Source organism: Elgaria multicarinata, chromosome 8, assembly GCF_023053635.1.
Source record: "Elgaria multicarinata webbii isolate HBS135686 ecotype San Diego chromosome 8, rElgMul1.1.pri, whole genome shotgun sequence".
In the NCBI taxonomy this organism is placed as follows: domain Eukaryota; kingdom Metazoa; phylum Chordata; class Lepidosauria; order Squamata; family Anguidae; genus Elgaria; species Elgaria multicarinata.
In genome coordinates, this window is record NC_086178.1 from 64,228,647 (window position 1) to 64,372,825 (window position 144,179).

At 41.0% G+C, this 144,179-nt stretch overlaps 5 protein-coding genes across 11 annotated transcripts in view; 3 read left to right on the forward strand and 2 right to left on the reverse strand.

Annotated features, from left to right (window-relative positions):
• Positions 1 to 6,466: 6,466 nt before the first annotated feature.
• On the forward strand, positions 6,467 to 16,929 carry TECTB (tectorin beta). Its single transcript, XM_063133251.1, has 9 exons — positions 6,467 to 6,542; positions 8,378 to 8,568; positions 9,801 to 9,943; positions 10,047 to 10,119; positions 12,696 to 12,799; positions 12,893 to 12,976; positions 13,511 to 13,673; positions 15,725 to 15,798; positions 16,890 to 16,929. The coding sequence occupies exons 1-9, from the start codon at positions 6,467 to 6,469 to the stop codon at positions 16,927 to 16,929; spliced, it is 948 nt and encodes a 315-aa protein (XP_062989321.1).
• A 10,119-nt stretch (positions 16,930 to 27,048) lies between these two features.
• Positions 27,049 to 85,555, reverse strand: LOC134403145 (guanylate cyclase 2G-like). The gene is made up of 23 exons (XM_063133253.1): positions 85,199 to 85,555; positions 66,550 to 66,898; positions 65,611 to 65,720; positions 63,484 to 63,669; positions 61,540 to 61,684; positions 59,926 to 60,061; positions 57,296 to 57,399; positions 57,055 to 57,180; positions 56,078 to 56,199; positions 53,632 to 53,775; positions 51,298 to 51,381; positions 49,637 to 49,741; positions 47,842 to 47,913; positions 46,705 to 46,873; positions 45,128 to 45,283; positions 40,305 to 40,482; positions 39,186 to 39,326; positions 37,935 to 38,127; positions 37,110 to 37,284; positions 32,888 to 32,986; positions 32,133 to 32,224; positions 28,138 to 28,245; positions 27,049 to 27,081 (listed from the first exon to the last, which is right to left on the reverse strand). The coding sequence occupies exons 1-23, from the start codon at positions 85,553 to 85,555 to the stop codon at positions 27,049 to 27,051; spliced, it is 3,384 nt and encodes a 1,127-aa protein (XP_062989323.1).
• Positions 85,556 to 96,853: 11,298 nt separating this feature from the next.
• Positions 96,854 to 127,899, forward strand: ACSL5 (acyl-CoA synthetase long chain family member 5). Of its 2 annotated transcripts, XM_063132660.1 has the most exons (21): positions 96,854 to 96,990; positions 109,110 to 109,298; positions 109,703 to 109,811; positions 110,921 to 110,985; positions 111,069 to 111,170; positions 113,078 to 113,177; positions 114,875 to 115,053; positions 115,685 to 115,717; positions 115,820 to 115,871; positions 116,567 to 116,640; positions 116,770 to 116,847; positions 117,747 to 117,881; positions 118,519 to 118,653; positions 118,783 to 118,878; positions 120,450 to 120,522; positions 120,853 to 120,941; positions 121,518 to 121,634; positions 123,687 to 123,830; positions 124,155 to 124,256; positions 126,112 to 126,183; positions 127,027 to 127,899. In XM_063132660.1, the coding sequence occupies exons 2-21, from the start codon at positions 109,143 to 109,145 to the stop codon at positions 127,162 to 127,164; spliced, it is 2,049 nt and encodes a 682-aa protein (XP_062988730.1). In that variant the 5' UTR covers positions 96,854 to 96,990; positions 109,110 to 109,142; the 3' UTR covers positions 127,165 to 127,899. The 2 variants fall into 2 exon arrangements, with proteins under 2 accessions (XP_062988730.1, XP_062988731.1); XM_063132661.1 differs by lacking the exons at positions 96,854 to 96,990; positions 110,921 to 110,985; positions 111,069 to 111,170 and having other exon boundaries at positions 109,211 to 109,298.
• A 2,937-nt stretch (positions 127,900 to 130,836) lies between these two features.
• ZDHHC6 (zinc finger DHHC-type palmitoyltransferase 6) lies at positions 130,837 to 143,185 on the reverse strand. Of its 2 annotated transcripts, none has more exons than XM_063132652.1 (11): positions 143,107 to 143,185; positions 139,579 to 140,055; positions 138,515 to 138,606; positions 138,066 to 138,225; positions 137,175 to 137,336; positions 136,261 to 136,314; positions 134,509 to 134,676; positions 134,353 to 134,394; positions 132,557 to 132,702; positions 131,900 to 131,943; positions 130,837 to 131,457 (listed from the first exon to the last, which is right to left on the reverse strand). In XM_063132652.1, exons 2-11 carry the CDS (start codon positions 139,843 to 139,845, stop codon positions 131,354 to 131,356), a joined length of 1,239 nt encoding a protein of 412 aa, XP_062988722.1. In that variant the 5' UTR covers positions 139,846 to 140,055; positions 143,107 to 143,185; the 3' UTR covers positions 130,837 to 131,353. The 2 variants fall into 2 exon arrangements, with proteins under 2 accessions (XP_062988722.1, XP_062988723.1); XM_063132653.1 differs by having other exon boundaries at positions 139,579 to 140,051; positions 143,107 to 143,180.
• A 445-nt stretch (positions 143,186 to 143,630) lies between these two features.
• The window catches only part of VTI1A (vesicle transport through interaction with t-SNAREs 1A), a 282,424-nt gene continuing 281,875 nt past the window's right edge, over positions 143,631 to 144,179 (forward strand). For 2 of the 5 annotated variants that reach the window (XM_063132654.1, XM_063132658.1), the window contains exon 1: positions 143,632 to 143,839. In XM_063132654.1, coding sequence (XP_062988724.1) covers positions 143,746 to 143,839 — 94 coding nt within the window. In that variant the 5' untranslated portion in view covers positions 143,632 to 143,745. Of the gene's footprint in view, positions 143,840 to 144,179 lie in introns of all 5 variants that reach the window. The other 3 variants (XM_063132656.1, XM_063132659.1, XM_063132657.1) reach the window with 2 other exon arrangements.

The following is a 144,179-nucleotide window of genomic DNA, read 5'->3' on the forward strand; positions in this document are numbered from 1 at the left end:
TGTTTCAAGGAAAGTAGGTCTAGAGAAATCTTTGAGAAGAATTGTGTGGCTTGGAAAAAATCTAAGAAAACAAAGATAGTTGCCAGATGCTTTGGTGTAATCAGTAGCAATTTATGGATGGGTGCAAAGCTTAATGTTTACATTTCATAAAAATGCTGATATAAGAAGAAAGCTCTTTGGATTGCTTTCAATGCACTGAATAACTACACTAATATTTAAATTTATATGGGTTGGGAAGGCATTTTAAAAGACAGCCGGTATTCTCTTTATTCTGAATTCAATGTGTAAACCACAAACTAAAGCAAAACTTAAATATGTATGCACCTGGAGATAACGAAATGAACACTCACTTGTCTTTTGGAACTTTTGGAAATTACATAAAGACTCCTAGTGAGGCCAAACTCCGTTTCTGCTCCATTGAAGGGCATGGAAAGGTACATCATGTACAGCAGATAGGCAAGAGGTGTGGAGCCTTCCTACACAAAGCTGTTATTGTGCGCTCGTGATTCTTCTGTCATGGTAATTTGCAGATCCTTTACATGACATTGTCATCCTCGAGTGCATCTCATGCTTTGCAACCATTATCACAGATTTTCTTCTAACGAGAGAAGCCTTGTGTATTTGCACAGTTCTGCTATTCCACATCACTGCCTAGTAGTTTTGTAATGGACCACATAGAAAGGCAGCGAAAGAAACACCCCAGGAAAAAATAAACATGTAAAGGAGCTGATAAAAGAATCAGGAATCTGAAGCCCCAGTAAATGTGCAGTGAAAAGCCTTATGTAGAAATGAAGAGTAGTTGCTACATTGAAATCCTCAATTTCTCCCTAATGGTGCAAAGGTTTACATTACTCTGTAAACCTTTGCACCATTATACTTCTAAAAACCTTGGGTCTGCTGATACCTGCCTCTTGTGTATGGGTTGTATGGTTTTGGCTACATCAGCCTGAGCATGGGAGGACTTGAACTAGAAAGCTAAGAAACAACTGGAGCGCTGCAACAAAATTAACACTTCTTTTCAGCAACTCCATGACATCCCCCCTTTTCAAACCCACAGTTTCCCTTTATTTTCTCTCTCCAAGAGTCAGCGAGCTTTTCATGCCCACTGAGCATGCTCAGTCCTTACAGAGTTGGATTTAGGGGGTTTCCCCTTCCATTTTGGCGTGGAGGTCAAGTAGATACATTTGTGCCCAATCTCAGCTATATTAAAAACTTTGATTTCTCTATTGCCTTCTATGGGCAGTTCTTACTTCCATACACACACACACACAGTATGAGTCACATAAAATACTAGAAAGAACTAGTAATACTACCTCTTTTCTTGATTTTCAGAGGAGGAGGAAGAGGGGGAGGATTCCCACCACCACCATGACCTCTGTAGATCATTGGTAGAGTGGAAGAGAAAGAAATTGCACTCCTATAATTCTTTAGGTTCAACAAAATGTCCTACAAGCCATGTGTAAGGGATTAGTTTTCTCTCTCTTTTGATCAGTAGTCACGATAGGGAAAGTGATTTCTTTCTCACTCCCAAAATCCCACATGCTACAGGATCTTAATAGAGTCCAGCTCATTTGTTTGGTTTCCTGCTATTCTCCCAAAGAGCATCCAAAATGCTGACACCATCCCTTCCACCCATGTCAGGCAGAGAGACTTTATAAAGCCAACTAGGCCACAGCTGCTGCACTTTTGCAACATTAATCCACCTGGAATGTTCAGCTCAGCTGGCGTACCCTGTGTTTCCAGGCAAGGCATGGGTGTGGTTTGACTGTGGTGTGGTTGCATTATTGCCAGCCTTTTTGCCATCAATAATTGTCAATGGACGATGCAGGAGCATGTTCTTCTCCAGATGCTCTTGGGCTACAACTCCCATTTCCCTTACAATTGACTATGCTGGCTGGGGATTGTGTGAATTGGAGTCCATGATCCTAAATAAGTTCCATTGAATCCAATAGGACTTGCGTTATAGAAGATGTGCCTGCAATTGCAGCCTAAATTGCTCTGATCTTTTAAGTTGCTGGTACAAGTTCTGTTATTACAAGAGCAGCCAAAGGCTCCTGGGAAAGCAGAAAAAATCTCCTTCAGTAAAATTGGAGCAATCCCTGCTCACTGAATTAGAAACCACTATTGAGATATACCTTTTTTTCCTATTATGGGTAGATTTTTTGTTGTTCTTGTTCTTTCTTAGATGGCGTTCCAAGGAAGGAAGTTAGCAAAAACAAAAAACAAAACAAACAGGGGGAAAACCCCACTCTGGTTTACCTGGACATACTCCAGAGTAGGGTGACCATATGAAAAGGAGGACAGGGCTCCTGTATCTTTAACAGTTGCATAGAAAAGGGAATTGCAGCAGGTGTCATTTGTATATATGGGGAAACTGGTGAAATTTCCTCATCATCACAACAGATGAAGCTGCAGGTGCCCTGCCTTCTTATATATCTGGTCACTCTAGTATAGCTCCTGCACTTTAACTGTTGTGATGAAGAGGGAATTTCACCAGGTGCTGCATGCATACAAATGATACCTGCTGAAATTCCCTTTTCTATGCAACTGTTAAAGATGCAGGAGCCCTGTCCTCCTTTCCATATGGTCACCCTAGCCATATGCAAAGCAGTACAGGGCTCCTGTATCTGGTCACTCTAGTATAGCTCCTGCACTTTAACTGTTGTGATGAAGAGGGAATTTCACCAGGTTCTCTCTATATACAAATAACACCAGCTGCAATTCCCTTTTCTATGCAACTGTTAAAGATACTGGAGCCCTGTCCTCCTTTTCATATGGTCACCCTACTCCAGAGCATCCCATGGAATAGAAATAACATGGCCCCCAGGATGGTCCTCTCAGTTCTGTATATGCAAAGCATGGATTACCCAGTATATCAAAAGAGTTTTTTGGTATTTCAGAATGGGGGGGGGTGAGGGCAGGTGTGTATGTGAATATACATTAGAGGCAGGCAACCATCTTGAAATAATACTGCTATGTGCATGATACCAAGCTCAAGACACTTATTGCTTTATTATCATGAAATATCATTCATTATGGTTCTTTAAATGGTGTTTGACAAGTATAACAAACAGGGGCACTACTACCTAGCTTTATTATAAGCTATTACTATCTTCACTGAAACTTCTGCTCATCAGAGAGGAAGAATTTTTAGTTGAGAAAAGAAAGAAAAATGGCTCCTTTGTGCCATTCATTAGTCTGACAGATTTTCTCAGATTGGCTGTCTGCCCTGGCATCAAAACCATTGCTCTTGTTGTATTTCTCTGCTGGACTTAGTCCCAGTAGCACTGGAAGGGTGCCGCAGATATGGCGGCAGCAGAGGCCTCGAAATAGCTTCTCTTTATTGTCACAAACTAACAGAGTCTTTCTCCGCTAATTGTCATACCTGGCCAAGTTGCCCCTGTTCAATGGCTTTTGGTTACATAAAAAGCTGTGTCTGTGTTCTATGGAAATGAAAATGTGTGACTTGATGCAGAGCATAACTGAAAATACTAAGGAGTGATGCAAGATGCCCTGCGGCCTGAAGTGAGGCATTTACTGCCACCTGCTCCCCTCCCCCTTCCTGTGAGGCTGCCTCCCCCATCAATGTTCAATGCAGGGCATTGAGCTGGCTGCTCTATACAGTCCTGCCAGTCGCTTTTCTGCTGTGGCATTTGCCACAGAAGGACAGCAGTCAGCAGAGCTCTCCAGAGTGCTCACCTACCCTGATGCCTTGCTCCAAAGAGTCCTCAGAGGAAGGCATTGGCCTTGGTGGTGTGTGGTAGCAGCCAGCGTGTGGCACCAGTGAGCCACTGCCCTTCCTGATCTGCCTGTGGCTAGTGATTCACTCCGACCCACAGGAGGGCTGGCCCTGCTCAGAATCACCTTGGATAGATCCTTTAGAATTCTGACTGAAACCTGGAGTGGATTCATGCCCCACTGACATTGGAGACACTGGCCTCCATTAGTAACAACTGAGTAACAGCAGTTTCCATGTAACATGTTAGTTATCCCACTATATGAAATAGCTAGAAAGAGTAAATAGCATGACATCATTAGAAGACCTTTTGATGCTATGTTGGCCCATGTTGACGTGAGGATATAGCTATGAAGAGCTATCCCTTATTTTGCTGCTGTAGTCTAGAACACTAATTGTGCCGTCCTGCAAAAAATGTCACAATATTATTTTCACTCTGTACACCTTGGCTGCCATCTTGTAACAAACAAACAGCAAACGATAACACAACTCTCTGAGTAGTGGCAGACACAACAAAGAAAAATTGAAAAGGTATTTCCCAAAAAGCTTTTTGGGGCAAGGATCAAAAGAAGCCATTTATTCACTTTTTGTAGAGATCTTTATAGATACTCCTGTAGTTAAGGTTTTGCAATCTGCTGAATCTAAAGGAGGTTCTCTTGGGGAGTGCAATTAGCATTTACAGTATAACTTGCTATTTAATGAATGCTCTTTTTTATTTGCAACTGTTGAAAGAAATACAAACCTCCCCAGAGACCTCACCCTGTATTGATACAAATATCAAATGTTGTTTCGCCTAAGTACATTTTGTGAGGTTCTTGTTTCTTATGCAAATAAAAACATCTCCAGACAACTCTGCACTGTAGCAGAAATTGTATTGTGGATCACTCTGGTTAATAGGTTTCACCTAAGAGGGGTATCGTGTATCTAAAGCCTACTTATAATGAGACTTTGGAAATTTTGTTTCCTTTGACAATTATAAAATTAACATTTAAAATGGTTATAATCTCAAAGAAATATTAATTGTTACTTTGAATTTAAATATAACCAGTCAAGTTACCTCATGGAGAGAATGTAGGTGTCCCATAAAAAGAAAAAAATAGTTAGACTTCCTGGAAAGATTAGGAGAATCTCAAATTTCATTTACATTTCTAGACTTTATGGTTGCAGAAATATGCCTGAAATTTGGCCAGCCAGTCCACAAATCTGAAAAGAGTTCACATGTTAATGCTGTTCAGAAATGCCATAGATTTCGGGGGGGGGGGGGATATTGTAAGAGCCTTTTAATAAAATAATGAAAGAAAATCTGAGGCAGCTGCAAAAATCAGAATTCTGTTTAAATATTAAGTGGGGAAATAATGCATATTTTTATTTTTAAAATGTGAGCCTATTTCAACTTTAGAAAACTAAAGCTAACTTTAGAAAACTAAAGCATGAACTGAAAAACTTGAAACTGTACACTTGTTGTAGAAAAGGGAATCATCCAACCTGTTACGCACACCCCACCCGCTGCTTTTCCCCCATGGGAAAATGAAGGCTGAATATGCAGAAGCTCCTTTTACAAGATGGCCTATATAAAGCAAAGATAATCGCAGCTGGTTCTATTTGAAAAGACATCTTGCGAAAAGCAGATACACACTGTTTCATTTTGAATAGGGAGCATGAATACCTTGATCTGCAACCTTGTTCCTTTGCTGTATGTATGATGCTCTTTAACCATCTTCCTGAACACAGATATATGATTTTAAACAGGAATGTATAACTAATGAAATATGTGTTTGGAATCTTTTTTTAAGAAATTATAGATTAAAAATCTTAGATGCATAGATAATGCTAAAATATTAAATGATAATGCTAAAATGACACTCACTATGTAATGAGTGATTTCATTAAGATTAGTGATCTAAAGCTTCTACTATGAAATTAATAGCATTATAGATAATATCTTATGAGTGGTTCTAAAACAGGTGACCTCATGATTCATGTCTAGAAATACTAAAGCTGTTGAATAATTATTTGTATTAGAATTTCGATTTACAAGATTAATAAACTAGTATAAAATAATATATGGATACATTTTTTAAAAAATATCTAACTAATTATAGAAATTACAATTCAATTTGATGAACATACAATTTTTTTTATAATTCTGATTTTCTCCTTTCTTCCATCAGATCTTTCCCCTTTCCATCAAATTTCCACTTTCCAAACTCTCTTTCTAACCCCCTCCTCCTCCTTGCTCTTGAATTTCTCCTCCTCCAGCACCCTTTTTATCCCATTTACTTCTTTTTTAATATATATATATATATATATATATATATATCCACAAGGGTGTGTTTTTAAAGAAAAAAGTAAAGCACCTATTTCACTTGTCATGATACAGATCTGTTCTTAGATTTTTAAAAATGTAAAAATTTAAGAAATGTTTTTAAACCAAATAGATTCTAGTTTGTATTTGGAATGATCCTTAACAATTGCTCTTAACAACACTTAACTTTATTAACTTTCTGTAAACCGCCCAGAGAGCTCTGGCTATGGGGGTGGTATATAAGCGTAATAAATAAATAAATAAATAATGAGTGGAAGATTTCATATTTCATATTCTGCTGGCAATTTGCAGGCATTTTAAACAGGTTTGATGCAAGTAAGGCAGTGGATTCTTTTCAAGATTTGGCAGCATTTTGGTGAAAAACAACTTCTATTTTCGTTAGTATTTATATACCCTTGGGAGAAATGATGATGGTTGCTTTTCTTCTGTGGGTCATCTTGTCTCGAGGAATTGCAGTCCCTTGCAGTCCAAATAAAGCAGGTAAAATGACTTCATTTTAAAGATCTACTTATATGTTCAATTAATATGAGCTTGCAATAAAATAGCTGACTATATTTAGCAAGAAAGTATAGGTCTTGCACAGAAACATTCACCACAACACATTCATGAAAATATGCATTACGGAATCTTAAATCTAGAAGATAAACATTTTCCCCTAGCCAACCAGAGACAATGAAAAATATAAATTAATGTTAGTTCATAGATGAAGTAACTAGTTGAAGTTTAATTTAGGTTCTGTTTATTTCACATTCTTAATTCTTTTCTACCAAAATCAGTTAGCTTTCCCCCCTCTCTCTCACACACAAGTGATTAACTTTTAACAGACCCAGACTATGGTTTGCCAGTGGTGGTGGTGCTTATCCTCCTCCTGCTGCTGCTTTTCCTCCTCCTCTAGCACCTATTGCATGGAGGATGTGGTTTTTCCTCCTCAGCATCACTGTGAAACAAGTCCTATTATTCCATATTTTGCATGATGGAATTAAGCCTGTGAAACAGTGATTAGTCCAAGGCTAGCTGTCATGATTCCAAGCCTCCCACCAAGATGTGAGACAATAAAGAAGTCTGCTGTGCAATCCACAAAATCTTTATCCAGTAAATAAACACCTCTTCAACCTGAAGAGAGTGTTAATGCTAGAAGCTAACCTCTAAGCTTAAGACTAACAAAGTAAGGCAGTTGCCTATTAACTAAATGGATGGTTTCCCGCCATGCCCAACAGGCTTTTACCAGACTACTCCTTCAAGGAGGATCTTCAAGCTGCAACTTTTGCCATGTCACTAGTCTGGTGAACTGCCTCCCACCTCCTCTCAACTCTGCCCACTTGACATTGCGGTAGACTCAGATCTGTCAATTTCAATGCTCCTTCCCCATCCAACAAAGACTGAGGCCATAACTAGACCTAAGGTTTATCCCTGGATCGTCCAGGGATCAAATCTGTTCATCTAGGTGACACACAGGGGATCCAGTGCTCAGGCAGGGGCGAACCCTGGATGATCCCAGGATAAACCTTAGGTCTAGCTGTGGCCAGGGTTCCTGGGGCAGGGAAGATGATTTCTGAGCCTGGCCTCCTGTTCAATAAGCTCTTGGGAAGTTTCCTCCTTTCTGGAGAGTCTTAGGCCTTAGCTAGACCTAAGGCTTATCCCAGGATCGTCCCTGTCTGCTCCCAGGATATCCTGTGTGTCATTTACATGAACAGGGATGACCCTGAGACAATCCCAGGATAAACCTTAGGTCTAGCTAAGGCCTTAGAGAATTTCCTCCCCTGCTTCCTGTCTTGGCTGATCTTCAGCCTCCAAGTTCAATTCGGTGTCCACTCCAGGGAAACCAGGACTCATCCTGACACCAGTCAGTTAGTTCAAGAATAAACATCACAACAGCGAGCTTGTGACACCTTAAACACTTTTTGTAGCATGAGCTTTTATAGGCAAGAGTCTCATCACCTAATGCAAGAAGAAATGGCCAATTTAGTTCTCCATGATCCAAACCATCTACTCTGTCCAGGGTGACTCTTATAGTCTGACTAAGGTAGATTGTGATGAGGTCATGGTTCCTTTGGATTTTTCTACTGACTTTACTCACCTCAGCATTGCACTGGAGCTCAAATAATAGAATCTAAGGGCTAACATGAAGGTGGATTAATGTATCACCTATGGCCCTGTTACTTTCCCCCCTCTCCATTTGAATTATAATTATGGGAAATACTGAGACTGAATATTCAGGATAGCACCCGTGGGAACTATGATACTTACAAACATCCGCAATGTGCATATCTTAATCACATAACCATAACTATACTTTTCCTTTCTTTTACTTTTAGATGTAATTTTGGTGTATTGTTATCCTAAAACCATAATTACAAAAATCCCCGAATGTCCTTATGGATGGGAAGTTAATCAGTTGGCTCTTGGAGGGATTTGCTACAATGGAGTCCATGATTCAGGATATTACCAGTTTACAATCCCAGATTTGTCACCAAAAAATAAATCATACTGTGGAACTCAATCAGATGTAAGTAGACAGAAGATGAGCATTTCCTTTCCTAGATTTTATGGTAATTATGTATAAATATGTTTGAACCAAAGTCCTTTGATGTCTTTCATAAGGTTGTATCACACCTTTTAAATATTAATTTGAAAAGCTATGGCTTTGCCATTTTTTTAGAGTCTTGTATCTGTGAAATTTGAACTCTATTCAGACCTGAACCTGACCCAAGGAGCACTACCATAACATAGGTAGGCTTCAGGAACAATTTCCCTTGACACAGCCAGATGTCCAGCTAATTTCAGGAGTACCCTAGCACAATCCATCTCCTTCTGAATTAATGAACTTCTTGCTTCCACAAACTAGAACTTGCTTCCAAGAACTGCCACCTTTAACAAGCTCCCTTACCTCAGTTGCAAGAACAGATCTTTCACTCAACGCTAACTTATAGCATATACAGAACTAATTACTCTGTATTTACAGTGAGCACACACATATTATAATAAATAGCGCTCCTATGTTTTTGTCAACCTTACTTTGTCACAAAGTTTGGATCCAGATTTAGGCTGGATCAGCTGCACTAATAGAAGTGGACTTCCCCATCCCTTCCTTCCCACATAAGCCCCTCCAGCGTCCTGAAAATGCTCCACAGAGACTCAAGAGAACCTGCTGAATGCGGTGAACTGGAGAGCCTATAGCAAACATCTGGCCCAAAAATGGTCCCCAAAACCTGGAGCTAACACTGCCTCTGAGTGGATTCCAGGCTGGTTTGCTCAGCCAGAGATCCTCTTTGCATGTGGAGCAGCAAGCCATTCCTTGTGCCATAAACTTAAGATAACAAGTGAGGTAGACATTCTATGCAGAGGCCCACATATGTGGCTGCCCAATTAGTGCAGTCTTTCCCCCTTAGGGATGTAGTAGAGGGTAGCACATGCTTATTGTTCCACCATTCAGTCATAAGTCAGGTAAGTGTGTGAACCAGCCCAGAAATGTAACATTTTGAGTAAAAAGAAAGGGGAGTGGGGGGACTTGTGGCACCTTAATGACTAACTCGTTTATTGATCATGACCATTTGTATGCAAAAATCCAGTTCATCAGATGGATCAGTTTGTGCTTCTCTCTTGCTGCATCATGGTAAGATGTAAAGACATGTGTCTACTCTTCCAGAAATTTAGAATTGAACTATTGACATGAACGCTTAACACCAAAATTGCATTTGTGGTGTAGAAATTTACCCCTCTGTCTTCCCACTGTTGCAGTTTAAAAACCCAATCTATCATTTCTATAACTCCATCGTCTCCAACGACACCTCTGTGATTGTCAAGAGCCAGCCTGTGAACTACTCGTTTACATGCACATACCATGCAAACTATCTGGTGAACCATGCTGCCTTTGACCAAAGGTAACTCTGCCTCCAGCCAATGGAACTTCATCTTCTAGAATATGCCTCACTCTACTTTCAATAATGTATGATTCAGTCATGTGGCATTTTCTGCCTCTTTTAGAGTGGCAACAGTCCATGTGAAGAATGGCAGCGCTGGTTCATTTGAAAGTCAATTGTCCCTCAACTTCTATACTGTAAGTATTGCATGCCCACTGTTTCCACCATAGATTTCTCAGGGGTGCAACAGCAAAGCGAAGAAGCCATTTTGTAACATCTTCAAAACGTGTAGCTTCATGGGCAGCTGCCTTTATTACACCAAATGTAAATGAAACATAAATATTCTGCTAATTTTCAGTGTACTGTGGGCTATGGAAATGAGTATGTCCTAATAATGTTTCTAAGGCTTCTAATAGGTGCACAAGGGCTGATGTATATGATGTTTCATCACTTGATAGCTTATAATTGATAATTCTCAGCCAATATTCCATATTGTTTTCATTCCAAAGAATTCAGCTGGGTTGAGAGGTCCATGAGCTCAGTTCTGCTTCTGGAATGGGGAGGTCTTGAACCTTGGTTCCTCCTGCACCCTGCAGTCCCCTGCCACCCTGAAAATCTTCTCTTTAGGGACCATCCAGAATAGTGTGGGAATGGTTGCAGTGTAGGGTGCAGAATAGTGTAGGGTGGCTGCAGGGAGAATCAGCAAAAATCACCTCTTCTCCACTTCAGTTCTTGGTTGCTCCTGCTGGATCCAAACCTTTTACACAAATGGAAGGACTTCTTCCATTCACAGAAGGAAGCTACCTATGGGGTTCGTGGAAATGTGAAGTTAAACTCTGTAGAATTCATTGGCCTAATCTATACCAAGCAGGATATTGCACTATGAAAGTGGTATGAAAGCGGTATTTAAAGGGCAGGAGCTACATTACTGCTTTATAGTGACATTGAAGTGCACTGACAACTTTCGGGGCCCATTGACACAGACCATATACTGCTTTCATACCACTTCCTGCCTCCTGCTCCTGCCTCTTATATACCGCTTTCATAGTGCAATATCCTGCTTGGTATAGATTAGGCCATTGTGTGATATCACTTCATGTTGTAGTCACTAAGTGATGAAGGACATATACGTATAATCTGCACTGTAAGCTCGATCCACAGTTTGGGGCATGACAGCAGCCATGTAGACTTTAAAGTTTTCTTTTATAAGACTCCTATCTCACATTATGAGTATCCACCTTGCAGCGCAACAACTATTTATGTAAAGTCACTGCATTGATTAGAATTTATGTTAATTCAACACTTGCAGCAGTGCAAATGACAATAAATCCAGCACTAAGACCCTTCTTTTCTTCTCTGACAGTTTAACTGAAGTGATTTTTGTTACTATATAGCAACACAGCCATGTGCTATGCAGAGTACATCTTCATTATATGTCTTACATTGTCTTAATATATTTGCATTTTTAAAGTGTGACATAACTATTGCATCATGCTTCAATATCTTCCATTAGTGTAAGAAGCCATTAAACACTCCTGAAAGCTGGAAACAAAGGGCCATGTGTATTTTTTCTTTTCTCTACACATAGAGTACCTTTCATTCCTCTTGAAATTTACCTAGCTGTCCTCTGAAAGTAGAAGACACTTAGCATTCTCTGGGGATCTTGATTCTGCTTTGTATTTGATTTCTGATGTTTGTTCCTGTTGCAGAAGATTCTTAATAGAAAGTTGTACCCCCCACCTTTCAGGATTTGCTATGTGTGAACACAAATATCTTGAACAGAAATCAACCCCAAATCTCTTTTCACACCCCATCAAATTCCGAACAGAGAATGGCCTAGATTTTACCATGAATAACTGAAGAGGCCAGACATGAAGATACTCTGACAGAGATTATCTCCAAGGTTCAGCTGACTGATGTTTTCCCATGACCCCACAGTAATAGAATGTTACTTAAACTGCACTGCATTTGTGTTTATATTCCTTGTATCAACACATCCTAAGCAAAAGACTATTAGCAGACTGTTTATAAAACTTAACCTGTCTGTGGTATGAGGATAAATAGAGTTGAACATATAAATTCCACCAGATAGAATGAATGAATTATATATGACTAGTGCCAGCCCTCCTATTAGGGTGAGTGAAGGGGCCACCTTAGGGAGCAGATTTTGGCTATCACAAAAGAGAATCAAACTTATTTAATTCATTTTTATCATAGGACTTGCTATTAGGGAGAAGGGGTTGTGGGATTTTCTGCCTCAGATGCCAAAATGACGTGCCCAGCTTTGTGTCCCATGTGTCATTGACTGAAAAAGAGGGAGAAGAACACCGTTTGCTGTTCCACAAAATGTCTTGGGCTGGCCCTGTACAAAGCCAGTACAACCATTAGGCAGGGCTTGGGGTATCATGAAAGTATGATACCCCAGGGCTTGGGGTATCATAATACATTGGGGTATTATTTGCTATTTAAATGTACTATCGTGGTAATTTTTTTACTGCTTAGGATGGAGAGAGCTGCTTGTGGGATTTTCTGCCATGTGTGCCCAAATAGCCACCTTGAGCATTGTTGTTAGTGAACAGGCAGGATATAGGTAAGATTTTTTAAAAACAACAACAACAACAACAACAACAACAACACTTGACTGGCCTTAGGTGTATATACCTTGACTGGAAGTGGTGTACTATTTGTTGCTTTGCCTCAGGCAGCAAAATGTCTTGGGCTGGACCTGTGCCCATGTTACATTATTAACTTATTGTACCACCTTCTGTCTTAGAATGCCAAGTTTTCAAGCAAGAAGGAAGCTCCCTTCACAGTTGAAACTTCCGAAATTGGTTCAGATGTATTTTCTGGAGTAGAAGCAAAAGGCTTAAGTAACAGGTATGGCTGTTACATCAATCAATCAATCAATTCCTGTGTGAAATTATCACAGAAAATATCATTCTTCATCACGGTTCTGTCTGTCTCCCCCAGATTTAAAGTTGTGCTGACCAATTGTTGGGCAACCCCCTCATCAGAATATTTCTATCCAATTCAGTGGCCTCTGATAACTAAGGGGTAGGTAATTTTGTGAGTGTGTCTAAAAAAGCATTATCCACATGAGAGGGAACCCCACTAGGCAAGCATAACTTAAGATGCACAGGCTACCTTGTAGTTAATCATAGCATCGTTTGGTTGGATGTAGTCTCACCTGAAGGACTGTTCTATTAATGTTAAGTTACCAGTAACATTAGTGCAATTTTGTATGTGTGGTTGGTATAGGAGTGTGTTGTGGTTTGAGAAAGTGTTGATCCAACATCACATGGCAGATGTGCTTTCTGAGACTATGAAATATTACTAGTGATTTTAATGAACCAGAAAGACACTTTCAGTTTTGTCCTGTTGCTGTCTTTTATTACAAACATAAACCTGACATTCAGATGTCCTGTGTTTATCATATGTCCCCTGTTGTGTCCCTGTAATAGCCAGGATGAAAGCAATTGTGGTCAAAAAAGATAGCAAAAGATAGCAATTGTGGTTAAAAAGATAGCAAAAGAGGGAACACCTGGTGCTTCTTCTCATTCTAATGCTCCCACATATTTTGTGATTCAGGTGTGCATCAGATGATTCCATTTTAGTACATGAAAATGGGAAAGACAGCCGAGCCACCTTCCAATTTAATGCATTTCGGTTCCGGAATATTCCCAAACTTTCCAAGGTGTGGCTGCACTGTGAGACACATGTTTGTGACAGTGAGAAGTTCTCCTGCCCTGTGGTAAGTTCTTTGTGGAGCAGTAAACCACGAAGCTTCAACTGCAAAAATTGGATCCATATTCCTGAGGGCTCATTAAAGTGTAGATATAGAAACTTGATCCAGCCTTTCAATGTTAAATAGCTTTCTTTAAAGGCATTTCTCATTTTATTTATTTATTTATTGTATTTATATACCGCCCCATAGCTGAAGCTCTCTGGGCGGTATATATGATTTATACCAGAAGGTATCTTAAGCCCTTAGGGGATCAGACAAGCTGAAAGACTTGGACTGGTACATGGGGACAGCAGGTGCGTGGGTGGGTGGGTGATACCATGATTCCAATCCCGGCTCAGTTTTAAAGCTCCATCGGCCAGTCATTCTCTCTTAGCCCAGCCCACTTCTCAGTATTATTGTGAAGATAATATGGAATTAACTTCACATATGCTGCCCTGGTCTCTTAGAGCAGGGATAGTGAACATGTGGCCCTCCAAATATTGAACTGCAACTCACATCAAGCCAAACCTTAAAAAAAAAGGGTAAGGATACAAATAAATGCAAGAAATGGGAAGTAGAAAACAACAGTTGTGCTCTAGCTCCTCCTAGTGAGCACAACCATTGTTTTCTACTTCTGATTTCTTGCATTTGTTTGCATCCTTACCTTTTTTTTTTTTTGTAAAGGTTTGGCTTGATGTGAGTTGCAGTTCAATATTTGGAGGGCCACATGTTCACCCTGTAGCAATGTATGCAACTATGCTGCCCTATGTACATAAAAATCAGTCAAGTAAGTCTGAATTTGATACCTAGGCTGAGGCACCATTTTATAAAAATTCTACGTGGAAAGCAGTTATGATATCTTCATATGCACATTCCTGGTCTATATACCCATGGTGTACTGGGATGGGGAACATGTGACCCTCCATTGGCTATGCTGGCTAGGGATGATGGGAGTTGCAGTCCAACGACATCTGGAAGGCCACATGTTCCTCCCCCTGCTTGTTCATGTATCTAATTGTAGTTGATCAGCACATGCATATACAATTTGGAGAAGCTGAAAGCAAGTTATATATTTTATATCCTTGATATCATATTTGATATCCTTGATTCTGAATAATACATCACCCCCTGGTGATAGATCAAACATTTATCCTGTCTGAGTACCTTTATAAGTTGTGCTGAATTCCTTAAAATTTGTCTTAATGCCTACTTGAGTGGAGCAACCATCAAAAATCCAAATCTTGTCTTATTGCTGACACTATTGACTGGGCTGCTGAGTACCCCATTGGAGAAGTGGTGGATGGAGGAGGCATCTTGTTTCATCAGAAACATGGAAGAACTGGAGCTGGAAACATGCATAGCATTAAATCATTTAAAAATGGAAACTGCATCCTTTCTTCTACTATAATGCATTAACCTTGCAGAAAGGAATCATGTGATATTCTTTTACGCACCATACATCTCTTGGTCCTTCACCATGTCAGATTCTTGCTTTGAGCTGGAATTATACTTCCCTGGCCCCCAGAACCATGTGTTTAAACCTTGCTTTGAAGAGGTAACTCTTGCTCTTCTGTTACAAAAGTGAAATGAAATGTGACAAGACTACAGGTCTGTATAGACCCTTAGCATTATTTTGGCTCTTGCTTCCATTTCCAATAAGTTGTGATTTAGGCTATGATCTCTGCACACTTACCTAGAAGTAAGTTTCAGTGAACATAGTAGGACTTACTTCTGACTAAATACACCTAGTATCAGACTGTTTGGACCTTATTTTTCCTCCACTGGGTAGTTGCACCAAGACTCAAGAGTTTATATTAAACTGGGGGTGGGGGAGTGAGAGAATTTCCATTTGTATGGTAGATCTATAAGAAAAAAACATGCCTTTGTTCAGTATGTGTTTCAGTTCTATGGCTAGGCACAATGTATACCTTTGGGCAAACATTATTTTTGTAAACTGCCCAGGGAGCTTCAGCTATTGGGAGGTATAAAAATGCAATAAATAAATAAATAAATAAATAAATTATCAAGCAATTATCAATGTTATTTATCAATTAAATTATTCTCATTGCTACTTTAAGGCGTGTGCAAAACGGAGTCAACGTATGGAGCAAACTGGTGGTGTTTTAATGGCTGAACTCACTGTGAACAGTAAGTAACAGCTCTATTTAGGATTAGGGTATCCCATTGCAAGACAGCAACATAAGAACATAAGAAATGCTATGCTAGATCAAAACAAGGGCTCATCTAGTCCTGAATCAGGAGGCAGAGGAAAATACACTCTGGGGAACATGAGATTTGTAGCTTTATTAGCCTCCACATTCAGTTTGGAAGGTAAAACAGCTCCAAATTCAGTAAAGTCATTTGGCCTAATGAACACTAAGGGCACAAAACGGATGTATGAAATCAGCAATTCTCTATCTAGTACTAAGGTAGCCAAACAATTTGGTTTATACAGACCAGTGAGACTGAAGGCTGTCAACACTGGGATTTCAATACCCATGCCAATGCCTCCTTGCTGTCCCAAAACTTATGGTCTGCAAATTGTAATGGTTGCCATATATGCAGCAGGACAAATGTTGGATATACTTTTTCTACTGGCCAACATTCTAATGCCCTGAGAAAGTCTTGAGTTAGATCCTCTTCAAGTTCAGTTTATTATCTGATTGAGGTAAAAACTGGAGGTAAAAACACATCCATACAATAGGGAGCCTATTGGGATGACCCACCATCACACACTTATAGGTTCAGATGGATTCTGGAATACTCTGAGGGATACTGCAGTAAATCTTAAAGGCAGCTCCGTCAAGGTCCTTGTTGCAAAGTGGAACAGATAGTTGATGAGGGCAACTAACAGAGTGGAATGGTTTCCTGGAGGAGGTGAGGCTATAAATTTTCAGATGGCTTTCAGAAGGAATTACAATAATTTCTTATTCAAAAAGGCATTTGGGAGTAGAGATCAGTTGAGGTGGGTACTTAATTTCTGCTTATATGGATATTTTACTGGTTTGCAATTTTGTTCTTATTGATTTTATTAGTATGTGTTGATGATTTTAATTATGGCAGTAAGCCAGTTCAAATATATAGTTTTTGAAATGAAATAAATAATAAAATCCAACTTTTCAGAATGGGCTATGTATTTTGAAATGTTATTTGTGGCCCTGTATCAGTAATCCCATTATTGCATTTTTTTCACAGCTTAAAATATCTCCTGTGAAAATGTCTTTTCTTATTTCACACAGGTAGAGGGTTATCCAAGAATTACATACTTTCAGGTAAAAGTTAAAAACATTAAACTTACCCTGGCTACTTGTTATTCAAGTGATTTTGTCAGCATCGATGAAAATGCCATGTAGCAAATTATTTTATTGTAGCTGAATGATGCCAGAATTACAATAATTTCAAATTACGAATTTATTTAAATTACATAAATTACTGAATTGCTTTCCTAGACATTATATTTTCCTTAGTCACTTTATGGGGCATGAACAGTGCCAGCTCCAGGTTTGGGTGTGTGTGCACTTGAATATGACACCCTCAACGGGATCACTTCTGTCAGTGAGTCTACCTACTCACCACCACCATTGTCACCAGCTGCTCTCGCTCCTCATCCTCTTTCTCATCATTGCTACCACTTGCTTGCTTGACAGGCAGGAAGGCAGTGAGCAAGTAGACAGTGGTATCTACTTCTACTTCTCACCACCACTGTGGTCTGGGTCAGAGTGAGAGGCAGCTGACAAGCAGATTGCAAAGGGGACCCAAATTAGTGGACTCCTGCTGGGGTATTGGCCCTCAGCAGGTGCCCAATCATGCCTTCCCTTGATGCTGACCTTGTTCCACATAATACTGTTTGTTGGATTTGTGCTAATTCGCTTTAACAAATTCGCAATAGCAGAACAAAACTCTGGTTTAAAAAACACAATATCATCAATGAGCGGAAGATATAACAAAAGATGCCTGATAATCTGCAAAACACAGATTTAACAAAATCTGCACATCCTTAGTCAGAATCGTCTCTAGTCATTGACTCAAGTGAATAGTGCAAGTGCTAGAGAACCAGGCAAAGCAAAAGCCAGTCTGTGGTAAGGAGCAGCAGCAAACTCAGTTCCTTTGTCCCTCAAAACAAAAGAACAGGCCTCACCTACAACCTTAGATAGAAGTCTAACGTTATCACATGACTTTCTCTCAGACGTTCATGTTCAAGATGTACTTGCAGATCCAGCTGGTCATCTTGCTGTCCCTTCGTTTGGACAGTGATCTGAGGTGATTCACAGGCCAAATCTCTGCCTGAACCTTCGCAGTTCAGAATCAGAACTTTCTGACATGTTTGCATGACCTGTTCAGTGTTGGTGGATAATACAGTGTGTGTATGTGTGTGTGATGAATATATGGCATTTGGTCATGATCAAAGCCATTGTTCTCTCATTATTTCAGAGCCCTCTTAGTGTCTTACCTAATAGCTGGTCTCCACATGAATCAGAATTCCTGCCCTGCAATACAGGTGCAAAAAATGTGGGTGTGCTGATGGATGTGTTGGTACAGAGGTATTCCAAAAAGGGGGCACATATTTTCTGGGTGAAGTAGGGGGACTGGCCCACTTCAGCCAAAATAAAGAGAAATGCCCCAGAAGATGCTCTTCAATCATAAACAGAATTGACATATTAATTAATTTTACATGTGCTGCCTTTACTTGCCTATGGTAAATCAAAGTAGCTTGTAATCATCAGAATACTAATAGACTACATTACTAATATAATACTGAACATTAATATAAAATCAGTTACAGTTATATCATAAAATAATTAAACTTTCAATTTCACCTGGAATCACTACATTCCTGATTTAATGTTTAAAAAAAACAGGGGGAGGGGGTTAGGCTGCAATCCTATATCCACTTACCTGGGAGTATGCCCTATTGAACACAATGGTGTTTACTTCTGAAAGGGCATGTATAACATTAATAATAATAATAATAATAATAATAATAATAAATTATTTATTACCTGGCTCTCCCTTTGAATCGAGGCAGAGAACAACATTAAATAAAATATAATACATAAAATTAGTTAAAAGGGCATATAAAACCAATACAATATTAAAATAACAATCATAGCATCTTAAAATTCTTAGGTTTAAAATTCATCTGGGTAGGCTTGCCAGAAGAGACTGTTCATCTTCTTGTAAAAAGCCAAAAAAGTTCAAATATTAGAAGAGCACTTTGGAGAAGGAACTTTCAGTAGTTAGCACCACTGCAAGCATGGTGCCTATCTGGCTGAGTGATGTGTCATCAGAAAATAATATATGTATCCTGATGAAAAGCATCATTCTTCATGGCATTCTGGTATATACAAAAAAAATTGTGCAAGCAGGAGCTCATTCCGTTCACTTTGGAAACCCGCGAGGGCACAGTTGTAATCAGAAACAGACTGGCACTGATTATTTTGTTGATTCTAGACCAAACATTTCATCTTTTTCCTGAATAAGCACTCATCTAAAAATCTACTCTGCGTTTAGAAAAATGCCAATGCTTCCACCAAGCACAAAACTGGACTGTAAATATTGTGCCTAAACTGCTTCAGTACAACAGCTATTACAATTTGTCAGATGTTCTAAATATTTGGATTATCCTGTGCTAGGCCAAGCTGGATACTAATGCAACATGATTTCTTACACATATAAATAAACCAACAGTAATGAGAAAAACCTCATTCAGGATACTTAGGGCCTTGCTAGACCAGGCCTTAGCGCGCCTTCCAACCCGGTTTCCCTGCTGTGCGTCCAGATGACGCACAGGGGAATCCGGCGGCAGGCCGCAGTGAGGCCTGGTCTAGCGCGCCATGAGCTAAGTCAATTATGGTGCGCTTTTTCCCCAGCTCCGGCCTCAGGCCGGGGCTGGGGGAAGTGTGGAGACTTCCGCGGCTTTTCCTCGCGAGCGAGGAGCCGCGAAAAGCTGCGGACCTGGCACAGCGCTCATAGGAGCGCTGTGCCCATCGGCAGGGGGGAAGAGAGGGGAGGGCGAAGGATGGGAGGGTGGGTGGCACGGGGGGGAGGGCGGGTGCGATCGCGCCGCTCGCCGCCCGAGCAAGCAGCCGAGCGGCGCTTGCCCGGGCAATGCCGCCCCATCCCAGGCATTGCCCGGGCAAGCGCCGCTTGGCTGCTTGCTCGGGTGGCGGCGGCACGATCGCACCCGCCCTCCCCCCGTGCCACCCATCCTTCGCCACCACCACCCCCCCGTTATAAAAATAAAAAAGCCACTTACCTTCCCGGAGTCTTCGGGCCACCCGCGGCCCCTTTAAACAAAACAAAAAAAAATGGCGGACGCCGCAGGGCTTGTGTCCTCCCTGCGGCTCCGCCGTCTGGAAGCGTGGGGGAGGCGCGCTAATGTTAGCGCGCCTCGGCCCCGCCTCCCTGCCGGTGTAAGCCGGCAGGTCTAGGAAGGCCCTTAGACTATTTGTGTCAAGAGATGTGTAAATAATAGATACAAGCTGGTTCAATTGATTCTGCTCCAGAAAATATTTTCACCATGACTAGGTTTTTCATTCAGGTTTTGCTAAGTTTCCTTAATATCCACTTATGATTTTATTGAAATCAGATGAGTTTAGTACCTTTGGAAGCTTTAGCAACAGCCAATTATAACATGCTCTTATTGGAATCTGATGGATTTTGATATACCAGGCACAAGCAATTTGCTGATCTCTGGATGTTTTGGCCTACAGCTTTCAACAGCCATAGCCAGCTTAGCCAATGCTGAGGGATGATGGAAGTTGCAGGTCAAAACATCTGGTGGGTCACAAGTTGCCTGCCCCTGTCCTAAATCATACACAAAACATTATTAACAATGGCAGGCCCAGCCAGATTTCAGTATCTCTCATCTGGAGCAGTTCCACCACAGGATGGACTCATAAATTCCCTACAAGATTCCATATAGAAACTGAAGTCAGTAGAACCTAATCATTTTATTTAAATGAAAATATTTGATAATAAATAATTGAAGAGTCCTTTTAAAATAGTTTTGAAACCATTCTTATATAAGACCTTGAAAAGGCCAGAATGACAAAGACTATTCACTGAGTGGGACTACTCACTTAAATTCTTGCTATTTCTCTTTGCTTTGCAGCTATTCTTTGCCATTTATTCCTCTTGCTTGGAGTCTGGGCAGTTTTACTATAATACGCAGCCCAACATCAGCAGCTAATGACTATCTGCATGGTACTCTGCAGCTACAAAGAGGGATTTATTTTACCTGTTACGTTATTTTACATGGAGAATAAACAATATCTGGCTTGCATTTGTTTCTGTGAAAACAGAATAACAATGACTTGTCTACCTTCTGTGCGCTCATCCCTTTTATAAATCTCAAATCAAGGTGGTGGTTGTTTTAGCAGAAGACAGAAGACCACTGTTACATAATGGGCAAGTGTCAGTTTCCAACTGCTAGCCTGCAGACACAGCAGCACTGAGTTTACTTCTTGTTTACGTCTTGTCTGCATCAAGGAGCTAAACCTTTCTCAAGATTCTGGAAGCAACCGAGCAATCGGGAATTGGCTGGCTAAGCAATTGTAATTTTGTGGTGGTGATGGTGGCCTTTCTTAAAAGTACAGTACATAACAGTTTGGTTGGCAGACAGAGCATAGTTGTTCCTACCTGTAGGTTTTTAACCCTTACAAGTGGCATAAAACAATTTTAAATAAATAACAAAATAAATAGCAGTTCTCAGGATGCACTAATACGCAACTTTCCATATGGTGGCTTAGCACATGAAAATATTACCAAGCAAAAATGATTTAAAAATTGCTAAATCAACACATAAATTTGATCTCATCATCTGCCTGCCACAATTGAGGAGCTCAGTATACAAGCAACATTGCCATCAACTGCTGAGAGGGCTATATGTGTGTTGAGAGACTGTGCAGCTCCTTCAGTGAGCGCCCCTGCTGGGTCCCTATAGAGTGGTGTCAAATCAACGTCCTCTCTTCCTTCAGAAATAAGGAAAATGCTATGGCCAACAGTGGCTCTTCCATACAAATAAGCACAGTCCTCACACACAAGATCAATGCTTGTATTTCAAACTATTCAGTGGTGGCCACAAACTGTATAACATATTGTGAAAGAACATGTTCAGGGGGTGCATTCCAAGCCATTACTATATTTCCTTCTAAGATAGTTTATCAGCATATGAGAATTACAACCCAAGAAAGTCTTTGAAGTGTGTCAAAGTTGAATGGAAGCTTATGACTTTACCATCAGAGGATTCCTTAACACTAGTATTCCATGTGCAACACATCCTTCAGGCTTTTTCAGACTATGGTGACTAAAGTAGATATTCTCTCATTTTCTCTTTATTTGATCATATTAATCATGAAACCAAAAGCACACGAGGACATATGGCTGAGGAAGTAATTCTGTAATTTGGTACAGGTTATTCATCATCTTAACTTTTCTACTTTGGGTTTAGTGAAATGGTACACACATTTTAGCTGAAATTGTACACATTTTCTAGAATATGGACAAAAAAGAAAGAAATCCCCTAAACTCTATCATGCTGAAACTCTTTGATTCATGTGCTTTGATTAATTCTAATTAATTATCAGTTGCACTACCTCTGCCTTCTCTAATTCACTGCATTCCTGAATATTGGTCATTGTGGCTGAGGCTGATAGGAATTGTTCCAAATTATCTTCTTCGGGTTGGGGAAGGCTGCATTAAGATGGATATATTTTGTCATTTTTTTAATGTCTTGATCACGTTCATGAATAAACTAGCTAACAAAAGTTGGAAACCCAATACCGGACAAGCTACGACTTTGGACTGATTAGGAACACTACTTATATTCTTATGAATGTTTAGCATGGGGGTTGAAATTTCAATATTGGGGAGAAATAATTTCAAGTAAATAACTCTTCAGTATTATGTCAATCTGATGAAAAATAGCTTCTTTTTCCTAAAAGTGAGATTTCAACCATTTAGTGTTTAGTTCAGAAATTCTAAAAAAGGGTATTTAGGTATTGGCTTTTTATAGTTTACAACATATCACTTAAATGCTTCTCACTTCAAATAGTTTGCTCTGAATAATGCACCAGACTAGCACTTGAATCGTAAATAAATTTAAATCTGATATCATTCAAAGTAGTTTATTCCTTCTTTTAATTTTTAAAAACATGTTATTGACAATAACATTTTAACACAAAAGAGCAAATACAATTCAAAAGTGGAGAAATCTTAATGCAATCAATAAACATGTTTTCTCAATTCAATATTTCTCTTGCTTTTTTCAATCAAATGTAACTGTTAAACAGCTTTTAATATTTTAATATTTATAATAATATTATAATAATTATTCTTTTGTCTCCAATAATGAATAAATTTGTCCCATTAATCTAAAGGGTCAATATTTTTTTGTAACTTGACCCTCCCATTTTTAATAGTATGAGATCTTATGCATGAATACCTTATGCTAAATATTATTTCCCCATTACCTTACATGTGATACTTCTTATTTTTTCTAGTGTTTTGCTATTAGAATCTTAGCTGAAACTAACATGTATGCATTCATCTGCTCATTCTTAGTTGTTACCATTCCATTCTATCTTACCTAATAATCGCTGGATGCAAAGCAATTTATACCCAGAATGCTTTTCTATGCTCCGTATTAAGTATTAATTACATTAAACCCCCACAAAAAAATAGATATGTGGAGGTTCACCATATATGTCTGAAATCTACAAAATTCTGATCACATCTCCAACTTTAGGCAATTTCTCTATTTTGTGCAGTCTATGATGTGTTAAATATCACAAATATATGATCTTATAGAATTTTTTCCTTGCCAACACTATAAAGTGCTTTGGACCTCACACACATACATCTTTCTATTGTTTATCTGATATATTGATGTTTATCATTTATTACCATCTTGCCTTTATCCCTGACAGGATCTACATTTGTGCTTTATAATGGTTTATAATGGTTTATAATGGTATTGACAACTGTTGGGGCCCAGGACACATTACATATACTATTTTCAAACTGCTTTCAAAGTGTTATATCCTGCTTGGTGTAGATCTGGCCTCAGTGTCCTGCTCTTGCAGTTCTGAAAATATAATATATAATTTTGATATAAATCCCTTTTGGGGAATCACAATCAATTATTAATTTTTCAAAATTAGTTAAGGGTATATGTATATTTTTGGTCCTAGTCATCTTGTTTAACAATTCCTTATTTGTAAGTACTGGAGTATCAGTGTGGTGTAGTGGCTAGAGTGATGGACTGGGAGTCAGGGGATCCAGGTTCTAGTCCCCACTCGGCCATGGAAGCTCACTGGGTGACTTTGGGCCAGTCACAGACTCTCAGCCCAGCCTACCTCACAGGGTTGTTGTTGTGAGGATAAAATGGAGAGGAGGTCGGGGATTATGTATGCCACCTTGGGTTCTTTGGAGGACAAAAAGTGGGATATAAATGTAATAAATAAATAAATTTGAATACCGCTTTGTTCTAAGTCCAAGTATTCTCCCTTCTTTCAAAAAAATCACATATTCTTTTCAATCCTTTCTGTTTCCTAAAACATCTATCACAATTATCTTTGGCCTGCTGAAAATGACTCAAAGAAAAAACTGACATTGTTGGGGAAATTATGGGGGCTAATATTGCCCTTGGCATTACCTCATCACGCACAGCATCGGGATGAGTTCTTCAACTTCTTCCTATTTTCTGTATCCAATCTTTTAATCCTTTTGGAGCACCCACCAGTGCACAGCTGAATATATATCAGAGGAATTTACTTCTAAGTAACTGTTCTTAGTATCCTAGGTGTGCATTGCAATCCTATGCACGTTTACATGGAAATAAGTCCCAAAGTGTCCAATGAGATTCACTCTTGTGTACTGTAAATGTGTGATGGACTGCAACCTTAGTTGTAAATTTCACTAGACATGACTATTTTTTAAAAAAATAATGCACCTCCACTGATACCATGCACAAGATTTCACCTGCCAGCATAAACAGAAAACTTTACACAGCTGTATACAATGTTACTTTTGTAACATAAGCTGAAAAACATAAAATATGCATGCAATAAACATATACACTGGGGACTATGCCATCGTTCAGTGAAGTGTGTGAAGCACATTATTCAGAAGAGGTAACAGAGCTGACAAAAAGAGTAGAATTCACAGGAAGAAGCCTGTGAACCGCCCAGAGAGCTTCGGCTATTGGGCGGTATAAAAATGTAATAAATTCCTGCTCCGCTGGTATGGCTTGAGAGAGGGCCGGCATTTGCAGGCGGGAAGGATGAGGAGAAGTCGCTGCACATGTGCTGGCAGGTGGTCAGTGTGAGATATGGGCAGGGCAATGCCTCTAAAGACAAGCGCCAGCAACCTGGCCTCTTTCACTTTCTGGCTTCTTCCCTATAAACAGTATGGGATTAGCCAGTCATTTCCTTTGGAAGGGCTGAGTAAGAATTTTACCTATCACAGATTGGCTTTTGTGTACAGGTTTTCTGGCCTACTTCATATTGGGATTACTTCTTAGTGGAGGGTGAGTAAATAGGCTGATTGGTATGGGCAGGGTTGTGCATGAATTTTGGTTATTAGAACAGGGCTGGTGAGCGCTCTAGTGCACCTTTACAGTGATTGGCAATTTCAGAGACCTGCTCCTCGTGGGTTGTGTGGCTCCTGTGCTGGAATATGGCTTGCCTTTGGGGACCTTCCTGTCTCACCTATTCATATCTGTGCGGCACCTGGCGGGTGTGTGTGTGCAGGGTGGTTTCCCCTCACTTGTATGAAGTATAGCTTAAGAAAGGGGCTGGGTTTACCCAACTCCTGATTTGGCATAAGACAGGTTGTGGCCTGTAGAAAGGGTTTAATTGATTTCTGCACTTCCACATGCAGATCCAGGGAGGGGTGAATTACCCACTTTAAATAAAGAGGCCCTAGTTTATCCCAAGCTCTGTTGTTATTTCATCAGTTGTCCACTCACAAAAAGTGTTCCTCAGTAACCAGTGGCACTTTTCCTTACATTAAATTTGATTCATGTATCTACTCTTTGGCAATCTAAAATTTGTTTTGAACAAATCTGGAATGAGTTATTATTATTATTATTAATTTATATAGCACCATCAATGTACATGGTGCTGTACAGAGTAAAACAGTAAATAGCAAGACCCTGCCGCATAGGCTTACATTCTAATAAAGCCATGATAAAACAATAAGGAGGGGAAGTGAAAGCAAACAGGCACAGGGTAGGGTAAACAGGCACTGGGTAGGGTAAAACTAACAGTATAAAGTCAGAACAAAGTCAGTTAAAAGGCTGTTGTGATTTAATAAATAATAAATGAAAGGGGGAAAACCTTTGACAAGTTAATGCTTCCTGAAATTTTCACAGTGGAAATCTGATGTTTCTGTGGAGCAACAATCTTCATACAAAGCACTTCTCCACAGGTCCTAAATACATCATTCACTTGTCATTTTCCATTTGGAACTGTAAAGGAAAAACTATTATTTATCCAAACACCTCTGACATTGCATCAGACAGTCCTGGAGTAAGGCCATGCATGAAGTTGACTATGACCACAAAAACAATTTCTCCCATGCTTAGAGATAATTTGTATTTGAGCATAGGGCTACTTATTCTGGGAAATGCTATTTTAATGTTCCCAAATTATTACAATGCCACTGCAAAGAATCATCAATACAAATATGTACCAAACAGGGTGAGATACTGGATGTGAGGGTAACTTCATTTTTTTTTAAAGTTGGAGAATGTATGCTTGAGGGATAATCTGGATTCCAAGGCTATTATTTTTTTTCCACATTTGATGGTAAGTCAACTACCATTTAGACAGCCATCATAGAAGGCTTTGTTTTTTGAAAGATGGTTATAGCCATAATATTTCAGTCTCCTGATGACACATGATCCAGGTATTGGAGGATGTTGATTTTCTGCTTTCATAGTGTTGTGACAAAGACACTGATTTTTCAGTTATTTAGGATCTGTATGTTGGGCTGTATAATATACCAATAAACCATATCCTTTTGTTAATTTCATGTTGCATACGAATGCCTCCACTTCATACCGCATTCAGTAGCTGATGGGAACCATACCTTTCTGTAGCAATGAGACAGTGAAACTTAGCATCAAGAACTGTTAATATACAGAAGGATCAAGTCAATGCAATTCCCAGCATTTCATAATGAACATGAACTGAAAGAGTATCCCATGAAGATCTGCAATTCTCTGTGCAAGTGAGCCATGCAAGATTTGAAACCTCTTAGGACCAACAGTATATTTTCCAAATGAGTTGTATAGAACTCCAAGTGAGTTGTACAGAACTATGAACATCTGTTCATTGTACTCCTTGGATAGTAAAATATACCTTGAGATGTCTGAAAAGATTTCCTTTTGGGCACTTCAATGGTCTTTAAGAGCATCTAGACACAACTCCTAGCAAACCCATAAGAGATATACATGATGTAGAGCAATAAGCAAGGGAAAAAGGTTTGAATAATGCTGAGCTCCATTCATTTTAATCCTTTCTTTTCTAAACTAAAAAAATATGGATTATTGAATTCTGAATATTATAACTGATTCCACAATTTACCTCTGTGCTTTATGTACCTTTATTTCAGATGCAAAAGCAAGGAAAACCCCGTGGGGGAGTAAAAAAACGCCAAAGGCAAGGGTAGAACCAAGCAATCTTCAAAAACAAATATTTGCAAAAGTTTATTTACAGTGCCAAGGTGCTTGGCACTGTAAATAAACTTTTGCAAATATTTGTTTTTGAAGATTGCTTGGTTCTACCCTTGCCTTTGGCTTTTTTTACTTTCCCTTTATTTCAGATACATCTTTTTAATGCAGATAAATTACTTGTGGCATTCTCTAAACAAAAGTGTCTGGTCTACAGAGAAGTTTACTGGTGTGTGTGTGTGTGTGTGTGTGTGTGTGTGTGTGTGTGTTTTAAATCACATTGATTTTAACTGTTACCATTAATTTAAAGTTTATTTTACCTAGGCATCAGTTACAAAGCCAACACATTCAATAGGCATTTTGTTTACACCAGGACTTAATTTATTCAATTCTGCCACCTCTAGTATGGGGAAATACCAAGTGTTCAGTTAGTTGTCCATCAACATGGACAACTCACTTCATCTAAAAAAACTATCTATTCGGGGCTCTGAACAACCTTCAAACTGCATCACAGGTTTCCAATGGTTTTGAAACCACACTCTAAGCACACTATTTATTTATTTATTACATTTCTATACCGCCCAATAGCCGAAGCTCTCTGGGCAGTTCACAATTTCGAAGGTCTGTCGGAGGTCCATTGGACCCCTGGATTTTCAGTGCAGAGTGCACACCCCTAGTACACAGCAGTACAGGTGGATATGCTTATCTACAAGTGCTGTTCCTTCCACTGATTACATATCCATCAGTTTTCTCTGATGGCCTTATAATACCTAGATTTATGTTATTGCATACAGTATTTAGCTAGAGTCTTACCTCCATGTTTCTCTTTGGGTGGCTTGCCACATCACTGTAGAATTCTGGTAGAGACATGTTAAACCCAGCTTTTCCTTTCAGCCAAAATGTTTTTTGCTGTCCTTTGCCCTGGTAATCAACAGAAATAACATGAAAACAAACCTTGCCTCTAAATAAACAACTACAAAAATAACCCCCTATATGACTGAAAATGTCTTCAGAAGAAGTGGTATTTTCTAGGATAAAAAGGATTCCTCCAAGGTAATGTGAACCGCCCAGAGAGCTTCGGCTATTGGGCGGTATAGAAATGTAATAAATAAATAAATAAATAATGGAAGTAAAGAAGAGATTGGGATGACAGAATCTTGGAGTTTGCAAACTTTTCTTCCAACGTCTAAATTCAATAAACAAAAAACCTACGGTTTATAAAACAACGTTAAGGACGTACACTTTTCCACCAAGCACCAAAAAGCGGGGAAATTGGTTGTTAAGGCTCACCAGCCTTAACTCCACATCCTCCCTAAGGAGGCAGAAAGTACCAGTGAAATTCTCATTCTGCCAAAGCAGATAAACCATGAGGACAGGATGGAGAATAGGATATGCAGAGGTGACTGTGGGGTTGTGGAAAACTAATGACGAACAACTTAGAGCCACCTACTTCTTTTTTTGTTTAAAGCAGCCTTTCCCCAACCTGGTGCTCTCCAAAGGTGTTGGACTACGACGATCCATCATTGCAAGTCAGTATGTCCCATGGTCAGGAATGCTGGGACAGCAGGATGGGGAACATAGGGCGGCGGCTCCAGGCAAGCCCCCACCCTACCCCACCCCACTTACCTGCTCTGTCGTCGCTGGGCCCGGGCTTGAACTGAGCGCCCTGGTGCACCTGGAAGCAAGGCCACACCTGAAGCCTTGCTTCTGGGTGGACCCAGGGGCTCTATTCAAGCCTGGGCCAGGTGACGACGGAGCAGGTAAGAACACCCCCACACACACACCTGGCCCCTTACCTGGACCTGCTGCCACCGCTGCACAAACTGCAGCAGCTCCAGGCAACCCCCCTCCTGCCTGGCCCAGGCAACCCCCTCCTGCCTGGTGTCATTTGTATGCATGCAGCACCTGGTGAAATTCCCTCTTCATCCCAACAATGAAAGCTGCAGGAGCTATACTAGAGTGATCAGATACAAAAGAGGTCAGGGCTCCTGCAGCTTTCACTGTTGTGATGAAAAGGAAATTTCACCAGGTTCTGCATGCATACAAATGACACCTGCTGAAATTCCCTTTTCTATGCAACTGTTAAAGATACAGGAGCCCTAAATGTGGAAAAGAAATTAAAGAATTAATATCGAGTTTGCTGACTGCAGCACGATTGATGGTAGCTAGGAACTGGAAGATTCATGGGGAATATTCTATTGAAGAATGGTACAAAGAAGTATGGGATAAAGCCATTAATGATAAATTGACTTGTAATATTAAGTGGAGGAAAGGTATAACTAAAATAAACGAGTTTGAAGGAATTTGGAAACAGTTCCTAATATTTGTGTTTTCTAAGGAAAGTGGGAAACCGCCAGCGGAAGACAGTATGAGATTTTGAAGCAGGAATAGATCCCGAGGTGGGGGGTGCACTTATATGTTAAGAATGATTTGATTATGTTATGATATGTTATAGTTAATATCTAATCAATATATATGTATTCAACACTTACTCAACATGTATGTAGTATGTTGTTGTTGTTGTTTCCTTATTGTAATGTGGAAAAGCAATATTATGTGGAAAAGCAATAAAAATCTATTAAAAAAAAAAGATACAGGAGCCCTGTCCTCCTTTCCATATGGCTAGGGTGACCATATGCAAAGCAGTACAGGGCTCCTGTATCTTTAACAGTTGTATAGAAAAGGGAATTTCAGCAGGTGTCATTTGTATGCAAGCAGCACCTGGTGAAATTACATCTTCATCCCAACAGTTGAAAGCTGCAGGAGCTATACTAGAGTGACCACATTTAAAAGAGGGCAGGGCTCCTGCAGCTTTCACTGTGGTGATGAAGAGGAAATTTCACCAGGTTCTGCATGCATACAAATGACACCTGCTGAAATTCCCGTTTCTATGCAACTGTTAAAGATACAGGAGCCCTGTACTGCTTTGCATATGGCTAGGTTGACCATATGGAAAGGAGGACAGGGCTCCTGTATCTTTAACAGTTGCATAGAAAAGGGAATTTCAGCAGGTGTCATTTGTATGCATGCAGAACCTAGTGAAATCCCCTCTTCATCACAACAGTGAAAGCTGCAGGAGCTATACTAGAGTGACCACATTTAAAAGAGGGCAGGGCTCCTGCAGCTTTCACTGTTAGAATGAAGAAGGAATTTTACCAGGTTATGCATGCATACAGTTGACACCTGCTGAAATGTCCTTTTCAATACAACTGTTAAAGATACAGGAGCCCTGTACTCCTTTGCATATGGACACCCTAGCCATATGAAAAGGAGGACAGGGCTCCTGTATCTTAAACAGTTGCATAGAGAAGGGAATTTCAGCAGGTGTCATCTGTATACATGCAGAACCTGGTGAAATTTCCTCTTCATCACAACATTTAAAGCTGCCGGAGCCCTGCCCTCGACCAGATACAAAAGAGGCAAGGCTCCTGTGACTTTAATTGTTGTGATGAAGAGAGAATTTCACCAGGTGCTGCATGCATACAAATGACACCTGCTGTCCTCCTTTTCATATGGTCACCCTAGCCACATGGAAAGGAGGACAGGGCTCCTGCATCTTTAACAGTTGCATAGAAAAGGGAATTTCAGCAGGTATCATTTGTATGCATGCAGCACCTGGTGAAATTCCCTCCTCATCCCAACAGTGAAAGCTGCAGGAGCTATACTAGAGTGATCAGATACAAAAGAGGTCAGGGCTCCTGCAGCGGGTGGTAAGTGAGCGCGCAGAAGCCCCCCACCCACCCCCCAACAACCCGCCCTGGCCTGCCCTGGCCTACCGCTGCTGCCACTCGAACTATGGCGGCAGCGGCTGGGGCCAGGGAAGCCCCCCCCACCAGCCCGGCTCGCCCCGGCCTACCGCTGCCGCCGCCATACGAACTACGGCGGCAGCGGCAGGGGCCAGGGAATCCCCAACAACAACCCACCCCGGCTCGCCCCGGCCTACCGCCGCCAACCCGGAAGTAAGTCTGATCACTTTGAAACAGACATGCTTCCCCCCTTTTTCTGCTTTAAACTCCCATCCAGCCCTCAATGGTTCAGCAATCTTCCTGAAACGTGCAGGGTATATAAAGCCAGCATTTCTTTCTGGCAGTACTGCGTTTTAGAAAGATTGCTGAAATATTTTTCATTTTAGGCTGCTAGGTTGACCCACCCCCCAGTAACTCCATTTAACATGGCGGAATGCTCGTTTACTGACCGTCCTTAACTATAGGGAACACAACTGTGTTCCCTGTAATCCTTCTTCAGGACATGTTTGCTTCTGGGGGAATCACCAAGTGACACCAGATTGACAGCCTTCTCTCAGTGACTTTGCTGGGATAAATGTACATTTTTACTGGAAGGTGGAAAGCATCATTGTTGTAGTTTAGGGATTTCCTAAACATGTTAGTGTCCCCAATACCTATTCAGTCTTCATTTAGTTCTGATGCCAAGGCCCTATAACATTTTTTTTTTAAAAAAACCCTCTAAACAACTTCATACAATATTAAGATATTGGCAGATTTATCCATTGGTCATTCCTTTCTGACTTGCTAAACCTGCATTTAATATTCTCCTCTTCTAACACTTTTTTTTTGCTTTCTCATGCATGCAAATTAGCTTGCCTGTATGAGTCAAATGGAGATATTTGCCATAGAAACACTTTTTGATAGTGCACCTGCTCTTTGCTTGCTTTTGACTATTTTGACTATTGTCTGAACTGGAATTTTTCATCCGTGTGGTGAGATGCTGATTAACTTGTGTTTGTGCATATGTTTAGACTAGGTTATTGTTGTATTCTTCTCAGCTCTATGATTTTATGAAAGTCATACCTTTATCCTTATGGTCCCTCTTTCTTCCAAATCATAACCTCCAATGGTCTGGAGAGCATTTGCTGTGATCATAGAAACATGGATTTGGAGAGCTACAAAGGAGGGGGAGAGGGAGAGGGGGAGAGAGATCTATTCCAGTTATTGTTTATTGACTGCCTTTATGGGTAAGGAAAGGGTTTGCAAATATACTAGTAGAAGAGATATGTATATATTTTTTCTATTAGTTAACTCTTGCAGCTGTGATGTATGAGAATGAAAGGAGTATGAAGAAACTGATGATTTCAATTTGGACAAAGACTCAAGTGGTCTTTGTAGCTGAAGATGAATTGGAAAATGCGAACAAAGGCTCACCGATTAGTCCATCATCTATAATGAACAACCAGGTGCCTCCAGGAAGCAAATAGAGGATGAAGCCAATCCCATTTCCCTTGTTCCTTCCCAGTAACTGGCCTGATAACCTCCCTTCAGTATTGCCCATTGCTAAAAGTTCTTCATCTGCTTTATGCTATATTAATTTATCCTGTGGTTGCCTGTTCTGCATTGACTTCTGAGGAAGGATGTGTTAACAAGCTGACCTTTAGAGATTACAATTGTCTTCCCCAACCTGGTGCCCCTCAGATATTTTCAGCTTCAGCCCCATCAACTTCAGTCAGCATGGCTAATTGCTAGCAAACCTGGGAATTGCAGTCAAAACCATCTGGAGGGTACCAGGTTAAGGACAGCGATTACCTTTATAACAAATGAATACAACATACGTAAGCTGGTACTTTCCATCCTTGAAGCTGTATTCACCGTGTCTCCAAACAGACAATAGCGGGGCCTTGTGATTCCCACCACTCCTGCAACAACAGGGCCTACAATAACAAGTGCCAAGGAAGAAATCAGCCACACAGAAAGGAAATACAACATTCCCACATGCTATGCTTCTTATTGAGGGATATCAACATTTATTTATGCATTTAATTTATATCATCTTTCTGTAAAAAGGAAAAAGTGGCACTCAAAGGTAGAAAAATGACACTGAAGGCACTAAATAAACATTTGGATCTGATAACAGTGTCAGGAGTTGGAATGGGCCATGTCCGCATATATTTTCTGGGGGGTTGTCTGTAATTCCTGTTTTAGGCAACTTTGCTGTTGTCTAAAGCATTTGTGACTGGAGAAGAAAATATAGAATCAAGACACAGGCACAAGAGCTTGGGATAAACTAGGACCTCTATTCAAACAGTAAGGGAAATTCAGCCCTCCCTGGATCTACATGTGAAAGTGCGGGAATCTATGTGTCCTTTCCTCAGGCAACTTCCCTGGCTTCATGGCCAGGCGGGGCTGGCCTTTATAGGGTCTGAATGCAACAAAAAAGTGATAACCTTAACCTAACACAATATAAATGCAAACAAGGAAGTTAAGGAAAGAGGTTAAAAATATAATTTTATAAATTAAAATATAATATTAAAAAAACATATACAGAGCATTCTATCACACGTACAATAATACAATAAAACAATCAAACTACTAGACAGAAAATGCTCAGTGGAGTTTTTCCCTTTGGCCAGATGCGTTTCAACTCAGGGTCTTCTTCAGTGGCCAGTGTGCCAAGCTGATTATCGTGCTTGAGCAGTGGCTGTTTGGAGTATCTCGTATGGGCTTCTTTTGAATATTTGGAATTAGACCGTGGGAAGTGACATCTGATTGCATTTATTCTTTTATTATTTGGAACTTTTAAGTCAGTCTCGAGAAAAAATAGCCCTTGGTACCAATCAGCTTGGCACACTGGCCACTGAAGAAGACCCTGAGTTGAAACGCATCTGGCCAAAGGGAAAAACTCCACTGAGCATTTTCTGTCTAGTTGTTTGATTGTATTATTGTACGTGTGATAGAATGCTCTGTATATGGTTTTTATATTATATTTTAATTTATAAAATTGTATTTTTAACTTCTTTCCTTAACTTCCTTGTTTGCCAGTATAGGGTCTGCCCCAACCTTGCCTCATGAGGCACACATGTCCTGTACATGTGAGGTGCCTTATTCAGCTCGTTCCCTTCCACAATGGTTGTTTTCCCGTCTGGGCTGGTACCAGGTTTGGATTAAACAATTTGCCTTGAAGTACAGGATCAAAGTGACATGCAGAGTGATTCTGTTTTTTTAGCATTTTTTTGTTTAATTTTGCTTTAAATATTAAATACAACATAAGGTTTCAGTCCTATACACACACTTAGGAGTAACCCAATTGAATACAGAGTAATGTACATTTGAGTAAGCTTGCATAGCATGGCATTGTGAGTCTTTCTACATGAAGCTTTTTTTTATGCACTCATGATTGCTCATTCATGATAGTTTGCAAATCCTTTACATGATGTCTCCATCCTCCAGGGCCTTTCCCATGCTTTGCAACCATTATCGTCGGGCTTTTTAGATCTAGGAAAGTGGCTGCGTAGTGAAAGATATGGAATGGCAGAGAAGGAAAGATCCTGGGAAAAAGCATGTGTAAAGGAGCCGATCTTAATCCTGCAAATGTAGAAATGCAAATGTAGAAATTTCATGTAGAAATGCATGTGTGTAATACTTTTTATGTAGAATTAAATCCAATTTAATGAAATGGGCATATGTCTCATAAAGCAAGCAGAGTACCATGCTGGAGGCCTCTTGCCAAAGGCTCCCTGGTATTATGGTTGTGGTGGTCTGTTTCTTTCCTAGTAAGCCATTGCTCAACCAAGGTTCTGCTTTCCATAGACCTGCCTCATAGTTTATTGAGAAATCAATAGAGCTGAATGGAGACTGGTTTACTTTGAGGTGGTAATGTTTGACATGGTCAATTAACTTTTCAAGTGTTGTTGTTTTTCTGTTTGAGTGAATTCACATGAATGAAAATGATGCAGACTTGAATCACTATTTTTTAAACAACAACAACAACAACAACAACAAAACCTACACATGTGGATTAAAACTTAAACTACATGGAGAGAATGTTGCTCCTTGTGCCATGTTTTCTTCTGTTTAATGTCAGCTCAGAACAGAATCCCTATATTTCCTCATCGCTTGGCAGAGAAATATTAACCACATTCTTATCATATTAAAACTACTGGCAACCCACATTTGGCATGAGGAGTAAAAGTGAGTTCAGCAGGGAGGGAAGGATGATCAAACAACGTGATCAAGGAGCTGGAGCATCTCCCCTAAGAGGCAAGATTACGACAGCTGGAACTATTTACCTTGGGGGGGGGGAGATGCTAAGTGGAGACATGATAGAAATATACAAGTTTATTCATGGTGTGGAGAACGTGGGTAGGGAAACATTATTCTCCCTCTCCCATAATACTAGAATCCAGATTCATCCCATGAAGCTGATTGGTGGGAGATTCAGGACAGATGAAAGGAAGTACTTCTTCACACAGCGCATAGTTAAACTCTGGAATTCACTAACACAAGATGCGGTGATGGCCACCAATTTGGATGGCTTTAAAAGGAGGTTGGATAAAGTCCTGGAGGAGAAGGCTATCATTGGCTACTAGTCCTGATGGCTATGTGCTCCAGTATCAGAGGCAATAAACTTATATACATCAGTTGCTAGGGAACATGGGCACTGTTGCATCCGTGTCCTGCTTATGGGTCTCTGGTCAATAGCTGGTTGGCCACTGTGTGAACAGAGTGCTGGACTAGATGGACCTTTGGTCTGATCTAGCATGGCTCTTCTTACGTTCTAATGATACCAAATTCTGTATGTATTTCCATAGATATATGGAACACAAAGATAACTCATGTGAAACATCATTCAGCATCAACCCCCTCCCCATCATTGTCCAGTACTGGATCAGACCAAAAGTCCAGCTAGTCCAGCATCTTGTTTTCCGTAGTGGCCAATCAAATGCCTCTGATACCCCAAGCACGTTAACAGTATCTTGTCAATCTGCTGACACCTCTGGAACATTTGTTGCACAAAATGAGCGAGTGTGTGATTCCAGTATTCCTTTCAATGCACTTTTATCTGATTTGGTCACATCCCTCTTCTTACAGATGCTTTCTGTGTATGATTTAGGTGCTTGAAGAATAGCAGTCTGCAGTGCAAAAAAGTGTATAATGGATTATCTACATGGCTGTATTACAAGTTAACTTGGTACTAAGCACATGAATGTAACAGAAAGTGTCGCAGCCTGTTTCATTGTTGTGATTTGTCAATCTGTAGACATACTTGATAAGACATCTGTCATAGATATATAGTTCTTGATTTTAATATTATCTAATAATAGAATTGATGTTTTAAAATATATTATTTGCTTTAAAATGTATTCCTACACGCCCAAAGCTCTTGCAACAGGGCAGAATACAAACTGAAATAGATTTATATACTAAAAGGTATTTCATCATTATCTTTCGTTGACATGCTGATAACATTTGACCCAAATATCGGCCTGTAATTTCACTGCAGTCTCAGCATATCATCTTTTATGATGCTGAGTGATGAAACTTTTGGTACACACCTTTCCAGGCCCTCAGATACTTCTGCAACAAATCTTAAGATGGGGCTATTAGTTATAAAAGATGGAACAAGATGGCCTACAAAATCCTGTCTGTGGGCTTAGATTGCATATCTTTGGCTTCTTTTTAGAAGGCTGGGCTATCAAAGCACTCTACCTTCAAATGTGTCATGAAGATTAATACTATAGTGAACACCACAGTAATCCTATGTCACATTCTCTCCCACACAACCCAACCTCCACACAGCCAGCAGAAGAGAAGAATGTGATTCTTCCACATGATTGAAGTTGCACATACACAGCCTAAGTGTGTACAGATTTTGATGTAGAATTCTAATCTCAGCTTCCTTTTAATATGTGGAGGTCAGGGGGTGGAACCAGGGGACACCTGGAGGTTGGGGGGGGGTAGGGTTGAGAGACCATTCCTTCTCCCCTTCTTCACATTCAGAAAATATATACCAGGAAAGCTCTAAAACCAAGTTCAGAGGAGAATGATGCCCTTCACCTGTATGAATACCAATACGCAGCTTCAGTTTCTCATTTGGCATGTGCCTAATCTTGAAGGAGATAATTTCACTGAGGAAGTGCAAAGACATAGTAGCAATTTCCTCAACATGTTTTGTCCCATTGCGAATGGGGAGGCCACTAGCAACCATATAGGCATCTCCAATGGTTTCAACCTGTAAACAATGGAAGAAACCATTAATGCTTGTATGGGCCACCAAGAGCAACAATGTTAATGGCAAATCATTTAAGCGCTAAGTAGAACATAAGAAAGAAAGCCTTAGTTTTCAACTGCTTAGAAAGGATCTGGCTGATTTAGTCACCATAAAAATATGCTAGCCCTTTCTTCCCCAACTGGGAGAAGATACTTAAGACGCGCGCACACACACACACACGCACACACACACACACGATGGCAAAATGAAAAGCACCCCTCTTTGTTTTCTTATGGTTATCTCCAGATGACAGTGTCATTGTATGGTCAATGCAATGAGAAGGCTTTACCATTAAAGACAACCTAACAATAATTGTAAATAAATAAATATTCCCTCATGGTTACTGAGAAGAACATCAGCGCACATCCTTTCCTGAGGCTATTTATTTAATATAGACATCTAGTTCTTTCTCAGTACAATGGGTGGGACTAGCCCTGATGACATAAAATAACTTCCCAGCCTCATGGGCTATATTATTGCTTTTTCCCCCCCTCTGGATGGAGCCAAATATGTGGTGAGAAATGGGGTGGTGGGATTAATAGCAGCAAAAGAAGCAAGATATCCCTAAAAACAGACCCATTTGTTCCCCACAATGAATGCCGTCTGCCTACCTTATAGACATCATATATTTTAATTATATTATCAAACAGACTATATAGGTCATTGAGGAGATTGACAACTTGCAGCGGAAAGCTGAGAGAGCATAATTTAGTGAAGCCAACGATGTCTGAGAAGAAAATGGAGACTGACTCAAAGCTCTCAGGTTCCACTGCTCTCCCAGCAACAAGCTGTTCTCCGATGAAGCTGAAACACGAATGGGTGAAAGATAATAGCGTCCTGCATTTTTTCAGGTTTTTCTCTTCACTTCAGAAGAAAATCACAACTGAGACTTAAAATCATGGTCATTCAATCATGTGCAGTGTTACGTAGAATGAACTTTCAAAATCTGTGTGGGATTTAGGCATGCTTAAATGTGTGCAAGATTACAGCTAAAACAGATTACAGATTTTGAGATGGTTTTCTCTTAAGTGCAGTCACAATGTATACTTAACATTCATCAGTGAAGAGAGCAATAGAGCAGCACACACATGGATACTCTGTCAGAGCCTAAAGCCAGTGTTAGGTGGCACCGGAGCCAAAGCTATCCAAGGCATGGAAGCCATTTTGGGGGATAGGGTTCAGCAATTTGGATAGGTCCTTTAGAGTTTTGGCTGGTTCTGACTGGAAACCAGAATGGATTCACATCCCACAAAATTGGAGCCACCAGTCTTTAGTGCGTGTAATATTTTCAACCCTATGTCCCCTACAAACACGAGCTACAGAGGTGGGCAAGGCACTCCTAAGTGGCTGATGATCTGCCACTACCACAGCCCTGTCACCCCACTTGGACAGGTAGGAGTGGGGATATGTCAGAGTTTTGCTCTGAAATTGACACCAATGGGAGGGAAATAAGTACCTCAGACTGGTGTAGTTAATGTGCTTGATGTGTGTGGGGTGGGGGAACAAAGGGGCTTTGGATCCAAGGCTGTCACTTCCTTCAGAGTGCCCAAGATTATGCCCAATCACAGGCAGAAACACCATCAGCAGTGCTCCTATGCCCACAGAGCTTTCGATGGGTGTCCTAGGGGCCTCTAGGGCAGATGTGGTCTCCTACCAGTGGAGCTTTTCTCTGCCAGTGCAGAGGCCCTTCTACCCCACCCTAAACACCCATCCAAGGGTTTTAGATTGCTCTAACCACAGCCTGGTGACCAAAATAAAATACATTAAACCAGTTCTTGGGTTTGGCATATTCTAAAGGAGAAATCATTGTAGGACCTTTTCTACTGGACAATAACTTAGGAACGTTGAAGAATATCAGTTACCTTGGTAGCATGGTTGATAAAAGCTTTTCTGTCTTCTTCTTCTCTGCCAACAACTGGGTTGTCCTTGCTTCAACTACTTCCTCCAGATGATTTGCATATTTTTCCAGTTTATTCACCATGTTGTCCAATATACTGAAATGGCTTTTGGAAATGTTCAAAAAGTAAATATTTTAGGAAACAATACTTACCTTCGATTTCTACCAATGAGCTTTATATTCTTTTTAAAATACTGCATTGTGATCTCTGGGATGGTTTTTTTGTTCTGTGGGCTCACCAGTTTTGCATGGACTGCATATGCTTAAAATCCTTTGCATCCTGTATAACATTAGTCTTTGATACAATCTGATAATCCATTGGAAGTTGGCTAAAAGAATATCTTTTCCATTTAGTTTTACAAGATTCTATAAAACCAAAGATCAGACCATATCCTTACTTGCATTTCTTTTATTCAGTAGCATTGGAAACACTAATTAGATATCAGAAAGCAAACTTTACTAACAAGGTCTCAGGCAGTTGATCAGAAATTCTTGCTTTCCAGTTCACTATTAGCTCCATTTGTTTGTTCAGGGTACAGGCAAGCACATAGGCATACTGATAATCAATATTCATGTGTAGTTTATTTTATAACTTCAGTAACAGCCTGACATGTACGGATGGGTAATTTCATTCAGTTTGCAATCTGCTGCGAACCTAGCTAACACTCCCTGAAGTTCTACACAAACCTGAACACAGCTTTACTCCAAAATCCAGACTTTTCCAAACATTGCGAGCAAGTTAGTCAATTAAAAAATGGGCACCAAAAATACGTATGTTAGGAAAGGGTGTGCACAAAATCACTATATGCTCAGGGGTAAAATGTAAACGTTTGAAAACATGCACCCAAATATGTGTAAATTAAGAGGAATGTGTATGAAAAAAATATGCTTTTTAATGCAGACTTTTAAAGACAAAATCTGCAAATTGTAGCACAAATTAGTCAGAACAAACTGTGGAAGCTCAGCAAAAGTGAGCTTCACAAAATCACCCATCTTTACAGATATGCTAAATGTGACAGCTATTTTCTCCCCACATAATTAATAATCACACAAATGTGGTTTTACAAGAAGAAAAAACATTCACCTTTCAGGACTGGCTTCTATCAGTGCTCTCTTGATGTGGGAGAATGTAGGCCTCCTCTCTAGATGTTCATCCCAACATGCCTTCAAAAGTGCAATGATCCTTTCATTACATTTCTCTGTTGAAAGAGAAGGGCGTAGGGGTACAGGAGAATTGGCATCCTGGATTCTTTTTATTATCTCTGGAAGTAAAGAATGATTATGTCAGATTTCAGAATGTTATACATTTTGCTTTCACTTACTTGATTTTTTAGAATCTTTCAACTTTGGTGGAAGCATTAGGATTGGGCTGATGAATCCTACTCCTCAGACATCTACAGCTACTGCTGGTAAACCCAGAATGGGATAGTGAATGCTCCAACAGATATTGCTGTTGCTTGTGGAAGCTGTTCTCCTGGATGGGGCCTTTTCTCTTTCAGATCCATAGGATGCAAAGCTGCTTGCATTGTACAAATGCATCTCTTAAGGGCACTAGCTATTTAGTGTAGCCATTTAATGGCAGTATAAATGAAGCCAGGTTGTTCTAGTCAGTATATTTATTTCTTTTGTTATATTTTAGTCCACCTATTAAAAAAAAGTTCCCATTAACTCTATTTCTTCCTTGTGTGTGAGATTTTTCTCTGTTGTTGTATGCCATCAAACATTGTGTCCACTTGAAATTCTGCTCAATCAGATGATGTTGTGACCCAACCTTATGTTACAATCCTAGTGTGTTAGGAGTCTGATGTATTGCACTCTCTCAGAACATGCACAGAGTGCAAGCACACGTCAGCAGAGACAGAGGTCACTGGCAGCAGGCAGATGTTCACAAAGTGAAGGAATACTCAGATACAGCGTTTTGGACTACTAATCTAAGTTTACTTTACAAGTATTTACATAGAGCATAACATAGTTGAGGAACTTTACACAAATAACTTCACACAAACTCTCCACACTCTTCAATCACTCTTCAATCACTCTTCATGTCACATATTAATAGCCTTGTGAGCCAATCATAGTGTCCACATGCAATATGAACACCGCATTGCATCACCGGGATTGTGTTTCTATGCCTCAAGAAAAAAAAATGGGCAAACGGCCTTGGTCAGAGAGTCATCCAGCTGCACATCCTGGCCGCTCTCAAAGACCTTGAGATGGCTATCTCAGAGGTTGTTACTTTTGTTCTTCAGTTCCAGAAAAGCTTCCACTTAGATATGAACACTTTCAAATCAAATACCTGACAGAGAACTATTTAGGACTCATGCAAGGTGAGAAGAGCCATAGTCAATACCTTTATTTATAAGAATACATAGTGACTCTTTTTTTCTTCATCACTCCTTGGATTCAATGCAATGTTTTAGCATATTATTATTAGTGTTTATTTATTTATTATTTATTTATATACCTCTGCATTGTCATAGACAGATCATTTTCTGGTCAGGATTAGTATCACAGCAACTATCCACCCCTGCAGGGTTGGCGGACCTATTAAGATGGTCCGCCCTTGAAGGATGATGGATCCTCTTGGATTTCATATAGCCTTAGAAGGTTCTGTGGCTGGTATCGTCAATGGGTTAAAACTAAACACTCTCTCCAAGTTCTAGATAGCTGTAAAGACTAGTCTCTTCCAGCAGGCCTACCATGATTAATTTTAAACCTAAGAATTTTAAGATGTCCTGATTATTATTTTAATATTGTATTGGTTTTATACATTCTTTTAATCAGTTGCATGCATTTTATTTTTATTATATTGTTGTACTTAATGTTGTTCCCTGCCTCGATCCAAAGGGAAATAAATAAATATATTATTATGATTATCATGGTTATTATATCTATTCTGCTCTATAACTGAAGCTCTCTGGACAGTTTACAAAGATTAAAAAGTGTGAAAAAATACAGTATACAAAGTTTAAAATCATTTACATAATAACACACACAGTACAGACAGAGATGATGTATATGTAAAACAACTTTAAACAATCACCCATAACCATAAAACAAATCCAGGACCTGATTAAAACTCAATAAGCTGCCAAATGCCTGAGAAAAAAGTAAGGCCTTAACCTGGCACTGAAAAGATAACAATGTTGACACCAGATGGGCCTCATTGGGGAGATCATTCCATACTTGGGGGCCACTACTGAGAAAGCCCTCTCCCTTGGTGCTGCCTTCTGAGCCTCCCTTTGAGGAAGCACTCAGAGGAAGCCCTGAGAGGAGTGTATGGGTACATTCATGTCGTATGAAATAATCTTTTTTCTTAGGGCCAAACTAGACTTGCATAAATACAATTAATATGTATGTTTTTGTTACGTAAACAGCAGCCAAAGGCAATCCTGTGCAGTCTTAGGACCATGAAGAGAGGTGAAATTCAAGGCTTTCACTTCCTGCCACAGGCCAGAGAAAAATTGCTTCTCAGAAGATGCTATTTGCATTTCAAGGGAAGCCTCCTCAACTCTATGGTCCTGAGACTCCTCAAGTTCCCCTTAGTTGAAATTTACATAATGAATACTATAGGATCAATTAATATAATATCTTGTTTGGCCATCCATATATTGAGTATCCTGTATTTACTATTCCTTTTATTTTTATTTTATTTTATTTTATTTTATTTTATTTTATGTTTATCTATCTACCTATCAATCCATCCCAGGGTGGCTCACATGCAACAGTAAAACACAACAAAATCTATATTAAGGGGGAAAATTGAAACAAATCAAAACAGCAGAAACAATAAAAGTGTCAGCAGCAGAACAAAATCAGTTCAGATTATATTAAAAACAGAAATATCAAAAGAATATCACCCTACATTGATGTAAGACAGAGTACCAGGTAAACTTCACTAGGGAGAGCATTCTTAAGGTAGGGCACCACAATTGAAAAAGCCTTGCTTTTGGTCACCATTGACCTAACCTCAGAAACCAGGGTGATGCAGAGAGAGACCTTAGAGGACAATCTGTGTGGGCAAGTTCATGTGAGAGAAACCAATCTTTCAGGTACCCATTTCCCAAGCCATGTAGGACTTTAAAAGAAAGAACCAGCATTTTGAACTATGCCAAGAAATGGGCAAGCAAGCAGTGTAGTTGTTAAAAGAAATGGGAAGGTATGTCCTTTTCCCCAGTACAAGTTCTAATATAAGGTGGACTAAGGTCAGTAGTACAGGAGCAATGATTTATTGGAAGAAATATGGTCGGTGTTCATCCTTTTGCACTATCTGGCATTATGAAATTATTTATGTTTAGGACTGGTTTAGTACTGTACAATTTAATCTGTATAAGCTGCTTATCCAGTGCAATTGTTGCTGATACAATCATGAGAGTGTGTAATCACAAGCAATAGGTGCATAAGAAGGAACATGGGCTACTAAGCACTATGGCAGTTTTAAATATGTTGCTATAGGACTGTGCAATTAAACTTGTAATAAATATTTAGGAGCCTTGCTGCTTAACTAATGAAACTGTTGCCAAAACAAACATGAGATGATGAAACCATGCCATGAATTTCCTTTTCCTTTCTATGCAGTAATTTTATTAATTTAAATTACATCCTTGAGCATAGTCCAATAACCTTTTATGGATGAACATAATTTGTTAATCCAGTTGGACTTGAATACTACATAATGATTTTTGAACAACTGCTAGTAAGTGGAATTGTGAATAATAATAATAGTAGTAGTAGTAGTAGTAGTAGTAGAAGAAGAGAAATTGTGAAATATGATCAAGTAGTTTATATCTCCCTTTCTCCTAATTAGTGTACACACACACACGACATAAGAATAATTTTTGGAAAATCTTAAACCTAGGGAAGGTTTATTCATTTGGGATGGAGAATTGCAGTCTTAGAGACTATTTTCCTCTATCACAGACTGGACAAAGTATTACAATAGGCACTGAATGGGATCCAGAATTGCCTGTCTATGAGACCCAGCAGAGGCTCCCACTGGAAAGAGGAGAGCAGTAATTTTTTAGGCTTCAGCATCAGCCCATGGTCTGGAGGAAAGACTGCTGTTTGATAGAAAGAAATAGAAAAATTGCAGATGCAGATTCTAGAATACTAGTGTAAAGCCCATGTCACCATAGGAACTAGTAGTCCTGCTCCTTTCCTGCTTCTTTGCCCTTGCGACTCAAGAATAATGTGAACGTGGCTCCTCTCTCCAAAATTTGCATTTGTCACGTTTCCACCCCTCCCTCACATGCCCCAAGTGGCTGCCTCCATCGCCTTCCTCCTCTCCACTGGCAGTGACACCCTAACTGCACATCTGTGCCTGGGAACCACCTTTGCACCACACCGATTGGCCAAGCAGGGCTGTCTACCATCCTGCTGGCAGAGGCGCTGCCCTACCTGTTTGGCATAGAAATTACTTGCTATTAAAGGTCAAGCTTTGAACTTTTTTGAACTTTCAATTTTTTCTTTCAAAAATCACTGCTCAAGCTTCAGTTTAAAACAAAAATGAGCAAAATTGGTCTGGTAGATCTCTAGTGATAAGTTTTACACTACTATATTCTTATATAAGATTAGTGCTCCAAAACACCACCTCACTTTTATGGACAACATGTGCTACTCCCTATGAAAGAATTGAACCACGCCCAGTCTAACTTTCTACTACCAAGAATAATGAGTTGCTTCTCAAAATTTGAGGTTGACCTCGATAGGGAGGTGCAGATAATTCTTTCAGAAATTTTTAATTCAGGGTTATTATCCTTTAAATCAATACTCCAAGTAACATGCATCGAACATCCTAAGATGTTTTGATCTTTATCCCCCCCCCTCTCATACACTGGTCATCTACACTGGAAGAAAAAATGAAGCACAGGTCAGAACTCAATATTTTTAAAAGGAAAGGAAAAAAACCTTCTGCATTCTTGTTTAGGTCTTGGAATGGACCATCTTCCTGATTATGTATCAGTTCCCTCATAATAATAGCAAAGCTGTAAACATCACCCTTCTGGGTGCCACAGAATGGATATTCCCCCATTCTTAGCAATTCAGGAGCTGTCCAGTAGAGATCTGCAAGAAGATAGCAAAAGTTAAAAGGGTGGGAAATGAAATTGCATCAAATTCAAGGAGCTAACTTGAAGAGCTAATTATATCCTATCCTATATCTGTTAAAATTCTTGCTATACTGTAGTTTTACCCCAGGTTCTGTTCTTCTTTAGTAGTGAATGAATCTGTTACTTTCACATGTTTTTACCCATAATTGCATTGCTTTCCATTTCTGCAGCACTCTGTGGTGTGTGGTTTTTTTTTTTAAAAAAAACCCCAACAACCTCAAAATATGCATTTAAAAACACATTTAGGGTGCAATTCTATATGATCCACCTGGGTACTTGTAAGCCTCCAAACCTGGAGGCTTATGAGTATTCTATGCCACTCTGCATTTAAGCAGATGGCCAATTTCACCCTTGTAATGGAGGCTATATATCTCTAGTCACGACATTCAGAGATATTAAATCTGTTGGCTAGCTGTGCTCCAATCTGCACGTTAGTATGGGAGATGCGAATCAGGTCATTTTCTATAGGAATCACAAAGACTGCATGCCACAAACACCCGTATTTCCCATTTTGCATTTTAATCAGAAACTTATTCCTCTCTGCATCAGCATATGCTATGTCACTGGGAAGCTTCTCTGAAAAGTTTCTGCTTTCATCCAATAAACTCATCTCCCACCCCTCATCCCGAATATCTAAATCAGTCTTCCTCAATGGCCATGCTGACTTGAAATGCCAGGAGTCCAACACAAGCGGAGGGCACCATGTTTGGAAACCATTTTATCAATGGCATTCTCTCTCTCTCTCATTCATTCTCTCTCTCTTTTTTCAACCCTACTGACAGTTGCACCCAGTTTGCTTCACCCATGTTGTTTAACCCATGGGCTGTCTGGACTGAGGGTGAGTGAGCATGTTGCTCCTATGTGCTCACCACTGTTGCTTTGCAACCGCTTTCTGAAACAGTCATGGCATCTGAACCTGGCACTCAGAATTTGAACCCATAGTTTCTTCTAAGGTTATAACTTTGAGTTGTTTAATCTTCAGCAACCCAGAGTGCTGGGGTTCAATGATGCAACTAACAATCCAGGTACAGGGTGTTCCTGGGTTGTTTCGGATAGCAGATGCAAAGCAGAAGTGGCATTCAGGCAGGAGCAGTGGGCTCGCTTGTTGCTATGCAGCTCTGCCATGAATTGGCATTACATGGAAACCAGGTCTCTGTGTGTTAATATTGTACACAATGGAAGACAGGGTAGTAAATCATATGATGACAAAATCATATGTTTTCAGTTTTTGCAGACAATTCAAAACTAGGATGTAAGGTATTTGCTGACTGGACAGATCTTTATGGTCAATAAAATGTCTTTCGACAAGTGAAGCAGAGTTCTCACAAGTAAAAACAATCTGATGTTTGTGGACCTGAAGGCATTTAATGCTCTTACCTGCATAACTAGTCTCCTCTTCTGTTATTACCCTGGATTTCCTTCCATATTTAAATTCCCACAACCCAAATCCACACAGCTTCACCTGCATGCGACTGTCTACCAGGCAGTTTGTAAGCTTTAAGTTTCCATGAGACTTCAGAGGGCTGTTGTGGATGAACAACATACCCTGAAAATGAACACACACGTGCAGACACACAATGAATGCAAAAATATTACTGAAGTCCAAGCTTGGGATACTGTGTATTTCACAGACAGCAACTTTTCAGCTTTGGACTGTACTTCATTCATTGCACGGATTTATTACAACAGGTTGCACTGATAACATCTTAACATTTTTACTTCAACTTGATTTCAATGCGTTGGGATACAGCTTTTGACTCTAGTTGCCACCAGAATCTTTCTCAAGAAAATTACATAGATATTTATCTAGAAATATAGACTGCATTACCCTCAAGCTTAGAGCAGGTTACACTTTTTAAAAACTCATGAACATAAGATATCCAAATAAAAAAAAACTAGAGAAGCAAAACATAAAATGTCTTCTAGTAAAGGCCTAAAACCAGCCACTGAAAGTTAGCTGGGGCTGAGAGGGATGTACAAGGGAAGTGAATTCCACAACTGGACTATCCACTGAGAACATCTCTCTAGTTCCCTGTGCTGTCCAAACATGGTATATGCATGGAATAATCAAGAGGGTGGTTTTAGCTGATCTATATAATATGAAATAAAAAGATCCATATGCAGGGCTTAAACCATTTAGAACTTCATAGTTAAAAGAAGCTGAGCAATGGGGAGTGAGTTCTACTATTAAAACATTGGTGTAAAATGCTCCAAGTGACCCAACACTATCAGACGTTAGGTAACCACTTTTGCATCATTTTTGCACCATTTGAGCATCCCTGTACTTTTAGAATTAGGCTCCAATACTTAATGCAGAATGTTTTTCTCTCCACACATCGCCCCCCCCCTCTCTCACACACACACACAGAGATACCTCTCAGCTACAAGAGCAACAGATGCTTGTGGTGGGAGATATTGATCTTTATGGTTTCTTCTATAATTCAGTTGTTACCACTGTGACAATTTTTACAATTGTCCTAGTAGTGGAAAACAATTCCACTACTCCATACTCACATTGACTATGTCATAGGCGAAAGAGATTTTGAATATCCAGTCCAGTTCAATATCAGAATGCATCAAAACATCCTAGAAAAACAATCAGTGCAAATATTTCTTTTGACATGCAGCTTGCATTCAACTCATCCCTTTTTCCACAGGTTTTTCCATTTACTGCTTAATGACTTCAACTGTGTTTGGAACATAAATGCATTTCCTCTTTTGTCTGCAACAAGACGCTTTTAGCGCAGTTCATCACTTCATTTCATTTTTATTTCTCCCCTGTCATCACATTCCACAACTGATTTGTTGCTCTACTGCTGCCTTTTATGAGTTAGATCCAGATGGGTAGAGCAATCTGAACTCCCTCAGATGGTCTGGTGTGAGGGTTTAAGATGAGATGGAGGGCCCCTTCTGTCAGTGGAGATGAGCTCAAGCAGTATGGGTGGGGGGCTTCATCCTGAAGGCCTCATTTAAGCCTGTGGAAACCTCCATGGGTGTAAATCTACTGCCAGCAATGTCCCCGCTGTCTGTGGGGATGGGGGGGGGGCAGAAGGCATGGGTAGGGTAGGAGTGGGGCAGAGCCAGCTTTAGATCCAGGGCCCCTCCCTACCAACTTAGTTGGGATCTAACCCTAAGTGTTTTGGAATATGCGTCCACAAAGGCCAGCAGAAGCTCAGTGAGGGACAAAATATAACTCAGCATCACAGCTTGCCATTTGAAATCTGGCTCATGTTAATGGAAATAAGGCAATACTCTTTCAATGATTAGAGATACATTATGGAAAATCTTGTGCATTACTGAGCCACTGACTTGCATGTGCAAATCCCAGAAGTGTACATTGATTTGGGGACAGGGTTTGCACTAGTTATTTTGAAGTATTATTTATTATACTTCAATTATACCAGGGCAACAGGAATGTGATTCTGAGAACAAAAAGGATACTAAATCTCTTTTGGAACACATTACAGCACTTTTCAGATGATATTGCCTGAACCCATGAAAGGAAAAGCAGGACTGCATTCACTGACTCCAACTTTCCCACATTGAGTGGAATGGTACTAGAGGGGATTCTAAGCACATTCAGCAAAACACACATAAAATTCTCCCCACAGTCAGGAATCCTGTACTATTGGGGATCCCCAGTTGTAGGCTGAATTCTAAGCACATTCAGCCTAGTGTGTTTAGAATTCTCCTTCAGAGCTTCCTGCCCAAAGTGGAAAGGAAGGCCTTCAGTGGTGAAGCCAGGACATGCATGGACCTTGGGGTTGGGTCTGTGTAGCTCCATTCTTGTCTCCATGGGTTCAAGCTTGTAGTGTTACATGATCTAGGCCTTCCATCTTGCTTTGGTCTGTGTGTGGTTTGTGTCTTAATATCTTTTCCCGTTCTTTCTCCTCTGAAGCTACTGTTTAGATTGCAAACAAGGGAGAGGCAGAGAACATATATTGCATGTTGATACATGGCCTTGCAGAATAGACCCACAAGCACCAGCTGGTCCTCCAGGGCAGATGTGGGCCTTTTGTGGACTTCAGATGTTGTTGAATTGCAACTTTCCTCATCCCTCACCATTGGCTATGCTGGCTAGGGCTGATATAGTCCAACAACATTTGGATGGCCAAAAGTTGCCCACCCTCGCTCTAGAAACTCCTGTGATATATATGTAAATATTGAATACTGAAAATAGCTAAATGCAGCATGATATAGTCAGAATCATACTGCTTTAGCGGTCCTTTCTGGAGCAATAAGCTTGATTTGATCATTTTTATCTGACTTAATGTAACAATTTTTCAAAACCTCCATGTAGAATACTCACCTTAAGGCTTCCTTTCTTACAGTAGTGCATTACAATACAGATGTTTGGTGCTTCAGGACATATCCCATAGAAGACCACCAGATTCTCATGTCTCAGTTCTCTCATCTGAAGCAGAGAAACACTAGTAAATGTGGTAACAAGTCTTGGCATCATATATACATATCTAACCCATATTCAACTTCTGACTCCCATAGTCATACAGCCAAGCATATACAAGCTTATTCAGCTCACACGGTCTCTCTTTCTCTCTCTACATGGAAAAAAGCAAGATCAGCTAGCATGGAAAATGGCAAGATCAGCTAAAGCAGCTGCAAATAAATCTGCATGGTTCAGGTGAGTTTCTAATTCACCACCAGAGGCTACACACATTCTCTCTATCATTGGCACCAGACAAGCAAGACTTGGGCCACCGCTAGACCTAAGGTTTATCCTGGGATCATCCAGGGTTCGCCCCTGCCTGAGCACTGGATCCCCTGTGTGTCACCTAGATGAACAGGTTTGACCCCTGGACGATCCAGGGATAAACCTTAGGTCTAGCTATGGCTTTGATGGAGGTTATTGTGACTGCAGTTTTTCCAGTTGCTGAAATCATAAAATTACTGTTAACTCTTTCCCCCCTTCATATGCTTTAATTGTGATTTTAGACTGTAAGCCTCTAAGCAGGGTATTCATGTTTTATTTGTATATTCTGTACAGCACCAAGTACATTGTTGGTGCTAAATAAATAAATAAATAAATAAATAAAGTTAACTACATCCATTATCTAGATAAGATATTACGTTTCTCCGCAGGTACTCCTACTCAAGAAAATCAGAACTGGTTCCAAACAGAAAAAAGGGTTTGCATATCATGATAACCTAGCATATTTGTTTTTGCCTTTTTTTAAAAATCTGGGTTATCATGAATGAGGCCACATGCTGGTGCACACTTTGCAACTGCTGCTGCAAACTGGAAACAACTAAACAAACCACAAACCTTCCATCCATGATTTGGTTAGCATTACTTGCAAACCAAAAACTCTGGCTTGTTTCACCCTCAGGCTGATGATCCTCCAGAGCTGATACAAATAACATTTTGTTATTTCTCTGGCTTGGTGAAGGAACAGCAAGCCAGAGTTCCTGGTTCACATGTAATGCTAACCAAACCATGGACAGTACACTGCCTCATTCACAATAACCAAGATTTGTATTATCATGATGTGCACAGGAGGGAATGTGTAAAATGGTCTGCAGTAAACCTACATTTAATGTTGCCGTTTAATTGTTCTGGTTGTCAGATATTAGTCTGCCACAGAGGTACCTAGGATCATCCCATAAATCAAGCTTCTGAATGCATATGTTTTCTTTCCACATGAATCCATAAGCCTTCATATTTCAGGGTGAATTTCAAAGGTAAATCTCAGATCTGCTGGCTTGTTCAGAAATATCTATTGTTGGTTTACAATTCAAATTAAATGGATACTGTTGTTTTTATACTGTTTTATGATGTGTGTGTTTTTTTAAAAAATGTATACTTTTTAATGTTTACCATTTTTAACTGTTGTAAACCGCCTGAGAGCTTCAGCTATGGGGTGGTATATAAATGTAATAAATAAATAAATAAATTTAAAAAAATACAGATTTGCAACAGAAGATGTTCAAAATCTTAAGAATGAAACATACCATCTGAACTTCCTGAAGAATGGATGGTTTCTGAATCCAGGCATCTGTTTGATTATCAATAAATTTGAGAGCAACAGGAGTTCCCTGAAACAACAACAACAACAACAACAAGGGAAGAGGCAGCATGTGATATACATTAACTTTTAACATAAGAACTGTCTTGGGGAAATGAATAAAGTGGTCTTTCAGAAATCTTCAAGGATATGCTGAGGGTCCTTCTGTATGATCACATCACATAAGCTGCTCTGAAGATTTATTGGTAGAAATAATTGGTAGAAGATAATAATAATAATAATAATAATAATAATAATAATAATAATTCTTTTTAATGCTGCCCTTAAGGGTAGAACCCTCTCAAGTGGGATAAAACATGATCACAAAATCATTTTAGCCATTGTGTGGTGTTCTAGAAGTGATATTTCAGGGATAATAACTTTAACAATGATATTTCATAACATTTACTTTACAGTTGTTATTATTATTATTATTATTATTATTATTATTATTATTATTATTTTCGTATTTCTCAAAATACATATATAGCACATTAAAGCATGTCAGATACATGATCAATACCGTATTTGCACATGAAAGAGTGAACCACACTGAGCTTCAGCCCAGTCCCGGGCCTGTCCGTATATCCAGGGAGCAGATCAGAATAACAGAATCTCCCTCCCTGGACTGCACTGTGGTGTAGTGATTAGAATGTTGGTCTGGGACTTGGTAGATCTGGGTTCTAGTCTCTACTCCACCATGCAGCTCACTGGACGACCCTGGGCCAGTCACTAACTCTCAGCCCAACCTACCTCACAGGGTTGTTGTGAGGCTAAAATGGAGAGAAGGACCATGTAAGCTGCCTTGAGTTCCTTGTAAGAGGAAAAATGGAGGGATATAAATAAATACTAATAATACTAAAACTAATGACAACAATGTTCAATGCAACTACTACTACTAGTAGTAGTAGTAGTAGTTCAGCATCTAAGGGAAATGTTGCATTTCCTTCAGATACAAACTTTGCTTTATAATGACAATACATATTACAATACAGTATTACAATGCTTTCACAATACAGTTCTCCCACAATAAAGCGCCAGCTTTGCTGGAATACTATGTGAACAAATGGGAAATGAACATCACTTAACAAATGAATTCTACTTAAGTATCCAGAAATAACACTTGTAGATATACGTGAAGGTGCTCACTGATGGTGCACAGAGTCAAGTAATGCCACTGAACTTAGGCAATTAAGCAAAGTGGGGCAGCCAGAGCTGGACCTCGGGGCCAAAGTTCTGCCTCTCCCCAATTACCACAAGGAGAGCAGCAGGTGATGGAGCAGTGGCAAGCAGGCCCAACATCAGTACCTGGTCCAATATGGACATGCGAGGGCTCACCAGATTGAAACGGCTCCTTGCAACACTTTTTCTTTCTTGTTATTTTAAAATATTTTATAGTTGTTGGTGGCTGACTGGATGCTCATTTTATTGGTTTTACTGCAAAAAATAATAATATTGTATCCTTTTCTACAACAAGCTTAATCCCAAATAAATGTATTTAGCATTTATTGGGAATGTTCAGGGCAGCAGAAGCAACCTTCATTTTGTTCCAGTAGTCATGATGGTGCCATGACTTAAGTGAGTTTAAAATGTGCAACTGCAAATGCTTTTTGAACAAATTTACTGCAAATGTTAGTTGTGTCCTTCACAACTGACAAATGACTGTATAAAGCCTTCCCCCAATGACGCCCCCCTGCAATGAAATCAGGGTCTAAAATAACCTGTCGATAGTGTAGAGTTGCAAAGGAGGGCCTTTTCAGCTAGGACACCCCAGTTATGGAATGTTCTCCCACGGAGGCCCGGATGGTGCCTACACTGGCTTCCTTTCAATGCCAAGTTAACACATGGCTATTTAGCCAGGATTTGGGGTCTCACAGCCTGTAGCATGGTTGTGACTTATCATTGCTGACTTTATATACTAGATTATGGATTATTTTATTCTTTTTTATTCTTGAATTGCTTTTTATTGATTGTATCCTATTCTTGAATTGCTTTTTATTGATTGTATCCCGTCCTGAGATATGATCTCATTTGCGGGTAAGAAATATTTAAATAAAATCATGATATGAAAGTCCTGAACAAATTGGGACTATCAATTTTATAATCCTACCAGTGTGTCCTGTGATATGGTCTGGCATTTATTCTGTTGAGCAGCTCATACCCTATTCCCTTGTACGTAATAGAAACAACATAAAGCTCACCAGAAACTATACAGTGAACAGATGTGAATGAAACACACACTCATTTGGTAAGAATTTATTCTGGATGCTTGCATACATACCTGATAAAGTCCTACTGTGGTGTAAAATACTTCTTGCTTGTCCTTCAATCCAGAATAGTTATTACTAGATATAAACAAATGGGAACCAACATTTTCTGTTTCTTTGGACTCTGGTGTGCTTGCCTGAGATAGATCACAGTTTTCCTTTCAAAGAAAAGACAAATTGCTATATTACCAATTGATGAATTAAACTGAATGTATAAAGCATAGAACTGGCAATTTATTGAATTTATAGAAAGCTCAACTAAAATAATTTCAACTGGCTTAGATCTAGAGAGCTTCTAGTACAACAAGTGAACTTCCACTCATGCAAGATGACACCAATTTCTGTCAACCCCACTGCCACTTGTATCTCCCCTCCCCCCACACCACATTGCATACACAGGGGCAAGGTCTACACTACTGCTTTATAATGGTATTGAAGTGCATTGACAACTGTTGACACATTCCATATACTGTTTTCAAACCACTTTCATAGTGTTATATCTTGCTTGGTGTAGATCTGGCCAGGGTCTGCTGACTCTAAGAAGTGGCATTTCTGCACACACAAGGGACTAATGTGGGAAAGGAGGCAAGAAAACACCATTACATGAACTCTGCTCATGCTTTTCTGGCTATGAGCCTATGTTTAATTGTTTGTATGTTTCTCATGTATTCTGACCTACAGGTGTGTGTTTTCTCCAATTAGTGGGTGGGATAAAAATGTAATAATAATCATAAACCTCTTGAAATATATTTCAGCATCATATTTATGGAATGATTTTAAAATCAGATGACATGCCTATGATTGGTCAACAAAGCCAACCTATGTAGTGAGAAGTAGGGCTGTGCACGGACCCCCTGATCTGCTCTGGATCCCGATCCGCAACTTCCAGATCAGGTCCGATCTGCCTGCACCAATCCACCTATGGTCTGCTCCACTCTGCAGCAGGGCTCCGAATCTGGATCAGAGCTCCATGTTCCCCCCCCATAGACTTGCATTGAAAATCAAACGCCTATAACTTTTTTAATTTTAACGTTAGAAACTTCAAAATTGGCACAATGAGTGCCAAGTATCCACATTCATGGCCAGTTTCAAGAAAATCCAAGCATCCAGTGATTTTTGGCGAATATGTCAAAATCCCCCACCCCATTTTCAGAAATGCAAATATCTCTGTCATTTTTCCAGATATAAACTTGAAAATGGGCACCATCCCAGCTTCCATCTAGATCCATATTTATTCCAAGTTTCAAGGAAATCCGAGAATGCCCTGATTTTTAGCGAATCTTTAAAACTTTTTAACCCTCAACCCTAATCCCAATTAGAAAACCTTTCTACATCTCCATCACTTTTAACGTTAGAAACCTCAAAATCGGCACCATGAGAGCTTATCCATATATCCAGATTCATGACCAGTTTGGATCAAAACCGAGTATCCGCTGATTTTGGGGGAATATTTCAAAATCCCACATCCCATTTTCAAAAATGCAAATAGCTCCAACATTTTTTACAGATACAACTGGGCAGCAATGCCTTTTTCATCACGAGGAAGGACTAATACTAATAATGTATTTATTATTTGGGGAAATGGGACAAGTGTGTATTGTGCTTTGCCCAAACTTTATTTGAATGCTCAAACTTTATTTGAATGCTTTTTGCACTTAACAAGCAGTGCACAGCAAACACAAACACACACACACACACACACACCAAGCTAAATCCTATCTCCTCCAAACAAACGCAGCTACAGTATAGAACTAACTAACCCTCCGAGAAAGGAAACTGTCTCTGGCTCCCTCTGGCTTAGTCCCCTCCCTCTAACATTGGGATTGGAGGATGCTTCACATTATCATCACGATTGGAGTTCAATCTGTCAATCAAGGGGGAAAAGAAGAGCTTCCCCTCCTGTTTTACCCATTCGATAAAAATTAATAGCAAGCAAACCGCACAACGAAAAATTCTGAAAATCGACACAAATGACCCCCAACAAGCACTCTCTAAGCACAGTAAGTTTCAAGAATGTAGCTTTTAAAACAAAAAAGTTATATGCACTTTGTTCTCACAATGCAATCCTATGGGGAAAACCTTCCAACATGGCGGGCGGAGCTCTGCGAGGAAGCGAGTCAATCTGCAAATGAATGACACGACCCACGTTGCTCCCCTGCCCCTTTAACGGAGGTGAATCAGGCCAATCCAATGCTGCTTCTACAATCCGAAGCGAAGCGGAGCACAGCCCTAGTGAGAAGCTAGACTGCACAACCATTCTGTTACTTCTACAGCCAGCTGTATCCACCATATGAATAGAGAGATGTCAGAAATGGTTGTTCCCCATCCACCATGTGCTATATGAATGCATCTGGACTCCCCAAATAAGTTCTAAGGGGAAATATACTGTGGAGTATCAGCTCAAGGCTCAATATACAGCAGTCAATATACAACAGTCAAGGCTCAATATATATCTTTTACCTTATTATCTTTCAAGATGATGATATCCTCATAGTTAATTCTCCACCGGATATCATTGCTTTGTTCTTGAAGGCTCCCCTTATGGATCTTCATAAACGTTACCACAACAGTAACTCCTGATACTGTTAATATCAGGAGAATTATCACCACAATAAGGGCTGTACCTTCTAATGACAAAGGACAGATGATGCTATTATAGAACAGGCAAATGGTGCTGAATCTTGAAGTATGCAAAAACAGTTTTAAAAAAGTTGTTGTTTTAAAGACAACTCTCCTAATAGAAAATCTGTTGCACCAATCCAAAAAGGAAATAGCAGAAGTGGAAAATATATACACATGTCAGTCATTGCTAGAGTATAATCAAACACTTTCCAAACAAGTAATGTTCAGAAAGATAGAGGTATGGGTTCTTATCACCAATTTAGAAATATGAAGCTGCTGTCCTAAGCAAACTTACCAAGAAGTAAGGTCAATTAGACATAATGGACCTTACTTCTGAGTAAATATGCCTAGGCTTGAAGTGTGAATCCGGAGGTAGCCAACTTGTGGCCCTCCAGATGTTCTGGCCTACAACTCCCAATGTCTTTCACCATTGGCTATGCTGACTAGGGTTGATAGGAGTTGTAAGCCAAAACATTTGGAGGGCCATTAGTTGCCCACCCCTATGTGAATCTGTTGATGGACTGATACATTTAAGATTAGAATTAGAAGCCAGACAGTGAATCTTTTATTTTCCTTCCCCACCACACACAGCATGGTTAGACCACACACTCATATATGAACCAGTTGAGGGCTGAAATCCTATACAAACTTATTCTATTAAATACAGTGGGACTTACTTCTAAGTAAACATGCATGGGCTCACACTGTTTATCATTCAGGCAGGCCTGAGGAGACTTTGCTTTGCTTACATGTCTGAACAGTCCCCATAAAATAATATATTATGTCTAACTTTTGTCACCATTTCTAAAAATTACCTAAGGTGATATCATTTAATGGCCTAACGCACATTAAAACTTTTGATGTGTCTTCATTGCATGGGATAATGCACCGGATAGAAAGATCCTCCTTCATTTGATGGGAGCCAGAAATGCCAACTAACACTGACACAAGAAAGATTCTAGGTGTTTGAATGAGAAATACGAAGGACAAGCAAATCACTTCATTCCCCCCCACTTCTCCAACAATGCCAATTTTTTTTCATAGTATCACACTCACTGGTAACTGGAGTTTTGCAATGTTCATTGTGAAACCCACATAATGGTTTGTCTTTAGGAGTTTCTCCATCTGACCATTGGATGTAATCAATTTCTGTGGTTGGACTAAGAACAGAAACAATAAACATGCCAGCATCTAGAGTTCATTTATAACCTTAGAGAACTTATCTTTCTATAAACTTCATTAACACATTTATACCCCTTACTTCTAAAAAATACCTACAATGAAAGGGGGATTTAGACATATTGTTCCATTGCAAATTGGGTTATATTTTTAATAAAGCTGTTTATCATTTATGTCCATATTGAAAGAAAATGCTGGGAATTAACAGGAGAAAACATATAGTATCCTGACTGTAGTGGCAAGATCACACAAACAGTCAAGAGCTACAGGCAAGAGTGTCTTAGGATCTCTTAGAAAGGAGCAATTCAGAACCATAAACATGAAGAAGTGTGAGTAGTTTCTAACTACTGTCAAAGGTCTTTGCTAGACCGACCGCATATTCCAGGATGGAGGAGGGGTGATCTCGCGTTGTGAATAACGCGAGAACCCACCCTCATTTACACATCAGGTGAGGCAACCTCAACAAGAGAGCCGTCGCGCCCACCACTTTTAAAAAAAAGTTTAAAAGGCCGGCTGCGGACGAGCGACGATCAGTAAGGGTTTTTTTTTAAAAAAAAAAAATTGATTCCCCCGCTTCCCCCACCCTGCCCCCAATGGGCGCAGTTGCATGCTCTGCGCGAGTAATCGCACGATGCCAGGAAAAGCTGCAGAAATGGGTCACACGCTCACGACCGCGGGGAAAAGCAGAGCCAAAGGGGTAGGCTATATCCCGGGGCCAGGGACGGTTGATCCCAGGCATCACCCTGGGATATAGCCTGGTCCAGCAAAGTCCAAAGTCTTTCTGTTATACCAATTAACTGTTACTCTAGGAGGTGAATTCAAAGTGACCGCCCTTCTTGGAAGAAAGGCAGCCATTGAGTATGGAGCCTTGTGATGCAGAACTACCTCTGGCTAGCCGAGCCATAAAATTCTGGCTTACTGAATTCCATCTGGATGAGCTGCAGCCATTTAAGTCATGTGCTTCTTCAATGCCATGGGAGTTCTGCCTGGAGTTTTCATCACCCTTTAGCATGTTAGGTTGCAGTCTATGGCCACAGCTAGACCTAAGGTTTATCCTGGGATCATCCAGGGTTCACCCCTGCCTGAGCACTGGATCCCCTGTGTGTCACCTAGATGAACAGGTTTGACCCCTGGATGATCCAGGGATAAACCTTAGGTCTAGCTATGGCCTCAGTCAGTTCAATGAATTAGATAAGTATACAAAACATTCTTAGAAACCAAGACAGCCAACCCTAGTGTCAGAAGATGTAGGATAAATACTTCCTGTTATAGTCTCTGATCCTTTTTCAAAGAAGAGCAATGAAGAAAACATGGGCAACTTGCCCCAGCTCACATACACATGTGGTTAAAACAAGACCTGTGCATAGTCTTGCACATGGAGAAGCAGTCTTGTGAGTGCTTCACCATGTATCCAGCTTGCATCTCATCCAACTGTAATGCACCACAATATTCCCAAGTCTGCTTATGTAGGTCTTTAAAAATAAAATAAAAACAAAACTGTTCAATCAACACCCATAAGTCTCCAGTAAATTAACTTTTTACAAAGAAGTAAATATACACATGTAGCAATTTAAAGATAAATAATATGTTTAGGATTCAACAGCAGCCCTTTTAAGCACTTTACAGTTAAGATTTGTTCTGACTATTCACTATTAAATTCCCTAATGGCCCAGCTCCTTAAATATTAACTCTGGAATGTTCACCCAGATTAATATTTGCCACAATACTAAGAAAATATATCAGAAAAGGCTTAATGTAATGGGATCAGCAAAATGGTCCCAATGAGTCAATAAAATATGTGAGACAGCTCTGGCTTGTGACGAACACACAAAAAACCAGTTGTTCTCACAATGTTGTATAATATGGAGCTCTTGGGTGGGTGATGTTCTGTTCTCTCCAAAGGATACTCATTTCTCTGTCTAATTAGAAAAGGATGCCCATAAAACTATATCTGTTTCTGATATATCATGCATAAAGCAATGTTAAATTCTAAATAGTCCACTATAAGGTTCTAAGTACAGTCAGTGTTGTATTACATTTTGCGTTTCTCATACCTTCATGATCATTTCACTCAATAAACGAGAATTAATCTGAAGGATTCATTTGCTTTTGGAGTAGGGCTGAACACATTTGTCAGTTTTGTTTCCCCCAGTTTCTCATTTTTAAAAAGTGTGCATGAAAATTTGTATGCATTTTTGTACACATTTCATCTAATACATTCATTTTTATATATAATTTTGCAAAATATGAAGTACAGAGATGGGTGTTATGGGATTAGTTTAATGTGTGTATACATAACAGACACGGCTTGCAAATAATGAAAAGATTGCATCGTGATAGTAGGAGTATCAAATCAACAGGATATCATGAAGCATAAAAATGTATGAAGAAGACTCTGGATTACAAGGCCAATTTGATTCAACACACAGTATTAGACATGGACCTGAAAGACCTAGATTCAAATCCCTGCATACTGTAGAATGAAGTTGAGCAAGTCACACAAATACCTGATTGTTTTTCTGTAACTGTCAAAGTTAAGGACAGGAATGAAGCGTGTTGAGTTGCCAGATTCCTGGAGATCATACACCGAGTAATCCATGTTCCTTTCACCTAATTCATTAATGTGCACTGGGCCAGTAATGCCTAAACAACAAAGTTATTCAAAGAACGAGCATTAGAATATTCTCCACACTTCAGTGTATCTGTCTGGATATGAATGGGATTGTTTTTCTGCCCCTTTGTTAGCATAGGCTGTCGGCACAGGGTGTGTTTGGTATCTACATATGTGCCTTATTCATTAGGCAAAAGACATTTAGCTAAATCGTAAGGATTTCCAAATATGATCAAAAGAGTAGATTGAATAATTTCTCCAACCTTTGTTTTCACAAAAGCTCCTTCCAAAGCCTGATAAGAAGTGGCTATCTTGCTTCATCTAGATACAGTCTGATCATATAGTCCATTTAGTTCTTCTTCAGCTTTGTCGACATTGAAATGACACAGAAGTTTTGCATGCCATCCTCATCCCTGCTTCACCCCTGACCTTCCCACGTTGAGTGGAAAGAACTAAAGGGGGCTTTGATTATGCACCTTTGGCTGAATGCCCAGAAGCTTGCATTCAGGAGGCCTGTTTTACCAGTGGCAGAGAGGCCTCTACACATGTTCAGCCAAATCCACCTAAAAGACACCTTCATCTCTTCCTGCACTGAGCGAGAGTGGAAAGGATAGGACCAGTGCACAGAAGGATCCCTACACAGGTTGGGATATGACTGAACAGGGCTAAAGCAAAACACATTTCTGTTATTTCTGAGAATTCTAGATGCTCAAGTTCTCACCCTTGCCTTGGGGCCAAAAGAGACATGACTTTAAATCTGTGTCTAGCAGCTATGTCTGTTTTCTTTTATTTTCATTTTTACTCTAGAGCAGGTGCAGGACCAAGACCTGGACCTTAAGCGTGGGGGGCACAGGGGTCTGATATGAGGGCACTGCATGTACTCTAGAGCAAAATGGTGTGAGGAGAGACGTAGCTTAGAATAATAGAATAGTAAAACCGGAAGGGCCATCAAGTCCAACCCCCTGCTCAATGCAGGAATCCACCTTAAAGTATACCTGATAGGTGGCTGCCCAGCTGCACCTTGAATGTCACTAGTATGGGAGAGCACACAGCCTCTCTTGGTAATTGGTTCCATTGTCATACTACACTAATAGTCAGGAAGCTTTTCCTGATGTCCAGCCAGAATCTGGCCTCCTGTAACTTAAGCCCATTATTCTGTGTCCTGCACTCTGGGAAGACTGAGAAGAGATCCTGACCCTCCTCTGTGGGACAACATTTCAAGTACTTGAAGAGGGCCATCATGTCACCAATCAGTTTTCTCTTCTCAAGGCTAAACATACCCAGTTCTTTCAGTTTCTCCTCATAGGGCTTTGTTTCCAGACCCTGAAAACAAAGCCCTATGAGAGGGAGTTTTGGTCTGACAGATTTTCATTAGGGCAGTATGGCCTTCAGAATAGGTCCTTGCTTTAACTAGAGATACCTTCTACATTCAAAGTTATGTGCTCTACTAGAGCTACAGGCCCTCCCACATGGCAATGCTTAGAACTGCATGCTTAATCCACAAACGTACCATAGACTGGGGTTTTGTTGTAACCTTTCAAGGTGTTGATTAGTGTCCTTCCATCATGGAAATCTTGTTGCTTTTCTGACATTTCTTTTATAGATAATGCATAAAGCAAAACTGCATCATGCAGGTAGGCAGCATAAGAACTTATCTGAAAGAGATACAATATAGGAAAGCAGGAGTTTGGCCTTCTGTAAAACAGAACTTCTCACATTATTCTTTCAGAAATTATCTAATATACCAAAAAGAGATGTTATTTTCGTTACAGGAGACTGGAATGCTAAGGTGGGTAGTCAAATGACATCAGGGGGCTTCCACACACAGTCTTTGGGGCGCCCCGAAAGCGCTTCGGGGCGCCCCGAAAGCGCTTCAGGGCACCCCGAAACTCCTAGTGTAGCTACCTGGTCAGAAGAGACAGAGGAAGAGGCGGCGGCGGCGAAAAGTTCCCAGGGCTCGGCGGCTTCTCTGGTGAGTCCTTGCCGCGGAGCCCAACTCCCCGCCGGCCTCCTCCTGCTGCCGGCAAAAGAGCCACCCGGGTTGGAGAGCTCGGCGGAAGAAGGCGGGCTCTTCCGCCGAGCTCTCCAACCCGGGTGGCTTTTTTGACAGCCCAACAAACAGTTAAGGTTTTGCCCCTGTTGAAGGGATCAAGACTGCTAAGTTTCACATGAATAGGTACACTAGCATGCCCTGTCCATAATGAAGATGCCATTATTTCATATTATGTTTAAATAAAGATGCTTAAAAACATTAAATGGAAAAACATGGGAAACATGTTCTCCAGTTTCCTCAAACCCTAGAGTTTGGGGGCAGGGGTACCGATTAGATGGTTCGCCTACGAAGCCAATTTCTGGCAGCAAATCTGAGGCCACCCCTGTTTGAACATCTAGCATTTCCCAAGAAATCATCCAATGCTGCATCATCCCAGGTCCCACAAACTCCAGCTAAAGTCTTTTAATGCTCCTGGGGGAAAGAACTAGCAAAGAGAAGTGAACAGACTGGTGATATATTACTTCAATATCTCCCCCACTGCCAGCACCATGACTGGAGACTCCAGGTAAAACCATTCATTGTGATTTCAAGCTAGAGCTGTCAGTCACAAAACCCCTGTTCTCAGTCTCCCCACCCTGATGTTTCTCTTATATACAGAGTTTGGGGGGAAATTTATCAATTTTTCACATCAATGTTTGTTCCAATTAAAGGGTGACTGTTCAGTGATTGGTTTCCTGGCCAGAAGCCTTGCCAGATGAATTGCCCCATAGGATGGTATGTACAGCAGGGGTGGGCAGAAAGTATATCTCCAGGTATTTTGGACTTCAACTCCCAGCATTCTGACCATTGGCTAAGTTGGCATAGGCTTCCAGGAGTTGAAACCCTAAATGTCTGAACATCTGCCTTCTGCCCACACCTAATGTACAGCCATAGTTGAGGCCTGGTTACAAGGCTGCCTGGGCTGAATCCTGTTCATTGAATCCACATACCTGAAGTCAGATCCATTATTTTCCAATATCATAAAGTCAACACAGAGAAATGACACAGCATTTTTCCCCCTCATGATACTTCCATCTATGAGTATTTACTGTCTGAAAATATAGTAACTGCTCCAGGTTGGGGGAGATGGCAGAAGGGAAATAAAATAGTTGCAATGTAGTTACTTGCAAATAATGTTAAAGAGAGACAGTGACCAAGTTGCACAATTTCTTCACACTGAGAAAAAAAAACACCTGATAATTTCGCCAGAGCATGGCCTCCAGTTTTGTAGAAACCATACTTATGGTTTAATTAAACTAATGGTTAGACAAATATTGGGTACGATACAGATTTGGCAACATTGGCAACAAATTAAGTTGGGGAAAATGGGAAAATCAGTCTGGTTTCCTCATTGGAGGGTATGTTATGTCCCTATTTGGGCTAATAATTCTAAATAATTAAAGCTACAGCTGTGAATATGACCTCTTCTTGCGAAGAAAGGAAGCTGTATGAGGGCTGCTGCTGCTTCAGCTTGTCATGAACCTTCTTCACAAAATCAGAATAGATCTTGTAATCTCGGTAAGACTGGAGGGCTATCAGAAAAACAGGCTGATAGGCATCTAGGACACTGCTGTTCTCATTATTCCAATCCTCTTCCAAAAAATTGTCCTGGAAAACAAAAAGGGGACTATGAGGGAGTACTGTTAGTAATAAATCTTAAACAGTTAGCTGGATGCTTCCCTCAGTTCTATAGTGTTTAACATGAATGAATATAATGTACTGTTGCAACCTTTGGTCACAACAACCAGTGTTTTATATGGACAGAGCACTACGAATGCTAAATATCTACAATTACCTCAAATACAAAAAAACTGAGGCACCTATTGCACAGCATTAGATTTCAATCTTATGCATTGGAGGCTGGTGGCTCCAATATCAGTGGGGAAGTGAATCCAGTCCAGGTTTCAGTCAGAACTCTAAAGGACCTATCCAAGGTGTAAAGCACCTTGGATAGATCCTGTAGAGTCTTGACTTGTTCTGACTGAAACCCAGAACAAATTCACCACCCCACTGACAGTGGAGCCACCAGCCTCCACAGCTTTTATGTTCCCTTTTACTCTGCATTGTGTGAGAGCTGCTGCACCACAGGTGCATTTTTAGGAAGTACACATTTTTTCCATGCACATTTTTCAAGTGTACCCATGCTGTTGAAACACATTTGTGGGTGGGTGTCTGCGAATCACATTGTAAGTTCAGAAATATATGGACTTCAACCACAGATTGCATTTGACTCCATGTTCAATCCAGGAGATGCAAGCTAGGTAAATCCTGATGAAAAACTAATTGAAATGAATTTCTAGCCTCAATTTTCAAGAGGGACAATACTGGCATGGAGAAGAGCCACCACGTGTGCATTCCTACATTAAAAAACAGTATCCTGGGCTGCAAAGTTAATATGAAAATGTGCCCTAAGGTAGTAAAGTTAGGTGGTAGAATTCTGGACTGTACCACTTCAGAGCACAAAGGAGGAATCATATTTATTTATAATGTTTCCCCTTACACATGCACAAAACCCCATCACTACATGGAGTAAAGTAGCACATCAGAGAGAAGGATTTAGTATAGACCTTTACTTCATAGTTTACCAGTTTAGTACACGTAAGATCGTTTTATGTGGGTGAGTTGACCATTTAAGAATATGACACACTGACAACCATTTAGAACAGCTCCCAGCTATCATTGAAGAGCCAGTATAGTGTACCAGTTGGACTGGGCCTTAGGTTCTAGTCCCGATTTGGCCATGAAACTCACTGGGTGACTATGGGCCAGTCACTGACTTTCACCCTAACCTATGTCACAGATATGTTGTGGGGATAAAATGGAGAGGAGCAGGATTATGTACACTGCCCTGGGGTTCTTGAAGAAAAGGCAGGATATAAATGTAATAAATAAATAAACTTGGCACTTATCTATCAAACTCCTTAGTAAAATTCCTGAAGTACAGATTTAGGGATTAAAATGTGTGTTTGTGTGTATTCCACATTTCCTCTGGGATGCTCAGGACAAAAGGTTTCTTTCCCTATATATCCCAATTTTATCCTGAGGTAGATTAGATAAAATATAGTGCTTAAGGTAAGCTTCATGGCTAATGAAAAATTTAAACCCAGGTCTTGTCAGCCCTATTCGAGCAGTGTAAATACTTCACCATGGGCTACCCATCTGCTCTTTTCCAACCCATCAGCTACAGAAAATGGGCACTTCTGGAGCCAAAGAGAACAATGCTTATTGGTTGGTGAGTCTGGAGGATGTTTGTCTTCTGCAGTATGTGGCATGTCTAGATTGACTTGTTTGAAACAGTTACCCATTATCTTACTGGCACCTCTCCCATGGTGCATTTTATTGTCAACTTTTCCTTTTGGATGCCATGTCATGGATGATGTGAACGAATCTGGATGATATGAGCTAATGTGGACATCAGCTTATATCATCCAGATTAGTTCTGCAATTGCAGAACAAAACTGCCATTGTTATTGCAAGCCCAGTTGTTGTTTTAATGTTCTAAATAATGTTTTTAGAACAAGGAAATAAAGAAACGCAGGTACTACTGACCTCAAACTGCTGAAGGACAAAGAACACATATGGCCCATTTGTCATACCTAGTTCTTTGGCCTCTAACAAAATGGATCTTGCATCCAAAGAACTGCAGATCAAAACAATAACTGCAAAAGAAATCATAGAGATTAGTTCCCAGTTCATCCAAAAAGTCAGTGTACAAACAAACCAAGTCAATGATAGCAATCAATGGCTGGTATTTTAAAGGTGAATGAAGTTAAAATAATGTATACATCAATGCACAAGTGTATTGATCCAGCATGGCACTTCTCATGTTATGTTCTTATGATGGGAAGCCACCATTGGTTGGATCTAGTTAAAAGGAACAAACTAGTGATATGTGGGGAGGAAACCCTGCAATTAGCTGCAATTACCCTGCAATTAGCTGCAACTACATAGAATGGAAGCACCACCTGTGACATTCTCTTCTCACTGAAGACAAGGAATTTTCCTCCTCCTGTTTTAGAAAGATCCATAGATAAGGCCTTTATATATTTACTTCTGTTGGAAAATAGCAGGAGCTGCCAATTAAGCTGTTCTTTCCCAAAGCTACTGGAAGCTACTAGCCCACAAATATGTGAATAAGGAACTGTATCTAATTAGTATCTCCCACTGACAGAATAGCTTCTGTCCATGGAACGGGGAGGGGCAATTTGCCCTCCCACTCAAAATCTGTTAAACAGATTTGGAGGTCTGCAGGGGGAGGCAAGGAATGGAAAGTTCCTTTGCACAAACAGATGCAACATTGGATTTCACTCAAAATGCTCCAGTATTGCTGAACATTGAAAATATTCTTTAATTTTCATGCATGTCTTCTGAAGTGGACAGTATTTTTCTTTCTATAAGATTATGGGCTAAGTTTATTTTTATTAATGTACCTATCTTTACATCCAAAGATCTCAGAGATTCATTAAAAAAAGTTTTTCTGAATCTTACTTCTGGCAACAGATGCTATATAGTTGAGCTTTTCTTGGTGGAGGTTTTGATCTCTCGTATTGTATCTCACTTTAGCAGTGATTGTGATATTGGTTTTGAGTTGGTTTTCTATAGATGTCCATAATTCCTCCATTTCACCCCAAGTGAAAACATCACTTGAGCTTCCAAAGAGACCAATATATCTCCATCCAAAATGCTGAAGAGTTTTATGCAGTACTTCCCCTATCATTTGTAGAGGGGAGACAAGATTGATATAAGTGTCATAAAGAAAGGAATCATCCAGCTTGGCACTACGGCCAACAAATCCAAACATGGGGATGTTCCACCAAGAAGCTAGCAAACCAGTAACCTAGGTGGGGGGGAAATAGAATTATATTAATATATACATTTAAAATACAACAATCAAACCATAATGAATAGGATTTACTTCTAGTTTATTGACCATTATGGTACCTGAAAGGAATGTTAATTCACTTACATTAAGATTTTAATTTACTCAGAAGTTAAGCGATTTCATAATCAGATGTTATGTTCTCCTTCCTTCCTTCCTTCCTTCCTTCCTTCTCTCTCTCTCTCTCTCTCTCTCTCTCTCTCTCCGTGTGTGTGTGTATGCATGTTCGTGTGTGTTTATGTGTGCGTGTCCTGCCATCCAGGACTTGATCCTGGATGAGTGTGCAGACTTGGGTTCTCCGTGTTACAGCAGGGAAGACCTGGGTGTGTGTGGAGAGGCAGAGTCACAGTGGTCTATAGTGATTCTATCACCCTGTCTGGGTGCCAAAACATGCAGTCTTCCAATTTTGTGTGTGTATCTAAAGGTGGATTAGGAATTCAACCTGTGCTGGATGGGTTTACTCTCCCCCTGAAGTCTCAGGATCACAGTCTCGGTGTACTCCTGGACTTAGACCTCAACCTAAGCCGGATCTACACTACTGCTTTAAAGCGCTTTATAACAGTTTTATAGCACTTTAAAGCAGTTAAAGTGCTTTATAACTGTTATAAAGCACTTTAAAGCAGTAGTGTAGATCCTGCCCTAAATGCTCAGGTCTTGGCTGTGGCATGGAGTGCACTTGCACAGATAAGGCTAGTACACCAACTGTGTCCATTCTTAAAGGTGATTGAACCTGCAATGACATGTCTTAGTTACATCCCATTTGGACTCATGGAATGCACTCTACATGGGGCTGCCTTTGAAAACTGTTCAGAAATTATATCTGGTCCAGAATGCTACAGTCAGATTGTTGACCAGGGCAGGTTCCAATGAGGACATGACTCTCTTGTTACAACAGCTTCATTGCAATGATTTAAAGTGCTGATTATGATCTAAAAAGCCCTATATGGCTTGGTGCCAAGCTACCTGAAAGACTGCCTTCTCCTATATGAGCCTGCCCAGTTTTTAAGAATTCCTTCTCTTGGTAATGCCACCTACAGAGGCATTTAGAAGTGATGCAAGAGAGAGCCTTCTTGGTGGCTGCTCCCAGGCTTTGGAACTCCCTGTGAAGGGAGTTTCATTTGGCTCACTCTCTGTTGTCCTTCTACCAACAGGCAAAGACATTTCTGTTCAAGCAGGCCTTTGGCTTGTTATATAGTCTGCTGGGGGTCAGTACTGTTTTTATCCTGTAACTTTTGGTGTGGTTTTATATGTGTTTTGTTTTATTATTGATTTTAACTACGTTTTTAAAAAATATTTGTATGATTGATTGTTATCTATCTTCAGCACCATTTTCTTGGTGGAAAAGAGATGTGTGCATGTGTGCGTGCACACACATACACATGTGTGCATGTGGGTGTGTCTTGTTCCCCAACCTCAATCTACCATCTGGCTCTGAAGAGGACTCCTGACCCCCACTATGCCAGGGCCTGCCAGACCAGAAGATGTGGTTCTACCTGAGTCTTTGGATGAAGGGGATATTCCCCCATTACAACTTTCACCACTCCATTGGAAAAGTAACTACAAAATCAGACAATGGCCCTTTAAGAAACAAACCATTTATCTAAGGGGTGGAGCTAACTGCAGATCTAGAGCTGCTGGCCTTTATAAGGCTTCAGAAGGCATTTGTCTGTTGTTGAATCAACAGTTCTCTTTGACTGAGGGCTCCGCTAAATGAGTGATTTATTGCATGCTCATGATTGGCCACTCACTGAAATTTTCAGGTTGATTTTATGATGTCATCAACAACCAGGACATCTCCCACTGAATCTCTGGAAATCCCAGGATAAAAAGAACCACTTTTAAAGTGGTAATAGCTGAGAAACAGAAGGATATTCTGCCAATCTTCTCTCTCAGTAGAAGTTAATGGAACTGAACAGTGGGGAAGTATTCAATTCAAACCCCTTGTTAACCCTCTCCTCCCATGTAATTCAACCCATAACAATGGGACCAAAGAAGCAGGAAGCATAAAAGCCCTGGGTAAGCAACACAATTTCCCTTAATGTAGAGACACTTTCAGTCTCAGCTAACTTGGAGCTGTCTAAGGTCCTGAAAGACCCTGCCAGGTCTAATCTTGCTTTGTTATTGAACAAACCATACCTCACTTGACTCAACTTGACCTGAGGTTGTCTTGACAGTGCTGCATTGGCACTGTGTTTCCCCTAAACCCCACAGTTTCACTCCTGTGGAGTTGTGCCTGGTAATCCCCATTCCAAGAAGGGGGCGGGGGCGGTTCTGGAAGTCATCCAAGTACTAGAGCTGCCCCCCTGCCCTCTTCCTGGCTTCCAGCAAACAATTGTTGGTCACCATACTCCCAAAATGCTCCCCAAATTAACCACAGAATGAGGTCAGATGGCAGAAGACCTGGGGTGACCTCACTCCCACTGAAAAAGTTGGGGTAAGTACTAACTTCTTAACTGTGCAACTGATGCAGCACTGATTCAAGGCCACCACAGGGCTTTGAGCATGAATGTTAATTATATGTGTGAATATAGGAACCATGATTGAGTAGTGCTTCCTGTATTCCTGCATATCAATAATGTCTCAAAGCATTCCAAGTTTTGTTCAGTTTCAAGTCCATCCATAATGAATGTAGGTTCTGCCAGAGTAGTGCTTCCCTGTAGATTGGTTCTGACCCAGAGATCCATGATAAGCATATAGAGTTCTTGTGGGATCCCACATTCACCCTAATGTTAGGAGCAGTTCTATACATACAAAGAATTGCATATGGAACTGGTCATCTAACATGGGATCTTTGTAGGCACATCTTAGTGTCCAGCATGTATGAACTCACTTTATCAGGATGGTAGGGAGTGATCCAGAGAAAACCATGTGAAATCAGTGAGAGCTCTTCACTGTGCTATATGAATGGTGGAGGACATAATATGGTTCGTGCTGCTAGAATGCCTACCAGTTTAGTTTGTTTATTTATTTATTTATTTATTTATTTCATTTATATCCCACCTTTTTTCCTTCAAGGAACCCCAGGTGGTGTACATAATCCTCCTCCTCTCCATTTTATCTTCACAACAACAACTCTGTGAGGTAGGTTGGGCTGAGAGTCTGTGACTGGCCCAAAGTCACCCAGTGGGCTTCCATGGCTGAGTGGGGACTAGAACCCGGATCTCCCGACTCCCAGTCCAACATCTTAGCCACTACATCTCACTGGCGGATTCAAGATGGCGCCTGCAGCAGCAACAGTTCCTTTTGGAGCTCCAGGAAGGTTTTAATTTTACTTGTTTTAATTCTACTTTTACTTACTTCTTTGCCTTGCCTTGCCTTTGAAGTTTGAAGTTTGAAGCTACGAGAGAGTCGGAGTGTGGGAGTGTGGGAGTCCACTCTGGTATTTGACTGTTTGACTACTATCTCCTTCCTCAAATCTGAAAGTTAATGCTGGCTAACAAGATTTCAGAAGCTCGGCGTTTTATCTGTCCTTTAGGGGTCAGGAGGGCTGAAAGGTTTTCCATACCCATAGTTTAGCTAGAGAATACTTACTAGAGCTTCAGTGGAGGAGGGCAGCGTCTCCGGCTTGGGTGATAAAGGCATCGGAGACTGAACTGCGGAGGAGTTATGAAGGAGGTTTGCAATTAAAAAGCCAGATACGCACTCAACTTCTAGCTGTGGGGAGATAGTCTCTGAAAATAATTGAACAATGGTGCTAACTAGAAAGGACTACAAAACCCTTGGGCTTGTTCCTGTATCTACAGGTGTTCTCTTAAAGAAGCACAAAGTTCAAACAGAAATCATCAACTTCCTTACAGTCAAGGAGAAGGAGGGGGAAAGGGAGGGGGTGGAGGAGTTGGAAGATGCGAAACCACACTCCCCAGTTCCCCCTAACTCTAATTTGGACTGGAGCTTGGATCTTAAAGGGAATCTCCATGACTACAAAGACTACAAAGAGGATTCCGATCCAGTCAGCCTTGCAGCAGAGCTGACTCTTGCAGAGAGTTTAGCACCTCAAGAACCGTATCAGTCGCCAGATAAACTCCACCTACCTCCTGACAATTCTACCCAGATAGAGGAATTAATGGAAAGGCAAATTGCTGCGATGGTTCCAGGCAGGAAAGAGGCTCCAATTCAACCCTGCACGATAAATGAGGACGGTATGCCAATCCTAGGAGGTCTTCTTACGTTAACAGAAGACATTGAACATATAAAATCTTATCTGGCTGAATGCAACAAATTATTAACTACTTTGGCGGAAATCTATAAAAGCACTTGGTTAAGTTCCAATAAAGTAACAATTGGACTGCCGACTAACAATAAGAGCCCCCCTACAAGGGGCACAAATATGCCAGGGGGGAAAGCGCGTATTAAGGGAGGCAGCAAAAGACGGGCTATAGCCACAAAGAAAACTAAAAATGTAAGAAATCCAAAGCCAGCTCATTTTTAAAAAATGGATTATAAGAAACTTTTTAAAATACTTGACAACAGCTTAAAATTGAATTCCAACCAGAATATGGAGAAATCCCCCATGAAAAGCAAGGTAAATCAAAATAACAACAAACACTATTCAGAGACTGCTATGGGTAACCTAACCCAGACCCCAGTGTTTACATCAATTCAAAAGCAGGATTTTACAAGGAAGAGCCCTATAATCCAGGATCCATGGATTCAAATCCTGATAGAAACCAAAACACCTCAAAAGACAATTGTAAAAGATTGTACCTGGAGACTAGTATTGAATCGAAATAAATTAGTCTTATCAAAGTATCCAAAACCAGAGGGGATTTTATCACAAAATGAACGTAAACGTCATTTCTATAAAATTTTGGAACTGGTTCTTCCAGGTCTCTTTTCAATAGAGGACCTAATAAGGGTTGAATACCTATATTTTAATGTCTTTCGTGCTTGTGCAGTAGTCACATTTTGCAATTGGAATTCAGCTAAGATAGTGTATGATTGTAGGGGCCTATTAAGCAAGCGTGGTATATTGGTTTCTAGATTATTTGAGAACTGGGCACCTCCCCTTCCCTTGGGTCCCCACTTGCCCACACATACTAAAAGTGCTTGAATTGAGGAATCATCTAATCATAATAATCTAATTGACTTTGATAGTGCAGGGAACAACCCTTCTATCCATGAATGCTCGAGTGATTTAGAGACATGAGAACTTTTACATCCTGTTGACTATGGACAAAGGCTGACATCACAAAAGAGGAAAGTACCCTTCGATGCTGAAGAGCAGAAGTTACTAGAGTCCTTCTCTGCTCTATCTCATGATGCACAAAATGAAATTGTTGATAGACTCAATTTCTTAAAATCACATTTGGAAAAAATGAAGGTGGGGCAAAGAAACCTAAGTGATCACGGGGAGGTCCACCGAACCATAGAGAGTCCGGTAATAGACCAACAAGTGAACAACATTGTAAGTTGGGAGTGTGCTGAGCTGAGAGCTTTGGGCGAAAAGATATGCCCTCCATGACAACAGGTTACTGTAGAGATAAATCCACTCACCTGTAAATGTGATCCTGACTATACCCCTAAAAATCTTGCTATTGCAAAAACAGCAACTGTCTCCAAATTAACCTGGTTTGAGATGAGAGAGCTGGATGTGGCGGAAATTGGTTCTCCTCAGAAAGCAGCTGCGATAGGAGGACACCTACCTAATGTATATCATCCAATAGTTTCAAATGTGAGTAAATTGAGTCCACTTATGGAGGCCATTGAACTTGCTGAGGATGAAGTTGGCGCAGTAGGATCAATTAGGGAAAAGGAGCAGACCCATGAGAGAAGTAGGGCTATCTCCAAGGGAAAAGCCGATGTACAATCTCCTCATAAAATGGTTCAGAGGACTCTCTTGCCAAACCCTAAAGGTTTGAGCCTGAAAGGGTTGAACTCTGCAGCTCCCATAGTAATGTGTAGCCCTTTGAGTTTCCCTGTTGGAAAGACTCAGTATACCCTGGATTGACCAAATCTATGCCATCAGAATTCACAACTAACATTGCTTTCTTGGAACGTTGCAGGCTGGCAGAGCAAGACTGCTGATCCATCTTTACAGGATTTTATTAGCCATCACAATATCCTACTGCTACAGGAGACTTGGATAAGGGAGGAACTGGAAATGAATGGCTTTGCAACCTACTCTTTAAAAGCAGAGCCAAGTACTAGGGGAGGGCGTTCTAAGGGAGGCCTTGGGATTTTGGTTTCAACTAAACTCAGAGCCACCTTCACTAGTTCAGATTGTTTACCTGGTATTGCAATTTCTCTAGTGATTTAATTTCTCCTTGTTATTAATAAATGTTTATCTACCCACTTTGAGTAAAAAACATCTAAATAAAGATAGGTGGTTCAGACTGCAAGAGTTCATTGAAAGAAAGACATCTGAGCATCCAGGAGCATCTGTGATACTGGCAGGAGATTTTAATGCCAGAATTGGTCCGAATGATGAAGCTCTCTACCGCCATTATGGTGAACACCCTCCTGAAACAGAGGTGGCACATCTACTACCTGAAAGGCAGTCTAAAGACAGTGGTTGCAATTACTCCGGATTGTGCCTCCTACATATGATAAATTATTTAGATTTAGTGTTGTTAAATGGGGGTACAGAGGGAGACAGAAAAGGTGAATACACATTTTTATCAGGCTCTGGAGCATCAACAATTGATTATTTTATTTAGGGGTGTGCACGGACCCCCCGCTCCGCTTCACTTGCAAATCCACCATTTTCCGGATCGGGCCGCTCCGCCCCGCCCCCGCTCCACCCACTTCCGCTCCGCTCCGCTCGGAGCTCCGGATCCGGATCCGGAGCTCCGTTTCCCCCCCCATAGGCTTGCATTGAAAGCTAAAAAATTATACAACTTTTTTTCTGTTCAAGTTAGAAACCTCACGTTTGGCACCATGACACCTCATGGGGGTATACACACGCACGCCAAGTTTCAAAGCAATCCCATCATCCCCTGATTTTTGGGGAATTTTTGAAAATCGGGCACCCCATTCACACCCCTTTCCATAGCTCCGTCAATTTGCACGTTAGAAACCTCAAACTCGCCACCATGAAAGCTTATCCAGGGATACATACGCACGCCGAGACTCAAGGCAGTCCCATCATCCCCTGTTTTTTGGCGGGGCTTAAACCTGCAAAATTTGGAACTTCCAAAACTCCAAGTGAGCGCAGGAAGGACTTCTCCCCTGAGTCAAAGCCACACACACACAACATCCCTGCGAGGTGGGCAGGGGAGGAGGGAGGGAAGGCAGGCAGGCATGCAGCTGGCATTTCTGGGGGCATAAGGAAGTGAGCCAAGGATAAGCCAGTAATGCATATAAAATGGAATAAATCAATAAATAAACAAAGGAGGGGTGGAATTAAAAGCAGCAGTGTTGCTGAATAAACAGCAAGAAGATTTTTTTAAAAAAGGCTATATCTGTCTTTTACCAGCAATAGGGGGACGTGCCCGGGGGAGGGGGAAGCAGCTGCCAGTTCAACTCAAGACAGCCACCAACAGCTCTGAGATTAAGAAGTAAACGCTCACTTCAACTCATAACAGGCATCGCTCCACCACTAAAAAGTGAACATTCACTTCAACTCATGATAGGCATTGCTCCACCGTTTTACTCTCTTTGGAAGGCTCTAATGGCCTTCCAGTGCAGGAGAGAGTGGGGGCACGTCCACAATGAGATGCCCTAGGGGAGCTCATCCCCTTGCACCACATCTTTTCAGTTGTTCCCCAAAGTTAGGGTGGGGAGCAGTGCTGTGTTTCTATCTCTTGTGCTTCTATCTCTTGTGCTTCTATCTCTTGTGCTATCATCAAGAGCTTCGGCTATTGGGCGGTATAAAAATGTAATAAATAAATAAATAAATAAATAAATCTCTTATTCTTGGCTTAGTATATGATTTCAGGTTGTGTTTGTGCATTTGCTGGGGCTACTGTGTTAAAAAACACGGGGAAAAGCCCGTTCAGATGAAGAAAGAGAAGTTTCCCAGAATCCCAAGTTACCTGTTTTGCCTATGCCCTCCTCTAACTTTGGGATCATCATGACCGGGAGCTGACTCTGCCCCTCAGCCCTTTGAAAAAGGTATTTTTCCTGCCGATTTTTTAAAAACTTCTAGCGCGCGACCCGTACGACGCAGAAAGTTGAGAGTAGTCTCAAAATGAACCCCATCCACGACTCTCTGTGCACAAGAATTTTCAGAACGATAGCTTAAACCCCCCCCCAGTTATCCCCGATTCTTTCCCTCAATGCAATCCCTCAAAACGCCGTTTGAGCCGCGCGGTTGACCCGATTTTCAAAAAAATATAGCACGCGACCCACACAACGCAGAGAGGTGAGAGTGGTCTCAAAATGACCCCCATCCACGACTCTCTGAGCACAAGAATTTCCAGAACAATAGCTTCAAAAACAACCTAGTTATGAGCGATTATTTGCCGCAATGCAATCCTATGGCGAAATGTTTTCAAGATGGCGACCGGAGCGCTCCGCCTGAACTAGGAGCTCCGAAAAATGGTCGCTTCTCTTCGCCTTGCTTCTAGGGGTCCGCAGTCCGCTCCTACTCCGCCTCTGGGTAAGGCGGAGCAGGCCAATCCGCTACTGCTTCTACGCTCCTAATCGGAGCGGATCACACCCCTAATTTTATTGTATCGTATAATCTGTTAAATTTGGTGATTAGTTGCAGGGTGGGTACATGTACAGAGAGTGACCACCTTCCTTTAATGGTACTCCTGAACCTTAGGGATCAGGAAGTCCATGCAGATCATGGACCTTGGATCTTCCCTGAGCCTGAAATTAGAGCCTCACGTGTAAGATGGTCTGGCAGGTTAGATAACGACCTACGGCTATTGTTACACTCAGAAAATTGTCTTAGATTGCGAGACACTTTGCTAACTGCGGGGTTCTCGCAAACTGTCTTAGAGTCGTATCAAGAGATTATTTTACTCTTTCAAAATTGTTTGACTCGGAAAAAAACCACATATGTCCCTCCCTGTAGATCCAAACCTTGGTTTGACCAAGATTGTGTGGATATGAAGAAATCCTTAATAGATAAATACAGGAGGTACAGGGAATTGGATTTGCCGACTCTACCCTCTGAATGGTTGTCTTTAAAGAAGAGATATAAAAACTTGATTAAGGAGAAAAAGAATCAGGCACGGAGAGTGGATTGGCAGAATCTAATTTTCGCTTCAAGGGCTCGGGACACAGCCACCTTTTGGAGAATTGTCTCCTCTGGTTGGCAGAGTAAACCAGGTAGAATGGACTTTCATATTCCTGTTAAGACCTGGGAACTATATTTTAGTGAACTGTATGCAGAAAGACAAACTGGAATCTCACTGTCGCAAACTGAACTGGCGAATATCCCCGATTGGCCTCCCGTTTCTATTTCTGAAATTAAAAGCCTTATTTCTAAACTTAAACAAGGTAAAGCACCCGGGAGTCATAATATCCTTCCTGAGATGCTTAAGGCCAATATGGAGTGGTGGGCCCCTGTTCTAGCAGTCTTATTTACTTGTATCAATAGGACAGCATGTATACCAGAGGACTGGGGCCTTGCTACAATTGTTCCGATATATAAAAAAGGGAAAAGAGGGGACCCTGCTAATTATAGGCCAATTAGTCTGCTGAGCATTGTGAGTAAGTTGTATGCTAGCCACCTCCTTGAGAAACTTTTAAGCTGGATGGAGGAGGAAAATCTTCTGGAAGATGAGCAGGCAGGCTTCAGACCTGGGCGTTCCACAGCGGATCAAGGACTTGTACTACAACATCTGGCTGAGAAATACTCCTCTGCTTCCGGAGGGGCACTTTACACAGCCTTCATCGACTTTAAGTCTGCTTTTGATTCAATCCCGAGAGACAGGTTGTGGCAAAGGCTTGAGGATACCAACATTGATAGGCGATTGCTGTTTCTTATTCGTAGCCTCTATGATAAAACGTGGGTGCAGGTGAGATGCGACCGTGTAGGCCATCTGACCAGAGCGATTCCAACTCACATTGGTGTTAGACAGGGCTGTGTTCTTGCCTCCACCTTGTTTAACATTTATATCAATTCTTTGGTCAAGGGGCTCTCTGAGATAAACTCTCACCCTCCCAAGTTGGCACATAGATCGTTGCCCATTTTACTATATGCAGATGACGCGGTACTTCTTTCTTTGACATGCATTGGCTTGAGGCGGTTATTAAGAGCTTTAGGCATCTATTGTAAAACCGAAAAGTTGGTAATTAATTACACTAAATCTAAAGTCTTGGTTTTTACCAGAAAGCGGATTAAACATCATTGGCAGATAAATGGGCATTTAATTGAACAGGTTAAAACCTATAAATATTTGGGAGTCATCTTTCAATCGTCTGGCTCATGGAAGAGTCAAATCTCTAATGCCATTGCAAATGCACAGAGGAGTGCCAAATCACTAATTTCTTTTTTTTATGCCAAAGGAGGACAGTACATACCATCAGCCTTACAAGTGTTTTCCGCCAAGGTATTAACACAATTGCTTTACGGTGCACAATTTTGCACTTACAGCAATTTTACTGCTATGGAATCCACCCAAACAAAATTTCTGAGAAATATTCTTTGTCTTCCAAGCTGTGTGCCCAACGTACTTCTACGTCTAGAGACAGGTCAAATCTCGGTTGAATCCCGTGCCTGGAGGTACAAGTTAAACTTCTGGCTAAAAATGACATTCTCTCCTCAAGGCTTGGCCCCTTTGACTCTGACTGATGCATTCCAGTCTAAATGGAAAAGGGCTGTGAACGAAAAATTGGGCATTTTGGGTTTCTCGCGAAATGCCATTTTGACATTAGGCCTTTCAAAAGCCAAGGAGGATATATATCAGCGTATTAGTGATATTGAGTTACAAGATCATATAAGAGCAGCAACCCCATATCCTGAATTTAGAGATCGGGGGCAGGCTCTCCTTCCTGCAACATATTTAACTTCTTTAACTATTCCAAAATACAGGAATTCCAAAATTCACGCAGGCTAAATTTAATGTGCTTCTCTCTGCATTTTTGGAGGGTAAATTTAATAATATTCCATATTCTAAGCGCTTATGCCCCTGTAAAGCTGACATGATAGAAACTGTGGATCATGTACTGTTGTACTGCTCCTTTTATTGTGACTTTCGGCATACTTTCATCACTCCTATTTTACAAGGAATACCTGGGAGATCTGATGTGTTCTATACAGGCTATCTTTTGGCTGATCAGAACTCTCAAATAACCTCCAAGGTGGCTAAAGTTTGTGCTGCAGCAATTGCTTGTCGGCGTGGGATGATATCATCTGATTGTGACAATGTTTTGATCTATTAAAATATGTGGGACATATTTTAACTAATTAATTGTTACCATATATTGTTTTCTTCATAGTCTGATTTTATTCTGTTGGTTTGGGAATATTATATGTGCTTATATTGTTGTGTTGTTTTTTGCTGGTCTTGTGACCGTAAATAAAATTCATTCATTCATCTCACTGGCTAGTTGACTGCTGTATCTACACACAAAAATAAATACAAGCTTGCAAACATGGATCAACAGATTAGAAGATCCTGTACTAACTTTATGATTCACTACTGGAGGAGGAATATTCTGGTGTCATTTTATTGTTGGGTAACAAATCAGGAGCAAATTCTTGGTTTTTGACCAACTGAAACCACTAAAATCAACATGAACTTCTATTTCAGTTTTGTACATTATCTATATTTAGGGCATTGTCACCACTATGCTAAGGGCTGGGTAAAGTTTGGCTTTCCTAGATACTAGTTTTTTCACCTCTCCCTACAGGCCAGCCCAAGATATTTTCCTCTCTGAGTCAAAAGACAAGATGGCATCCCTCTCCTATTCCACACACAGAAGCTGATCAGTTTCGCAGTTAACAGTGGTAATGGGCAATTGTCTTCCATTACTCCTGAGGAAGACAGCAGGCTGGATTTAGTGGCAGGCAAGCCACGTGATATACACGCATCTGTCCTTCTACATCTTGCCACCATTCCCCACTCCCTACCTTCTGCCACCTGAGGTCGCTGCCTCACTCCGCCAGCCCTGTCTCCTCATCTTGAACTGTAGTGAGAAGTTCCAGGGGCAGTGATGAAGAGTTTAATTTCCTTTGAATAAGAAAGCACTAGAGATTTAAGGTGTTTCTGTATGCCAGATCTACGCCAAGCAGGATATAGCACTATGTAAACGGTATATAAGAGGCAGAAGCCACACCAAGCAGGATATAGCACTGTGAAAGCAGTGTGAAATCTGTATGAAAGTGATACATGGTATGTGTCAATGGGTCCCAACAGTTGTCAGTGCACTTCACTATGGCTATAAAGCGGTAGTGTGGCTCCTGCCTCTTATATACTACTTTCATACCACTTTCATAGTGTACTATCCTGCTTGGTGTAGATCTGGCCATAATACTTGTGTTATTTACAATGCAAAGCACAATGGAAGCAATACCTGTCTATAAGCGAACACCACAACCTACATCAGATTTCCATACAGCAACTTGTTCAGTTCCACCAAAGCTGCACCTCAGCCAAACTATTGACTTCTACTTTGCCTTAGTCAATTAAAACTGCTAGCCTATTTTATGCTATTAAAAAAAAATCCATAATATTTTGAAACAAGAGGAGGCTCCCTAGCCTAAATCCAAGATGTTTTGTGTATCTGGCTAAGGAAAACTAGGCCAAAGGCCCCTCTCCCAGTTGTGCTTGTACAAAAGAGATTTCCTTGCTTGAATGGAGCAACCATTCTGGAGCCTGCAAGACATTTTCCTTCACCTCAGTGCATTAAGATTCCTTTGTCACATATTTTGTTAGTCAATATTCGATCTCTAAACCACCCTTCCCACACCCATACTAATACCCTTCAGCCCTTCCAAATTGTGTCATCCTCACAGGTGCCATACCGCCTACTTAGCTGCTTTTAGGTCTAACCAGAGAACCAGCTAAAGAAGTTGAATCCACTTAAGGGCCCTGCCCCAGGTGGTCCATGTGCCTAGCATGGAAAGAGCAGCTCCCAAAGTAGGTAAAAAAGCAACCAACTGAAGCAAAAGAAGGGTCAGATTGAGTTTACAAGGGATGGTTTATCTATGGTTTGTAATGGGCGGAAGAAGCTTCATTAGTGTGAGGCTTTGCTATCAAAAGAACTGAATTAACCATAATGCTAATGCTCTACACAATAGATTCTCAATAGTGCTTGTATTCATAGCCTAGTGGTTCTAATCATATAATCCAAGGAGGCTGGGGCTGATAGGATGGATGTTACAACCTTGCTTAGTTTGCTCGTGTGAGTGCCAGAATATGAGATTTCACCTCTGGCAAAGTAGTGTGGCAGAGAATGGAACATGGAGCCCTGACATTTGGGACAACAAAACCATGGCCTTTAATTCAGCATTCACTGTGGATTTGATTTGTGATTTGTTGGATGGAAGTATATACATGAATCATTTTGTTTATTGAAATTTGAATATTTTCTTTTTGCAGATTTACCCTCTGTTAGAAATTGCCTGATATGCTGTGTTGTCACATTGGAAAATTGTGAAGGACCAAAAATTCTTTACAAGATGTCCCTCAGAAAATAACATTCGAAGCTGTGGCTTAAGAGAAGTGTATCAGTTTGACAACTCTACCTGTGTAGGAGGATCAGAATAGTGTAACAACAGAGTGAGCTTTTATAACTATAGGAGGGTGTTGCCGTAACAGCTGTAATGTTGCATAATTAAAAAAGCTCCAAGTAAAAGTAGCAAGGAGGAGATACAGGAGGTCAAAGACACAAGGCTGTTCTACTGAAACAGGTGAGAGGCTCGGAAGATAAAATGTATGGACTTTTGTTAGTCTGATTTCTTCCTTTCTTCTAAATCTATGTCTTGAGGACTGCAAGGTTGTGCAACAAAAGCACCAGAAAATCAGGATGTGAATATTCATCATCTAGTCTGAATGTGTGTGTAGTCTTTATGGATGAGAAGGGTGACTGAATTTATGGGTTGGATAGAAGAGCACCAAACAAATCAAAGGACATTCAACATAACAGGGAAACTTGTGAATGAATGTATTTGATATATATAAAAAGTAGATATATACAGGATGGTGTGTCAAATAGACAATAGGCCAACATATCTAACAATCAGTTCTGGTAACAATAGGATTAATTGCCAAAACAACAATGACCTGGGTCGTGTAGGCTTCTTTTCTGTCTAAACTTGCATAGGATTACAAGATAAAAGTCTCCAGCGTAGAAGCGATTTCAGACTGCTTCCTACATTCACAGGTGTGATTCAGAGCTTGTACTTCCTGTCTCTTTGGTGCGATTGATATGGATTGGATTACATGGGAGGAGAGAGGTGGGGAAGGTCCTGCTGCTGTTTCCCGGGGCTCTTTTAAAATGGCAGACACAGTTGAATCGAGGGCGTACCTCCCTCGCTCTCTCCCTGGCATGTGTGCAAAGGAGGGGGGTACTTATTGTCTGTTTCCTCACAGCCCGTAGGAAAGCCAGGACTTAACTTCTGAGTAGAAGTAAGATTTTGCTGTAAGTTTACAATGTTCATCACAATGAACACAATGGGACTTACTTCTAAGTAAGGGATAGGGATTGGCTCTGCCTCCCTTTGTTGCATGGAGGCATTTTACCCTCTTTTCCTTCCATTCAAAGCCCTTCCAAGGCAAGTTCATAGTGCAATGCCAGTTTTACAAGCTGCCAATTTCATGCCATTAGGGGGTTATTCCAGCTTATCTGTGATTTATTTTAAAAAGGAATAAGAGGGGGGAACTACAAGAGACCTTACCCCAGTCTATACGGAAGCGTTTCGGCGCCGGGAGGCACCTTGCACCCGCATTTGCCTTCCTTTCCAGCAGGAAAGGCAAGTGAGAATTTTCCTGCCCAGTGCCTCTGAAAAGTTATTTTAAAAAAAGAAAGAAAAGAAACGGGGTGGGGAGAGGAAAGGAACGGGGCCGTCCCTCTCCCCTTTTTAAATTTAAACAGCCCAATCTGCGGAGCTCCACATATTCAGATTGGTGGTTGCCTGGTTCTCCCAAACAAATTGAGTGTTGCCTGGTCCTCCCAAAGTTATATTTGTTTCTGCAGAGCTCCGCAGATTTAAAGCATCAAATTAAAAAGAGGGGGAGGAACGGCACTGTTCCTCTCCTCTCTGCCCCCTTTTATGTTTTGTTTTTTTACAGCCATAGAGCCGTTTCTGCTGCCTAAAAAGTCGGGGTAAATGCCCAATTTTTTTGGAGTGGATTTTCCAGGGTTTGGCCCTGGATGGCTTCACATTTGCAGCTGCGTCATCTGTCAGAAAATTCAAAAGTGCGCATTTACGGTGGTGTAAACAGCCATATGGACAACCCCCTCCGGTTTGGTTCCAGCATTGTTAAATTGACCCAGAAACTTCTGTGAGTGGCCAGCTCGTTTGGAGAACACTTGTGCAAGCTAGGAATGGCCCTGGTGCATATGCTCATGTTTTGAACCATCTTTGTTCCCTTAATAGATTGAAATCACATGAGAAAAAAGACTTTCAGACATACCTTGTTGCTACAGAGCCCAATTCAATTAAAGTTCTGTACTGATCTTTCTAAGCTGAGGGTTGCGTAGGTGCAAGATACAAAACTGGGTTTAAGATTAAAGATGCAATCCAATACATCTTATCCAAGAGGAAAGATGCAATCCTATACGCCAAGAGTACAAAATCTTTGGTCCAGGGTCACCACCCAGCCCTCTGGGGTTTCCAAGATGGTTATACCCTGGCTTTTGTGCCATTTCCTCCCATTATTATAAATATTTCTCCTAAGATGCTTCTCCTAAGACTTAGTTACTGGCAGTAAAAGTTTTAAGCTAAAATACGCTGGTATAGTTGGTGCCACCCTTTGGCTTTGGACACTTTTTCCAAAATGGAATTTGGCCCTGTGGGCTGAAAGAGGTTCATACCACTGCTTCACATACCTGGAAGTAAGTCCCATTGAATTCAGTGGGACTTGTTTCTGAATGGGCATGCACAGAGTTGTACTATTACTTACTTAATTACACCTGAGTCATCTGTGCTATCCAAGGCTTTGTTTCCAAGGAAGTATTAGGGAACACAGTATCAATGTCAATAAAGTGGCAGTGTCAACAGAACTCTGTAACATAGTAGTATCAAAAGGGCTTCTCTAAGTGAGCTATTTACAGCATGCTTGTGACTGGCCACTCATGGAAGTTTGCGGGTCAATTACATGATGTCTAGAACAGCCAGGAGGTCTCCTGTGCTATCTCCCCCTTATCCCACTGTCAGAAAACATAGAGATAATTAGCTTGAAAAAAAACCAAACCCACAAAATTGCCCTGTGTAAACATGGTGTTGTGCTATAATTCTGCCACTAGATGGTGGTGTTTTAATTGAATTGAATGGAAGATGCTGCTGAACGACACTGGCAGCTCTAGCAGGGTCCCAGAATGCCTAGGGCTAGACAACACTCTGCAATGCAACATACAAAAGGCTTATATAGCTGCTATGGCAAAGGAAATCTAGCATAGCTTTCCATTGGTAAGATCCTAACTGGGATTGTCCTTGGTACGGGCAAAGAAAAACAGCCCACAACCACTTGCCAAGCTAAGAGTCCTTTAATTCTCCTGATTGCAGAAGCCGTTGTTTGCACAGCAACCAGGGCTGACATTGCAGATTTCAATGAGGAGGAAAGAAATTTCCATAGGCGTAGCAAGGTTCTCAGCAAAGCTTAAAGCAGGAATGGGGAACTTATGGACTTCAGATGTGATTGCTCCATCAATTCCAGCCAGCATGGCCAGTGATCAAGTATTATGGGAGTTGTAGTCCAACATTTGGAGAACTACATGTTTTCCACCCAGACTTGAATGCATTTAAGATTAGATGGGGTTTCCATGTATTTTTAAGAGCAGTTTGGATTACTTTCTAAAATCTCTGGATAATTATAACAGTATTGTAACCGTCATTTTAGCATGCCGTGCATAGACCCATTTAGTTGTTTGTAATTCAGTGCATAAAACCAACTAATAGGCTAGAAATATAGATCATTCATGTGTTAATGGGCTGGGAAAGATTAACTATGGCTCTAGTTATACAGCAGCACATTTATTTTAGAAAAAGAGATTGATGAACTCGGTTCATAAAATGCAATCTTCAGGCCATTCTAAAAGGATGAGAGGCTACATTGCTTTTTTCTTTCTTTTTATCACTTTGTGTCTCAACCTGTGCAAAACATTGCTACATCTGAAGACTAGAAATACTGCTGACTTCTAAATTAAAAATTCTGGACTGTGGAAAAAATAACTATCAGTCAAAGTGATCAGGTTAGGTATTATTGTCTCCTAAATTCCAACTACTTGATGCTAGGATTGATGAAGGGTGCTGTTGCACCATGACCTGCCTTGTTGGTCCCTGGCCAATGGCTGGTTGGCCGCTGGGTGAACAGAGTGCTGGACTAGATGGACCCTTGGTCTGACCCAGCATGGTGCTTCTTATGTTCTTATGAACTGGCACACTCTGTAACTTCCTTGTGACTTCTTCTATTACCTAGCTTTAAAGTAGTCATATCGATCCATGGGAATTAGCTAAGATGGCCTGCAAATACACCCTTGTGCTGAAGATTCTTGAGTCTCTGAACAATCAATTTGGCCCTTTGGATTCCTCCTGAAGCACCTGATATCATTTAATGCTGCAGCAAAATGACAGTTGCACCTGATCTTATGTTCAGAATCACTAACACTCATGTAACTTAGGAATGACCTTGAATAATCAGTCAATAGCTTCAGCTATTGGGCGTTATAGAAATGTAATAAATAAATAAATATCATATTTATTTATTATACTTTTAAACCGCCCAATAAGTTCTCTGAATGCTGTACAATACATTAAAAACATAAAGTATATACTAATACTGAACTTATTCTCCAAGTACTTATCCTTCTGTAGAAAAAAAATGGTACCATCCATAGACAATAACGAGCTGTCAGCAAGAGTTGGAGAAGAAATCAAATGTAAGAGGGAGAATCCTGAACAGGGCCCCCCGATGAGGATTGAGCATGCTCAGTGGCCACTAAATCCTGAGTGACAGTTGAGGAACAAAATGAAAAAGGTGGTGGGATGAAATGGAGTATCCTGGAAAAGAGCATGCCTGGCTAGTGGGCCAGAACTCTAAACAAAAGTACTCTATTCTGCAACATTTTGTTGCAGAACCCACTTGTAGAAATACAAAGGTGAAGCCCAGTGTCACAAACTGTTGCAAAATCCAAAGAAATTAATCCAAGCTAAAAGCCAGTGCAATCATCAAAAAGCAGGAAGAACTTTTACTTTACCTCTGCTGCTTCTGAGCAAACTGGTCCAAACAAGGCCAAAATCTGGTCCTTTTGAAACTGGTTGATGAAAGCATGAAGGGACTTCTTAGCCTCACAGCCACAGTCAGCATATACAAACTCCAAGCTATAGTTGCGTAGGTAAGAAGGATCTGAATTGACTTTATCGATGGCTATCTGGAAAACCGTGCTTAACCTTTGGGCACTCAGGGGATGGGAGATATTCCAAGGAGCCTGAAAGGCTACTATGAGCTTGGACCTTTCAAGACCACTAACTGAATTAATGCAATAGATTGCAATAGCAAATGAGATCACTGAACAATAGTAAATGGGAACGAAATTCTGTGTGTATTTGCTCATGTGCCACAGCATCATTGGAAGAAAAACTAAGCTAACTGTTAAGTTGTAAACCTTCTGTTGTCCTTACCTCTGTGTTATTTATATTATTGCTTTAAATGGTTATATCAACACCTTTGCCCATAGCATGCCATTCATTAAACAGTACTAATTAACAGAGTCCATGATCACCATGGCATCTTTCTTTGCAGTAGCACCCTTTGCCTGAGTTAGTTTAATCAACAGGATATATTTAAGGCGTAGAAGGAAATTTTGGTCTCCCCAGCAGGCAGAAAACTTTAAATGAGTGTTTACAAAATGTCTTGTTTACAAACTTTCAGTATCTGGCAAAGTGCCAGGTACTATTTCTGCTATGTTGTGATGACAAGTGCAATCTAGACAGAAGTAATTATTAGTTTGCAAATAATAACTTCCCTTGTGTCTTGGAGAAGAATTTAGTGCAAACTTCAGCAGGTTTTCCTACAATTAGGGGTCTACGATCCCTGTTGATTGTTTCAGCATATTATCCAAATATTGGGGGATGGAGTGTAAAAGAGGTGCCCTAGCTGTGTTATACACCACTTTCAGCTGGTTGAAACTGATCCCAAATTGGAGCCCTGTCCTTTTTTGTATCTGGTCACTCTAGTAAGAGGGCAGGGCTCCTGCACCTTTAACTATTGTGATGAAGAGGGGATTTCACCAGCTGTTTCATGCATACAGATGACTCCTGGCGAAACTCCCTTTTCTATACAAAGGTTAAAGAGGAGGAGTCCTGTCCTCCTTAACATTTGGTCCTCCTACCCAGTGGGGCTGGCCTATCAGGCAAAATGACAGTGAGGTAATTGGTCATATAGATTTCCAAGGTGGGCCAAAAAGGCCTACTGGCCCATGCCTACAGCACCCAGTATTCCCAGAGCTTCATCCCAGGTACCTGTAGCGCTAAGCTGTTGGCGTTGTTGTTGCTACCGGGAGGCAAGATCCTTTGCATACCAGGAAATGGGTTTAAGGGGGGAAATGTTAAAAAATCATTAAAAATTAACGGTTGACCCAATCCAATTCAAATTTGGTATGCTTAAAGCTCTCCTTAATATCTATTACTGTGCCAATTTTGATCTCTTTATCTTTAAACCTTACACAGATGTAAGCATTTGTTTAATTTTTCTTCAAATCCTGCTCCTGCGTCCCAGTGGCCACTTGGATGATATGCTCAAAAACTAGTATCAAAATACGGCGAGTCTTTTGCCTTTATAGCACAATTAAAGCAAGATGCATGGGAGTACTTCACAATAAAAGCAGATTATAAACTGGAAAACTTCAGAGTTCTTTGCACACAATTCACAGTGATTGCACAGTATAATGCTGGTGTGATAAAGCTATATGGCGGTCTCTCATCCAAGTACTAACCAGGCCTGCCCCTGCTTAGCTTCCGTGATTAGACGAGATTGGCCGCGTTCAGGGTAGTATGGATGTAGACTTACTGGTCCATGCAGCACTCACTCCTGCTGAATCTATCTCTATCTAAAATGTTTTCTAGGCTGCTTTTAGGGGTAGAACCCTCTTTAGGTATTGTACAAGATAAAAACCTGGATTCTAAAGAGGTATCCCTGTACACTCCACCCAGCTAGGACTCCTCCTGTAGCCCTGGTGTTCCTGGTGTCCATGGCCAAATGTTGATGCTGGGGCTAAGATAAATGCATCATGATATGTTTGATTCTTGCCTGCTCCTGAGGCTGAGTGAGTTGGGGATGGCTATGTGGTATTTTGTCCCTGATGTAATTGTTTTTGGGCAGATGGGCAAAAGCTGAGTGGGACCATGTACCTGCCTCCCCTTGGTGAAAACTCCAACTCCCATCTCTTACTTCCTGACTCCATGCTCTGTGGCAGAAGGCCACCTGATGCTCTTGAGATGATGATGATCTCCAACTTCCATTACTCCCAGCCAGCATGGTTGGGGATTATGATAGTTGTAGTCTAAATCATCTGGAGGACACCTGTTTATCCATGCCTGCTCTATGGCATGAGCCACTTGAGGTTCCTGCTGTCAGTGAGTTTCTGGGTCTTCCTTTGTGGCCTATCATGGTCCCCACCACCACCACCACTTTTGGCTGTTTGGCAAAAGAATGTTCCACTTCCTCGCTGGGGTTTTGAATCCTTCTCTGAGGGAGGTCTGTATGTGTGCTTTCTGCAGGCAGGCCTCCTGCTGAGGAAGCTGTATCGTCCTGCTGAGGAAGCTGTATCGTTCTGGTACTGTTTGGCTTCTCCTTCCTTGCCTTTGTGTGTTGTACTGCAAAATTGTGGTTATAGGCAGCCTAAGGGAACTTGAACTCCTGCCTGCAGGATGTCTGAGGACTGGACATAGCAGGGTCTTTGCTGCCTGTACCACTGGTACCCATGGAATATGGGAGCTGGGGTGTCATGAGTGTTGTGTGTGTGGTGATGCAGGGAGGTACTACAGGGGCATGCCCTCCACTGACGTGAGTTCGTTGATGCTTTCTGTGTGTGGGTAGCATGTGGGCATTGATGCTGGCACAGTCCCTCATTGGTGGGTTTGTACAGTGTTTCCATAGATGTTGGGATTATGGGCACCATTTTGGGATTTTTCCAAGCCTTCCCTTCCCAGGCTAAACACATATAGGATGTGTGACTATTCTGTTGGTATAGTGGTAGCATCTCCCCACTGCATAATTCAACTGTAGGATTGCTCTGTGGGAAAGTTAACCTAATTTGAAAATATAAGTGATTACTTTCCTTTAATTATCCATTGAAAAGTTGAGAACTGATAAATGCTTATGGCAATACATCTAAGCAGCTTTATCTACAAATGATTGTTGGGGGGGGGGGGAAATCTTATTGACTTTTACTAGTGATAACAATTTGATGACTTAGAAACATTCAAAGTGCTCTTTAAACTCCTAGTATTACATGTCAGACATTCTTCCCTTTGAACCCTAGTGGGTTTTTATCTGTATAAAAAAATCTTTTAATAGTCCCAAAGTCCAAGTACACTAAGGCAGGAGCTTAGATTTAATATTAATGTCCATGTTGAGCCATCAATATTTAAAGTCTCTTAGGGCACAATCCTATGCATGTCTCGAAACAGTCCTACAAGTTCCAGCATCCCCTATTGCTGAGGAATGCTGGGAGTTGTAGGACTTCTTCTATCTAAACATGAATAGGCCTGTGCTCTTAAGCTGCGACCCTAACCACACTTTCCTGCGAATAGGTCTTATTGAATTCAGTGGAACTTACTTCTGAGTAGAAATAAGTAGAATTATGCAGTTAGGCAACACTGGGTGATCCCTTTTGGTGGCACACCTTTATTTGTGCTTTAAAGCATTCGAAAGGATGTCTAAACAAAGCTGTAGGGGCTTGTTAACGCTGCTGCTTCCAGGGCTGGTCCTATAATGAGTGAAAGGGAGGCAGTAACTTCAGGCAGCACAGGCATACTGGATGCATGCATGCATGCCCCCCTCCCTCAAGCACTTGGAAGCGTGGTCTGAGCAGGGCAAAGCTCCCAGATAGTGGGTGAAATACAATACTTAACCACTCAGTGCAACTGGTGTTATTATCAGCTACACCTTTAATACTAGGGGAAACACTGTTTGATCTCAGAGAAGTATTAATAATATAATATATAATATATAATGTAATATAATTAATAACATGAACCACAAGTCCTGAGCAGTGGCAGTTGGAGTCGGTGGCTTTCCCTCTTTCCCTCCTGGCAATTCACTGTTGCTTGGGCCAACCTACCTCTCAGGGTAAAGCGCAGTAATTCCATGTGTGCTATTCTGATGTCTGGCTAGAAATCAATGTTGTGATAGACAATATATGTATCAGTTGCTTTTCTTTCTTGCATGGACTCTGTCTTGAAATCAGATTGCTGATAAATTTTGTCTGAATTACTTGCAGGGTTGGTTTTTTTGTGAGGGAGTTGCCATCTTGTCTTTTGCTGTTCCTGGCAGCTTCACACCTTAACCATTAAGCTAAAAACCTTGGGAAATAGGATACAAACACAGTAGATAGCAACTTGCATGGGGCTTTGTCCAATATTTCTCAATATATATAATTGTCCTACATGCTCCGACCATACCAACAATTCCCCAGGTTTGCCAGGTGGATTTTGGCAGGTTATCAGAGTTGCCTTATGAGTTGAATGGACTGGATGTGCTGAATCAGCCTGGCCATGCCACAAGAAAATCTCATATCAACATGCTCTAACAACTATCTTCCAGAAAGCAAATCAGAATTTGACCCAAACACAGGAGTGGCAACTTGTGGCCCTCCAGTTGTTTTGAGGTAGAAGAAAGAGAGGCGAGCTCTGGTGCTGTGTGTGAATAAACAATGAGCGTTTTATTTTTGTAATGATATAAAAACACTCAACGTTTCGGATTCAGAAGAATCCTTCCTCAGGAGCTGTAATAAGAAAAAAGGCAGCCAAGCTGCAATACTGCAAACACAGTTTGCTTGATGGAAATGCCTCAGTGTTTGTTGTATGTCCTGCTATCAGAACTAAAAAAAAATTCGCCTACAACTCCCATTATCCCTCACTATTAGCTATGCTGGATAGGGGTGAAGGGTGTTTAAGGTCCAAACATCTGAAGGTTGCCCAGCCCTGGGTCCTAACAACTCGGAAAGAGGAGGAAAACCATACCGGCTATAAGCTAAAACCTGGGAAGTCTTCACTTTAGATCTCATCTCAGCTATGACGTCACTAGAAGGCGACCTTAGATAAGTGCCGGTTCTTCAACCATAGTACCACCATTCCAATCTGTGGTATAGGGATATCAGCAAACCTTTGAGGAAATATTTCAAGATTACTGAGATAATGTATTGTATTGATTTGGGGGGGGGGGCTTGGTATACCCTGGTTCCAGTTAAACCAGATTTGAGGATTGCCAAAGTCTTGCTGGGTTCATACATAATGCTACCCCATGGTGGATGGCAAGCTACGGTGGATAAGTGGTTATGTAAACAACCTACTGTGCTTCTGTAAGAGGATCAGGCAAACAAGCTACAGACTACTTTATTTTACACACATCCTCTCCCCTCCTCTTCCTGTAGTCTTCCCATTTGGCCATGGACATAGCTATGGGAGCTATTCTAAACTCCTCGCTATTCTTCTGGTGTCAAATGCTCTACATATGTGGAGTACTCTGTATGTGTACGTGTGTGTTTGGGGGAAGGGAATACTCTCTCTCTCTCACACTCTCTCTCTCTCTCTCTCTCTCTCTCTCTCTCACACACACACACACACACACACCATAGTAGTAGTAGCATATCAGTTGAATTACCTGATTCTGTGATACACTATACCAACATATATATCTGACAAGCCCATTGACTCTTTGTCTTCGGCAATGCCACACCTATGAACATTGGGTGGAGATTGAGCATGCTGCGAGTAAGGTTATGGATGACTCACATAAGCCTTACAGCAACCAGCTATGTTAGTATAACCCTGAACATTAATCCATTTGCATCCTTTTATTGTGGGGTTGAAGGGATAAGTGATGTGACTGGACAGACTTGCTTCATATGTCTAACAGCTTCATCCCATGTACCTGTTTCCCTCTAATTATCCCTACAGCGCTAAGTTGTTGGTGTTGTTGTTGTTGCTACCGGTTGGCAAGACCCTTTGCATACCAGGAAGTGGTTAAAGTTGGGAATTGTAAAAAAAATCATAAAAAATCAACAGATGGCCTACTCTGATTCAAATTTGGTATGTTTAAGGCTCTCCTTAATATCTATTACTGTGCCAATTTTGAAGTCTTTATCTTTAAAGCTTACACAGATGTAAGCATTTGTTTAATCCAAATCAAATCCTGCTCCTGCGTCCCAGTGGCCACTCGGAGGATACGCTCGAAATCTGGTAGCTAAATATTACACTTCTTTTGGCTTTATAGCACAATTAAGGCAGGATGCATGGGAGTACTTCACAGTCAAAGCAGGTTATAAGCTGGAAAACTTCAGAGTCCTTTGCATGCAATTCGCAGTGATTGCACAGTATAATGCTGGTGTGATAAAGCTCTAAATAGTATGAATAAGGAACTAAATGTGTTTGCATAGATGCACTATAATACTATTAAACATGTTCAGCAGTGTTTCATTGTGCAGTTTTTCAGGGAAGGAAATATTATTAAAAATGCATTGGAAAGTGCAAAAAGTATCCCCCACCCCTTTGCAATCCTTCAAAAAAAAAATCCCCTTAAAAGCCATTTTAGGATTGAAGTTATTATACTCTGCTGAGATGAAAAATGGTTCTCTGCCATTAGCAGTCCACTCTTCCAACTCTTGATAACATGTGTTTTAGATAAAAGTGAATATTTGCATTAATTAATGTAGATCTGGAGGGTGGCAGGTTGAAGAAGGATCACTCAGGTAATAAAAGTGTAGGTTCCTGCACTTCTATATTCACTGACTACCTTCACTTAAATATACAGATCACCTAGCAGACCACCTTTCCTTATACATACCCTGGCGACCTTTAAGATCGTCAGAGGATGCCTTGCTGGTCATTCCAAAATTAATAGAAAGTCACCAAAAAATACCTTAATGGAAGGCCCTCCTGGTAGCATCTCCTACCTTTTGGAAAACTGTCCCTTGTGCAGTTCAGGAGGCAAAAAATGTGGCAACTTTCAAACGCTTCCTGAAAACATACTTAGGCTTTTCCTAGGCTGTAATTAATCATGGTGCTCCATTTTACTGCTCCTTCTGTTGCTTTTATTGGAACTGAATTGCTTTAAATGTTGTGTTTTTAATATGGCATTTTAAACGTGATTTTAATATTTATATGTGAACCGCTGAGGGATTTTATCCAGAGGTGTGGGGTGGGATGCTATCAGTATGCTGATAACACCCAAATATATTTCTCGACAACAGCATCAGCTAAGGATAGTGTGTCTCCTCTGAATGAATGCTTGGAAGCAGTAATGGGCTGGATGAGGAAAAACAAACTGAAGCTGAATCCAGACAAGAGAGAGGTGATCGTTGTCAAAGGCAACAACCTGGGTTTGGAGGTGTGTCAATCAGTTCTGGATGGGGTTACATTCCCCCTGAAAGACTGTGTTTGCAGCTTGGGGATGTTTCTAGATCCGTTGCTCCAAATGACAGCCCAGATAGATGTAACAGCCAGGAGTGCCTACTATCAGCTTCAGCTGATACTCCAGCTGCGCCCATTCCTAGACTTGGAAGACCTAAAGATGGTAGTGTACACACTGGTAACTTCGAGGCTCGACTTCTGCAATGCACTCTACATAGGGCTACCTTTGTGCTTAGTCCGGAAACTTCAACTAGTTCAAAATATGGCAGCCAGGTTGGTCACCGGTACATCTAGGGGTGACCACATTACACCAGTCTTAAAATCTCTTTACTGGCTGCCAATTAGTTTCTGGGCGAAATATAAAGTGTTGGTTATCACCTTTAAAGCCCTACATGGTTTGGGTCCAGGCTACCTGCGGGATCGCCTTCTCCCGTACAATCCGCCCCACACACTCAGGTCCTCTGGGAAGAATTTACCTCAGTCAGCAAAGACTAGGCTGACAACCTTTATTTATTTATTTATTTATTTATTTATTTATACCGCCCAATAGCCGAAGCTCTCTAGGCGGTTCACAAAAATTAAAACCATAATAAAACAACCAACAGGTTAAAAACACAAATACAAAATACAGTATAAAAAGCACAACCAGGATAAAACCACACAGCAACATTGATATAAGATTAAAATACAGAGTTAGAACAGTAAAATTTAAATTTAAGTTAAAATTAAGTGTTAAAATACTGAGAGAATAAAAAGGTCTTCAGCTGGCAATGAAAGGAGCACAGTGTAGATGCCAGGCGGACCTCTCTTCTGCTGCTCCCAGAGGACCTTTTCTTCTGCTGCTCCCAGACTGTGGAATAGCCTGCTGGAGGAGACTCGTCAGCTTGACAGTCTTCTAGCATTCAAGAAAGCTATAAAGACTGATTTCTTCCAGCAGGCCTATCCAGTGGAATGTTAGGATGATTTTAGTATGCTTTTAGGATGTATTTTAACAGTGTATACTGTTTTTAATCAGTATTTTATGCTTGCTGTTGTTCCCCACCTCGATCCAATTGGAGAGGCGGGTAAGAAATATTATTATTATTATTTTTATTATTATTATTATTATTATTATTATTATTATTATTATTATTATTATTGATATATAATGGGTTACAGGTATCTATATACTGTTCCCATTCTCTCGCCCCCTACTCTAGCTCTCATGTACCTGGTAGCTCATCCACTGAGCCCTCCTTCCTTGCGATGCTGCTATTTAATGCCAGGTCAATAAAACCTCTCTTATTCATGATTTAAACATGGATAAAAAGGCTGACCTGGTATGCATTACTGAAACTTGGGTGGCTGAGCTGGGTGGAGTTGACTTGACTGAGCTCTGCCCACCTGGGTACTCAGTGGAGCACCAACATAGATTGGAGGGCTGGACTTGTGGTGTCGCTGTCATTCATAGATCTTCCATCTCTATCAACGGCCCCTCTCACATTGCTGGATCCCTTTCAATCGAAATGGAAAAAGCATTTGGGTAAGGAATTATCTTTATTAGGATTTTCTCCCAATGCTTTAATAGCCTTAGGATATTCAAATGCCAAGTCAGCAGTTAAACAAAGAATTTGGGATACTGTACTGTAAGAGCATGTAAGTTCGCTATCTCAATGTAGCCCCTTAAGGGATAAGATCTTTGTACACAGTGCCTATTTGGCAAATATGACCCTACCTAAATATAGAAGAGCCTTAACATTAGCGAGATTTGATATTTTGCCCTCTAAGCTCTTGGATGGAAGATTCCAGGGAATTCCAGGCCAAGATCGACTTTGTCCCTGCAATAATGGGGAAGTAGAAACAGTGGGCCATGTACTTCTACATTGCTCTATCGGGATATACGCAGGGACCTTATTTTTCCCATGTTATATAATTATCTGGGTAGGACTGACAGTTTTTATATTTCTTTGCTTCTCTCTGATAAGATACCAGATATTATGAATAAAGTGGCCAAATTCTGTGCAATTGCTATAACTTGCCGTAATCTTTTAACCGTCAATTGCAGCCTCTGATTGTGTGACAATTTCTCAGCAACTGCTGAATGTATGTAATATAGTAATGTATGTATGTGTTTGGGATTGTCTGTTTGTTATTAATGTTTTTATTGGTTCTGGTCAATGACCGTAATAAATTTATTCACTCATTCATCTCTATCACCAGGAAACCACTCCACTTTGGAGCAGGCATTGAAGGGTTTCACTTGGTGTTGGGCCATAAAGACAGAACGGGGATGCTGCTGGTGTACTGCCCACCCTGCTGCCCAGCATCCTCTCTGACTGAGCTGGTGGAGGTTGCCTCAGGTTTGGTGTTGGATGAACCCAGGATGGTGGTTCTGGATGACTTCAACTTCCACGTTGAGGCTGTCTCTGGAGCTTTAGCTCAGGACTTCATGGCCTCCATGACAACCATGGGGCTGTCTCAGTTTGTCACCAGCCAAACACATAAAGCAGGGCATATCCTTGATTGGTTTTTTGCTCCAAGTTGTGAGATGGGTAGTCTGAAGACTGGGGGAGTCCAAGTAACCCCATTGTCATGGTTGGACCATTTCCTGGTGAGATTTGAATTCATGGTGTTACTCCCCTCCTGCAAAGGTGGGGGACCCATCCAGATGGTCCACTCCAGGAGACTGCTGGGATCCAACAGAATTCTGAATGCTCTTGAGGATTTTTCAATAGAGAGAGCTGGTGATTCAGCTCAGACCTTAGCCTCGCTGTGGAACAGTGAGATGCAGAGGGCCATTGACTTGATTGCTTGGTATACTAGGTATACTTGGTATACTAGGGAGCTGTGGTCAATGAAACTGGCTGGACATTGACTAGAGTGCGAATGGTGTAAGATTCGAAGTGAAGATGTCTGAGCACGCTCTAGAGCACATAATTGTGCCTATCGTACAGGCAGCAATGAAAGCTCATTTTGCTGCCTCCATTGCATCCTTGAGTAGCCATCCTGTGGAGCTCTTCCAAGTGGTCAGGGGGCTATTAACACCTTCCCCAGCAAATGGGCCCCTGGCCCCTTCGAGGACCCACTGTGATCTTTTTGCATTGCACTTTGAGGACAAAATTGCTTGTCTCCACAGCTCTAGACCTGAGTGTCAGATGGCATTAAGCACCAAATCCCCTAATGACCACTCCCAGCAGCTTCATATAGAGGTTAAACAACATTGGGGACAGAACACCATAGCTCAATTGTCAAGGGGCCAAGGAATAGTCACCCAATGTTAGTCTCTGAAAATGACCCCAGAGGTACGACTGGAACCACTGTAGCACAGTGCCTCCAATGCCCATCCCACGGAGTCAGTCCAGGAGGGTACCATGGCTGATGGTATCAAAAGCCAATAAGCGATTGAATAGAATTAACAGCGTTGCACTCCCCCTGCCCCTCTCTCAATGGTTTGGGACCGCAATACCTGATGGAATGCCTCTCCCGACATGAACCTACCCATACACTGCGCTCAAGACCTAAGGTCCTTCTCCGAGTGCCTACTCCGAGAGAAGCTCGGAGGATGGCAACAAGGGAGAGGGTGTTTTCAGTGATGGCCCCCCGACTGTGGAATGATCTCCCTGATGAGGCTCACCTGGCACCAACACTGTTATCTTTCAGGCGCCAGGTCAAGACTTTTCTCTTCTCCCAAGCATTTAAAAGCATTTAACAACGCTAAGTTTGTTTTTTAACGGACCCCAGAACTGTTCTTTTATAAATGGATACCGTTGTTTTTAAACTGTTGTTTTTATGTTTCTGATGGTTTTTAAATTTTGTATACTTTTTTAATGTTTACTGTTTTAACTTTTGTGAACTGCCCAGAGAGCTTCAGCTGTGAGGCGGTATATAAATGTAATAAATAAATAAAGGTCATCCATCAGGGCGACCAAGGCTGATTCAGTCCTGTAACCAGATTGAAATCCAGACCGGAATGTGTTTTTATTTTGTCCACTGCTCTGAAATTCTGAATGGGGAGCGGTATATAAATATTGTAATTAAATAAATAAAAATATCACACATACATAAAGTAAGTAAAACAAATGCTCCGCTGAACTGAGGGCAAAAGAATTATGTTAAAACACAAGGTGTGTTGCTTTTTCAAAGCGCGTGCTGGTTTTGCAACTTTAGGCATGTTGTGCAAATTTGTAAAGCTATTGCGTAAGCATTCCCTGTTTAACCTTTGTCTAAACCGGCATTTCACTCCAACTCAAATTACTATCACAGGCAGGTTCAAAGATTGCCTAAGTGCAATGCTAACATTTTATTAAAGCAGCTTGAGTGAGCATAGCAGGTACAGATCAGCCACAGGAATGGTTTGTGAAATGACCAGACTTTAAACATCAGTGCGGAGCTAGGCAGGACAAATTCTTATCCACAATTGTGTTTTAACAGGACAAAGGTAAGCTTTCCAATTAACTCTTTCTCCAATCAAAAAATAGTGGTGCTAAACTAGTCCTTTCTGCTTAAAGATTATGGAAAAACAAAAAAGTGAATATGATACATGGGGCAGTTGTTTTGTTTAGATTTAAAATTATTCTTAGAGCAAAGATAATAAGTAAAATATAAGGCAATCTGGTGATCAGCAAGTAATATAACCTACAAGTCTTTGATGTTATGAAAAAACTGAGTCTAGACACTGAACCAAAAATTTCATTTCTTTATTATATAAGCATTTGTATACACATCAGAGCCCATGATAAATGTCTTGGTCTTTAAGACACCTGAAGACTTTCTCTCTATATGTGTATCTCTTGCTGTAACAGCATAACATGATAATCTACTCTGGAATTATTCACTGAATGGCAATTGTTTATATCTACTTCAGAAACCAGTCTCACTGTGTTATTCTAGAAAATGGAAAATTTACTCTTAACTGTCATGCATTTCCAATTGCACCTTATCTTAATTCTGCCACCACATGACATGTCAAATATTGGAACAGAACCACAACTGGCAATTACAGATACATGAACATCATGTGTGTACACTAATACATGTGTGTTTAAACATACATCCTCATAAAGTCACTATTAAAATACCAAACATGCAGCTTTCTCTAGGCTGTGCTTGTTGCTATATCTTTTATAAATAGTTCAGTGATGATATGTTATATGACTAACAAGTTTGCAGGTTATCTATCTATCTATCTATCTATCTATCTATCTATTCATACTCTCACACACACTTTAACACCACAGCTTTTGATGGGGGTAGAAGCCAAAATGTTTAGCCCTAAATATATTTTGAAATTACTCTGTTGTTTGTCTATATAATCTGTTAAACAGCATAAGACTATCACCTCTTCAATGGGTGACCATATTTTGGAAACCAAAAAGGAGGACAACATGGTCGCCCCCAAGGGGGCATGTCCAGTACCAAGGGGGTGTGCCCACCCAAACATAGCCTTGGTCACATGTCTGATTTTACAGCACACATTTAAGACAAATCTGTTCTACATAACATCTTAATGTTAAAATCACTGAAATAAAGAACAAGTGAGAGATTCAATGTATCTGAAATTAACTTCACTCACTCCTACTTTTGTAGGTTTTGCTGTACTTTGAAGCTTTTGCTATACTCTGTGTATTACATTCTCCCCTTCCCTCAAATATCTTTTCTGACTGTATCTTCACTCATTGCAAGCTGCTATTGTTGTTAACAGGGTTTGCTACTGCCCCCAGATCTGTTTCAAATTTGGTGTGGCTAAATCTCTACCTAAACCCTATCATGGTGCCAACTTTCATCTCTTTATCTTTAAAAATGACGATTTTAAAAATAATAATTTTAAAACCTCAATTTTTAAAAAATTCCTAAAAAATCAATGGATGAACGGATCTGTTTCAAATTTGGTGTGGCTAAAGTTCTACCTAAATCCTTTCATGGTGCAAAGTTTCATCTCTTTATCTTTACAAATGATGATTTTAAAAATAATAATTTTAAAACCTCAATTTTTAAAAAATTCCTAAAAAAATCAATGGATAAACGGATTTGTTTCAAATTTGGTGTGACTAAAGCCCTTCCTAAGAGCTACCATTGTGCCAAGTTTCATGTCTTTATATTAAAAAATGACGGAGTTATAAGCATTTTTGTTAATTCCCATTAGAGCTGCTCTTTGCAAAAAAAACAAACCGGATTTCCCCTCCCCTCCCGGATTTGCCATCAAAAACCCGGACAAATCCGGGCAAATCAGGTCATATGGTCACCCTATTCTGGCAGGAAACAGAATACAACAGCAGGAGGTTCATCAGATGAGTGTTTTATTGCACGCTCACTACTGCCCACTTATGGATGTGTACACGTGCTTTAGATGGCGGCATCCACTTCCTGTATGCCTCCCGCCCCATCTGCTCATTTTTACATCACAAAACAGATCCCTTTTAATCTGCCTTTAAAAAACAAAACAAAATGGAATTTGCTTTTATCTCCTGCTGGGTGCAGGAAAAGTGGCACGATTAAAATGGCTCCTGAATGGGCCACGTGATCTTTGTTTACTTCTTCTTTCCCCTCTGGGCAGAAGAGAAAGTAAGGAGGGACAAACGCAGGGGTGGAGAAGCGATGGTAAGGAAACGCAATCCCTCACCCCCGCGCAATGATACTACAGGTCAGAAAAATAAATCAACAGCCTGCTATAAGTGCATTTATTCTATCGTCATGTATTGTTGCTTTAGTAGGGAAGTATCTTTGTATCACCTGAACACTTGTCTTGCCATGAGGAATCTTATATCCATACACAAAGAAGCATTCTAACGACAGCTTCTCTCTGGCAATAGAACATGCCACAATTAATTAACAATTTCTAAAGCACACGGCCTGTATCATAGGACCCATATTTTTCAAGAAGAAATATTTAGAATGATGAGCAGCTGCTAGGGTGGGTGGAAACACATACCCCACAACCCTACTTTCCTGTGTTGCTATGTTGTCTTTGATTGGTTAGACGGGGTCAATAGGCTCTTGACAGAAGAATGTTTATGTTTAGCCCATAAAAGTGTTGCTAGTATGACAAAGGTCCCGTCCCTTTAACAGATGCATAACAGGAAGAAGTCAACATGTGATGCTTTCCCCATCACTAATTCCATGCTGGAAAAATATTCACCTCACCTCTCAAAACCCTGTCCAATAAAAAAATCTACTTACCCCAGCGTGTAACATTTTAGGATGCAACCATCTAAGCATGTTATTAAACATCCAATTATTTAGTTTGGCTTGTCCTCATCAAGACCCATATAACTTTAGGATAACTAATATTGGTAACCTACACCTGGGCCTTTAACAGGCAAACATTTAGTGAGCATTTCCAGGCATGGAGAGAAATGAGTGGGGGAAGTTTCATCCACTGCATTTCTACATGCTGGAGTGCTGTTGAAGTTACAGGAACAGACCAAGAAAAAGAATGAGGAACTTGGAACACAAGTTCCAATGACAAGATAGAAAATCGTATAGCAGCAGAATGGTAAACTTGGTTTGGATGTAATACTAAACTATGGGTTTATCACAAGCCTCAGGCTTATGTATTTCCCCTTTTCCTCCAGTGTGGCCATGAGGAAGACATCAGAAGCTTTCGCTTCAGATTTCAATTAACTGCGCTTTATTATCATGTTTGGACCCTAAAACATACAGTAGAATCCAACATAAGTCCTACTTAGAGTAGATCCATTGAAATGAATGGGACTTCAGATAGTCATGACTATCTGAAGTCCCATTCATTTCAATGAATCTCATATAAGTTGGGTTTATCCTGGATTTTACCCAGTTTGAAGTTGGCTGGTTTCCCTAAACCAGACTTTCCCACCCCGGGGCAATCCAGATGCATTGAACTACAGTTCCCATGATCCCTAGACAGCATGGCTATACCATGTTGACTGGGAGTAATGATAATTGTAGTCCAACACACTTGGAGTGCATGACCTTGGGAAAGGCTTCCCTAAATTAAAGACTAACCATTATTGGTTTGGACCGTTTGGACAGACCACCAAGCTGCATGTAGTTAAAATAGAACTGAAAGCCTCTAATTGCCTTCTTGCAGCTGCCCTGGAGGAGAAAGAAGGAAATGAGAAGCCCAAGGCTCATTCACATGGCACTATGTCATTATGACTAAAGCAGGCTGGTATAAAGAAGAGAAACCACTGTAGTAGAAGTGGAGAGTAATAAACTAATTATGTAATTGTGACCACTATCCTGTGCACACTTACCTTTGAGTAAGCTGCACTCAACACAGTGGGACTTACTTCTGAGTAACCATGGTCAAAATAGGGATATACCACTAGGTATTTTTGTGTGCATGACAGTGAGATTTACAATTGCTCAAAGTAAGTTCAAAGTAGTTCTCAAACCTACACAATATTCTTTCATGACAACTCTAAACACAACAGTGAATTTTTTTAAAAAATTAAGAGTTTGGGAATAAAGGTCTAAAGTTGTGAATGGAAAAGCTTGACCTTGGAGCAACTCAGCGTATTTCCTGACACTTCTAACCTAAATGTGGTTACTAACTTCCCTTCCTGTTACATGACGCAGAGCTACATTCAGCTTGGCCCAGTACATATTTATGCAGAAGTGAGTCCCACTGAGTTCAAGAGCTTTACCTCTTAAGTAAATGTGCATATATCTGCAACTCTGAGAACAATTAGCCACTTCCTGTTTGAGAGGCCTGCCTCTTATGAGACCCTAACAACACTTCCTGAATGTGGCTGTTATTTAAGGCTGTGAGTCAGTTTGTTGTAAGTTTAAAGTGTGCAGCTTGTGTTTTGGTAAGTAGCTTGCGTTTTTGTAAATTAGCATGTTGTAGATTATTTGTAGCAGATTCTCCTAAGTGTTTCTACTCTTGTAGTATTTGCTCAGGGGAAAGATATAGCTGTAGAGGTGCTTGATATTGAAAGAACTTTCCGGATATGTAAGTCTGGTAGCTTTAACTAGAAACATGCAAACTGCTGTTACTACTATTTTCTTAATAATGTCGCTCATTGGGGTTATGCTTGTATGCCACACTTCTTCAAAGGTGAAAATGTTAACGTTAAGGCTCTATGATAGGTCAGGCTGAGAGATAGTAACTTGTCTAAACTCTCCCCGTCTTATAGGCTTTGTAGTCCAATGGGAACTGGTTTGTGGCTTTAAACAAGCAATTATATAGCTCTGGGGCTGGTTTGGTTTTGACTGTTAAAAAGCAGTAAAAGCAAAGTGCACACTTGTACTTCTTTGTACTGTTTGTTCTGTGGAACACATATGATCTAAATGGCGTACATAATTGGTGAACAGTTTCTGGAAGCTGCTTTGGAGTTGATATATCTTCGCTTCAGGTGGCTGAAGAACCTTAGTTTTAAACTTGCTTTTGTTTTGAACATACATAGGAAGCTGAGTAATGCTGTCAGATCGTTTGTCTGTATAGATCAGTATTGTTCAGGTATGCTGATTGGCAGTAGCTTTTCACAAGTCTTTCCTAGACCGTTCTGGACACATCAAGGACTGAAACTTCGGTTTTCTGCATGCAAGCATGTTCTCTACCACTGAACTATGACCTGTCTAGCTTAAAACAACTGGAAGATGTTCTTTGAATCTTGGGCAATCTTGCTCCTTATCAGAAGTGCTGCTTCTGATAAGTAACCATTGTGGTTAGTAATAAGAACCCTTGTAGCTGAATGCGAAAATATTTTCACAAAGGTACTGTGTGTGAAGAATCACTTGGATCTCTTGCTATTAAAGGAGGCAAAAATACCTCCCTACAAGCGTAATATAATAGAGACATGTTGGATACATGTTCATGAAATCAGAACTGGGAAGGGCTTATAAAATCAGAATTACTGTTGGTGTGTTCACCTCTTCTTTACATTAACAGTAATCATTTTATCCAGGTGTGCATAATACTTTAGCTCAGATAACACCCTGTTAGGATACAGTGATAACATTGTTTTCCATATGTGTGAGACTCTATGAACTGTCAGAAGGATTAGTAATAGCTAGTATAACTTTTTACTGAATAGTAATGAGCAAGCTAGTATTGTGTACTGCAGGGATATTTCATAGGATGTAGAACTCAAAGACCTACCTGCTTTTGGATGTATTGAAAAACAAACTGTAAAACAAAAGTGTGTTTTAACATGCACTCCTAATAAGACGTTGGCAGTGTGAGTGAATGGTTCTTCTAGGTGAGGATGTATGGATTTTGTTAAATCTGTGCTGTCTGTGTTTCGTGGAGTGTCAGGTGTCGTTCGTTTTGTGGTCAACTCATTGACAGAATCAGTTTTTTTGGGTATGAGAATTGTTTATTTGCAAATGCAAACTTATACTACTGTGCACTTGCACAAATCCCCTCAAAAAAGTAAAAAAAAATGATCTGCAAATCTGCACAATGTGGGAAAAGCCGCTCTGCTATGGAATGTGCAGGTCAGATTCACAGAAATCTGATCTCCTTTGAATCTGTTGCAGATTTTTCCAAATGTACTAGTAGTTGCAAAACACAGGAGAGGTTCTGGAGGATGATGGTGTCATGTAAAGGACCCGCAAACTACTGTGAGTTAGGAATCACGAGCACAACAACAAAAGCTTTATATGGAAAGGTTTCATGGAATGGTATCCCCATTTCAGTGTAGGACCCAAGTGAATCTTTCTGAAGAAGGTTCACCTGGCTCCCAGTCTAAAATGGTTTTGTTTGTGTGTGTGTGTGTGTGTATTTGGTAGGGTGTTCATATGAAAAGGAGGACAGGGCTCCTGTATCTTTAACAGTTGAATAGAAAAGGGAATTTCAGCAGGTATCATTTGTATGCATGCTGCAGTAAAATTTCCTCTTCATCACAACATTTAAAGCTGCAGGATCCCTGCCCTCTGATGTATGTGGTCAAGAGAGCAGCTTTTGTGATAAGGGAATTTCACCAGGTGCTGCATGCATACAAATGATGCCTGTTGAAATTCCCTTTTCAATACAACTGTTAAAGATTCAGGAGCCCTGACCTCCTTTTCCTATGGTTACCCTAGTATTTGGTGACTTAATGGAACAGATGCCGCCCTGAAATCTAAACAGAATGAAGGGTAGTATAAAAGTGTTAAACAAATAGAAACATTCATTGCGCTCACTCGTTCCGTAACAACCAGGGAGAGCAACTGACTGAAACATTGAGAGAATTATGATGTTCGCTGTCCACTCCCAGGCCTTACATGTGACTGTTGCTGCTTCAACAGTTGCTCTCCCAAAGTTCCGTCAAGGCCACAGGAAAATACCAGCCCCCACCAGAAGTGAGCTTCTTAGCAACCGAGATTGGATAGTACCACTGTGTTTGCACCTTGAGAGTGGATGAGATCCCTCCTCTTAGACATCTGAATAATCTGCAACCACTGGCTTTTTACATCAGCAGTGGTGACTGAAGCAGTGTGTGAGTTGGTGTGGGGTGATGGACTGTCTTTTTAAAGGTCTTCCCAGAGATGTGCTGCTGAGGAATAATGTGTATAGTTCAGGACGTGGGAGATGGGAGGGGTTATGACATACCTAATGTCTCTAAATCAGGGGTAGTCAACTTGTAGCCTTCCTGATGTTTTAGGCCACAACTCCCATCAGTCTTAGCCAGCACTGTCAATAATGAGTGATGATGGTATTTGTGGCCCTCCAGGTGTTTTAGCCTACAGTTGCCCTCTCTTGCACTAAGTGGTGCCACTGATAACTCCTGCAGGAGCTGCTTGTTACCACAAAACATTCCAAATAGTCTCCTGCCCTCTCTCTGCAGCAGGTGAGGCCATGAACCAAATCCAGCTGACTTGGGGCCCCAGTCTAGCCCTCCAGAATTCACCCGACGGCTATGTCCCTTCTTCCACCCCTGACTGCAGTTCATTTGGATTCCCATTTTCTGTGCAGTTTTTTCCAATTCTAAAATATTGAAATGCCTCTCCTAAGGCTTCGTAAGGGCCAGTAAGAGCTTTAAGCTAAAACATGCTGGTATTCTTGGCCTTTTGGGCCTCTCCCTTTTGCCATTGTCCCTATGGCCACTGGACTGCAGCCACCAAAAGCTTCTCTCAAATTGAATTCTTTCCCTCTGGCTGAAAGTTTTGACTCCCCTGCTTTACATCAAGCAGCACTTAATGCTGTTTTATTCCTTCCAAATAGATTAGTATGCTCTGATTCCATGGACCTTACCAGGGTGCAATCTTATCCTGATGCTCATAAACCCAGGGTCTTATGGGCATCAAATGCAGAGTGGTAGGAGCAGCAGAGGCAATCTTCGCCTCCACACTCTGGTTCTGCACTTTCCCTAGACAGGCTTTTTCTCCCATCTAGCTGGGGCGCTGCAGAAGGGGATGCGAGAAGGCTAGAGAGACCTGGGGATACTTCGTAAGGTGGCCTCTTTGGATGCTTCCCCTCCTCACCTACAGAAACATCCTACTTACCTCCTTCCCAAGGTCACTTTTGCAACCTCGGAGAGGCAGCCGGTGTAGTTCTCTCTGTGCCAGCTGCGAGGGAGAGGGGGTGAGGAGTGGGGATTCCTGGATCCACAGTCAGAACACTTTTCCAACCTATGATCCAGGAGTCTGAAATATCCTATCCCGCCCCCCGCCCCCCAGATGCTGTGTAGGAGCCATAGATTTGTTCTCCAAATCTCTTTTAAGACTGTACTGTAAACATGGCAAATTTTGGATGTATTCTCATAGCTCACCTAAGAGATCTCAAAGTGTGTGTCGTATTTGTTGATAAGTAGCAGCAATTAACTTTAATCTAAAACAAACTTTAAAATTCAGATGGCACTCTGAATCATGTTGGATTGTTCAAGTTCGCTGCAAGGAATGGGACTGCACTTAGATCAAGTAGGAATTGAGTGATAAGAAGTGTAAGTTTACTATTGCATGAACTTTAGCATTATTCTTATTATAGTGATCTCTCTACTTCTCTCTACTGATAAATGGGTGAAAAGTTGTTCCTGGGTGAAAAGGGCTTCCTGTATTCTTGGGATGTGAATAACTGTTGCATATACTAACAAGTTAGTAATGCATACAATCAAAGGCCAAAAGCCACCATTTGCAGAATATTATGCAATAAGTGAAGGTGCAAAGTGTCTCACCATATCTCTTGGAACTGCTAGAACCCAGCACAGACCTTGACACATGCTTGAACGGAGTGTTCTTGGAGCTGTGAACTGCTTGAACTTCACATTCCTAATACTTTTCACAGAGTTTAGTGGAAATGTTCAAAGAGGCAACCTGACCCTTTTATGGGCAAGGTAAGAGGGAAATAATACTAATGAATCAAAGTAGGCTCCAAGTGATGGTTAGGTTTACACACATTATGAGAAGGATTTAACTGGTACAAATTGAACAGTCTTATTTATTTATTAGTAATACTTGTATAAAATGTATTATAATTTCTCTAAACAGTTTATATACCAAAAACAAACGATGTGTAGAAGTGCCAAAAATCTTGTCCTGAGTCAAGCCCTTGATCATTCTAGCCCACCACTGTGTACTCTAACCAGCAGTGGCGCTCTAGGGACATGGAGAGAGGTCTTTCCATCATCTCTTTTTAGATGGAGGTGATGGGAATTGGACCATGCAGTTCATATGCTCCACTACTGAGCTACATTCAGTTTCTTCTTCCTCAAGTGTGTACTGGAAAGTACACGTGATAGGCGTTAGGCTTTGTGGGGTTTCCAACCAAATCTTCCAAAGTCTAGAAGCTTGATATAACAGACTGTAAAGCAGAGAAGAACGGACTTGCCCCATGCCTACCTATGTAAGCAGAGTTGGGTAACTTGTTTGGCAACAGTAATAACTGCTAGAGATAGCAACAGGTCTGTTTACTTCTTGAAGACCTGCAGCACAGGAAAGGCAAGGCAATTTCTAGCTTGACGTGTTACCTTGACATATGAATCTTCCAGCCTACATGTAGAGATATATTAAAACTGCATTCCTATTGGATTTTTCCTTAATACTTGTAAACCTCCAAACTCAGATGCTTACGAGTATCCAGTGCAGGGCAGGAGGTGTGGCAGAGATGATCCTTGCCTCTGCTGTGCCTCCAGCATGGCAATTTAAAAAGACAGGCTTGTTTGGCCATCTAGATGAGGCATCAGGAAGGGGGAGAGAAGGAAGCTGGGGTGGTAGTTGGCATATGGTGTAAACCATCTGCTCCTTTCTCACTGACACCCCCACCTTTCCTCCTCTTTTGTGACCTCTGAGAAGCAGCCAGCATGGTTCTGTCCACACAGGCTGGGAGGGGGCTTCTAGAGCCCCAAGTATTGCTCTTCCCATGAAATACGGGAGCCCTCTCCTGGATTAAACTGCTCAGCTTAAATTCTCAAATATCTCCCAAATATGTCTTCATAAAAGCTTCATTATGTGAAGAATCTTCACGCCAGTATTGGTGTTGTGTATCCAGTTGATTTGACCTGTTGCCTTGCCAAGATTCTACCATTCAGTGTTTAATTCTGTCCTTTATCATGACAACACACTGCACTTAAAATACTTAGTGGAAAACCCCTGATAGGTGGATGTTGTAATGACATTTCCTAGTGATTTAGGAGTTTAATTAAGCTGGCACCGCAACAAACAAACAAAAATTGGGTCTAAAAGCTTTAAAAAATCAATTTGGAAGAAGTATGGCTGTAATAGAACTTCGAACTATATGAACCCGCTGCCTTTTCTGTTACTCAAAGTTAGAGTGAGCTGTGGATAATTAAAGCTCACTTGGTTAAGTCAGCAGAGGCATTAATAAAAGCCTTATTTCCCAAGGTAGTTGCAGTTCTACATATCTTCATAAGGTACTTGTACTTTCTAATTACAGTTGTTGCATGTATATAATCCTGCCTGTATTGTAAAGCCTAGCCAATTAAAATTGCACAATTAAGCAGGCAGTCCAAAAATTCTTCCTGGAATATTGCAATGAATCAAGCTGAACCACACAATTATGCATTTTGAAAACCTTGTTTGGCCTCTGCTGTCAGAACTCTTGTAAATAAGGAAGCAAGCTTGTACTAGGCCTACTACTAGGCATCTAAAACCAATAGGAAAATCAGCTTCCTGCGATAACAGTAATAGGTCTATTTTTAGCAGCCTGATTCTAGCTGTTCAAAGCATCATGCTTGGTTATATGGGATTTGCCTGAGATACACAAAGCAAGCAATAAAGAAGTGTGAGCAGCTTGGCCCTTAGGGTCTTGTCTGCCCCCCACAACAGCAGAATGCAATCCTTCCCCCAGGATAAGACCCATAAATGTAGCAAAGAGTGAATCACTTGTGATTCTCTTGACTGCTTGAAATGTGTCCACTGCTGAAATGGCTCTTGCTTCCAAATAAATTTTCTTTGAGTTGTGACCTGTGTGCTCAGTCACTGTGGTGAACTGATGAGTTGGGATCCCCATGACCATGAAGTTCATGAATAGCTTTCCTAGCCATAAGCAAGGCCATCTTGCCAACTCCAGGATTTTGAGGGCCCTTGGGAAGACGCCTTCAGTGGGCCCTCCCTCACTGAGTGGATGTTCTCATTGCCATTGTCTACAACTGCTATTGTTCCTTGTCCTCTTTCTCAGGCAACGAGCTAGTGAGCAAAGAGGTATTGAGCTAGTGAGCAAAGAGGTATTGACATCTACTGCTTCTCCTTCATACCACCACCATTGTCTGGGACAGAGTGAGAGACAGGTGAACAAGTAGGTTGAAATGGTGAAGTGGAGGCATAAGTCCAGGGAACCCTCTTGTCACCTCCTGCTGAGGTGTGGACCCTTGGCAAAGGCCCAACTATACATGCCCTTGACACTGGCCCTGCCATCTTGGGAGCTGGCTGGAATTGGGTTTGATGATAGTAACTTCTGTATGCTTTAAAAACTTCTCCTTCAGTATGATATAAGAACTTGGATGATACCTCAAACATGTCAGTCAACTTTTGCTTGTCATGGGAAATATGATCATGGAGACAACTCAGTTTTTGGAGGAATTAATATCGTGGAGAAGAAAATGTCTGTCTCAATTTGTAATCTACCTTATTTTGCTTTACATTTAGACTTTCATATCCATCTTAGCTTTTGTAATTATTGGGCAAATTAAAAATGTAATATGTGCATTTAAAATTCTTAGGAGCAGCGTTACTGTAAACATTATGTTCTAAGATATCAGAGCTACCTGTACACATTTTTTCTAACATGCTTTCTCAAATTCTGAGGGGTTTATTTCCAAGTAAGTATGCATAGGATTGCAGCCTAAGATGAATAGCATGACATCTTGGCTTTGTCATTCAAGGCCATATGGTAGTCTCCAACTTGACTGAGATGGGGAACAACTACTTGGAATTACAAAGGAGCCTAACTCACCTGATTGTGGCTCTTACTCCTGAATATTTGCTCTTCATAGCATGGTTCTTACTCTAGATGGTCTGTGGTCATGATATAGTAACCAATCCATCACCAAGATTACCTTCTGTCAAGATTCAGCCCTGAGTAACATGTTATTGACCCTTGAACACATCATAAAATATCAGCATAGCATTGGGTGAGAACTCTTATTCTACTCTGAAAAATAATTAATGCCCACAATTTTTTGGCCCTTCTCCTTTTAGGCTTCTTCAATCTGGCAGTACTGAACCAACAAGATGATTTGGATACTTCAGCTGTTGTTTTCACCTCTCCCAACTCCTGCTTTAATTGGTCTTGTAACTTTTGGAACAACAGTCTTCCTGTGGTTGATAACAAAACCCAAACCAATTGCAGCTCCTGTTGACATGAATAAACAGTCTGTTGGCATTGAGGTAAAAGCAAAACAATTATTCTGTGAGCCAACAGTGGCAAATTAATGGGTAGATTCAGATGCATGAATTGCTGAGTATGTTCGTGTTGTGCTAATTCCCTTCTTGTAGGTGGTGGGCTCTTCAAACTTTCAGAGAAAGCTCAGACTTTCTGCAAGGGAGTCTGAAATGGCTGAATCCATTTCCAAGTTGTGATGGGGTGGCAGATGGGTGGCAGTTAGTCTATCAGTAGTTTTATTGCTGGTGCCTTACAAACTGGTGTGACTGCTTTTGCCTTTGCAGTCCATAAGAGAACAGTGCCCTTAATAAACATTGTGGCAAAAAGTCTGAATTTAATCTGATCATAGGGGATTGGAGAAACATTATCCACACAACTACCAAATAACTTGAATAACTTCTGAATGTAGGGAGGAGCTAGAAGAAGTGTCCTTGTGCCTGAAGGCAAGCTTCTTTCCTACTACTATGATGATGCAAAGACCTTGTATGAAAGTTTCCGAAGAGGACGTTATGTATCGGGTAAGTGGAGAATTGGCTCTGTGAACTTTGGTAACCCAGATGGTAATAATGTGCATCTTGCAGCTTTCAGTTAGTTGCCTTTGTACCTGAGTCACAATTTTGAGGGCTGCTGCTGCCTAAGTACTGCTCATTTTCAAGTGGCAGCTAATCAAACTGAGTAGTAGTAGTTAGAAGACCAACTAAGGATGGTCTTCTAAAACCGCTGGTTTGCTGTAGGTGAAACCTTGAGTCTAAAATGAATACTCTAACATAAAAGATCTCTCTGGCTTATTGTAGGTCTCCTTGTAGCATGGAAACAACTGGTGTGAAATAGAAAGCTTGACTTCCATTGGCATAAAGTTGGATCTGGTGCTTGGGACCGAACTATATGATGTAGTAGATCCATGATTGGATTTCATGACTTAAAAGAGATCCAAATTTGAACCTAGAGTATATGGAGGAAGGATGGCTAACAATTTCCCTGATCTAAATTGTGCATGTACATCCCCAGCTGTAATTTTTACCTGTTGGTAAATTTGAGGTTGGGGGTAGAGATACAGATACAGTGTCTTGTATATTCCCCTTTCCCCTCACAGGTGAAATAGCAACTCTAGAGATCAACTTTATCCTCCCTACCCCAATACCACCACATTGGTCACTTGGGGCAAAACAACAATCACATGTGACTTGGCCCATGTCTACCTGCCAACATTTTAGGTGGCTAATCTTTATTCTGATTGATGAGGGATAAATACATACCTCTTTCCTTCTCAGATGCAAACTTTTCAGTAAGAAAGCATTCCTAGTGTTTCTTGAAATGACTTGATTTTATGTCCTTGTCTGGGTTTTCTTAGTTATAAACCATAACAACCATTAAAACAGGATATATACAATTCCTTAAATGGGAATGTGACTTGGCTAAAAGCTGTCTAAATATCCTTAATGCAGAAAAGCCATTCTGCTGCTCAAGGCCTTGCAGTCTAAAGGCACTGTTTAGTAGCTAGACACTGGATCTTACTGACCTCTCCAGTAAATCATACATATCTAAAAGGTGTAGACTCTTATTCAGTCATTCACCTGAAGCCCAATTTACCCCTTTGGAATAGTCATAGTTTCAATTTCTTTTGCAGAAAATGGCCCTTGTTTAGGATACAGAAAATCAAAGCAACCCTATCAGTGGCTGTCTTACCAACAGGTTGGTTCTAAAACATGGAGTTGAACAAATAACTAAAACCCCTTGCTGTCAGAAGTTAAGTTGTCTATCTTTGATCTTTCTAGGTGCTTGACAGAGCTGAATACCTGGGCTCAGGCCTCTTACACAAAGGAAGTAAACCTTCATCAGAACAATTCATTGGCATCTTTGCTCAGAATAGACCAGAGGTAACTTTTGGAAACTAGTTCAGGGCCATAGGTCCAATAAGAAATAATGCCTGGCGACCACTATAATATCTGGGTACACTGAATAGATGAACTGTGTCTCTGCCTGTTCATGTGTTGCTATTTCATAGAATCATAGAATAGCAGAGTTGGAAGGGGCCCACAAGGCCATCGAGTCCAACCCCCTGCTCAATGCAGGAATCCACCCTAAAGCATCCCTGGCAGATGCTTGTCCAGCTGCCTCTTGAATGCCTCTAGTGTGGGAGAGCCCACAACCTCCCTAGGTAACTGATTCCATTGTTGTATTGCTCTAACAGGAAGTTTTTCCTGATGTCCAGCTGGAATCTGGCTTCCTTTAACTTGAGCCCGTTATTCCGTGTCCTGCACTCGGGGAGGATCGAGAAGAGATCCTGGCCCTCCTCTGTGTGACAACCTTTTAAGTATTTGAAGAGTGCTATCATGTCTCCCCTCAATCTTCTCTTCTCCAGGCTAAACATGCCCAGTTCTTTCAGTCTCTCTTCATAGGGCTTTGTTTCCAGACCCCTGATCATCCTGGTTGCTCTCCTCTGAACACGCTCCAGCTTGTCTGCGTCCTTCTTGAATTGTGGAGCCCAGAACTGGACGCAATACTCTAGATGAGGCCTAACCAGGGCCGAATAGAGAGGAACAAGTACCTCACGCAATTTGGAAGCTATACTTCTAGTAATGCAGCCCAAAATAGCATTTGCCTTTCTTGCAGCCATATCGCACTGTTGGCTCATATTCAGCTTGCAATCTACAACAATTCCAAGATTCTTCTCGTTTGTAGTATTGCTGAGCCAAGTATCCCCCATCTTGTAACTGTGCCTTTGGTTTCTATTTCCTAAATGTAGAACTTGGCATTTATCCCTATTAAATTTCATCCTGTTGTTTTCAGCCCAGCACTCCAGCCTATCAAGATTGCTTTGAAGTTTGTTTCTGTCTTCCAGGGTATTAGCTATCCCACCCAATTTTGTGTCATCTTCAAATTTGATAAGTGTTCCCTGCACCTCCTCGTCCAAATCATTAATAAAAATGTTGAAGAGCACTGGGCCCAGGACTGAGCCCTGCGGTACCCCACTCGTTGCCTCTCCCCAGTTTGAGAAGGTTCCATTGATAAGTACTCTTTGAGTCCGATTCTGTAGCCAGCTGTGAATCCACCTAATAGTTGTTCCATCTAGCCCACTTTTAGCTAGTTTGTTAATCAGAATGTCAATTTGTACCTGTCTAATCAGTATTGGGGTAAATCTGAGCACCATTGGCATGCTACCTATCTGGCTAGAATTAGTATGTGATGAACTAAGGATTTCCTAATGGAATTTCTTATATGACTGCTTGCACAATTGCTGCATTTACTTGGTTGGTTTAGGGTGGTAACATCCAGCTGTCCTTCTTCTTCATTGGAGAAGAAGTTTCTATGTGTCGAAACAGGTTCAAGGTTCTGCCAGGTTCAAGAAATTGAGGGCTTGTCATTTAAAGACAACAAATACCTATAGCCCTGATGACAGGATTTCTAGCAAATGCCTGACCTTAAATGTAACATTTTGTACCAGTACATGGAACGGGTGGGCAACCTGCAGTCCTCAGCCTAATCTCAAAAGCCCTCTGCGTGCAAGCAGTTTAGACCTCTAGCAAGAATGATCTGCCCTTTCCCACTGGGTGGGAAAGAAGAACGGGGGGGGGGGGGGGTTAGAGGAAAGGAAGTAGCAAAAAAGAAAACTCACTTTGGGCCTTGGCCCTGCCCACTGCTGGCTTTGGCCCTGTTCAGTGGGGATATGCGGCCCCTGAAAGCTTACCTGTGAGGGAATGCAGCCCTTGACAGAAAAAGGTTACCCACACCTGGTGAAGCTTACTGTGTGTTTTCCTTTTGTTTTATTTTTTGTCACTTGCAGTGGATCATCTCCGAGCTTGCATGTTATACTTATTCCATGGTTGCAGTTCCCCTTTATGACACTCTGGGCCCAGAGGCAATTGTGTTTATTATTAATAAAGGTAAGCCTTTTCCACCGCTCCCTATGAGAGAACTTGGGCTATTCTTTTTGTATGGTAGGAGAAAATCCTTGTATTGACAAGTGAGTATTTTACAGGGCCAACAGTCAGATTTCAGTTTTATCTTGGAGATGGGCAAGCTTTCCAAAGCTCTCATACTAATCTGAAAACTATCCAAATCTATCTTGGGAAAAATTGCCCCTACATTAGTCTGTATAGAGGAAGGTAAATGATGTTGCAAGGGCAAAATCTGAGAGTGGGGAACATCCTGTAGGCCCGTCCGGTAGGTCCTCAATGTGGGGTGACATTCTCTCCCTCCACTTGAGTTTGAGTACTATTCAATGTGATGGAACAAAGTTACTCTGAAGAGGGCTGAGTTAAGGTGCTTTGGGAGCTGAAGAGGCTGTTGGCTCTTGGAAATGGCTGGTGATGAACTCAACAAAGTTGGCAATGTCAAAAATCATAAAACAAAGTAGAACTGATCAGCTTTTAATATTGGAGTGGTTAATGCTCTTCATAAGGAGAAAAAACATGAGGTCAAATCCTAATGGTAAAGTTCATTGAGATTAATTCTACAAGAAGATCTCTCTTTCTCTCTCGGGATAACACAACAGTAATGGACTTCCTGTGCTAGTCTGGGCAAGTTAGCTTGTTGTTTAATAGCATAGCACAACTTCCAATTATAGCGGGTAAGATCCAAATTACAAAAAAACATGTAACGGTAGCCTGATGGTCCTTCCTTAATTAAATTTGCTTGGGGAAGGAGGGACTAAGGGTTTGAAGCAACAGAGGAAGATGTTTAACCTCTTTCCTGTTTCTTCCTCTCCAAATCACCTTCAGCAGCTCTTTCCCTTCAGGGAAACAGGATCAAGCTTGCTTAAGGACACAACTTGTATAAGTGTGTGGTGGGTGGATAGAGAGGTTAGATGCTCTTGCCACTTCTGTGATTTCAGTGTTATAGTTAAATGGGTCTTAGCATGAAACATGTTCAGTTCTGTATTCTTAAAAGATAGCTCTGGTCCAGGAATAACTAGAGGTCATCTTGTCATCTGCATAGTCTTCTCTAAAGCAAGGGTGGGGAATGTGTGGCCCACCATATATTGTTGGGCTGCAACAATTAGTTACACTCTAGACAGCATTACCAAAGGTCAGGGATGATGGGTGTAGCAATCCAACAACATCTGGTGGCCCACATTTTCCCCATCTCTTCTCTAAAGGCCAAATGTAAGGCCTTTACTCTGGATAATTAACTTAAAGCAATCTCAAGTGACTGTATTTGTCTGTGACCACAACTGGCATGTGCATCTTCCTCTTGTTGCGCGTCACTTATGCTTCTGGGATGTGAAGAGTGTTCACATGCAACTCACTCTCCTTTCGGCTTCTAACGTGATTGCCATGCGAAGTAACTTGTGAGTCAGTTGTACCTTTCAGGGTCATTTGCAAACCTGTTCTTATACTGGTCTTCTATCCAAATCTGTTGTGGAAGTCTAAGAAATGGCAGCAATAACTCAAATTAGTAGCAGTGCTGCATATTCAAATGCTAGCTAAATGTCTTGTATAAGTTTGGAAGAATTTAAGGCTTGGAATATATGTCTCTGAATATATGGGGTCTTAGGTTGTTAAAGCCTAAGTAGTTTAATATAAATAAGCAAATGGGGAGGGGTTCTGCTTGATGTGATTTCATGTCTGTGTTCCTTCAGCTGACATCTCTGCAGTGGTCTGTGACAAACCTGACAAAGCACAGTTGATCCTTGAGAACTGCGAACAAGGGAAGATGCCAGGATTGAAGTTGATCATTCTGATGGATCCTTTCGATGACAAACTAAAGGAAAAAGGAGATACACTGGGAGTTGAAATCCTTTCATTACAAAAAATTGAGGTACAGGATTCCCTTGCTTGATAAATCTGCTCTTAAGAGACGTTGTAGCTACAAGAAGTAGCTTGCTCAGTGTGCCACATTCTAGAATTCAGCTTTGAGTAGAAGGTTGCTCATGTTAAACAGTATGATTCCCCCACCTCCTCATTCCATATGAGGACTGAAACATGTTTAACAACTTCATTGGTTGGATATAAAATGCATGTATAGTATTTTCCCCAAATAGCACATTTTAAGCTAACAACCTAGATGATAATACCCTATGAATTCTTCCAGTGTAGAATTCTTCATGACGATAACTATAAAAGCTGCATCTTGACACAGTTAAAAATTCATATGTGGATTTTTACTTAAGTTCACTTTCAATGATCTTATGACTTAGTCCATAGCTATGGTCAGGATTTTTTTCTACCGTCATGAGCACTAAAAATGGATCTTCCTGGTGTAGATGAAATATTGCCAGTCTAGACTAGTAGACTAGTTGTAACTTATATTCAGAAGTTCATGTCACACTTTTTTTGCTTCATTCACTTCAGAGGATGTACTTCTTGAATATATTGTAGAGGCCATCCCAGGTATCATCCATTCCCATCCCTACCTGTACTGCTTAATCCTGTTTTCTTTCCCTCTACAGGCGCTAGGAAGAGACAACTTAACCAGACCAATTGTAAGTATTCTTGGTTTTACTCAACAAATGATACCTATTTATCACCAAGTACAACATTATGTATTTGGACCCGCTTGGACTCAATTTGATATCTCATTTCAGCCTCCCAAACCAAAGGATCTTTGTATGGTCTGTTTCACCAGTGGCACAACAGGTAGGTAACTTGAGAGAAAATTATGGACAGTATCTTCTATGGCAAACATGAATCCTGCTTAAAGAAAGCTAGAGTATGTCTCAACTGAAATGCTGGAGATAACATACTGACCCAAACAAGCTCCTGCCATGGCTACTCATGCCCGCTACTTGAGGGATAAATTTGCCTGATGCAAGCCCCACCTAAAAGTAGTAGGAGCAATCGCCTCTCCATCTCTGTTCAGAACATCACCATGCAGTTACTACTAAAACAGGCCTTCAGCACAGTAACAACACTAGACCTCAGGCATACACAGATACATTATAGTCTCTCAGAGGCCACACAGAGTATTTCCAGAACAACAATTGTATTCGTGACATTTCATTGCAAGTGCCATGTTAGTTTCTCACAAAAATCCTCCCCTAAACAGCAGCTGTTTACCCCCCCCCCCAATGCTCTTTAGGAGCAAGTAGCAGCTGTAGTGTGTTGATGGCATGATGGGTATGGTATATGGAATCCTTGTCAGGAAAATGTGGGTCCCAATCCAGATTGAGAAGCATATTCCAGAACATGGCTACATGGCTGCTTTCCTGCAACCCCATATAAAAGCAGGCACCTTAAGCACACTTTAAAAAGTGAATATCATCATGTGTAAATTAGCCCCTTTATGACTAGTTCAGGAGAGAACACTCATTCATTTGACTGTATGTTTATAGGTAATCCTAAAGGAGCCTTGCTAACACATGAGGGTGTTGTTGCCAATGCTGCTGCTTTCATGAAGAGCATGGAAGTAAGTTGCTATGGGCATGTACCAACATGACCATACACTATGTTTCATCCTGATCAAAATATATGTTTTTGCATACTTGCAACTGTATGCTACCTACTTCACTGATGCTACCTACTTCTTTTCTTACAGATGACTACTCCTTGTGTGCCATCAGATATAGCTATATCATACCTTCCTCTAGCTCACATGTTTGAGAGAGTAGTAGAGGTAAATGCTTTACTAAGTTCTACTTGCTACCCAGGAAACTACATATAGGATGCCTCTTGGGTCTCCTCAAAACATTAAATGCTTGCATGTTATTGGCCATGAAGGAGAGTTAATGCCATACACTGGCTCTGTAAGCAACTCATTTGGCAAAGGGTTGTGTTCCTTCCCACTTAATAAGGCTAAAGGTGATATACTCTGAAGATTGGGTTGAAATATATTTCAAGCAAGATTTTGAGATGGGGAGTGTCTCTGCTGTCCTCACTTCATCTGACCTCTGTTTTGCCTCCCTCTAGAATTGGGTATTCATAAAACAGTGACCTGAAGCTCTTCACAAAGAAGGATTAGATGCAGTAAAATGCATTCTTTTATTATTTTCATGCTACTTTCTAGACTCTGAGGGGGATTCCACACGTCGTACTCAGGGCGCTTCCATACGTCCCCAGTGCACCCCGAAAATGATCGTGTAGCTTGCCTGTAAAAGAGACGAGGAAGAGACATCCTTGCCGGCGCCGCCACCCACCTCCCTCCTCGCCGGCCGGCTCGGAGGGAGGTGGGTGGCGGCGCCGGCAAGGACGCCTCTTCCTCGTCTCTTTTACAGGCAAGTTACACGATCGCTTTGGGGTCGCACTGGGGCCACATGGAAGCGGCCTCAGTACGACGTGTGGAACTGCCACGAGTTAGTACCATGGAGTGTGATAACCATATTTTACATAAAAACACCTGATCTCAAATTTGACTAATAGTGATCAGTGTCCCCAAATATTGCTACTAGGCAATAACTGATCGGTGACTGTCATCTAGGCCATTTTAATGAGTTCTAAGGGGTTCAACATGTGCTTAGGAGGTCTTGGTCCCAGTATATTGCAGTATACTAAAGCCATCTCATGGTTATCTTCCAGACCGTAGTGTACAGCAGTGGAGCAAAAGTAGGATTTTTCCAAGGAGATATTAGACTTCTAACGGATGATATGAAAGCTTTGAAGCCGACAATTTTTCCGGTAGTGCCAAGACTGCTCAACAGGATATATGACAAGGTAAGATGTTGATCGGATACAAACCAGTTTCTCCCTGTTTCCTGTTCATTACAACTGCTACTAAATGTATTGTATTCTCATTCAATATTTTTCATAAAGCACCTTTAACTCCGTGGCTGGGTTCAGACATCACACTAACCCACCCAGCATGAGTTGTTGAACGCAATGCATTTTCTCTAGGGTTGCTCATTAACCATGCAGTGTGGTTTGTTAACCACCCTGAACACCCCAACAACAAGTCATGGGTTTTCAAGGTGGCTTGCTCGAGGAAAAATAAGCCACACTGCATGGTTAACAAGCCACCCTGCAGAAAACGCGCTGCATTCAGACAGCATGACATAGCCATGGTGGGTTACTGTGTTGTGAGAACGAAGTCTGTGTTTTTGAATTCTGATCCTCTCAATTGCAGACTCCCCCCCAAAAAACCACAAGGCTCTCTCCTAACTTGCCCATGTTACTTTACATCTGTAAAATGCACGAGTGTGCCATCGAGGATTGGAGCATAATGGCTGAGAGTGGGCTGGGGAAGCAGGAATAGTAATACATAACAGCAATGTAAATGTAGAATGGACCCTTGTAAGGAGCAAGTGGGTTGACTATAGCAGCTTTGGTAATACAGTGGTCTAATGTCTTGCAGATACAAAGCGGTGCCCAAACAAACTTCAAGAAGTTATTGTTAAATGTTGCTGTGGCCAGGAAGCATGCTGAAGTGAAGGAGGGCATTTTACGGAACACAAGCATTTGGGACAAGCTAGTGTTCAAGAAAGTTCAGGTATGTGTTCCTCTTTGAGTTTTCATCAAGGTCAACTCATAACACAAGTCACGTTCTGTCTATAGAATCAGTGCCAGTACTTTTCATAGTGACACTTCTTTGACAAATATTTTCTTCAATACTCTACAGGAAATCATGGGTGGGAAGGTGCGAATAGTCGTAACTGCAGCTGCCCCGATATCTTCATCTGTCTTAACATTCCTCAGAGCAGCTTTTGGATGTCAAGTAAGTGCAGTGTCCATGTGCTTCCCATCTCCAAAAGAAGTTGAATTTATCATTAGTGGCATTGTTATGGAACTTGGCAAGAATGGCAAGGTTACGAAATACTGTGTAGATGCATGACAAGTATGTAGACCTGGCTGGAAGCAGGGACCCATTGCCACCTCCCTTCTTCCTGATCAGCACACCTGCCAGCTAGCTTACTTTTCCTGGCATGGGGATACATGCACCTACCTCACCAGAGTGCTGCCCTTAAAGTGTTTTCATCTTCAGGAGCCACGTAGTGCCTGTCCATCTGGCAAAGTATCATGAGAGATCCTGGAACACCTGAGACTTCTTGCAATACTTTGCCCCACCTTGTACAGGTGCTGTGAAGCTCTTGAAGGCATAAACACATTATAGGAAGTGGGCTGGTGAGGCGTGCGTGCATACCTGTGCCAGGAAAAATAAACCAGCTGACCAGGCAGGCAGGGCCAGCTGGGTTGGGAGGTGCATGAGCGGGGGGCGCATGTGGGCAGGAGGCAAGGCAGGAGGTGTGCAGGCACGCAAGCAGCTGCCTCTTGGTCCTGCCAGCTGCCTGCATGTCCAGCCATGCAGGTGGCCAGCAGGACCTAGAAGCATCAGACCTTTTGGAAGGGGACAGCACCTCTCTTCGCGTACTCTTCTGCCTGCTGTACCTGCTTCCTCCCACTTTATGGTAGGGCCGGCCCTGCAAGTATGAGTGGAAGTGACTGAGAGAAAAAGAATGTCTATTAGACATCTGCATGACTAACTCAGCCATTGTCACATTCTGCGACATCTCTATGCCTGACAAATGTTGCGTGGGTAATGCTACTTCGGCTATGGGGCCGTATATAAATTTAATAAATAAATAAATTTTTGAAAGCATAATAAAGGGCTTGCTGAGCACTGTGGCCAACTGCAAGATCACTGACTGCTTTGATTCTTCCTTTTGTGAGGAAAAACCTTTGTATGGACGCTTATTTAGATATATAAAGTGTGTGTGTATTGTGTGTGTATTTGAAATGGAAGTGTTAAATCCTTATTTCCCCCCTCTTTTTCTTTCTTTTTGTATTATCAGCGGTAATGTAAATGATTATTGTGTATATTTTATGATTATTCTCTTCTTCTTTTGGTCTTTTGTGCCCTCCCTTTGGTTGGGATTTGTGTTGTTGTTGTATTCGTAAATAAAATGTTTTTTTGAAAAAGAGAGAGGTGCAAATCAAAATGTAACCGCAGTTTCTTTTCAGAGGCCTTCTCTTTGCAATGTTGAAAACCTGTTTCTCCAACAACAAAATGGCCTATATCTGAGCAGAAAGCAATAGTTCTGCTTCTGTTATCCATGTGGTAACATGACTTTTTGCTGACTGAAAGGTACTTCATTCAGAGGAGTCATGTCATACCAGAGCTAATTTGGTCTTCAGTTAACCAATGTGACAAGAAGTGAACTTCTTGCATATATCAAATTTTTTAACACAGTTAAAGATGTCATGGTATATGCTAAAACAAACTGTACAGCAAAACTGCAGTTGGACCTCAAGGGCCCCATCAAGTTAAGTATTTGTCTTCCTAATCAGATTTTTGAAGCATACGGTCAGACAGAATGCACAGGTGGCTGCACCTTCTCATTGCCAGGAGACTGGAAAACAGGTATGGTTTCTTAAACTTCCAGGTATGGATGAGGACCTTGACTTGGGCTTCTATCAGAATTGGGAATATTATGTGGGAAGATGGGCTAGGGAGGGGTAATCATATCTTTTGAGTTTGGGGTGAGATTGAGGTTTTTATGGTGGCGGGGAGGCTAAATTCTTGAAGTTCTATCCTGATAAAGAGTTGCTTCAAGGAACTAACGGGCTGAATTAAAATAGGTCACTCTTGCTCTTAGTTATACACTTCACTCCCAAGTTTTTATTGTAAACAGCTGTCTAGGCAGGATAAAGAGAACAAAACTAAACTTCTGAGTGGGTGCTTCTTCTTTAGGTCATGTTGGACCACCACTAGCCTGCAACATTGTAAAACTTGATGACGTTGCTGAAATGAACTACTTTGCATCAAATAATGAAGGGGAGGTAAGTGTCCTGTTTCTGATGTAGCATTATTTATTTATTTATTACATTTATAAACCGCCCCACAGCCGAAGCTCTCTCGGCGGTTTACAACAGTTAAAAAGAGTAAACATTAAAAAGTAAACAAGATTCTAAAAAACCATCAGAAACATAAAAACAGCAGTATAAAAACAGCAGTATCCATTTAGGCTAAGGCATGCCCTCAGTAACACAGCAAGACAGCCTGCACTGATCCTGTTCTATTCCCTATCTACTGCCTGGACTGATACACCATTCTCAATCCCCCGAAATTGCAATCACCTGGAAGATCAGCAAAGGGCTAAAAATCTTTTACAAAGGTTCGCTACTCAAAGCTATAAGCTCTCCAAGCTGTTCTTTTGAATACAGTGGCAGTTTCTTAAGGGTGCCTTTCTGTGCCTTCCCTCTTTGGCTGATGTCAAATAGATATTTATATTATGACTATCATAGAGCTTCAGCAAATCAAAATTGAATGTAGAACAAATCTGACATACAATGAAAACTGGTGAACTGATTCTTGAAAGAGGAAGGTGTCTAACACCAATTTTGTGTGTTCTGTAGGTTTGCATTAAAGGACCAAATGTATTCAAGGGGTACTTGAAGGATCCTGAGAAAACAGAAGAAGCACTTGATAAGGATGGATGGCTTCATACTGGAGATATTGGGAAATGGATGCCGGTAAGATGGTGGCCACTGAATTTTGGTCCCCAGGCTATTCTGTAACTGGGGTGGCGCATGAAAAGGATGCTTTAACGTGCTTAAAGAACCTAGACTTGGAAAGAGGAGGAAGAGCACTAGTCCTACTATGTACAACATTCTGACCATCAAAAGCAAAAACAGTTCTAGTTGTAGATGAGTGGAACCTGAGGACATGCTTCTTTGAGTATATAGTCAAACATGGATTAGCAAAGAGATTGAATGCGGTGAGGATTCACTGCAAAACTCCAGTGATCACTGGCCTCAATGAAATCTATTGTGGAGCACTTTGCAGTGGGTGGCAGAAGGTACATAAGCAATGCTGGTGCCTGAGTTGGCACCACACCTGTGAGGGTTTCTTTTACTTAAAATATTTTTATACTACCTTTTCCAAGGTGCATTGCAGAGTAATTTAAAAACAATAAAATAGGAAATACTTTTAGAACAGCAGCCTAAAACATTTAAAACAACAGCAATAAAATTTCTCACTGATTAAATGGGCATACATTAATTTAAAAGCAGACTGGAAAATCCAATCCTTGAAAGCCCATTTAAAAACAAATCTGGGAGGGAGCCACATATGTTGTAACGCAGAGCATCCCATTAAGACAGAGCCATCACCAACCCCAACCCCTCTCTTGTGCCCGTCAGACTAACAGATATTACTGGAGGGTATGTGAGCATGACCTCTGTGGCCGATCGTAGAGTCTGGACAGTTTCATACAGGTGCAGTTGGTCCCAAGCCATTTGGGGCTTGAAAGCAGCACATTAACCTAGGCCCAATATTGCACTGGCAACCCATGCAGTTGGTAGAGAAGCATCATTAGATGCTGTGATCACATGGCACTTGCAAGCATTCTGCATCAGCAGAAGTTTCCAAACTGCCTTTAAAGGAAGCATCCTATAGAGGGTGTTATAGTATCTAACCTGGATGTTAGCAGGCATGGATGACTGTAGTGAAGTCTGCTTTATTTGGATAGGGACGCAGGTGGTGAATCGGTCAAAGTGCTGATAAAAGACATCTCTGGTAACCAGTGCAACCTGTGCTTTCCTTAGAATGCACCAAGTCCAGGAGAACTCTCAAGCTGCATGCCTTTGCCAAACCTACACTCTCTGCTTAGTAGATTACTTATGCTGGAACTACTAAGATCATGGTACTTCCTTTCAAACATATATAGAAAAGCGCATCAAGCCACAAGGATTTGGTAAAAAGACTGTTCAAGTATAGCTTGCCACCTTACTTCAAGGCCTTAATACTGGTTGTGTGAGCATGACTAACTGTTACAATAACGAGGAAATGGCTACACATTTTCTAGAGCCATATTATGGGTTGCTAAGCTATATTGCAAGTATGGTGTCCGTCTTGGAGATGATGTGTGCTTCCTTCACATATCAAGTGGTGTCTAGCATGATGTCTCACTGTTCATAACCTGTGATCGTTGTTAGGAGAGCCTTGCATAGAACATGCTAAATCAGTGCATGAACTGCTGCTTGCTCAAAACATCCATTTCTATGGTGTTCCAGGCTAAGGGAGCAGCCTGGTTCTGACCGTCTCTCCCAATAGCGGGGGGAAATGGAAGGCTTAAAAGCCAGTAAGTGAATAATGAGATACTGCAATTCAGATAAAAAACCTTGCACCTTATAGAGCTGGAATTGCTGAACATGGGCACTGATGGATCATTGTTATAGTCGCCTCCTCCTTAGTAACACAGTGCAAGAGCACATGCTTTTGGGAATGTATTCAACTTCATTGCTGAAATATAATCCTAAATAAAATTATTTTTTAGGTCTTCTTTAAGGGTAGAAGCCATTCAAGGCAGCATACAACATTACAAAAAAGCATAGAGAAGTATAAAATAAGGAATAAATCAATATACCATAAAATGCTATAAAACACTGCAAAAAAGATTACACCAATACATCCTGCAGCCCACAGTTTAGAGGAACGCCAGCAAAACCAGGTGGCTCTTCTTTATGAAGTTTTATAGCCTTCATAAAACTTGCTAATATATACATTTTTATGTTCTTCTGCAGAATGGGACATTGAAGATCATTGACAGAAAAAAGAACATTTTCAAACTAGCTCAAGGAGAATATATTGCCCCTGAAAAAATTGAAAACATCTACATCAGAAGTGCTCCTGTAGCACAGATCTATGTGCATGGGGATAGCCTCCAGGTAAATGGGTGCTCCTTTTTAGAGCGCTACCTTGAGTCACAATGCTGACTTGTCTGCTCTGTGGCTGGATGATCCATTCTGAACGTTCAGTTTGAGACATGCTCTGCTTCTGAGGTGGGGGTAATTGCAGAGATATCATGAAGGCCTAAGGAACTGCATATTCATAAAGGTGTGTTCTTCCCAACATGAAAAAACTCGTACAATCTTTAGCCCCAAAGATTTGGTGTGTTTTCAAATGAGAATCTTTGGGAATAGATAAAAACACTGCCGCCATCCTCCGTAAGCTGCCTGGAGTCTGACTGTTTTATCTGTTTCCTTAAACAGTCCTTCTTGGTGGGTGTGGTGGTTCCTGATGTAGAGACCCTTCCGGAGTTTGCTGCCAAGTTGGGAATGAAAGGTTCATATGAAGAACTCTGTTCAAATGCAGTAAGTGCCTCTCTTTTCTCAATTCCAGGAGACACCATTCCTTCAGCTATAACAGAAAACTCTGGTATCTAGATTAATCTAGATCTTACCATTCAATAATATATGTGTAAATACCTTGACTATTTGACTCAGCAGCCTACTGAGCCAGAGACTTCCATGGTGGTGGGGTAGGGGAGAGATTGTCTAGACACAGTTGTAGCATCTCATTTAAAACTTGCAAGTAGTTACTTGATACTAGACCGGAATTATTCATTTGCATGCCTTTAGTGTAGCTGCCAAACTGGATCTAGGCAGAGCTGTTTTAAACTAGATGGGAGAAAATGGATATACAATTGCATCAGTAGTTCTAAAAGTGAGATTTGCCCCCTAGGCTGGTATAGCAGGTGAAATGAAATGAGGAAGTGGCTATTGGGACTGCTTGCACCACTGCTCGATTGTAGGCATGTATCTTAACTGTATTGTTCTTATTTCTTGATTTGCATATTCAATTCTGTAAATTACCTTGAGAGGAAACATATGTTAATAAACTTGCCCTTCCCACATGATTGTTCAAGTTTGAATGTAAGGCATTGGGCAATAATCCTGAAAGCGGATATAGTACTATCACACACAAATCAATTTGCTCATACTCTTTTCAGTGTGTGCGTTTACTATAAATCCGTTAGGTATATAATGTTAGGGTGATTTGTCACCATCCCTGAGCCATACAAACTCCTAAGAAGTAAATGTTATGTTTTGTTTTGGCAACTAATGCACTTTGTAGTGGTGGGAAGAGCCTTTCTGCACGAGGCATTTATTGTGCACTTGTGATTCCTCACACATGGTAGTTTGTGGGACATTGACATGATATTGCCATCCTCCAGGGCCTCTCTTGTACTTTGCAACCATTTTTGCATTTTTCTTCTGCGGAATGGTTGCATGAAACCCTCAATGTATTTCTTCAGTTCCCTTATACCACAGCACCACCTAGTGGTTGTGTAATGGAACATATAGAAAAATAGAGAAACCACCACCACCACCCCTTTTGAAAATAACACATTTAAAAGAGCAGACCTGAAGCCCCACAAAGAATCCAGAAATGGAATGTTGGTAAAGGTGGGGGTTAAAAGCCTCATGTAGAAAAGCCCTCTGAGTTTTCAGTTTTCTAAAATACAACCTTCCTCTGAAAACAATCCTTGATTTCTTTAAGATGCATGTATTATTTACTTCATTTATTTATTTATTACATTTCTATACCGCCCAATAGCTGGAGCTCTCTGGGTGGTTCACAAAAATGTAATACAAAAACAGGTGTAAAGTTCCTTGGAGCAGCTCCTAGAATGGGGTAGACAACTTCTGACACTCCAGATGTTTTGGCCTACAACTCCCATCATCCCTCACTCTTGGCTTTGCTGGCTAGAGCTGATGGAAGTTGTAGGGCAAAACATGGGGGGGGGATGTGTTCCCCACCCCATTTTCTGGAATAATGAGAGGTTTGGCTCCTGTGAAACAGTAATGGCGAGAATATGTGAATTAATTTCATAGGGTTAGGATACAAAACAGAAGTGGGGTGGAGGGGGGAAGCAGTGGCTAAAGACACTCTGTGATAATACTGATTCAAGTCACCTCTTCCTCCTCATTAGTAACCTGATTTATTCTTTAATGACCTGTCCTATGGCTATCTCCGACATAGAAGCATTGGCTGATCTATAACTATTCTAGTCTTCCTGACATTATTGTGCAGGTTCCTTCTTCCCCAGCATGCTTTCTGTGTCTAAATTCTGCAGTCCCTTATTCTTTACTGCTGGGGGCATTAAATTTCCTAAACTTCAAAAATGGTAAAAATACTACTGATAAAATCACATGTTGCTTCTAGGCAGTGAAAAAAGCTATATTGATGGACTTGGTGAAGCTGGGGAAAGAAGCTGGCCTCAAATCCTTTGAACAAGTGAGTTATTAATCGCCGTGGAATTTGCTCAAGGCTACTGCTGTTAAATAGTTTCAAATAGAATGAGCTGTAATGCAAAATGAGACGGATTTGGCACAGTTCTCTTAAACTCCATTCCACTTGTGTTGAAAGGAGGCTTGAATGCATAAATGAAGAGCCTATATAATGGCTCTTCTGGAAAAGACTAAAATAACCCCATAATATTTCCATGGTTACTCTAGTCATATCACCTTACAAAATGAATTTAGCATCCTGGATACTGGAAAAATTTCAGTGAACTGGAGGTTGTTTTAACTCTTACGATTGGGCTCCCAAAATGCTTCAGTGGTTTCAGTAAGGAGGTTCTTGTTATCATGGGACACACGGGTTCAAATTTCCATTTCAAACTCTGACCTGTCAAGCCTAGAGCTGTGCTGATTATTCATTCGCACATCAATAGTGGCAATCTAGACTGTTGGCGGGAGCTGCTAGAATGGAGGGTCAGCACGCACGCCACTTTCCCGACTATGGCAAATAGTCCCAGCTCTTCGCTCCTAATTTTAAAGTTTTATAAATGGTTTACCTCAAAACGACTAGGGAGGAATGCAAAACCTTGAAGCAAGGGACACCTGGTGTGCTATATAAATAATGAAATGGTTGACACGTCTGGCATCTTTAATATAGAAAGGAAAGAGGGATGCCTATTAGAAGAAATATTGCTCCTTCTTGAACCCAGGAATTCTTCTATAATGGAGTAGCTTCTTTAAGGTAAAATGGCAACTTGGTCCTAGGGCAAACTGCATATCCAAATACATCAAATATCTTGAACATACTTAATCCTGAAAATATTTTCTCCATAATCAGGTGAAAGATATCTATCTTCATCCAGAGATGTTCACAGTTGAAAACGGACTCTTGACACCAACACTAAAGGCAAAGAGAACAGATGTATCCAAATTCTTCAGGAGCCAAATTGATGCCCTCTATGTTTCTAATACATAAGCAGGACAAAGGCAACCTCGGCTAAATGTGTTTACAATGGACTATGCAAGCACATGCTACGCACTAAATAGCTGGCAAATGAATGACGAAAATAAGACAACTTAAATGTCATTTTCTGTTTAAAGAAAAACATGGTTGGCTAATGTAATACAATGTTGCACTGCCTGATGTATATAAAAAAATATGGCTAAGGTATTCAACTGGAGCAGGCCAACTTGTATTGTTTGAAACAACAGGGGCAGCTGTCTGATGACTTCACAACGTTGTATAGCCCTAATTACAATGAAAAGACCTTGATGGCTTGGATAGATGGAATATAAACCTACTGTTCTTGAGGTTGGAATAACTGTATGGGAAAGTAACAAGCTCGCAAAGCTTCTGATGTGTTAAGAGACTGTAATGTAATTGTACTAGCCTGATTGAGCTAGTATGATTAAACATATAAATTAATCTGCTCCCTACTCAGTGGCTTACCCCCTAACAGGGACATGTAATATAGTGTGATGTGCTCAGTGCCTTTATTTGTACAGACATGTACTCTAGACTTGTATAATATCTTTTGAACAAAGCCATGCATTTCATCATTCTATAATGGGCACTCAAATATACTAGCATCAAATGTACATACACTTTTTAAGGTTAGGATATGCAAATTCTGCTAAGGTGCAAGTTGATTGTATTCCTCCTGGCTGAAAGAAAAATGGATGTGAAAAATAAAAATAAGCACTTTCTGAATGTTTGTCTTCTGTTTTGAGTACATTGGCTAGCTAGAACCTATCAGACCATGCATAAGAGGCCAATTAGATAAGGGCAAAAATACTTAGAACATCCAAATAGCCCATAACTAAAGATTCTATGTATCTAGCCATGTTCATGTTGCATACTAAAGACATGAATTTCATGTTAAAACATGCTAATCGCATATCAGCAGCTGTGTTCACAGGAAATCTGCAAGGAATACTCACTACAGGCTCTGGTCTATATTCTATTATCACACCCCACCCCAGAATTCCATGACAGCCAAGTTAAATTTCCCAATGGAAGATACTACTCTTAACCCATACATTAAATCCATTCAAAATCTAAACGTTTTTGGGTTGGGCTGAGATTACCAAGGCCCTAGTTAGATCAAGTGTCATGCTAGTGACAGGATTTCCCCCCGCAACTGTCCATGCTAACCAAACATCTGTTCTGGTGGGTTTCCCAGTTGAGTGAAACATTTTGAGTAAATATTGGGGGGGGGGGGCGAATTGCCTCCTCCTAGTTCTGCTGACATCATTGGATACTACCCTGGTGTCTGTGCACAACTTTCTGCACAGATTTAGCTACATCGAGTAATGGGCATAGAGATTAGCTATCATGTTAGATCTTTCTGATTACAAATACAGCACCCCACCTCCCCTCCCCTCCCCAGCTCTAAAAGGGAAAAGATTTCAGGAATAGGATTTGAAGATTACGTAGTAGGATAACTTTAATCTGTTACAGCTATTAGACAAAGACATCTATGACCACCAACAGTGGCCAACTAGTCAACCCTGTGAAGTTTACAATTGAGTGAAATGGGGAGAGCTATCATTGCTATGAAAGCATACTTAAATGTACACATTACAACTGAAACAGACCTATAATGTGGCCTCTAGGTATTGACTACCTGCATGATAGCACTCTTCAAATACTTGAAAGGTTGTCACACAGAGGAGGGCCAAGATCTCTTCTCAATCATCCCAGAATACAGGGCATGTAATAATAGGCTCAAGTTACAGGAAGCCAGATTCCACCTGGACACCAGGAAAAACTTCCTCACTGTTAGAGAAGTACGACAATGGAACCAGTTACTTAGGGAGGTTGTGGGCTCTTGCACACTAGAGGCATTCAAGAGGCAGCTGGACAACCATCTGTCAGGGATGCTTTAGGGTGGATTCCTGCATTGAGCAGGGGGTTGGACTTGATGGCCTTCTAGGCCCCTTCCAACTCTTACTATTTTATGATTTGGACTAGAGCATCCATTATGCAACAGTGCTGACTATTAAACCATAATTTTTTATGTAAGGGGATCAAAAGTCATACACTGGCTACAAAATGACAAACGGCTATTGCTGTTTGCATGATTCTGGGAATGGCCATCACCCATTCGTCTTTACCAACTGGAACTCACAGGAATATCATTTCTGAATATGGAGCATAATTTAGCTTTGTGCTAATATGTTTTTGAGAGACCTGTCCTACCCCACGCAAACATGTTTTCAGTATCTACACCTTCTGTAAGCTCATTTCATCTATGCTGAATATTGAATTCTTTTCAATCACTTAATAAACTCAACTATTATTACAAGTTTATCAGAAAAATGTTTAGCTATTTTTATGTAATAAATTTATAAATCAGGTTGGCAGCATCCAGCCACCTCTATTTTATTTGTTAAGTAGAGAAAGTTGCAGTTTGCTGAAGAAATTTGGTGCCAAACCACTAGAATAGATTAATTTAGCTTGCTTTGAAATTGAGTAAATGGAATGAAATAGCCAAAGCTCTGAGTGGTTCACAGAAATCACAAAACAAAAGCTTAAGTTGTGATCAAGACCCCCACTTTTCCTTATTTGGTATCGGCAACTCCCTTGCATCAGTCTCTTTGTTTCCCTCTCATTCATCATGTTGCAGATTTAATTAAGAGCCATCCTTTGCACCATAGACAGCATCTGGGGGACCAAGATAGTTCAGATTCCGGGATCTGGGGTTGGAGATAGAGCTCCAATATCAGATGCAGGAGCCCTGCCTCTTGCAGCCAGCGTGGAGAGAAAATGACCTCAAAGGAGGAAAAGGGGACTGTTCCTCTAGCCTCCCTAGCCGCCTTCTGTCCCGCTGCGCAGATCCCCAGCTCGAATAGCAAAAATTCAGGGTAGGATGAGCACAGAAGCTCTGCATAGTATGCCCATCAGCCTCCAAGTTTGGAGGCTGATGGGCATCCTGGTAGGATTGCAGCATGAATAAGGGGCCGGTCCAAGCTATGCTGTCTGTTTAGGAATGAAGTTATAGTTATAACACCTTGGCCCATTCCTTACTTTGTACTTAATGTTCTTTTATCCTGGAACTACAGTCCTCATTGGCTTGGGTATTTGCTACTTGAAGGACTGCCTTTTCCCAGAGGAATCTGCCCAAACTTCACCGTCTTCAGCAGAAAAAATTAGATTAGGTGGGTAGTGAGGGTCTTTTTGAATTGGAAGCCACTGTATTTGAAATGCCTTCTTCACAAGTAATCCCAATATCAACTTTAGTTGCCCAGACGTTCCAGCATCTCTTACACGTAGTTTTAATTTTACTGATACTGCTGTCTCTCTATACTTTGACTATTATATTTTTAATTGAATGCCACTGTGAGAACTTATGTTGAGGGGTAGCTGACATATTTTCTAAACAAGTTACATCTGTGCCTACAAGAAAGAAGTTTAGACTGTTAAAGAAAGATAATTAATTTGGCAGGGGAAAGAGAAGGAGGTCCTAGGGTAGGACTACCTTCTTTACAGAGAAAAATGGCCAAGTGTTAAAAGACTTCCATCATCATGCAACCTATTAAAGGCAAATAGGGCTACAACTTTCTCATCTTACCGCAAAACTTTACAGCAAGAACCCTTCAGCAATTTAGCAGTATACTCATCTCTAAATATGCACCACAGAATATGTACATAATACACAAGCATATTTATTTGTAATTCACAACAAAAAAAATCACATGGTTTTAAAAGAATAATCCCAGGTTATTATCAAATCATTTACTCCACATTTGCACTCATTCCAAAGTCTCTTACAGCTTCCGAGGTGAAGATGACAGGGCAGGTTGAGGAATGTAGCTATAATAGGTCAGAAAAGCAGAGAAACATACAAATACCTTTAAATGAGCAACACTAGAAATCAAGAAATGTAACCTCAGAATTAAATAAAAAGGAAAACAGATCAAATATGTTTGGGACCGTGAAGGCTTTAATATCAAAAGGCATCCATGGAATGGCTTCCTCCATTTTAAAAATGGCAAAAGGTATTTAAGGTTATGGCACTGGGGCACCCATCCTGGCAAACACTCACAGTAAAACACTCTTTGCTCAATGCATAAATCTATAGCAATATACAGAACTTTTCAAGTAAAAGGACAGTGGTCCAAAAGAATCATTTTCATTTACTAAAGAGAAGAAAGGGAAATGGCTATCTTGTTTTCTTTTCTCCATCCAATGGCTGGTCTGTTTCAGAATCATACAGGCATTTCTCCACACACCTCCTTGGGAACCAGCCTCTAATTCTCTTCCCATCTAACAGCGAGAGAAAAAGGCAGAAGTTAGCCACAGAATATAGCAGCATTTGTCAGAGATCTTGCCCACCCCCAATTCTATTATTGTAGAAATCCATACTATCAAAGACTAAGCCTTTTTATTCTCTCCTGTGGATACCTAAATCTATCCCAGAGAACAAAGAATCTGTAACCAAAATGCCACAACACCTACTACTTTGAAAACACGTAGTTAATATTCTGGTGAAATCCGACATAGATATGGCAAGAGTCTGATCACGGTAGTGAACAGGTTGAACTTCTTTTTGGTCACCATAGAATTCCTAGTTTCATTTTACTCTCTTTTCTGCAGGTCCTATACACCTCAAAATATTGCTTGCAAACTACTCTTAGGTTGCTTTGCAGTACCTTCTGAAGGCCTAGTACTTAGACCAAGACCCCTAAGTGTTTCCCCATGTAATTACCCTCAATTGCTGAAGCAGTAATTTTGTCTCCGTACATCCAGTGTCTGAAAAGATAATGAATAAGACATCATAGTTTGCCCTAGAAATATTTTTCAATCCAAATAATAATAATAATAATAATAATAATAATAATAATAATAATAGTAGTAGTAGTAGTAGTAGTAGTTGTTTCTTACCCGCCTCTCCCTCTGGATTGAGGCGGGGAACAACATCAAATACAAAAGTACTATAAAATACATAAAACTGATTAAAAACATATAAAACTACTACATCATTAAAATAAAAGCAAGACAACTTAAAATTTGACCGGGTAGGCCTGCGAGAAAAGATCAGTCTTTATAGCTTTTTTTTTAAATTCAGGAAGACTGTTAAGTTGGAGAATCTCCTCCGGCAGGCCGTTCTACACTCTGGGAGCGGCAGAAGAGAAGGTCCTCTGGGTAATGGTTGTCAGCCTAATTTTGGCTGACTGAAGTAAATTCTTCCCAAAGGACCTCAGTGTGCAGGGCAGATTGTATGGGAGGCGGCCATCCGGCAGGTAACCTGGGCCCAAACCATGTAGGGCTTTAAAGGTAATAACCAACACTTTGTACTTCGCCTGGAAACTAATTGGCAGCCAGAAAAGTGATTTTAAAAACAAAACAAAACATGGGCACTAACTTCAGTCCTCTGGTGGCTAAAATCTGATCCCCTTTGAGAAGAACAATTCGAGGTTCCTCGGTGCAAGGAGTTGTGAAGAGAGTCCTCAAGCCTTTTGTAACAGGGCAACAGGCACCACTGTAGTCTTCTATTGCTCGGTACCGCACCTGAAAAGGTTTTGAGTGATTGTCGTAAATATACACTGCTTGACACTAATTGCTGTCTACAAACTGCATCCTATGAACCTGGCCTCCATGGTCAAAACAAGACGTACAACAGGTTACATGAATGTGTGATCTCCTGACTCAAGTGTGATGGAGTAAAGGTGTCACTATAAGCTTAACTACAAGTTTGTGTGTGAGAATTAGATAAACTTTAGGAAGAAAAATCAGCATGCTTCTGAATACTAGGTACTGGGAAATGACAGTGGGAGAGGGCTGTTGCCCTCACGTCCTGCTTGTAGGCTTCTCAGAAGCATCTGATTAACTACTGTGGAGCAGACAGACCTGTGGTTTGGTCTGTCAGTATGTAGTCCTTTGATTATGTATGCTTATTATGAAATGAAAGCCACCTGGGTTTGGAGTTTAGAAGAGCATGTCTAGAAGAAGGCAAGCATGTCCCACGAGTGAAGGAGAGGAAGGGCACAATGGAAAAAGTAGGGATGTGCAAGCCTTGGGCCTTGGACTTGGAAGTCCAAAGCATGGAGGCCATTTTATGGTGGATCCACCATTTTATGAAGGATCCACCATTTCCTTGCATAGACCATTGATCACTGAAAACAAATTAAACAATTAATAAGTAAAACCAGTATAGAATTTTAAAACAGTACAGGCTTGGTGAATTTAGCCATCAAAGGCTTTGTTAAACAGCCATGTCTTAACTTGGCGCCGAAATGAAGCCAGTGCCGGCGCCAGTTGCACCTCCAACGGGAGGGCATTCCACAGCCGGGGTGCCACAACAGAGAAAGCATGTCCCTTGTCCCTCTATGGTGGGGAACAGAGTGGCTGAGCCTGAGTTCAAGGCAGGGAAAATGTTTTCTGTCCTTTTGGGGCTGGGTAAAGGTCATTGTATGCAGATAGGATGATCAGAGGAACCTTATGTATGCCTACTCAGTAATTCCTACAGAATACCATGTAAGCATGCCCAGGATGGCAACTTTAAGTGGGTCTTTTCTTGTGCTTTTATGGAGTAAAATATGTAGATTGGCTTGGGAGTTCAGACTGTTCCTATGCTTATACTCAGTCTCGCGGGTGAATTACTTGTCTTTTGACTAGCCATGCCCCAATGGCAGCCATTGTGTAACTAGGCACGTCCCCTGTGGGAGCCATTTTGTGGTGGTGCCCACAGCAATTTCTCAAATTTTGTTTATTTATATCCTACCTTTTTTCCTTCAAGGAACCCAAAGCAATGTACACAATCCTCCTCTCCATTTTATCTTTGCAATGACAACCCTGTGAGACAGTTTGGGCTGAAAGTCTGTGACTGGCCCAAAGTCATCTGGTGAGCTTCTATGGCTATGTGGGGATTAGAACCCACATCTCCTGGCGCCAAGTCCAACACTCTAACCATTACACCACACGGGCTCTCGATTCCCAAATTCCCAAGGGTACCCATGAATCCAAAATGTATGTCAATGCCATTTATGCTTGACACATATAATTATGTGTCAAGCTTAAGTGTTTTCCCAAAAAGACATAGCAAAGTAACTTTGAAACCCAAGACTGTATATAAGAATAAACAGATAACAAGTTACACGAAAGCCATGTATTTTTAAGAGTAACACTTACTGGCGCTTTAACAAGTGCAGTTGTACTTACGCTTCTCACTCTCTTGTCAGCTTTTTGTTTCAACTGCTCTATCTGCAAGAGATTATGCACAGGAGAATTAAAGTGGATTTCATTGGAGCCCCATTTCTCAGCTTTCAATATACTCGAGTCCATTACATTGTGTGTACGTTTGGGGAAAGAGCCTACCGTCAGACTGTACTGATGGCAGCCTTCCCTTATGGGCCACTCTAAGCCATCTCCCTCGGGGTTTCCAGACCATGTGAACACTTGCTTGAAGTTATTCCACTTGCTTCCCAGGTCATAAGGAAAAACGAAGGTTTCTCTCGTTTGGTAATATTGAATGCGATCTTTGGCCTACAAGGGGTGTACACAAGTACAGTTTGCAAGAGGAATACACTCATATTAGGTGTTGGCATAGCCCATGAACTACATGAGATTTCTGAATGTAATTCACTGTATAACTGACAGGAGGGGGAGTAAATGCTGCTCTGTATGCCAAACAGTAATCCCATGTAACTCCCAATGAAAAGAACAGAAACTGATTTAGAAGAAAGAAGCCTCAAGTGAGGGAGGAAAAGACAAATCAATCACTCCAAGCCACATGCTAGGACAAACGGAGCCTAGGAAGACCCATTATTATAATTTGTAGGGGTCTAAGGTCATTATGACCTATAAAGCCCTATACAGCTTTGAACAAAACTACCAAAAAGATCACATTTTCAATTTTCAATTTAATACACTGCATGCTTTTAAAGCTGCAGGTTCCTCAGCAGATTTGGGATTTCAAAACATCTATAGGATCAGTTTCTCTTTAGAACAAAGACGACCAAAACAAGCTGTGTTGATTAATTTCACCAGGCCTTGGCGCACAGAGATGACTCTGGGATTTGATTTGTCATATCCCTTAAAAACACAACATTAAAAACGTGCATCACTTTAAAGAGTGAAATAACCAGAAATGTCTTCTTAGCTGCTTCTGTTAAAATATCAGCGTGGGTATCAGCAATGTTGCTGTGGTGTTTTTTCTTCTTCTTACTAACTTAAGCAGTTTCTTTCACTAAATTTGAACATTCTGAACATAAGAAGAGCCCTGATGCTGGATCAGACCAAGGGTCCATCTAGTCCAGCACTCTGTTCACACAGTGGCCAACCAGCCATTGGCCAGGGATGAACAAGCAGGACACCCATGTTCCCCAGAAACTGGTGCACACAGGCTTACTGACTCGAATACTGAAGATACATGTCTTGCACTGTCTCCTCTAATACGAATAAGCCTTTAATTTTGTTGTATTACACTGACCTCTAGTGTTGCAATGGCAGTAGTTATTAAAACACTATTTTCAATTTCAAGAGCTGCTTCACGTATTATTGCCTACATGCACAGCACATGTAGATAGATTTAGGGTGTGTCCCCCGTGCAGGAAGACACAAACAGTGATACAGCCTCTTTCCTAAACCCAAAGACTTCTTTTGTGCATTTTACAGGATGTTGTTTAATAGGTAACAGAAGCACCTCCTATCCAACCTCTTCCTACCAAGCAGCTACTAAAGACAAAGGAGCACCTTTCCATTTCAGGCACTGGCAAACTTATGAACACAACATTTAAGAAGCATGAATTTGGGAAATACAAAGCAACAGATGGGACAAGAGGCAAAAAGAAGAATTTAGAGAATTATGGAATTTTGCCATAAACGAAATAGCTACCACATTTGCTAGATTTATCTCCTGTTTGAAGCATCTTTGAAGGGGCTCTGCTTGCAAGATGTTGACAGGTTCCTATAGGAAAGCACCCTACCTGTGGAGTGACTTAATTAATAAAACATGGAATCATGGAATCTATTATTTAGCTATCTGCTTGCATATGCAGAGAGAAGCAATACAAAAGTATCTTTAATTTTATTCTTAATAATATATTAAGACTTTGAATAAAAGCCTACCTTTTCTTCAATCCATGATTCTATTGAAGTTTTATTCCTTAAAATTACTTTCATCTGAAAGGAAGATTAATTTATATATAGAAGTGCATCAAGTGAACAAACAGAAAATCATTTCGCGGAACCTGCATTCAGAACATGGCAGGGAAACATTTTCGTTTCTCTAATAATTGTAAACACGGGGGGCCAACAGGGTCTTCTGGGTTCCCTCTGCGCCACCCATTCAGATGGATGAGCAGTTCAGCACGGAGCACCTTACTTATGACTTCATGAATTCCAGTGTGGAAGAAGGGAAGGACAATCATAAACAAAATAAACAAAACTGTGGAAGTTTTCATAAGTGACATTAATGTTGGATTGTTTTCATTATATAGCGGCTTCCTATAGCAATAGTAAGCAAGATGAAAAGGAATAATGTTGAGGTGAGGTGGCAGCAAGTTGCTCTCGCTCTACTTGGACAATTTCTAATTGACAACTTTTTATATAAAAAAAGTTAAACAATATTAAACATTATTATTTTATTATGTTCTGATTCATTTTGGACGTTATTTGTTTTGTGAATCATTCTCCCAGCCATTTGTTACTCCTCAACTAAAATGAGAGACCCCCACTTTCTTCCTCCCTTCCCTTTCTGCCATTATCCCAGCAGCCTCCTTCTCACCCCTCCCTTTCATTCACACACACACACACACACACACAGAGTCCCTCCCTGGACATATAGGAAACCCAGCTAGTTCAGCCAGTGAAATTACTCTCCAAATTGTGCAGCTACAGAAAAGGAGTCGCAGCATAAGAGGCAATTTACAATACAGGAAGACAGAAAGAGTTGCTTCCCCTCTTCTCAACAACATGGTTTGCTGCCTCCCCACAATCCAATCGCACAGCTAGTCTATTTTATAAGAAAATATCCAACTCACCTGGATAACAAACAACATACCAACTGCTATGGTGGTCCCCAATGCCAATCCCAAGGCAAATAAAGATGCAGCAAATGCAGACAACCCAAAAGGAATGATTGGGCGGGGGTCTCGTCTCACTGCACTCATATCAATCTTTACAGAACTCCAGCCAAAGGACACCTATGAAAGGGAAACAAAAAGAATATAGAAATCAGGAAAACGGCTGACTGCAGAAGCAAATTGAGTTACCTAGTGGGGAAAAAACACTCTAAACACAACTATCTCTTGGCACAGGCTCAAAATTCATCATATTTGTTGTTCTACAATACATGCCTAAGCAAGCTGGGCCTCTCATAAGTTTTGTCTTGCCTGAAGAAGATCTTTGGTTGATTATTAACATGCTTTCCCATATTTTTTTTAACCATAACCCAAGCTTGAATGAGTGATACATAAACCATTTGTTATTTTTATCGCACTCTTCATCAGAAAAAGCTCCCAGAGTGATTCTAAGCTACACTTTTGGCATTTAGTAGATTTCTGGAGAACCACCAGACTCATTGACAACTTTCTATTTAAAGTTAATGATTCTGTAAAAAAGCACTGAAAGCGCCCCCACTCTTAGTTTTGACTGCTTTAAGGTATACTCAGTATTAGGTTGGGCTTGTAAACAAGCAGTGCGTGTGCAGGAAGAAACAAAGAAAACATGGCATAAAGCAAAAGCCACATGCTTCCAAAGAGGCACCAGATGTACATATGTCAGAACAGTAAGCATTGGGACACACAAAGAATGTTATCTGTTATTTAACCACTGCAGATGTCAAGCAGGGTAGGGCTAAGGAAGCTGTACTTCCAGAGGTGAATTTCTCAATTCTGTAGATGTTTAAGACAGTCACAAGAGCTTTTTCTTACCCTGTTATAAAGCTGAGTGTACATGGTCATGACAAAAATGAAAGCAGCATGGATACATCCAAGTGGGGCTAGCAGAAGAAAGAGAGTGAAGGAGGCATGATTCTGAAACCCACAGCAGTTATTGATCCAAGGGCAGTGATGGTCCATCTTCATCACACACCTAAGAAGCAATCCAAGTTTAATACTCCTGTTCAACAAGCATACTACCTGTCAGACCTTCCTACTCTCATTCACCAGAACTGGGGAAGACCACCAACCCCATTTTCAGAAGATACGTGTGTTTGGTGTATTGTTGTTTTTTAACCAGGTTTAGAGATCAATGTGACATGGCAAATATGATGTGGGCATCTACTTCTAGGTTCCATAAAACATCAGAACTCATTGCAAAGGTATTATGCCACATGATTAAATGACTGTGAAATGTATAGGATATGTATTAGCAACAATACCTGTTACATTTTCGGCAGTGATGCGAACGTGGAGCCTTGTAAGACTGGCATATTTTACAGTACTGAAGTTGTATGCAGTCCTGAGAGTTTTCCTCAAAAAATATAAAGAGAAAACAGATAAGGATCTTGTTCCTAGTCTGAAGACTACATTTTAGCACTTTCTCTTGTTTCATTATTCCATCTGGGTGTGGTTCCTGTTCTAACTGAAAAAGGGAGTCCCACTCTGCAGCTCTTTGGCAATCCTCCCTTTAAAAACGTATTCACTAGATTGACAGGAGAAACAAATGCTCTATTCATGTGCATATTCAAGCACCAATCCTGCAAGTAACAAGAATAAATGGGGAATTTCATACTACGGAAAGCAGCCTGTCTATATATAATAAAATTCAGTCTAACATGCAGGCATTCCTCCTGTTTTAAAATGTACGCCACTCCATTTCCAGTCCTATAACATTATTTTCAAATAAATACACATTAGATTAGACTTGTATCACAGCTTGTTCAATGGGTCTCATTTCCAAGTGAGCATGCACAAGCCTGCTGCCACGCTCACTGGAATTGGAGCATGTTTAATTCTGTTTAAGCCATTCCTTCCCCCACCCCTCCAGGAAAATGACTTTGAATTTGCCAGCTAGGGGGGAGAGAGAGAGAGAGAGAGAGATTGAAATCTGATTGGCAGCTAATGCACAGCTAGTGCTGTGCAGGGAGTGCATGTGGTCATCTGGAGGTAATGTTTACTCACCACAGGCGACAACTGAGTTTGACGTCAAACAATAGTCTAGATGGAGAGTGAGTTTATTTATTTATTTATTACATTTTTATACTGCCCAATAGCCGAAGCCGAAGCAGTTCACAAAAACCGCCCAGAGATGGGTGAATTTCCTATTGTACTCTGGGAAGATTTAGTTCCCATTTTTATATTATATCGGTCATAAAACAGGGCCCACTGATCCTGTTCTAGGCTAGAATCTGCTAGGTTTAAGGAAGGAGCTTCGACTGATAGCCAAGAATACCTCTGGGGCAAAAATAAAATAAAAAATATTTTCATGATATTATTTGCTTACTGGTTTCCATTGAATGGGGACATATCCAGGGCCAACAAACATGGCATTGAAGTAATTGTAAAGGATCATAACAGTCCAATTGATGAGCATGATGAAGTTGATACTTCCTCCAGTTGTGTCCAAAGGCCAATACCACAGAACAGCATCGATCATAGCCATGGTGGAGCATATTGCTATTACACTGAGCGCTATGATAGGACCCCAGTGGCACAGTCTTTTCAGTTCATGGAGATTTTCAAACTTGATAACTGAACAAAGCACTCCCATTTTCAGCCCAAACGAGTTCCTATTTTAAGCAGTTCCTTTCATGAACACGTTTCCATTTGTCATAAGTTTTCATCTCTACAACAATGGTTACATGTCCAAGGAGCAAGTGCCAAGTTGATGGGGTTAAGCCATTTCTGGTGTCTGAAAGAATCATCAGGTGTAGACGCCCTTCACACAAGTTGCTGAAGAAATGCAGCCTCTACAGTCTACCTAAACAAATACAGAAAGAAACAGTCTAATAACAACCACAAAACAGCAACAATTTTAAAGTCAACAAAAAGAAAGGAAGGAAGGAAGGACGGAAGAACCACAGGTTAACAACAACAGTGCTGTTTCTGACATAGGCCCTGTTCAGACGTCTTGGGCCAATAAATCATGCTCTGTCAGCCCAGAATGAGTTGAGTGCCAGCACATTTCTTCCCTCTTCTCTTCATGTGTCTGGCTCATGTGCTGGATTGTTAAGACACTGCTTGAAATGACTTCTGAATTGGGAAACAGTGTTTTATACACTGCTTCAAATCAGGATATTAGATAAAAATAGCAAACCAAACCAAATAGCCGCTTCCTGTGCTGATGCACAGACAACTATTTCTTTAGTAGAGGGAAATGATACAGAAATATTTTATTAAACAAACCCCCAAACACTGTCTTTTTTCATTTCATTCATTATATTTCTATACTGTCCCATAGCTGAAGCTCTTTGGACAGTTCACAAAAATTAAAAACCATTAAAAGTAAAAAAAAGCAAAAAGCAAATGCGTAAAAATATAGAAAGGTAACACACATGGACAACCAGTGTTGGTGCCAGAATCCTAAGGTATTTTTCCTTGAGCAGTACTCATGATACACAGCAAACGGCAGATTGCAATATATCAGTGAGATTAAGCAGAAGTTTAGATCTCTGCCACTTCATCCAGTTTATTTTTCTCTTGGTAAAAACAAAAACTGTATACAATAAAGTAATAAGGTGCCTACCAAGCACTTGGAAATTTAAAATAATTTCCCCTCGTAACTCTTTGCCACAAATGAGAGTAGGCATTTAGTTCAGCCTCTTAGTTCTAAAACAAATAACCAGATTGTTTAACACAATGATTCTCAAATTGTGCATGAAGGACACACAAAATCATAATTTTCTTAACATGGATGGCTCTAGGTACAAAGTACAAGTGTGCAGGGAAAATGGCCTGCTATATCTTGTTATCTGGCCATGCCAACTCCCAGTCAGCCCACAAAAGAAGCCAAGAAACCACTACGTCTCTACATTAGCCTCTACATTTCTACATGTTTGAATCGTGGAACCTTATGCAAGGACACAGCAGAATTATCTAGCTTCAAATGAGGTGCACCTAGAATAGGGACTCATACAGAAAGCCAGTGTGCTGTAGTAGTTAGAGTATTGAACTGGGACTCGGGAGATCCAGGTTCTAGTCCCCATTCAGTTGTGAAGCTCACTGGGTAACTGAGTCAGTCACTGACTCTCAGCCTAGCTTACCTCATAGAGTTGCTGTGAGAATTAAATAGAGGGGAAGAAATTAATGTATGCCACTTCAGGCTTCTTAGTGGAAACGTGGGATACAAATGTAACAAATAAAATAAACAATACATAAAATGAAAGGCTGGGTTCTGCTCAGAGTATGTAATCCTGCATACTCAAAATATATGAACATATGAAGTGGCCTTACACTAAATCAGACCACTGATCCATCCAGCCCAAGACTATTTTGACTGGCTGCCATCTTTTCTATTACCCATTGCCTGATCCTCTTACTTGGAGATGCTGGGGATAGAACCTGGGACCTTCTGCATGCAAAGCAGTTGTTCTTCCCCTGAGCTACGGGACCAACCCTTCTCAAAGTAAGCCTTGTTCAGGTGACATTGGATGTGTCTATACCTTTCTCCTTTTTAAAAGGGGGTGTCTCAGCTCTGAGAAGTTTGGAAAATACTAATTTAGTCTGTAAAATATATTATCATCGTCCTTGACAATTCGAAAAATAAATAAATATTGCGTCTCACCTCACTTTCTGCTTGGCGGAAACTTGAATTAAGGACCATCTACTCTGCTAATTTCTTGTTTCCTTCAAGCCCTTTAGCCATTTTTGGGGTGTAACAGCAACTTTAACCATTCTGCTTGCACTTGGCAGTACAAAAGCACGAACAGGCAAGCTAGTCCTGCTGCCTGCCCACCCAATTTTACAGAATACCACATGAAATATAAAATGAAGTGAAACAATTGACAGAGCTGACGCCACCCTAGTTTACAAGTACTAAGCTACACAATGAAGGAGAGAAACATATTACATGTGGGTAGGAGGAAAAAGCAATTTGATACTAGGGGCACAAACCTACATCTAACTTTCTACAAATAAAAAAGGAAAATTCTCCTTGCTAAATAGGGCAGGGGAAGTCTCTGTGATAACTTAGTCAGCAGGAAGTGACTGTGGAAAGTAGTCTGATAAAACCAGCCATCCTCATAATTTGACAAACAGCTCAATGATCTTGGGCACCATCAGGCACCTTGCAGGGAAACTGAACAAGAGCAAGCGCTGCCTGCTATATTTGCAAGTATAGGAAGGGGCAGCTTGAAGAAGAAGGGGGGGAGAAGAAAAAGGGCCCCCGATTGGTTTCCCTAAACGTCTACAGGCTATTTTCTGTGGACTTGCTGCCACAGAACTATAGATGTGTTCTCTTCATAAAAACTCTTTAATAAGATGTTAATAACAAACAAATAAATAATAACAACCAGAAACTCTGGAAGTTAACTACTTTCTTCCCATGGCCACTCAGAAAAAAAAGCAGGTCTTCCCCTCTCCGCTAACAGCACCTCTATGCCTTTAACAATTAAACCCCGGCGTCCGCTCCACCCGTTGTACTACTGCCTTTTGCACTAACGGTTGTTAAAGGGCTGTGTAATAGGCAATGGTTCAACAGGTGAAGCGAGTGCCATCCTTGCGTTTTCACGCAAAGGCAAAGCAGCACCCGTTGGATGTCTGTCTGTCCCGAAACAATTAAAGGCACAGAAGCCACCGACAGAAAAGGAAAAAGAGAGGGGGAGGGGGGGAATATGGCAAAGGATTAATAGACTCCGAGAGACTGGAGCGAAGGCTAAAGGCTGATCACGAGGAGGCAGCCACTCCCTCCTCCTCCTCCTCCTCCTCTACCCCGCGGCTAAAGGAGAACCTGAGATGCCTTCACAGAGGATGGGGAAGGCTCGATGCCCCCTCCCCGGTGCCCCCCTTCCCCACACGGAACAAGGCGCCTTACCAGGCAGCGCCTAAGAGAGATTCCTTCCCCGCCTCGCGCCTGTTCGCTCCCTGCGTCCACTTTCCCGGGGCACCTTGATAGAACCCGGACATAGAACCCGGCGGTTCCGCCCTCACTTGGACGCGCCCTCACTAGCCTGGCATGTGCACTGGCAAAATACGTCCCCGTCCCCCCCCCACAGAGGGATTTGAGGCACAATGCTTTGATAGGGAACAAGACACTTTGCCCCTGCTCAGAGATCAAAGTCAGACGTCTCAGGTGGAAGTGAAACTTTAGCATAGTAAATAGGGTTAAGAGCTGAGTTCTCTCCGATGCAACTTTTGCCCCTTGCTTAGAAGCTAAGCCGCAGAAAGAAGCGTCTGGTGATGAAGCCGGGGAAAGTGCCGGCTGGCGCAACTACGGTAGACGCGTGAGGAGGGTGCGGATACCACAGCGGAACCTTGTTTGGCGCCTGGAAGTTCCAAGAGGGAATGTTGTGGATGGCGCGCAACCCGGAAGTCTGGCAGTGACAGGAGCAGCGGCTGAGTGGAGTTGGGTTTCTTCGGCTGCTCGAGGGAGTCGAGGGTCTCGCCAGTCGCCTCCATTCCCAAGCGGGCTGCTTTTGGGCACCCAGGCCTCGCCGTCGCTGCCGCCACCACAATGTCCTCCGACTTCGAGGGCTACGAGCAGGACTTCTCGGTTCTCACCGCGGAGATCACGAACCGCATCGGGAAGGTGCCCAAGTTGCTAGGAGGTGAGCGGGGCGGGGGGAAGGGGCGGCGCCTTCGGCAGCAGCTGGGAGAGATTCGGGCTGTCACGACCGCGCTTCCCTCTCACCAACAGGCAGAAAAACAGGAGTAAAGCCTTGCTGGATCAGACCAACTGTCTGTCCAGCCCAGCAACCTGTTTGCCACAGTGGCCAGCCAGATGACTCTGAGGAGCCCACAAGCAGGGCAATAGCCTCAAAGGTTGGGTGGGTCGTTACCCGAGATAGGCCTTTTTCAGTGCTTGGAAGTGCTGATTGCAGACCCCTGCCATTCATTTTCAGTGTGGAGTCCTTAAAAGCAACTTAGTACTCACATTTGTAATCAGAC

What these genes read in the sequence shown, in the direction of transcription:
- ACSL5 (XM_063132660.1), top strand. Translation starts at nt 109,143, where the DNA reads ATGATTTGGATACTTCAGCTGTTGTTTTCACCTCTCCCAACTCCTGCT. An exon ending in AAGAGGACGTTATGTATCGG is followed by an intron (nt 109,812 to 110,920) that starts GTAAGTGGAGAA and finishes TTTCTTTTGCAG; the next exon opens with AAAATGGCCCTTGTTTAGGA. An exon ending in AGTGGCTGTCTTACCAACAG is followed by an intron (nt 110,986 to 111,068) that starts GTTGGTTCTAAA and finishes TGATCTTTCTAG; the next exon opens with GTGCTTGACAGAGCTGAATA.
- ZDHHC6 (XM_063132652.1), bottom strand. Translation starts at nt 139,845, where the DNA reads ATGGGAGTGCTTTGTTCAGTTATCAAGTTTGAAAATCTCCATGAACTG. An exon ending in GTATGTTGTTTGTTATCCAG is followed by an intron (nt 136,315 to 137,174) that starts GTGAGTTGGATA and finishes TCTTCCTTTCAG; the next exon opens with ATGAAAGTAATTTTAAGGAA. An exon ending in TACTGCTTCAGCAATTGAGG is followed by an intron (nt 131,458 to 131,899) that starts GTAATTACATGG and finishes TCTCGCTGTTAG; the next exon opens with ATGGGAAGAGAATTAGAGGC.
- TECTB (XM_063133251.1), top strand. Translation starts at nt 6,467, where the DNA reads ATGATGATGGTTGCTTTTCTTCTGTGGGTCATCTTGTCTCGAGGAATT. An exon ending in TGTCCCTCAACTTCTATACT is followed by an intron (nt 10,120 to 12,695) that starts GTAAGTATTGCA and finishes CTTCTGTCTTAG; the next exon opens with AATGCCAAGTTTTCAAGCAA. An exon ending in GCAAAAGGCTTAAGTAACAG is followed by an intron (nt 12,800 to 12,892) that starts GTATGGCTGTTA and finishes TGTCTCCCCCAG; the next exon opens with ATTTAAAGTTGTGCTGACCA.
- LOC134403145 (XM_063133253.1), bottom strand. Translation starts at nt 85,555, where the DNA reads ATGAGCAAATACACACAGAATTTCGTTCCCATTTACTATTGTTCAGTG. An exon ending in ATTAAATGATATCACCTTAG is followed by an intron (nt 56,200 to 57,054) that starts GTAATTTTTAGA and finishes TGATATTAACAG; the next exon opens with TATCAGGAGTTACTGTTGTG. An exon ending in CCACAGTAGGACTTTATCAG is followed by an intron (nt 51,382 to 53,631) that starts GTATGTATGCAA and finishes TTGTTGTTTCAG; the next exon opens with GGAACTCCTGTTGCTCTCAA.